Below are 144,179 nucleotides of genomic sequence, written 5' to 3'. Positions count from 1 at the left end.
GGATGACTCCCACGAAGGCACGCTTCATGGCCGGTTTAACCCGGGCGGATCGCGCACGCTGAGCCGTCTCGACGAGGTCGGTGTAGATGTCCAGCTCGGGGCCCGGTTCACCGATCTTGCCAATGAAAACGTTAATGCCACCAAAGGGGACCCGGTACCCGTACTCAATTGAGCCGGCCTCGGGGCCCCAGCCAGCGTCATCGATGTAGAGCTTGCCGCGACGACTCTTAGTCATCCGGCCTATGGCGTAGCCCTCGAGTCCTTCAAAGCGGCCCTCCAAGAACTTGAAACCATCGTGCGATAGCCCCATGGTGGGCGCCAACTGTCGTGGTTTTGTCACGACAGTTGTCCTAGAGAAAGGACTTAGTCATGGAGCCATCGCGACGGGTTAGCTTGAAGGGGTTAAAGCGGACACAGGGATGCAAGGGAGTTTATACTAGTTCGGCCCCTTCGATGAAGGTAAAAGCCTACGTCTAGTTGTGATGGAATTTATGGGGGTTTCGATGACTAGGGAGCAAACAAGCTTCGCCTATGTCTCGAGTTGTTGTCTGTATCCTTGAACCGCCGCCAGGTCGTCCCCTTACATACACGGGGACTCCCGTCGGCTTACAGAGTCCCAATACCGGCTCATAGATGTGTCCGGTTTGGTCTCTACTTATTCCTAACTTACAATACAAGTTAACTACTAACGCCGGTTTACGGCTACAGGCCTTGAACCAACCATGGGCCTTGAGCCCTCCTCTGTCTTCTTGGGCTTTAACATACTTAACTACTGACGAAGTTAACCCGGCCCAGATAGGCCGGTTTACGCCCAGTAGTAATATCCCCAACAGAACTTGTTTTGCAGAGCCGGACACTATTCTTGTGTTCAAAAACTTCTATGGAGTATTCGGAAGAAGAACCCACCTTGCAATGCCGAAGACAAATCTGCGCGCCGGACTCATCGTCATTGAAGCCTGGTTCAGGGGCTACCGAGGGAGTCCTGGAATAGTGGGTCTCCGGACAGCCGGACTATATCCTTTGGTCGGACTGTTGGACTATGAAGATACAAGATTGAAGACTTCGTCCCGTGTCCGGATGGGACTTTCCTTTGCATGGAAGGCAAGCTTGGCAATACGGATATGTAGATCTCCTCCCTTGTAACTTACTCTGTGTAACCCTAGCCTCCTCCGGTGTCTATATAAACTGGAGGGTTTAGTCCGTAGGACAACAACAATCATACCATAGGCTAGCTTCTAGGGTTTAGCCTCTACGATCTCATGGTAGATCAACTCTTGTAATACTCATATCATGAAGATCAATCAAGCAGGACGTAGGGTATTACCTCCATCGAGAGGGCCCGAACCCGGGTAAACATCGTGTCCCCTGCCTCCTGTTACCATCCGCCTTAGACGCATAGTTCGGGACCCCCTACCCGAGATCCGCCGGTTTTGACACCGGCAGCTATCGAGCCATCCCACCAGAAGAGTGACGTGCCGCATAATGGTTTTGTGTTTCTTGACTATTGGACCGGGGGTGCCGCGAGGGTGTGCCCTTTTCGCCTATATGGGGAGTTGAGTTGGGACTGACGGTTCCCAGCGAGCTGCCTGAGTTTTCCAGGTGCTCTCCATCGCGCTGTACTTTTGTACAATGGTTGCTAAGTCATCGAATTTCAGTATGCGGCAGCGATTGATGGCGTCGAGGATTCCTTCGTCCGCGCAATTGTTGCAGAACGCTGATATTGCGTCCTCGTCACGGCAATCTTTTATCTTGTCCTTAATAAGGAGGAATCTGGCCCAGAAGTGGTGGACCGTTTCCTAAGACTGCTATTTTATGCTCATGAGAGCGTCTACATCCGGGTGGGTGGGTGGAATTAAATCTAAACCCCGACCTGACCGATTACCCGGAGTCTTACGACCTTCTGGGCTTAACAGTCCGGGTTCCGGAATATCTCCTAATTGTTTAGGACCGCCGTCCGATGCTATGTTCGGAGGGCTGGTCACATCCTTTCGCGAGTAGGTATCCGGCTCTTCCTGATCGACGGTCCGATCATAATCCGTCTTCGGTATAGACGAAGACTCGCCGTCCTGCTCCACGACTACTGCAATCTGGTGGGTGAACGGTAGGGTCTCGATTTCTCCTTGATCGGTTTTAGGCTCGATCCGATTGTAGTTTGTGGTTATTCCCAAAGCGGCGATGCGATCTAGAAGTTCGTTCAAAGACGAAAACTCTATTGGATCCATCTGCTTGGAGTGCTCGGTGTTGATGCGAAGGGGGTTTTCGATGGCCCGGGAGGTCATGGTCGGCTCAACGGCCGAGCGGACGATCATAGTGAAGCCGCCCAACCGGAGGGTTTGGCCTGGGGCCAGAGCTCCCCCGGAGTTGATGTTGTCTTTAAGGACGAGGCGAATGTAACACCCACAATGCGGCTATATCTCCCACGTGTCAGGGCACGACTTAGAGGCATAGCCGCATGGTAGGCTTGGCGCAAGAGGGGTAATCTTTACACATCCCATGTACTGAATAAGAAGGGGATAAAGAGTTGGCTTACAATCGCCACTTCACACAAATACAAGTTAAACATACATCATCCAGAATACAAAAAGGGTCCGACTACGGAACCAAAATAAAATAAGACAACCCCAATTGCTAGATCCCCGATCGTCCCAACTGGGCTCCACTACTGATCAAAAGGAAACAAAACAAAACAAAACAAAACAACAACCAAGATCTTCATTGAGCTCCCACTTGAGCTGGGTTGCGTCACCTGCACTGTCATCATTGGCACCTGCAATTGTTTGGAAGTATCTGTGAGTCACGAGGACTCAGCAATCTCACACCCGCGAGATCAAGACTATTTAAGCTTATGGGTAGGAAAGGGTAGTGAGGTGGAGCTGTAGCAAGCACTAAGCATATATGGTGGCTAACTTACGCAAATAAGAGCGAGAAGAGAAGCAACGCAACGGTCGTGAACTAGAAGTGATCAAGAAGTGATCCTGAAACTACTTACGTTCAAGCATAACACAAGAACCGTGTTCACTTCCTAGACTCCGCCGAGAAGAGACCATCACGGCTACACATGCGGTTGATTCATTTAAGTTAAGTTAAGTGTCAAGTTCTCTACAACCGGATGTTAACAAATTCCCATCTGCCACATAACCGCGGGCACGACTCTCGAAAGTTTATACCCTGTAGGGGTGTCCCAACTTAGCCCATCACAAGCTCTCACGGTCAACGAAGGATATTCCTTCTCCCAGGAAGACCCGATCAGACTCGGAATCCCGGTTACAAGACATTTCGACAATGGTAAAACAAGACTAGCAAGACCGCCCGATGCGCCGACATCCCGATAGGAGCTGCACATTTGTTCTTAGGGCAACACCGGATGAACACTACGTACAGCTAAAACCAGCCCTCAAGTTTCCCTGAGGTGGCGCCGCAAGTGGCTCTGGTTCGAACCAACACTTAGAGAAGCACTGGCCCGGGAGGGTTAAAATAAAGATGACCCTTGAGAGTGCGACTCGCAAGGAAAAAGTATAGGTGGTGGTGAGGAAAATGGTAAAACCAAGGTTGGGCCTTGCTTCAGGAGTTTTATTCATAGAGAACTGTCAAGGGGTTCCCATAACACCCAACCACGTAAGGAACACAAAATCAATGAACATAACACCGGTATGACGGAAACTAGGGCGGCAAGAGTGGAACAAAACACCAGGCATAAGGCCGAGCCTTCCAACCTTTACCAAGTATATAGATGCATTAATTAAATAAGAGATATTGTGATATCCCAACATATCCATGTTCCAAACATGGAACAAACTTCATCTGCAACTAACAACGCTATAAGAGGGGCTGAGCAAAAGCGGTAACAGAGCCAAACAACGGTTTGCTAGGAAAGGTGGGTTAGAGGCTTGACATGGAAATATGGGAGGCATGATATAGCAAGTGGTAGGTAGCGCGGCATAGCAATAGAGCGAACAACTAGCAAGCAAAGATAGAAGTGATTTCGAGGGTATGGTCATCTTGCCTGCAATGTACTCAGAGTTGTCGAAAGCTTGATCCTCGTTAGCATAGTCAACAGGTTCCTTGGTCACGTACTCGTTTTCTGGCTCTACCCAAAGAAAGAACACTAGCAATGGAACAATCAATCAATCACGGTGCAATGCGCAAGCAACATGATGCAAAACATGGCATGATATGCAAGATATGATATGCAATGCATATGCGTGCTCTAGAAGGGAAATAGTGAGGAAGGCATCAACTTGGAAAACCAAGTGTGCCGCTGGAAAGATGAGATGATTTCGGTTGAAATCGATATAAAGATCACCGGAAATGGATGCACGATTTGCAAATGGCAAGCAAAACAAGGATGGTGCAAAACTGTAATTAACAGCACGATGTTACTTAGCATGCAACAATAAACTAAGCTACTGCACTCCATCATAACAACAAAGAATATTGCAGTGATGTGCACAAGATGCTTGACAAAACATGAACACTGAGCTACAGCTAAAACACAATAAAACAGGTTCAAACAAGCTTGGCAAAAGTGCAAAAGATATCAGGATCACAGACTTAGAGAAATTACTAACATGTCAAAAACAACATCGGGAAGCACTAGTTAGAGCAAGTAAACAACATGCTACAGGAACATATCATAGCAAAACAAGGCATGGCATGATTCTACTAAAAGCATAGATCAAAAGTCCCTTACTGAACATGAGCCAAAAAGGCACAGAAGATATGATGGCACCCATGTAAACATAGCAAGTTTTATTAACAGTTTCAGACTTAGCAGAAAAACAGAGCATGGCATAAACAGAGTTATGAAGGCAGCTTTGCGAGCACAAACCACTCACCACAAAGCCTTGCATGACAAAACAAGCACACCAACAGCAAGACTACATGTTCATGAAGCTTACCATGGCAAGAGCAAGTTCATAGCATGCATGGATCACTAGCAACAACCATGGCAACATTGATTAACATGTTAACATTCTGCCAGGAACATTTTATAGCAAAAGTAGAGCAAGAACAAGACATGCTATGGCATTCCATAATTGCAAACAGGGAGATGGATGGATGGAGAATAACCATATGTTCAAGACACCCTTACTGAAGTGTCTCAAAATAAGAACGGATATCACTGTAGTATCAAGTTTACATCGCATCAAAATAACAGCAGGCAAAAGACTTGGCAAAATCCTAAGTCCCTGAAAACAGCAATATCATGAAGCCTAGTTTGCATGCTTGTGCTAGTCACCACATTGATCACAAAAATGCAAGACAAACTCCACTCTAAATATGGCATGACATAGTTCAAAACACATGTAGAGCTCATGCCCATATGATGCACACATCAAATGTGACAAAAATGACAAATCACCATAAACTGATAAGTAGCAGCAGTAAACATTTTATAGCACTCTTGCATCAATGATTAGGGCATCAAAATGAACTCAAACAAGCATGCCACAATGGAAAGAAATGAATAGCATCTATCAATGAACATTTTGGTATATCGTATGCATGAAATGGAGCTACGGTCACGAGATGTGACATGATGAACAGGGGCATAAAATATATGGATTCGGGGACTTGGAGAAAAAAATGGACCTCCGAAAGTCAATAGGACGAGGTGGATCCGGGCCGGAGCTGATCGGGACAGGGCGCCGTGTTTGGTTCAATGAATGGGTGGATCTGGTCCACCTTTTCCAGATCCACTGGAGAGGAGACTCCGACGAGCTTGGGGCGGTCGTCGGCGAGCCTCCGGCAAGGAGGAGGCCGGCGAGCGGCACGGGATGGCGGAGGAGGCCGGGGCGACGAAGGGTGAGGGCCGCCGGTGAGCAAAGCAGCGGCGCCGAGCTGGAGGCGGCGGGTGCGCGGGCTCGCAGGCGGCGGCCGGAGCGGGCAGCGGTTGTGCGTGCCGGCGAGGCGTGCGGCGGCGGACGCTGCGCAGGACGGGGAAGGCGCGTCGCGGCGCTGCGGAGGCAGGGCGGCGAGGCGCGATGGCGCACGACGGCGGCGGGGAAGGTGCACCGGCGAGGCCGAGGCGGAGGGCGCGAGGCTGCGCGGTTGCTCCGACGAGTGTCGTGGGTTTGTCACGGCAGATGTCCTCATGAAAGGACTTAGTCGTGGAGCCATCGCTACGGGTTAGATTAAAGGGGTTAAACCGGACAAGGGACACGAGGGGTTTTATACTAGTTCGGCCCCTTCAATGAAGGTAAAAGCCTACATCTAGTTGTGCTTAGTATTGCTGGGGTTTCGATGACCAGGGAGCGAATTCGCCGTGCCTCGCTCTCGAGTTGTTGTCTTTTGTCCCGAAACCGCTGCTGGGTCATCCCTTTATATACATAGGTTGACGCCCGCCAGCTTACAGAGTCCCGAGGCCGGATCATAAACGTGTCCGGCTCGGTCTCTATCCTTCCTATCTTACAATGCAGGTTATACAATAAAGTCGGTTTACATCTACAGGTCTTAACTCGCCTTTGGGCCTTGGGCCTTCGTAAAGCGCCACCATCCTCATGTCTTCATGGGCTTCTGATCCTCTTGGAGTTAATCCGTCTACTCCTGGCCGGTTTACGTCCAGTAGTAATATCCCCAACATTAGGCCCCAAATTGGTTTGAACTTGTTCATATCAATCTTCAACACTTAGAAAAATTCTTGCCCTGGCACCTTCCAATTGATCTAGTAAACCGCTGTGATGTCATCCTGTGGATCCATAGTAAACCATCATGGTGTCATCTATTTGTTGAAGTCGAAGATACCCTTCATTAATGAATATCCAACCATCGAGGCGACATCCTTATTAACTATCCATTTTAGGTTCCTCGATTCACACACTTGTCGCTTATCGGTTTGCCCTATAAATAGGACCAAGGGCCATTCTCTTTTCCCCCTTCATCTCTTTCGCTTCTTCTTCCTCCTCACGACGCCCCTGCACCTGAGCGCCACCGCCATTGTTGAACTCCGCCTCTGCCTCTCTGTTGACCGCTGCATCGACCTGGTTGCATCAGAAAAACGCGGCGCATTACCGCTACCTCAACTGTTGCGGTAAGCTTCCCCTCCTTTCCCCGTAGATCCGTTAGGGTTCACGTGGGTTCCTGTTGCTCTCTTCGTGTTCTTCGTCAACCCATAGTCAGTAGAATTTGTTCTTGATATATTCCTCATAGTAACCATGAAACTCCTTATTTCAACCATTCGATCCAATCTTTAAATACATCGTAACTTGATTTGGACCTTTCATGAACTGCTTTGGGACCAAGTTCTTGAGTCTCAATATTTTTCCTTTTCTTGGCTTATGGTAGGTCGAAAATTTCAATGCAGTCTTGTGAAACCTGTTTTACCTTACTTAGTCATTCTTGCCTTAGATTTTTACCTTCCGCATCATATAGACGGTTTACCCTTGTAAAAAGTAATCTATTATATACCATTAGTCCCCTTGTAAATCGGCCATCCCTTTGTCTCCGTCGTCATACTCCGGTTTAATAGCATGTATATACCTCTGCTTCTGCTTATTGCTTTGTCAATTATAATTGTACCAGCCTCCGGTTTATCAATTTCATATACTTGGATTCCTCTGTTCTATTGTACCTTATGCATCACTATGAATAAATTGTAAACCGGTATTTCTTTCTAGCTTTTCATTTGCAATGGCCAAGCAGTTTTATTCCTGCAACTGGGCTCCCTCCCAGGTTACCGAGGAGCAACTGAATGGACTGGTCAAGATCAGAACCTTACCAAATAAGAATGAGATCCGGTGGCGCGTTCCTGGGCCAGAAAATCCTCCCACCCCTAAGCAGGGTGAGGTAATTGTGTTTGTTGATCATATAGGCCGTGGTTTCAAACCGCCCGGGTCAAAAAATTTCCGGGATGTGCTTGCCAGCTTTCAACTGCACCCTCAGGATATTGGAACCAACTCGGTATCCAATATATGCAACTTTCAAGTTTTCTGTGAAGCGTACCTCTAAGAAGAGCCAACTGTGGAACTGTTCCAGGATTTCTTCCATCTGAACCGGCGCACCGAATTTGTAGACGCACCCAATACTGAACTCGGTGGCGTCTCCATTCAAAAAATAAAAGAGGTTGAATTTCCTCACGCCAAGCTGCACAGTCACCCCAAAGAGTGGAATCAAACTTGGTTCTACTGTAAAGACAACTCCCCTGAAGACAAAAATCCTCTGCCGGGTTACCGGGCCCACCGGCTTGCCAATACTCTTCCACTTCCACAACGCCTAAGTGCCCAGGAATGGGCCGTGTACGCACCTCAACTCGCCAAGCTGAGAGCCTTCTTGGCCAATGGCTTAACATGTGTAGACTTTGTCCATTGTTGGATATCTTGGAGCATCTTGTCGTTAAATCGCCGCTCCGGCTTAATGTGCGAGTATACTGGTGAAGTAGAGGACTCCCAATGTCGTACCAATATTCAGCTAACCGATGAAGAGGTCACTGAGGCCGTCAAGAAGATATTGAACGAATCGGAAGCTGTCTGTCGCCAAACCGGACTATACCCCTTTTACACGTAGAACAAACCGCCTACTGTGAGTATTGTTCCTCCGCTTTACCCTTGATATCTTTAGACTGTACAATCCTTGAATACCCTTCTTTTTACTTTTAAACAGGGTGATGATCCATTTTGGAAGAAGAAACCTCAAGAAAAATCGGCAAAAACTGCCCGCCCTAAAACCAAAGCCGTCAAGAAAACCACAAAGCGGAAAGCACCTGAACGCATCAGTATGGAACTGGATGACGACCCAGATGAACTGGAAGTTGAGGTAGAACTTGATTCACTTGGTTCCCTTTTCACGCATCTCATTGACAATGATACTTATCAGGAGGACATGGAGGGCAGCCAAGCTGACGATGTAGAGGTAATTATCCTTTCCTCCGGTTCAGACTCTATGCCAACACAAAAAATCCGTCAAGCGGTCCGGAAAGTAAGCTTTTCTCATCCTCTTGCTCACTTGGATCCAACATTTATTTTGAAGACGCAGCAGCACGAGGCTTGCCGCACCACCCGACACAGCGGCCAAAAGGTCACTTCGGCCGGTTTACCTGACACCCCGGTTCGAAAGCGCCGATTTGAGGTCTCACCCACTTCTGACAATTCTTATCCCAAGGCAGGTTATTTCCAACAACCTCTTAATCCGTCTGATTCGAATTATCAGGTGACACCTCCCTCATCCTCTGGCGAGTCAACAGCGACCCAACTTCCTCCTCTCAAAACTGTAGCTAGGTAAGTACTTAAACCCCTTTCTTCAATGTGTCCATGCTTTATATATTATGCTTAACTTTCGCATATTTTTCTATTATAGAGCCAAAGCCAGACCCAGCAAAACGGCTCGGGTTATCAATCCGCCCGAAGACCAAGTGGTTCTTGAACCGGAGCAAACAGTTGAACCGGAACAAATGGTTGAACCAGAGGGTCCAAATCCTGAAGCTACTTTTGATGAGCCACCCCCTCAAGATCACAATATTGATGAACAACCAGAAGTTAACACTGTTGTGCCAGATGATGAACCGGCAGATCCAATCCAGGCTGATGATAGGTATTCTAGTCCAGTGAGAGCCACAAACACTCCATCAACTCCAGCAAAGACTGCTGGAGACAAAGAAGGCGATGTTATCATTACCGGTATGATCCACAACTCTACTGGCCATCCTGTTATATTGGCAAAACATAGTGCCAAGGAAGAGCGTGCTGCCATGGAAAAATGCAAATGGAGTACCAGCTTGTCAAGCTACGCCCATCTCAGCGCTCAAGAACTCCACTCCGGTTTTCTAAACCGTTTGCACTCAAACCGTGATTATGAAGCCGGTTTAGTGAACCTGATGAAGGAACGCTATGAGGTATTTTCATCACTTTTCCTTTCTTAAATCCAAAGTTCAAGTATCATCCCAAGTAGCCCCCAAGGGCCGGTTTATGATGTTAATCATAAACCGGGACTTTGTAATATCTTAATCCTTGCATGCTGATCCTCCATATGTCAAGTCATTGTTGGCAACAAACCGGTACTTTATCATTGTATTCCTGTAGTTTTCATCGGTGTAGCCCCCAAGGGACGGTTTATCTTTGCAAGGTAAACCGGGTCTTGAATCAATGCGTCAACTTTGAACAGATGTACATTAGCCCCCAAGTGTTAAGGATAATGTAGCGACCAGACCTCAAAGGTCTGATCTCTGTGAATCAGTGTCATCCCTGGATCAGTAATGCTGACACGCACAATACTTGAAGGATTTATAACAGAGTAGCAATCACACACTTATTACATCGAATGTCTCAAAAGAGAACTTATTACAAAATAATATGGCTTAAGGCCATCTAATAATGATAACAGCGGAAGGCATGGAAGATTAGTGAGTCCATCAATTCCAACGGCATCACTGAGTATAGAACCACGACCTAAGGCTCCTTACTCGTCGTCTGAAAAGTCTGCAACATGAATGTTGCAGCCCGAAAACGGGTCAGCACATGGAATATGCTGGCAATGTAACACATAGAAAGTAGTGAACAGAAATAGGCTATACTACATGCATATATGGCTGGTGGAAAGCTCTATGGTTACAATTTTGCGTAAAGCTAGTTTTTCCCTACTGCAAATGAATAAATTTTATTTAACTATCATGGTGGTTGTTAAACATTGAGAGCGTAGACACCCTCTCAAACCCAATTAAACATCATCATTAAAACCCAACAAAATTAATTAAAGTCACATGATGAGATTCACATGATAATCCAAGTACTAGATACTCAAGACGTCCATAACCGGGGACACAGCTAACCATGATTAGTTTATACACTCTGCAGAGGTTTGTGCACTTTCCCCCACAAGACTCGATCTCCTCCATTGGGATTCTCGCACCACACGGTGTTTGAGAAACGGATGACCGAGACATAGTCTTTCATAAGCGCTAGCACCTTACGATCGGGTAGACCGTTACACCTACTTTCCCATACATCTGCTAGTCTACCACTGTAAGAGTTCGCACGACTTAATCAACTATGCTGGAGCCCATAGTAGCTTGTGGCTGCACACAAAAGTTTCTAGTATGAATAATCTCGTGATCCCTTGGAGCCTGGGTGGTGGTCCATAAAGAAAAACAACAGGCAATCGCTGGAATACCCAGGTGCCTCAATCCACCCAGATGTGTATTAAAGTTGCCACCTTAAGTTGAACCATTAATTAACATTCTCACATATGTCATGGATACACTCAAACCCAATCCACGTCTACAAGCATAGCATGGCATAAGCAAACATAGAAGTAACTCCCAGGGTTTGATAATAAAACAGGTAATAGGTACTACCTCATCTACTTCCCAAACCCACATATTAATCAGATCCTATTCATGCAATGGCTTGAGGGTTGATCTAATGCAATAAAACTGGGTAGTAAAAGGTATGATCAAAGTGTTACTTGCCTTGCTGATGATCCACGAAACCTAGTGATTCGAAGTAGCAAGCGGCGCACTCCGGGAACTCTATCGCAAACAAACAAACAAACAAGCATAATATAAGTACTCATCTAATGCACAGGTAAAACTCAAATAGGAGATCTAACCAGAAGGTTCAACTTAAGAACTCTGGTTTGCAAAAGAAACAAATTGAACGAAACAATGAAAGTCAAACGGCGAAAGAAAACAAGCTTCAATTACTAATCTGGACCTAAGTCAAGTTTTACAGAAGCAAAAACTTGTTTGAGTTGGCTAAACGGAAAGAGGGTTTCGAGATGAAACTCTAGGCGCTTGAATCGCCTGATTCTGATAAACAAGCGAAAAGTTAAACTAAAACGAAAATTGGATCAGAAATCGCGATCAGAAATAATCGCAGAAAATCCGAGAAAAAGAAAAACTGAGGAATAGATTAAAGAATGAACGTTCGTTATCTGAAACTAAACAGTGAACTTGTCCGTTAAAACGAACGAACGAGCGAATGCTCACTAGATAAAAGAACCGATAAAACCGATCTAATGAAAAACTAGGGTTTTCAAGGAAAACCGGGTCGGTTTTCTCTGGAAAATCGGCGGTGAACGGCGGGGCGGGGCGGCGTCAGCGGCGGCGGGCGCGGCAAGCGGCGGCGAGCGGCGGCTGCGGGAGGCGGGGCGGGGCGAGGCGAGGTGGCGGGGTGAGGAGGCGGTGGGTGGGTATTTATGAAAGAGGGGGCGGCGCGGCTTGGGGAAGGGGCTGCTCGGGAGGCGTGCTCCTCCCGGACTCGGGCGGCGGCGGCGGCTTCGCTCGGGACTCCGGTCCCGAGGCGGTGCGGGAGACAGCGGCGGTGCGCGCTTGGCCCGGCTCGGCTGGGCCTTCGGCCTAGTCGGGCGCGCAAACAATTTTTTTAAAAACAATTCCGTCGAAAATAAGAAAAATTCTAGAAAATAAAATAAAATTCTAATAACGCCAAAATAAATTTTCACCGCCTAAATAAAATATTTAGCACGAGATGAACATTTTCTTGGCCCTGAAATTCAGTTTTGAAAAACGTGCAATTTTTTCCTAAATTCAAATAAAAGTAGGCAAAACTCTGAAATAAAATCTTATTTGATTTTTTTAAAATCCTCAATATTTCTTTATTTTTGGAAAGTCATTTTATTCCCTCTCTAATATTTCTATAATGAAAATAATTGAAGATAAAATAAATAAAATCAAATGATCCTATCTTCAAAATTTGAGAAAACTCAAATATGAAAATAACGAAACCCACAACTCTCTCCGTGGGTCCTTGAGTTGCGTAGAATTTCTGGATCAGGCCAAAAGCAGATAAAAATATGATATGCAGTGATGATCTAATGTATAACATTCTAAATTGAAAATTTGGGATATTACAGATAATGCTTGCATTGTACTTGAGACCTGTGAAAAATATGTTGATGATAGAGCAAATAGGCATTAGCCCCCAAGTACAAAGTGCATAACTCGCTATACGCTTGGTTCTTCATAACCTATTTTGATGACATACCTCACCTTTGTAGGCTGAGCTGAGTAAAAAGGATGCTCAAACCACAGACCTTCAGGAGAACGTCAAATCTTAGCAAGCAGAGGCTTCCAAGGCCAAGGAGGAGTTAACAAATGCCCTAGCAGCCATGGAAAGGCTGAAAGAGACCTTCAACAAAGAGTGTGCAGACTGGGAGACAGAAAAAGCCGGTTTGACAAAAAAGGTGTCTAACTCATAATATCTTATCAATGATTGGTTTACTGATGTTTAACCATGACAGGGACCCGCATTGCTCACCAGGACACTGACATGCAGATGAAGCTTAAAGCGGCCTACACCTTGATAGAACAGCTGTTCTCTGGATCCCAGCAAGCCATTTGCACTGTAGCTTATAACAAGCCTCCGCCATCGCTGATAAAAGAAACTATTGAAAAGCTGGCCATGCTACCTGCCCGGATCAATGAACTGAAGAGATCAGCCGCAAGATCAGGAGCGCTGACCGCGCTAATCCGGGCCAAGGCGTGGATTCCGGATCTTGAACTGACAGATATCATCAAAGGGTATCCTGGTGTGAAAGAAGATGGCTCAGACTTCAATAACGACGATCTTCGAAGGCTGACAAAGGAGATGCGACCGATAGCAAGCAAACTGGCGGAGGACACAGATCTATCTCATTTTCAACCGATTTATGATGCTGAGTGAAAAAGATAGCCCGTGTTGATCCATAATGTTGAAGATCTTGTGCCACCAATCCGTAAGCATACTTACGCTCCTGACATTGACCTCTCCAATCTTATCCATGAAGAGGCCGTTTTTCAAGCCTTAACCGGAATCGATTGGTCAACGGTTGAGTTCCAACATCCGGGGAGGGATGAAGAGAATGTGACCACGCAAGATGAACCTCAATCGTGAAGCCGTCCCAATGAGGAATCCTAAACCGGTGGTCAGTTTAACAGTTGCAGTCTTCCACTCTTTGAAAAAAATTATTCAATTTGGGCTGTTTAAAGCACCTTGTAATAGGATAGCATGAACACCTTTATCTTCCATGCCATCGAGCATGTTTGTTTTGCTTGATACCTAAAAACTTGTTCTGCCTTTGGGATCTATTTATGCATAGTCCATTATGATTTGTGTTCCTGCATATAAGAACTTTGAAAGTGTCCTAGTGGTTTACCACTGGATGGGTCATGATGCCCAAAAAATATATACATAACTTGGATGGACAACCAAGATTTGTAAAAATAGATGATACCTATCACATACCTTGTTGGCTAACCAGCTGTTTGTATAGTAAGGGTGAAAAACACCAATCCGGAGTATTGATGACTCCTTGCCCTCTTGCTGGTTCATATAAAAATCAAGCCGGGCTATAATAGCCGCTGATTCGTTCGTATAATGCTGGTGACCTGTAGCCAAAACTAGACCGAAGCAATTTTCTGCCGGTTTAGAACTAATTATGTACTGACAACTGAGCGTTGAAAGCCATGCCGGGTTGTAATAAACATCGGCTTATCAGAAATATTCATAAATCCCTTATCAAAAAATATTAAAAATAGCAAATCAAAAAAGGAAATATACAAGGCTTTTCATGGGCTGCCAGGCCCTAAATCGAAGCTTTTCATGGGCTGCCAGGCCGCTGAGTTAAACCATTTTGCAAAGCCTTTTAAGATGGACCTCAATCTTTAACCAATCACCGTTTTAACTTTGACAAGTTCAGGGTCCATGAGATTTACTTGTCAAACGTTCGATGGGTCATACCAGGTTTACCTGGACGGAGTGGCTTACTTGAAGAGGCAGGATGACCCGGGGTTTTAGGTGAATACACCTAGCTTACAAGCCTAGCTTGATAGCCTATTACAAGGGTGCAAGCTCGTTCTTCTTTGAGAAGCAAGGAGCCCCCAGGTAATATTTGAGTTGTGCTCAGTGGTTACCTATGTTCGAGTTGTGCTTGATGCAATAGACTCTCTTTGGTTCCACATAATTTCCTTTTGGCTTTAAGCCTATCAAGAGGTGTGGCTATGGTGTGAAGACAACCAAGCCCCCTAGTGATATCCCTTTTTAGTTTTAAACCGATCAAGAGGTGTAGCTATGGTGTGAAGACAACCAAGCCCCCTAGTGACTTCCTTTTTATCTGCGTGGCCTTATGGGTCGGGTTAATCAAACTCCGCTTTGTCAGTATAAGCCCCTGTGGAACCACACATGATGTAAAAAAGAGCAGAGAGCCCGCTTTAGCCAAGGCTCCGGTTTTATATAATATATACATTGTCATAAGTATGTACATAAGAAGAGCTTGTGGCTCAAGTATAGTAAGGCCGAAGAAGGGCTACATTCCATGGCCGCTTGGTCTCCTCCTCCGATTTACGTGAGTCTTTGTGCTCTCGAACATCGATAAGGTAGTATGACCCGTTGTGTAGGTTTTTGCTGACCACAAAAGGTCCTTCCCAAGGTGGGGATGACTTGTGCATATCAGTTTGATCTTGGATGAGCCGGAGCACCAGATCACCCTCTTGAAAAGTTCTGTTTTTAACCCGGCAGCTGTGATAATGTCGGAGATCTTGTTGATAAATCGCCGAACGTGCTGCTGCGAGATCACGCTCCTCATCTAACAGGTCCAGTGAGTCCTGGCATGCCTTCTCGTTGTCAGCTTCAACATAAGCCGCCACACGGAGCAAGTCATGACGGATGTCACTAGGAAGAACCGCCTCTGCTCCATAAACCATGAAGAAAGGTGTATAACCCGTCGATCTGTTTGGTGTGGTGTTGATACTCCATAACACAGAAGGTAACTCCTCCACCCAACAACCCGGTGTCCGCTTTAAAGGAACCATAAGCTGGGGTTTGATACCTCTCAAAATTTCTTGATTTGCCCTCTCAGCTTGACCATTAGACTGGGGGTGAGCAACTGACGCTATATCAAGCCGGATGTGCTCACGTTGACAAAATTCCTCCATCTCACCCTTAGACAGATTAGTACCATTAGCTGTGATAATGTTGTGTGGAAAGCCAAACCGGAAGATCACCTTCTTGATGAATTGGACCGTCGTGGCTGCATCACACTTACTGACTGGCTCTGCCTCTACCCACTTGGTAAACTTGTCAACCGCCACCAACAGGTGGGTCTTCTTGTCCTTGGATCTTTTAAAGGGTCCAACCATATCGAGCACCCAAGTTGCAAACGGCGAAGTGATTGGAATCATTCTCAACTCCTGAGCCGAAATTTTTGACAACCTTCACACCTTTTGACTAAATCCTCAGCATCAACATGAGCCGTCAACCAATAGAAGCCATGACGAAAAGCCTTAGCCACCAAGTATTTTGAACTGGCCTGATGACCACAATCTCCTTCGTGGATTTCTCGCAAAATCTCACAACCCTCTTAAGGAGACACACAACGCTGAATTGCTCCTGTAACGTTGTAACTATGTAACTCCCTATTGATAATGGTCATTGACTTGGATCGCCGGATTATCTGCCGGGCCAAGGTTTCATCCTCCGGTACTCGCCCCGGTTCATGTAAGCCAAGTACGGGACTGTCCAATCCGGTGTAACATGCAAAGCCGCCACCAACTGGGCCTCCGGGTCAGGACTAGCCAACTCCTCCTCTGTTGGTATCTTGACCGACTGATTATGTAGTACGTCGAGGAAGACATTAGGTGGGACCGGTTTACGCTGAGAACCTAGGCGACTTAAAGCGTCCGCCGCTTCATTATTTCTCTGGTCTATATGGTCAACTTGATAACCCTTGAAATGACCAGTCACTATGTCCTTAGAATCTCAAGTGCCAGACACCTGTTGAGCCACCAGGTCCGAGTCACCGAAGCACTTAACCCGACTTAAGTTCATCTCCTTAGCCATCCGAAGACCGTGGAGTAAGGCCTCGTACTCAGCTGCATTGTTAGTGCAAGGGAACATTAGACGAAGAACATAACAAAACTTGTCACCTCGTCGAGAAGTTAATATGACTCCAGCCCCCGAGCCCTCCAATTGCCTGGATCCATCCAAGTGAATAGTCCAATAAGTGTTGTCTGGCTTTTCCTCTGGTGCCTGCAACTCTGTCCAATCATTGATGAAGTCCACGAGTGCTTGAGATTTAATCACTGTGCGAGGTGTATACTTGAGCCCGTGAGGTCCAAGCTCAATAGCCCACTTGGCAATCCGGCCAGTCGCCTCTCTGTTTTGTATGATATCTCCCAAAGGGGCTGAACTAACCACTGTGATAGCGTGACCCTGAAAATAGTGCTTGAGCTTCCGGCTTGCCATAAAAACTCCATACACCAGCTTCTGCCAATGCAGATACCTCTGCTTTGATTCGATAAGCACCTCACTGATATAACATATAATAAACCGGTCATTGAACCGGATACTCCTTTCCAGCCTCCTTGCATTCCACAACTATAGCCACACTGACAGCCCGGGCATTAGCAGCCACATATAGCAGTACAGGCTCTTTATCGATCGGAGCCGCAAGAACAGGTGGTTCAGCTAACTGTCTCTCCAAATCCTCAAACGCTTTATCAGCCGCATCACTCCAGACAAAATCATCCTTTTTCTTTAGCATCTGATATAAAGGGATAGCCTTCTCCCCGAGACGACTAATAAACCGGCTCAAAGCTACAATCCGGCCCACCAGACGCTGAACATCATTGATACATGCCGGTTTAGCTAGAGAGATGATAGTTGTAATCTTCTCCGGTTTAGCCTCAATCCCCTTGTTCGACACCAGAAAACCCAGGAGCTTGTCTGGTGGAACACCAAAGACACATTTGTCCGGATTAAGCATCATTTTATAAACCCGGAGGTTGTCAAAGGTTTCTCTCAAATCTTCTATCAATGTTCCCCCTTCCTGGACTTCACTACAATATCATCCACATATGCATCAACATTGCGCCCAATCTGTTTATGAAGACAGTTCCGAACACAGCGTTGGTAAGTCGCCTGGGCACTCTTGAGCCCAAAGGGCATAGAGACATAGCAGAAGGCTCCAAAGGGAGTTATAAAAGTTGTCTTCTCCTGGTCCTTAACTGCCATTTTGATCCGATGATAACCAGAATAAGCATCCAGAAAACACAAACAGTCACAACCCACCGTAGCATCAATAATCTGGTCAATACGAGAGAGGGCAAAGGGATCAGCCGGATAAGCCTTGTTCAAGTCTATGTAGTCCACACACATACGCCAAGTGCCATTTTTCTGAAGGACTAGCACTGGATTAGCTAGCCACTCCGGGTGAAAGACTTCCACGATAAACCCTGCGGCCAATAGCCGAGCTACCTCCTCACCAATAGCCTTACGCCTTTCTTCGTTGAAGCAGCGGAGAAACTGCCTAACCGGTTTGAATTTAGGATCGATATTAAGAGTGTGCTCAGCGAGTTCCCTCGGTACACCTGGCATGTCAGAAGGCTTCCATGCAAAGATGCCCCGGTTCTCATGGATGAACTTGATGAGCGCGCTTTCCTATTTGGGATCCAAGTTAGCGTTGATGCTGAACTGCTTGGATGAATCACCAGGAACAAAATCAACCATCTTAGTGTCTGTAGCTGATTTAAACTTCAACGCCGGATCGTGCTCTGTAGTTGGTTTCTTCAAAGAAGTCATGTCTGTCGGATCAACCTTGTCTTTATAAAACTTTAGCTCCTCTGTGGCACAAACCGACTCAGCATAAGCCGCATCACCCTCTTCACACTCTGATACGTCTCCAAAGTATCTATAATTTTTGATTGCTCCATGCTATATTATCTACTGTTTTGGATGTTTATGGGCTTTATTATACACTTTTATATCATTTTCTGGGACTAACCTATTAACCCAGAGCCCAGTGCCAGTTTCTGTTTTTACCTTGTTTTAGAATATCGCAGAAAAGGAAAACCAAACGGAGTCTAATTGACAAGAAACTTCACGGACTTATTTTTGGATCAGAAGAAGCCCAGAAGACTTGGAGTGCACGTCAGGGGATCTACGAGGAGGCCACGAGGCAGGGGGCGCGCCCACCCCCCCTGGGCGCGCCCTCCACCCTCATGGGCCCCTCGTGGCCCCCTGACGTACTTCTTCCGCCTATATATCTCCATATACCCTAAAACGATCGGGGAGCACAATAGATCAAGAGTTCCGCCGCCAGAAGCCTCCGTAGCCACCGAAAGCCAATCTAGACCCGTTCCGGCACCCTGCCGGAGGGGCAATCCCTCTCCAGTGGCCATCTTCATCATCCCGGTGCTCTCCATGATGAGGAGGGAGTAGTTCTCCCTCAGGGCTGAGGGTATGTACCAGTAGCTATGAGTTTGATCTCTCTCTCTAACGTGTTCTTGATTTGGCATGATCTTGATGTATCGCGAGCTTTGCTATTATAGTTGGATCTTATGTTTCTTCTCCCCCTCTGCTCTCTTGTAATGGATTGAGTTTCCCCTTAGAAGTTATCTTATCGGATTGAGTCTTTAAAGATTTGAGAACACTTGATGTATGTCTTGCCGTGTGTATCTATGGTGACAATGGGATATCACGTGATTCACTTGATGTATGTTTTGGTGACCAACTTGCGAGTTCCGCCCATGAACCTATGCATAGGGGTTGGCACACGTTTTCGTCGTGATTCTCCGGTAGAAACTTTGGGGCACTCTTTGAGGTTCTATGTGTTGGTTGAATAGATGAATCTGAGATTGTGTGACGCATATCATATAATCATACCCACGGATACTTGAGGTGACATTGGAGTATCTAGGTGACATTAGGGTTTTGGTTGATTTGTGTCTTAAGGTGTTATTCTAGTACAAACTCTAGGGCAGTTTGTGACACTTATAGGAATAGCCCAACGAATTGATTGGAAAGAATAATTTTGAGGTGGTTTCGTACCCTACCATAATCTCTTCGTTTGTTCTCCGCTATTAGTGACTTTGGAGTGACTCTTTGTTGCATGTTGAGGGATAGTTATGTGATCTTATTATGTTAGTATTGTTGAGAGGACTTGCACTAGCGAAAGTATGAACCCTAGGCCTTGTTTCAACGTATTGCAATACCGTTTACGCTCACTTTTATCATTAGTTACCTTGCTGTTTTTATATTTTCAGATTACAAATACCTTTATCTACCATCCATATAACACTTGTATCACCATCTCTTCGCCGAACTAGTGCACCTATACAATTTACCATTGTATTGGGTGTGTTGGGGACACAAGAGACTCTTTGTTATTTGGTTGCAAGGTTGCTTGAGAGAGACCATCTTCATCCTACGCCTCCCACAGATTTTAAACCTTAGGTCATCCACTTGAGGGAAATTTGCTACTGTCCTACAAACCTCTGCACTTGGAGGCCCAACAACATCTACAAGAAGAAGGTTGTGTAGTAGACATCACATTCCAGAGCGTTCTTCCTGCTCCCATGCACCGTGATGGTCCCCTTGTGACCCGGCATCTTAAGCAGTAAATAAACATAACACGGCCTTGCCATGAACTTAGCATAAGCCAGACGCCCAAACAGAGCATGATACAGACTCTTGATTTTCACCACTTCAAAAGTCAATGTTTCTGACCTTGAATCATGATCATCTCCAAAAGCCACCTCTAGGGCTATCTTGCCAACTGGGTACGCCGATTTACCAGGCACCAATCCATGAAAGACCGTATTCGATGGTTTAAGATTCTTATCTGTCAACCCCATATGGCGGAAGGTATCATAATAAAGGATATTGATACTGCTTCCCCCATCCATAAGCACCTTGATGAACTTATACCCCCCAACTTGAGGTGCCACCACTAAGGCCAGATGACCCGGATTATCAACCCGGGGTGGGTGATCCTCTCTACTCCATAAAATGGGCTGCTCAGACCAGCGCAGATACTGAGGCACCGTCAGTTCAACAGAGTTTACTGCCCTCTTGTGAAGCTTCTCATCGCGTTTACACAAGCTAGTGGTAAAGACATGATACTGCCCACTATTCAACTGCTTCAGATTGCTCTGATAACCTGACTGCTGCTGCTGCTGATTCCCCTGATGGTTATAACCTCCTTGATTGCCCTGGTTCCCTTGATGGCCATGTCCAGTTTGATTGCCTTGGAATCCTGAACCGGAGCTACCACCTCCATAACCCGGCCCATGAAAACCGCCTCTTGAACTGCCGGGCGGGCCGTCATCATATTGAAACATATTGGAATTCTTAAACTCCCGCATAATGAAACAATCCTTCCAAAGATGTGAAGCTGGCCTTTCCTTCGATCCATGCTTTGGACAAGGCTGATTTAACAGGCGCTCCAGATTGGGGCCTGACCCTCCGCCCCTCTGAGGTTGTTTACCCTTAAGACGCTGACCGTTGTCCTGAGCATTGGTGTTAGCCACAAAGTCCAAATTATTGTCTACCTTGCGCCTGCCATTATTCCCATGACCTACCGGACTGTGCTATTGCCCCTTGGTATTCCCGTTCTTTTTCCCTTCCCCCGGTTTGTCATCCTCAGATTCAGGGTCTTTGGTACTATCTGAATTGGCGTATTTCACCAAAGCATCCATAAGAGTTGACATGTCATTGCAGTGACGCTTGAGCCTCCCTAGCTTCAATTTTAATGGCATAAACCAACAATTGCCCTCCAACGTCAAAACTGCTGTATCTGCATTAATGAGGTCTAATGAATGCAAAATAGCTGAGACTCGCTTCACCCAATGCATCGTAGACTCCCCCTCCTCTTGAACACAAGCGGCTAGGTCCATAATTGACATAGGTTGCTTACATGTATCTTTGAAAATCTGGATAAATCGGTGCTTCAGCTCAGCCCATGACCTGACAGAGTTAGCCGGTAAGCTCTTTAACCAAGTTCGAGCCGTCCCCTCCAACATCATGGTGAAGTATTTAGCACACACTTGTTCATCCACGTCCAGCATCTCCATCGCCATCTCATAACTCTCCACCCATGACTCTGGTTGCAAATTGGCGGTGTAATTGGGCACCTTACGAGGTCCCTTAAAATCCTTGGGCAGTCGCACATTACGTAAAGCGGGGGTAAGACATGGCACCCCTAAAGAACTGAAGACCACACCGGGCTCCACTATTGTGGTAGGGCAAACCGGAGTAGGTTGACGAGCGGCGTGCTGAGCCGCCAACTCGGCTTCTCGACATGCACGACCATGATCCCCCACATCCTGCGCATTAGCACCACCACCTGCCGGGTTGTGTCCTCGCGGCGAGTTACGGTGGCGTGCACTGCTTGATACGGCCGGTTCATCCTCCACGCGTCTGTTGTAGCTCCAACTCGGACGAGGGGTGGAATGAATCCTCTCGTGACTATGCGAATAAGCCTGCTCCTGGTTTAAAGCTGTTTGAAGGAGCTCTCTAGCCCGTCGTGCCTCAATCACCACCGGTGACTCGCCGTCAGTTGGGAGGGCTGTCAATTGTGAATCGGCAGCCACAATGTTATCCAACGGGTTGGAGTAATGCCCCAGGGGCGTCGGAACATACTGCAGCACAATGTTGTTCTGACGAGGCGGGTTCATCGTGCGTGGTTGAACCAGTGCTCCTGTTCCCGGCATCTCCGTCTAGTTTACCACTGGCTGGTTGCTGGTTCCGGCTCCTAGCATGTTGACGAGATTTCTTGGCTCATAACCCAGCGGGAGGTGCGACCGGTATCTCCTCCTCATGACCTCATCTGAGGCATTCTGGTCCAACCTAAGCCGATAGGCCTGAGCTTCCAACTCAGCCAGTTCTGTGGCCATCCTGGCGTTTTCTGCTGCCAGGTCCGCTTTAGCCTGAGTTATCTGATCCTTCACATTTGCAATCTCCACGTTGTGCTGATCTCGGGCTGTAGCGTCCACCTCCGCAGCCATCAATGTTGCCAAGGCGTCAAACAAATCAGATAAAACCTGAGTGGGAGGCGGCACAGAGCCCCCTGCTCCTGCTGGCGTTGCCGTTGCTGAACCGGAGAACATCACCACGGCGGTAGAAGAGTGCTGCGCTGGTTGTGTACCGGCCATGAAGACCGCGACCCAGCTTAGCAGATCAAGGAGGTCCAGAATACTGTTGCCATCGGACCTTCCGCTAATCCGGCCATCCTGCGGTTGATACAGGGACTCGGTTTCTCCGGTTGAAGACTCGTCATCGGAACGGATAAGGGTTTCCCCATCAGATGCTGGTCCATCCCCATACTCCGCTCCATGGATGACACCTACGAAGACATGCCTTGCTGCAGGCTGAACCGGGGCAGGGCTTGCACGCTGAGCCGTCTCGACGATGTCGGCGCTGGTGTCCAGCTCAGGGCCCGGTTCGCCGATTTTGCCGATGAAGACATGAATTCCACCAAAGGGGATCCGGTACCCGTATTATCAAACCGGCCTCGGGACCCCACCCTGCGTCGTCGATGTAGAGCTTGCCGCGACAACTCTTCATCATCCGGCCCACAGCGTATCCCTTGAGTCCTTCGAAGCTGCCCTTCAAGAACTCGAAACCATCGTGCGATAGCCCCATGGTGGGCGCCAACTGCCGGAGCGGCGGCGAGGTCGGGCGGCTCTGGGCGGATGGGCTCGCGGGCTGCGTCGGGCGACTCGGGCCCGGGCGGGTCCGCAATGGGCCGCGCCGGGCCGCGCGATGGTGGGAGGTGGCGGCGACAGGTGGCGGCGCGCGGTTGGAGGAGAATAGCTGCAGAGATGACATGGCGCTCCATGATTTGCCGAGGCCATGTGGAGGCGCCAGTGGGCGGACATGTCCGGCGGCTTGGAGGGAGGTGAGATCTAGGGTTTGGACTGCGCGAAAAATCGAAGGGAAACACATATTTATAGGTAGAGGGAGTTTGGAGTGTCCAAATGAAGTCTAGTTTTTGCCCACACGATCGTGATCCGACGACGGAGGACATGGAAGAGGTTTGGATGGGTTATTGGGCCGTTTTGGAGGGGTGTTGGGCTGCAACACACACGAGGCCTTTGCGGTTACCCGGTTAACCGTTGGAGCATCAAACAGTCTCCAAAGGGAACGAAATTTGACAGGCGGTCTACCGGTGGTGTACCAAGGCCACTTGGGAAATCTCGGTCCATTCCGAGAACGTTCAACACACATTCATGAAAAGAGACAAGAGGGGTGCGCCGGTGCATGTGGGAGTGTCGGATTACGAAACAGACAACGGGGAAAATGCTCAGATGCATGAGACAAACATGTATGCAAATGCGATGCACATGATGACATGATATGCAATGCATGACATGAATAAAATGCAAAACGAAAGACAAAAACCCAACCACAAAGGGAAATCATATCGCACCTCTGGAAAAGGCAAGAGTCGGAGTTACAAATATGGAAAGTTGTATCTGGGGCGTTACAGTGAGCCATCGAGCCTTTTGTCGACGGCACAGTAGAACTCTCAATGAAAGCACCAATGTTAGTGTCAAAACCAGCAGATCTCGGGTAGGGGTCCCGAACTATGCGTCTAGGATCGATGGTAACAAGAGACAGGGGACACAATGTTCGCCTAGGTTCGGGCCCTCTCTATGGAGGTAATACCCTACGTCCTGCTTGATTGATATTGATGAATATGAGTGTTACAAGAGTTGATCTACCATGAGATCGTAATCGCTAAACCCTAGAAGACTAGCATGTATGACTATGGTCTTGAGTCTCTCCCTTCCGGACTAACCCCTCCAGTTTATATAGACACCGAGGGGATCTAGGGTTTACATAGAGTCTGTTACATAAGAAGGAATCTTCATAGTCGGTCGCCAAGCTTTCCTTCCACGCCAAGGAGAGTCCAATCTGGACACAGGTATAGTCTTCGGCCTTCATGTCTTCACAGCCCATCAGTCTAGCCCAGTAGATAACAGGCCGGACGCCCGAGGACCCCTGAGTCTAGGACTCCCTCAATGATGAGACATTTGCTCCAGTGGCAAAGATGAACAAAGTAAGGATATTGGTCTTGTGTGCTGAATTTTTTTGTGTGGAAATTGCACCAATTAGATGTCAAGAATGCCTTCTTACATGGTGACTTTAAAGAATAGGTATACATGAAGATACCACTAGGTTATAGCACATAACAGACTACGGGGAAGGTATCCAAGCAGAAGAAATCCTTGTATGACTGAAGCAAACATCGAGGGCATGTTTGATAGGTTTTTGAGGGGCTGTTTTTGTTATGGGGTATGGTCAATGTAATGGTGATCACACGGTGTTCTATAGAACACTAATGAGAAGATCACGATTCTTTTAGTATATGTTGATGATATCATCATCACTAGAGATGATGAGGAGGAAATAATGACTGTGAAGGGGTGTGTGAGCATGGAATTTGGGGTCAAGGATTTGGGTAATCTAAAGTACCTCCTTGTCATAGAAGTGGCCCGGAGAGAGAATGGAATATCTGTGTGCCAACGAAAATACACCTGGAGTCTCTTGAGTGACATGGGCATGATGGGATATCATGCAACCCTACTCCGATTGAACAAAATCATTAAGTGGAAACACAATTAGGTGAGCTAGTGAGTAAGTCAGACTATCATAAACTGGTTGACAGGTTATTGTACTTGTGTCATACCAGGCCTAACATTACTTATGTTGTGAGTGTGGTGAGCACATACATGCATGCATCCAGGAGTGGGCATCTTGATATATTGCACAGAATCATGAGATACTTGAAGGGGACTCTGTGAAAGCAATTGTGGTTTGCGAAGAGTGGAAATCTTAAGGTGTCTAACCACATGAGACTCTAGTCCAGGTTTATCGCCTATTTGAGGTTGTACCCGTAAAGGAAGTCCGACTGAGGTTTCACTCACAGGCACAAACAATGTGTGCAGGGTTCCCAAGCCCACCAAACATGTGCCTTGGTACATCGTGCCATGGTGTCTATACGGCACCATAGCCCACCACTAAGGTCAGCGCTATGCACGGCCTCCAACACATATCCTACAAACACCAGAAACTAGTTGCGACTCCTGCATAGAGACCAAGGAGATTAATAAGTCAAGAGAGCTTGGAGCACCTAGAGCCCAATGTGTGGTAGTAACTGTCTTGGAGCACAAACACGGAACTCAGTTCCTGAGGACAGTCCCAATGAGACAACCCACCATGTACTCCTACATGGCCTCTCATCACTACCTTTACCAAATCATGTTCACACACTTAGCTCTCACACCGTAGGACATGAACACTCATTCCAATCCATCCCAGATGAATCAGACCTGACACAGCTCTATATGCGAGCAGGCATAGCAACAAGCATGCATGTGTAGGCACATCATGGCTCAAACAACTCCTACTCATGCTAGTGGGTTTTACTTCTTACTGTAGCAAGGACAGGTCATGCAGAGGAATGGGTTCAGCTACCGTAACATGTAACAGTTGAATTGTTCTTGTCCTAATGCATTAAAAGAGAGCAAGAGAGAGAGAGTGGGATTGGATCAGGGTCATCAAGGGGGTTTGCTTGCCTGGCACTTCTGAAGATAGTAGCTCTTCATCGGTGTCATCGATCTCAACATCGGAACAACGTCTACTGAGAGGGAACAAAACCGACAAACGAGAGGGAGCACAATCAATGCAATGCAACAGTATGATGCATGATCATGTCATGGCAATATGTTATAATTTGGGCTAATGCAACTAGTAACAATTTAAATGGAGTTGGTTTGAACACAAGACTCAAAATCAAACTCCATATGTGATTATTTAAATTCCATTTACTTGATTTGTCCTAACCAAGGAGTATTAGTTGTTCTGACATGCATGAAAATGCCATAAATAGATTCTTCATATTTTTCTGATCATTTTTATAAATTATTTCATTTGGAGTTACGGTTGAATTTCTATGATTTTCTGAAGTTTTAGCTATTTTCTGGAATTTTCTGGCTATTTAACTTAAACTAAATCCAGTAATTGTTTTATTGCTTCAGCATGACAACATGATGACGATAGCAGTCAACAGGGCGGCCTAGGTCAAACTGACCAGTGGGACCCGCATGTCAGTGTCTAGACAAATTAATAGTGTTAATTAGCACTAAAATTAATCCTAATATAAATTAGTTTGGCATTGGGCTGACATGTTAGTGACCCATGGAAAGTCAAACCCCTAGTCAATAGGATCAAACCCATCAGTGGCGGCAGGCACGGTGGGGGTGCTCGGGAATGTGCTATAGGGCACGGTTCGAGGCGCGGATGGGCCCGTTGGAGAGCTCTCGTCGGTGCGCTTTGAATAGTGGTGGTGGCTGAGCCTGTGGTGTCGGAGCTGACGGCGGTGACCACTCCTGCGGTGGCCGGCACTTAGGTGTTGATTGAGATGGGGCTACAAGGCACGACAGGATGAATGGATTTGTGCGTTCGGCTCCGGGGTGCCTTGAGTGCAGTGACGCGCTCGATTTTGAGCTTGCGTGCATGTGGCCACGGGGGCATCATGGCGGGGTGATCCAAGCTCTTCTGCTCGATGGAAATGCCGGCTAGAGAGGGTAATCGATCACGGTGAGAGAGGGGTTCGGCGTAGTGGCTCACGAGAGTGCAGGGGGCGTCGAAGCGGGCTTGGGGAAGGGCTGGAGTGAGCGAGGCGGCCGAAGCTTCAAGAAAAGGTCCAGGGTGGCGCTCCAGGGCTCTTTCGGTCACATGGCTCGGCGAGGAGGCGGAGCTCATGGATGTGCTAGGGAGGCGAGGCAGTGGCTGTGGCTACGCAGATGGCGACGGCGTGTGAACGACGGATTCAGCCATGGCGTCCAGAGGCGAGGAAGAGAGCGAGGGGGGGAGGAGAGGGTCGGCTCGATGCAGACGGCACCGAGGAGATCTACCATGGTGTCGCGCTGGCCGGGGATGCAGGCAGGCAGCCTAGTGGCGTGGTTTGTTGTGCAGGCATGCTCTTCGGCCACGCGCTGGGTCGACTGGCGCCAGGAGGACGACGGCGCTGGTGGGCTGAGCCGCCAGCTGGCTGCGCTAGGTAACTGGCCCAATGTCTTTTTCTCATATTTTTCTGTTTTCTATTTTTTTGCTTTTGTATTGAATTAAATGCAACCCAAAACACTCTGGTTAATTCTATAAATTTTGTGGGGCATATTTCAATTATCTTCAAACCACACAACAAATTTTGGAATATTTGGAAATGCCGCGAGTCCTGAAAATTTTACTAGACGAGAGTAAAATGGCAGGGCTACCAAAAATTTGGATCAAGGGATTGAAGCAGAGCGGGGCGGGAGTAGCGAACATCACACACGGTTAAAACATAGTAATTGTGTGCTATAAAGTAGAAAAACACTCCAGCCGAACAGATATTCTTAAGAATGCGAGGGATGTAGGCGGGGGTAAAATGCCGGGGCTACTGAAAATTTGGATCAATTGATTGAATCAAAGTGGGAGTAACAGACATCGCACACGGTCCACACATACTAATCATGTGCTATCAAACAGAAAAACCCTCTAGGCGGGTAGATATTTCCGAGATTGCGAGGGAGTAGATATTTTTGAGAGAGGGAGGGTAGTCTCATGGAGCCCAATCTACTGTCATGATGTGGGTGACAGGGGTAGGGGCGCGGCACATGGGTAGTCCTAGGGAACCGTGTCTGTTGCATACCCGATCGCGGACGGTTGCTGCGTCTTTTGTTTATAAATTTGGCGAAGAAATGCAGGAAAGGGTCAGAACACGAACACACTTGCATGTGGACCAAATATATGTATGAAAAGGGTGGTTTTATGTTCAAATACCCAATGCACAACTTTGATGTGGCACCTATCCCGCAAAGCGCACATTATTATTGCTAGCCCCCCCCACCCCCAAGACACACACACACACACACACACACACTTCGTGTTGGCGGAGGGGAATCCTAGCTTTGAACGCATGACCCCCAATAGCTAGGTCTGACATCTCACCCTACTATAACACAAAACCGAAAGGAGTACATCATGGTTAACCCCCCCCCCTTGCTTCCGATCAAATGTGGACCGTGTGCGGGCCCACAGATGTGTTCTTCTGGCATGAGATGGGTGAGACCACATACGAACCACACCTGCGGGTGGCCCGATATGTGTGTGTGTGTGTGTGAACGTGTGTGTGTTTGTGAAAACTATGTGGTGTGATATTTAAATAACCAAATCACAAATTTGATGTGGCACATGTGCATCGCAAATTAACCGGACATCCTAGACCCCACGGAGGTTCATCTAGTGTGAAGTAGTACTATGCCTCCCACCCCCTGCCCCCCCCCACACACACACTTCCAGTCGGTGGGAAGGGGCATCTCACTAAGGCGTATTTTAACACTGACCAGGAAGAATCACCATCTTGGTCGTATAACCTCTCTCATTGTTGGGTCAAAGTAATGCATGGACATCCACACACAGCCCCACAAATAGGCTAGCTTGTCGCAGATAGCCATGCGAGGGAGTGCCTGAAAACGACCACTGCGTGCATGTGGCCCAAACATATGTATGAAGTGTTATGTGGTGTTTGAATATACCCAATGCACAACTTTGATGCGGCGTCGTGCTTTTGGAACCGGAAAGTCCGCGCACTTCACGATGTGTATACTATATATATAGGGATTCATGTGTGTATGCAAGCCCTCAAACTTTGGTCTTGAATCTCACCATGATCGACGTACGACTATACAGTAATGCGAACCAAGAGAAGAAGAATCCACCCTGGTAACCTCTCTTGCGTTGTTGATCAAAGTGATGAACGTCCATGTGGGTCCATGAATATATAGGTTGTCAATGATAACCAAGCGAGGGAGAGTGTCCAAAGACAACGAATGCATGCATGTGCCCCAAACATATGTATGGACATGTGTGATGAATGCATATATGTTTGAATACCAAAAGCACAACATTTTGATGTGGTGCATGCATGCGTCGAAAATCGCATAGTCCCCACACATACCTGGTTCATGACGCGTCGCGTGCTCCCCCCCCCCCCACTTTGACCCGATGGGACGGATTCATGCGTACACATGCGCTCAAAGTATAAATGTTATCTCTCACATCATGGCATGCATGTATCGTACCATATAAGACGAACCGAAATTTAATCCCCTCCTAATTATAGGTCAAATTAATCTCTATCACTGTTGATCAAAGTGATTGACCAAGCGGGCACACGCAGATGGACGAAGCATCTCGTCGATAACCATGTGAGGGAGTGCAAGAGGACAACCTGCATCACTTGCATGTGAACCAAACACATGTATGGAGATGTGTGGTTGTGATGTTTGAATACCTAATATATATGCAGAACTTTGATGTGGCACTTGCCTCGGAAACCTTGAAGTCCTCCACACGAACCGAGGTTCAAGACGCATAGTATATGCTGGCCCCCTCCCCTCTTCGACGCGTAATATATACTCCTACGTACCGTAACACAACCCGAAAATAATCCTCCTTGTTCGTCAAATTACCTTTCTCGGTGTGTCATATATTAGATGGACGACAACCTCGCGAGCCCATGGAGGGAAGCGTCGCAGGAGAATGAGTGACAACCATCGTCTACATGTGTCCCAAGGTGTTGGTGATGTTTTTAATACCCAATATGCACAACTTCTTTGTGGCACCTGCCTCGGAAACCAAAAAGTCCCCACACTGAGCGAGACTGTTCATGACGTGTGTCTAGTATGTGCTGCCTCGTCCCCCTCCTCCCCTCTTCGACGCGTACTATATGCTCCTACCGCAACACAACCCAAAAAGAAACCTCCTTGTTGGGTCAAAGTGATGGAGGACAACCTCGCGGGCCCACGGATGGAAGCATCGCACTTGGGTGACTATCCTAAATGACGCGTAGTATATGTTACCCCCGGCCACCCTGTTCGACGCGTACTATATATACTCTTACTGTATGTAACAAAAACCAAAAAATGACCATCCTTGTTGGTCAAATTAACCTCTCTCACCGCAGTTCATAGTGCTGGACGACGACCTCGCGGGCCCATAGAGAGAGTCACACACGAGTGAGTGTCCTAGGACCACCGCGTGCATGTGGCCCAAAGATGCATGTCAAACTTTTTCTCCAACGAACATGCGACCAAAGGAGTTTAGTGTTAAAAATTGAAAAAAATAGATAACATTGGTCCGTTTTTATACATTGATTGATTTCCAGGGATTTAATGTGCAAAAATAAAATTTGATCTAGATGAGACCCGTGATAGTGCACGAAAATGGATTGCAAAATCATATGTTTGCATGTCCCTAGGTGCTTGTTTAGTCCCCATGTAAGAAATTTCTAACATCAAGAATCTTGATATTAAAATCCAATAAATCCAAAACTAATTTGAAATTCATGAAATTTATCGTGGTGTCATATGGACACCAATAGACTATGATATTATATATTTTTCAAATTTGAGACAAGTTTTGATATAATCTTCTAATAGACAGGAAATTATCAATAATTATCAACCAATATCGCAAGCGGACTCTTTATTCGAACAGTGTGTGTTAGACCAACAATGTACGCATCGTGCTTCGATTAAGCAATAAATCGGCAAAATTAATCATCAAAAAGGAAAAATAAATATAATACGTGCCGCCACGCGTCCCGTGTGCCATACGAGCATCCGTGAGTCGACGAGACGTGTGCTAGCAGTCCGTCACGCAAGCAGACCGGGAGGTGTAGCGAAACCCGATCCCAATGTATCGAAGTCTCTGTGCTTAAGTGTCATCCCTGAATCGGTATGCTGACACACATAGTACTCAAGGTTTATAACAGAGTTCAACCACACACTTATTACATTGAGGTCCTCATAAAGAGTATTTATTACAATAATATGGTTGAACGCCATCTAATAAAATAACTGCGAAATCTTTGAAGATAAATGAGTCCATCCAACTCCACGGCAAAACTGAGTGCAAGACAACGACCTAGCGCACCTTAATCCTCGTCTGAAAATTCTGCAACATGAGACATTGCAGTCGTGTAGGTCAGCACATGGAATATGCTGGCAAGGTCACACTATAGAGTAATGATGAATAATAACTATCACTACATGCATATTTGGCTGGTGGAGACTCTAGGTTTAACATTTGCATAAAGCTAGTTTTTCCCTACAACAAAGGAATAGAATTTTATTCACTACCAAGTTATGCCATTATTGAGAAGGTATCCCCAACTCAATCCCAAAATTACCAAGTAATAATAATAATAATAATAATAATACTAATAATAACAACAACAACAATAACCCAACAAATTCATTAAGTAATGTGATGAGATCAACCAATATATATCAGATACTCAAAATGTCCATAACCGGGGACACGGCTAATCATGATTAGTTTGTACACTCTGTAGAGGTTTGCGCACTTTTCCCCACAAGACTCGACCACATCCATGATCGGAAGATCGAGACATAGTATTTCTGAAGAGGTCCCCTTAACCGATAGATAGGCCGGTATACCTACAATTCCCTACATCTGCTAGCCCATCATGGAAAGGTTTCCCACAACTTACTCAACTATGCCATAGCCCATAATGGCTTGTGGCTGCACATGGAAGTTTCTAGGCATGAATAATCTTATGATCCCTTTGAGCTTGGGTGGCATTCCATAGGATGATCACACGGGTATCCCAGGATCTCCTAGGACAACACTGGATTCCCCAGGTGCCCACAACCAATCCAACCAGATGTGTATTAAAGTAGCCACCTTAAGTTTCCCTTAGTTATTATCTCTCGCAACTTGCATGATTCTCACATACCAATCCCGTCTACGAGCATGGCTAAGCAATATGAGCATAGCGTATATTCCCGGGCTGATCAAAGGTATTAGGTTCCTACCTCATCAACTACATAGCAATAACCACATGTTCCCAATCCTACTCACGCAATCTTTCAGGATGTAACTAAAGCATAAAAACTGGGTAATAAAGGGGTATGATCAAAGTGTAACTTGCCTTGCTGACGATCGATAAACCCTAGAGATTCGTAGTAGCAAGCTTCGCACTCCGGAAAGTCTATCGTAGACAAACAATAGCATACATAAGCACTAAAGCATGAAGTCTCAAAGAAAACCGAAGAAAAAAGATCTTAACAGAAAGTTTAGTCTAAGAACTTAGATATGCAAAAAGAATCATCTAAATCGGTATTACGAAACTCAAATTATGATCAAAAGAAGTTCAAATTAAAATCTGCTTGAAACCAAATTTTAAAATTTCGAAAATATGTTTGAGTTAGTTATCTAGATAGAGGGGATCATAATGAAAAATTTGGCGTTGGTTTCATTGGATTTGGATAAACGAGCAAAAAGTTGTGACCGTTTGAAGAACAGGGACTAATCTATTAAAGAAACCTAACGGATAGGTCCCTGGCAGAAAAAATAAAAGAAAAAGAAAAATCTATCGGACGAACATCCGCTATGGAAGACTAACGAAAAAAACCCTTCATTAATAGATCTAAACTAATGAACATTCGCTAAATAGATCGAACCAAAAAGAAACCAAAATGAACTGAAACACAAACCGGAAAAACCAAAAAAACCGATCTAGGGTTTTACCGGTTTTTCCGACGAGAACCGGTGATGAACTCCGGCGGTCAACGGCGGCGGCGGCGGGTGGCAACGGCTGCGGTGGCGGCGGTGGCTGCATGGGGCGGCGCGAAGGTGACGGCGAGGCACGGCTGTGGCGGTGGCGCGGAGCGGCGAGTGTGGCGGCGTGTGCGGTGAGCAGGAGGAGGCGGCGGGGCGGTCGGCTTATAAAGGCCAGGGGGCCTGCCTTGGGGAAGGGGAGGCCGGTGGTGGCTGCGGCTCGGACTCCTGCCGGAGTCTGGCTCGGCGGCGGGAGGAAGGTGACGAAAAAAACCTAAAAAACATAACAAATTTTTTTTGAAAAAATCCAGAAAAATACATAATTCCCTCCTAATATTTGGACTAATGTGAACATTTTTCTGGACCTAGATGCCCAAAAATAAAATAAACTTTTTAGTACTAATAAAAATAATTAAACACGGAAATAAAATCAAGTAAAATATATTTTAATTCAAAATTAAATTTCCAGCATTTCTTTACAGCTCTATGAGGTAGTCATATTATCTTCTCTCATTATTTTATTTATTTTAAAATATTGGAAAAATATTTTGAATAAAACACTTTGATCCAGTTTGCCAATTTTTGAAAATTCGAAAATGGATTTTTTTGAGAAACCTCCAACTCTCTCCATTGGTCCTTGAGTTGCTTAAGGTTTCTAGGATCAAATTTCAAATAAACAAATTTCAAAAAATGCTCAAATGATGAGTGCATATGAATGATCTAAATAACATCCAAATTGAAAATTGGGATGTTACAAACCTACCCCCCTTAAGATGAATCTCGCCCTCGAGATTCGGGTTGGCTAGCAAAAAGGTGTGGGTGGTCCTTCTGGAGGTCTTCTTCTCGTTCCCAGGTGGCTTCCTCCTTGGTATGGTGACTCCACTGTACCTTGCAAAACTTGATGACCTTGCTGCGAGTAACTCGGTTGGAGAACTCAAGAATTTTAACGGGTTTCTCCTTATAAGTTAGGTGACTTTCCAACGGAATTGCTCCCAAGGGCACTGTATCTCTCAGAGGAATATCGGCCATTTCTGCATGGCACTTCTTCAACTGCGAAACATGAAACACATCGTGAACTCCTGACAAACCTTCAGGTAACTCCAACTTGTAGGCAACTTCACCCATACGTTCCAAGACTCTGTATGGTCCCACAAATCGTGGCGCCAACTTTCCTTTGACTCAAACCGTTTAACTCCTCGAAGCAGTGACACACAAAGGTATGCTCTGTCTCCGACTTCATATATTACCTCCTTGCATTTGGTATCGGCATAACTCTTCTGCCTGGACTGGGCAATCTTGAGTCTATCCCGAATCAACTTGACCTTCTCCTCAGACTCTGATTCAATCTGGTCCGAACAATTGTCGGTCTCCAACTTCATCCCACATCAATGGTGTCCTGCACCTCCTTCCATACAAAGCTTCAAAGGGGGCCATCTACAAACTAGCCTGGTAGCTGTTGTTATATGAGAACTCGGCGTAAGGCAAATTATCATCCCAACTAGATCCATAATCTAGTGCACAAGCTCTCAACATGTCCTCCGGAATATGATTGATTCTCTCGGTCCGCCCATCTGTCTGTGGATGAAAGGATGTGCTGAACTCCAGCCTGGTACCCAAAGTTTGATGTAACTGATTCCAAAACTTCAAAGTAAATTGTGTTCCTCTATCTGATACGATGGTCCTCGGAACTCCATGCAGACATACGTTCCTGGTCATATATATCTTGGCCAACTTAGCGCTCGTATAAGTGGTTTTCACGGGGATAAAGTGAGCCACCTTGGTCAAGCGATCAACTACAACCCAGATGGAGTCATATCCTTAACAAGTTCTGGGTAATCTAGTGATGAAATCCATGCCGAGCTTATCCCACTTCCATTCGGGTATCGGCAAAGGCTGAAGTAATCCTACTAGTTTTTGATGCTCTGCCTTAACTCTTTGACATACGTCGCATACTGCTACATACTCGGCGATATCCTTCTTCATACATGTCCACCAGAAACATTCCTTCAAATCTATATACATCTCGGTGTTGCCTGGGTGAATCGAGTAGGGCGAATCATGAGCCTCCTAAAGAATTAACCTCCTAATCTCTGGGTCATTGGGCACATAGATGCGATCCTCAAACCATAAAGTTCCGTGTTCATCCTTACGAAAACCTTTGGCCTTTCCTTTACTCATCTTTTCTTTTATCTTTGCAATTTCCTTATCAATCTTCTGAGCTTCACAGATCTTTCCCAACAACATGGACTGAATTTCCAACACTGCAACAAAACCTCTTAGAACTATCTCCAAACGAAGTTCTCTGAGATCATCGGCTAACTCCTGAGGAAATCCTTCGGTTATGAGAGTATTGACATAACTCTTGCGGCTCAAGGTATCTGCCACTACATTGGCCTTTCCTAGATGATAATGCAGTTTCATGTCATAATCCTTTATGAGCTCCAACCATCTCCTTTTCTTGAGGTTCAACTCCTTCTGCGTGAAGATATAGTTCAAACTCTTATGATCCGTGTAAACATCACAATGATTTCCGATAATAAAATGTCTCCAGGTCTTCAGCGCATGCACTAACTCTACTAACTCCAAATCATGCATGGCATAATTCAACTCATGAGGTCGAAGCTGACGTGAGGCATATGAAACAACTCTTCCTTCTTGCATAAGAACGCCTCCAAGTCCCTATCGAGAAGCGTCGCAATATACTTGGAAATCCTTGCGTATATTCGGAAGAATTAACACTTGGGCTATAACCAAACGTTTCTTCAACTCCTGAAAACTGTCCTCACAATCCTCTGTCCATTTGAACTTGGTGTCCTTCTTCAATAACTCCATCATGGGCTTCGCGATCTTAGAAAAGTTCTCAATAAATCTCCGGTAATAACCCGTGAGTCCAAGCAAACTGCGTATGTCTCCCACTGAGGTGGGTGCCATCCATTTGGTGACAGATTGAACCCTGGAGGGGTCTACTGCTATACCTTCTCCTGATATAACATGTCCGAGGAATCCGACCTCCTTCAACCAAAACTCACATTTGTTGAACTTGGCATATAGCTGATGTTCCCTGAGCTTCTCGAGAACCAAGCGCAAATGTTCCTTGTGTTCTTCCTCATTCTTCAAGTACACAAATATATCATCAATGAACACCACCACAAGCTTATCCAAGAACTCCATGAACACCTTATTCATCATACTCATAAAGTAGGCAGGGGCATTAGTCAATCCAAAAGACATGATTGTGTACTCATATAGCCCATACCTTGTGGTAAACACTGTCTTAGGTATATCCTGTTCTCGGATCTTAAGCTGGTGATATCCTGATTGAAAATCAATCTTGGAGAAAACTTTAGCTCCCTGCAGCTGGTCAAACAAATCATCGATCATCAATATAGGATATTTGTTCTTGATGGTCACCTCATTTAAAGCTCGATAATCAACAACCATTCTCAAAGATCCATCCTTCTTCTCAACTAGAAGCACTGGGGCTCCCCGAAGTGATGAACTTGGTCGAATATAACCTTTCTCCAATAACTCCTTAATCTACTTCTTAATTTCGTCCAGATCATTTGCGGGCATCCAATACGGTCTCTTGGATATTGGTCCGGTGCCTGGCAATAACTCAATCAAAACTCTATGTCTCGGTCTGGTGGCATGCCTGGTAATTACTCCGGGAATACATCGGAATAATCTTTCACAACTGGCACTTCCTCCTGAACAACTCCCGAGAGTGAATTTACTTGAGTCCTCCTTGGCGCATGCCTGGACAGATACTTGATCCGTTTTCCCTCTTGGGTGGTGAGAAGAATTGACTTACTAGCACAATCGATGTTTCCCCCATACTTGGATTGCCAATCCCTGCCTAGTATCACATCCAATCCTTGTGATTCCAGAATAATGAGGTCTGTGGGAAAAACATGCCTACCTATGGTCAACGACAGCTGGAAACATCCCTAGCTAGCCATATACTCCGCTCCTGGTGAGCTTACTAACATAGGTGTCTTAAGGGCTACGGTTGGAAACTTAAACTTGTCCACAAATTCCCTTGATATGTATGAATGCGATGCACCAGTGTCAAAAAGAACAAGAGCTGTAAATGACTTAATCAAATAACTGCGTCAGGATGCCCGTCAACTTCCTCCACGTTGACATGATTCACCTGTCCCCTGGTGAAAGGGTTGGGCTTCTTTCCAGAGCTTTCATTTCCATTACCATTCTTTGCCTCAGGACAGTCATTGGCGTAGTGTTCGGTCTTCCCGCACTTGTAACAAGTAATGTGACTTAGATCCTTCATGGCGGGGGTTGCTGGGGTGGAACGGCTCTGACTGTTGTTTCCTCCACTCCCATTTCCATTCTTTGGGCCACTGTGGTTGTGTGAATTTCCTCCATTGTGAGACCTCCATGGTTATGTCCTCCATGGGTATGAGCGTGTCCTCCTGAGTACGAGGAGTAGTGGGGCTTCTGCTGAGCTCCAGAGTTGTACTTCCCCTGTCCATACTTCCGATTGCGGTTCTCTATCTGCTTCTGCTTGCCTTCAATCATGAGGGCCCTGTCTATCAGCTCTTGGTAGTTGGTGAATGTTGCCACCATCAACTGCATACTCAGCTCCTTATTCAGTCCTTCAAGAAACTTCTCCTGCTTCGCGGCATCTGTGGCCACATCATATGGGGCGTAGCGTGATAACTTGCTGGACTCATCCACATATTGCGCCATAGTACGATTCCCCTGGCGTAAGTTGTGAAACTGATGCTTCTTCAAACTCATGGCTCCAGCTGAGACATGTGCGGTGCGGAAGGCCTGCTGCAACTGATCCCATGTAACATTGGCCACGGGGAAAGTGGTGGTGTAGTTCTCCCACCATGAGGCTGCGGGTTCATCAAGCTGATGTGCGTCAAAGCGCACCTTCTCCGCATCCGTGCATCCAGCAGTTGTTATCTCTCTCCGATCTTGCAGAGCCAATCATCAGCAACAATCGGCTCGGTTCTGCTAGAGAACACTAGTGGATTCAACCTTAGGAAACGGGCTAGGTTGTCAACTGGGGGTGGTGGCGGTGGGTTGTTGTTGTTATTGTTATTGTTGCCTTGGCTCTGGAGAATCAACTGCATCAAGAAATTCTGCTATTGGATCAACTGGGTGAGCTTCGGCGGGAAAGTGAATCCGGGGTCACGTCTCGGAGGCATCTGATAGGTTAGAGGGGCGAGAAAATAATAGAATATGGTCTAAAGAGAGATTTCACTACCCATATGCACATGAGACAAAACATATTCAATCCACATCACTCAATTCAAACAAGATTCATACAATCGATCTAAGCTACTATTACAAGATCTCGCGAACGATTTCTAACTACTTGGAAGGATTCTAATAGTAATGTGGTGGTCAACTAAAAATTTTGATCGGTGGAAGACTCCATAATATCAGCTGCAGCTTTGTCTTCAAAATCATCATTGTCCTCATCATCTCTATCTTCTTCATCATCACCGTCGGTGTCGGTGTCATCTAGTATGATGTAGTCTTCAGAACTTATGTCCACTTTAGGTTCTGGTTTCACCACAAATATTCCTATCTTCTTCCTTAGGTCTTCATTCTGCTCCAGTAGTACAGCAATTTACTCTTTGTATCCATTGTGAGTTGCCTTGAGTTCCTCTTCTAGCTCCATATTCTGGGTCATCACCTTCTTGGTATCTATCATGTTAGCGCACACCTGATTCTCATATCGATGAATGTCCTGGTTCATCTCCTGTATGTAGGCTGAAATACATCCATCCTTCCTGGTGCGAATGATCTCCCATTGCTCATCCCGGCGTCCACATATCTGATAGACGGTGTCTTTAAGATCCTTGTTGTACACCTCGCCTATGCGTCCAATGGTGATGTGGGCGGCCATGCTCTTTCCTAAGCTCTAGGTTGGTGCATCAAAGGAGAACTCGATGGGCTCGGTAATTGGTGCAAAAGTCCTCCCAGGAACACGAACTTGAATCGTCCAACGCTCCTCTTCTGGTAAAGTTGCAGTGAAGGTTCTAGCGAAGCTTGGTATGCCTATGTTCAGGTACTTAGTGACTTCCTTCAAGTGTCGCCCAAAAGGGGTGTCGTCATCTGGCTGAGTGAACTTGTTCCCGGGGTCCGACATCTATAGAGTAGAAATATAGAAGAATTAGAAATGAGTAGAGAAGAGTATCCTGTGGCTTTTCCTAGTGGTCGCGTCCTATAGTCAGTGTGTGCTCTAGTACCATCTTGTAGCGACCCGATCCCAATGGGTCGAAGTCTCTGTGCTTTAGTGTCATTCCTGGATCGGTATGCTGACAAACATAGTACTCAAGGAATTATAACAGAGTTCAACCACACACTTATTACATCGAGGTCCTCATAAAGAGTATTTATTACAATAATAAGGCTGAAGGTCATCTAACAAAATTACTGTGGAGGCTTCGAAGATAAATGAGTCCATCCAACTCCATGGCAAAACTGAGTGCAAGACAACGACCTATCGCACCTTAATCCTCGTTTGAAAATTCTGCAACATGAGACGCTATAGCCATGTAGGTCAGCACATGGAATATGCTGGCAAGGTCACACTATAGATAAATGATGAATAATAACTATCACTACATGCATATTTGGCTGGTGGAGGCTCTAGGTTTAACATTTCCATAAAGCTAGTTTTTCCCTACAACAAAGGAATATAATTTTATTCACTACCAAGTTTATGCCATTATTGAGAAGGTATCCCCAACTCAAGACCAAAATTACCAAGTAATAATAATAATAATAATAATAATAATAATAATACCAAGAACCCAACAAATTCATTAAGCAATGTGATGAGATCAACCAATAATTCAAATACCAGATACTCAAAACGTCCATAACCGGGGACACGGCTAATCATGATTAGTTTGTACACTCTGTAGAGGTTTGCGCACTTTTCCCCACAAGACTCGACCGCATCCATGATCGGAAGATCGAGACATAGTCTTTCTGAAGAGGCCCCCTTAACCGATAGATAGGCCGGTACACCTACAATTCCCTACATCTGCTAGCCCATCATGGAAAGGTTTCCCACAAGTTACTCAACTATGCCAGAGCCCATAATGGCTTGTGGCTGCACACGGAAGTTTCTAGGCATGAATAATCTTATGATCCCTTTGAGCCTGGGTGGCATGCCATAGGATGATCACACGGTTACCCCGGGATCTCCTAGGACAACACTGGATTCCCCAGGTGCCTACAGCCAATCCACCCAGATGTGTATTAAAGTAGCAACCTTAAGTTTCCCTTAGTTATTATCTCTCACAACTTGCATGATTCTCACATACCAATCCCGTCTATGAGCATGGCTAAGCAATATGAGCATAACGTATATTCCCGGGGTGATCAAAGGTATTAGGTTCCTACCTCATTAACTAAATAGCAATAACCACATGTTCCCAATCCTACTCATGCAATCTTTGAGGTTGTAACTAATGCATAAAACCTGGGTAATAAAGGGGTATGATCAAAGTGTAACTTGCCTTGCTGACGATCGGTAAACCCTAGAGATTCGTAGTAGCAAGCTTACCACTCCGGAAAATCTATCGTAGACAGACAATAGCATACATAAGCACTCAAGCATGAAGTTGCAAAGAAAACCAAAGAAAAAATATCTTAGCAGAAAGTTTAGGCTAAGAACTTCGATATGCAAAAAGAATCAACTAAATCGGAATTACGAAACTCAAATTATGATCAAAAGAAGTTCAAATTCAAATCTGCTTGAAATCAAATTTTAAAATTTCAAAAATATGTTTGAGTTGGTTATCTAGATAGAGGGGATCATAATGAAGAATTCGGCGTTGATTTCATTGGATTTGGATAAACGAGCAAAAAGGTGTGACTGTTTGAAGAACATGGACTAATCTGTAAAATAAACCTAACGGATAGGTCCCTCGCAGAAAACTAAAATAAAAAGAAAAATCTATCGGACGAACATCCGCTATGGAATACTAACGAACGAAACTGTTCATTAATAGATCTAAACTAATGAATGTTCGCTAAATAGATCGAACCGAAACGAAAACCAGGGATACCAAAAAACGATCTAGGGTTTTACTGGTTTTTCTGACGAGAACCGGCGACCACCTTTGGCGGTCAACGACGGCGGCTCAGGCGGCTAAAGCGGCTGTGGCGGCGGTGGCTATGCGGCGGTGGCGGGTGGCTGCGGTGGCTGCGCGGGGCGGCGTGAAGGTGACGGCGAGCCGCGACTGTGGCGGTGGCGCGGAGCGGCGGGTTTGCTGGCGTGTGCGGTGAGGAGGAGGAGGAGGCGGTGGGTGTCGGCGTTCTGGGAACGGGGGTCCCCAGACTTGCCTGCCTACGGCCTGCGGCGTGGCTCATGCGGGGGCCCAGCACGGCCCATCTTCATCAGCTCAAGCTCAAGACCCTCGCGAGGGGCCAAGCCTCGCGGGGCAGACGACAGGAAGCTTCCTTAGAGGCAGCCTCATCAGGCAGGCTCGCGAGGAGGTGGAGAGATTAATGCAAGGGTAACTTGCGAGGAATCCATGACGCAAGCCATGACGATCGAGACCAGGCGGGCGCCGGCCTATGCAGTGTCCTTGTTTCCCCTTTGGTGCAAAGGGGGCAAGCACATGCCGAGGCATCAGGCAAAGGTTACCATTCCGGTGCAACGAGACCAAGTCCAACTGGACGGCAGGACGGAGGTCACCGTGGAGCCCAAGACGGCGTCATCGCTAGTGCTTTTGGCAGCCGAAGACCACCTTTGGTTAGGATAACTTGTACTAGATGTTCCCCTTCGAAATGGCCAATTGTTGGCACCCTTCCCGCTCAATTATTCGGGGAGAGGTCCAGGGCCTCTATAAATAGAGCTAGCCACCACAGAGTAGGGACAAGGAGACGACAGCTGGAAATCTGGTAGAGTCATAGCAGAGAGAGAGAGAGGCAACTAAACTCACCCTAGCAGTTCATCGCACCAGCTCAAGAACACCTCTCGCAAGGCTGTTCTTCCCTTGTACTGTCCATCATCAGCCCCAGAGGCAATCCACCACACCACACACTGGAGTAGGGTATTACACCACAACGGTGGCCCAAACCAGTATAAACCTCGTGTCTCTTGTGTTGTTCATCATTTTCATCTTAGTTCGCACGAGAGGATCGGACGTAGATCGGTAGGGGAGAGATCTTCGCGCGCACCCCAGTGTTCGAACCTCAAGGGTCTGCCGGAACCCGAAACTCGACATTTGGCGCGCCGGGTAGGGGTGCGCCGGAGTCCTCCTTCCTCCGCGTCGCGTTCCGCCGCTTCTCCACCCAGATGTCAAGCAACCCGGCTGCCAACACCAACCGCTGGGCGGTGTGGCCCGCCCACGCCGTGTCGCCGTCTCAGGGCGACCCCAACCTTGCGCCTCAGGCAGCTCGCGCTCCGCAGGGCACTGCGGGGCACGGGCGACACGGCCAGACACCGCCTGCCCTCATGCCATGGCAGGTGCGGGCCGCAGCAAGGGCCTCGAACCACGCCGCTGCCACGGCGCCATACACCCGATGGGAGCAGGCGAACTCCAGGGCCGCGCTCACGGTGGCCCGAGAGTTACTACGGTGCCGCTTGTTGGAAGGCAGCCGCGACGTGTTGTTGGAGCGAGTGGCCGAGCTCCTGGACGCTGCCACCTCAGGAGCACCCCCTTTCGGCATCCAGCTGCCGCCACAGATCCAGGACAGGTCGCACGATGGCGTTATGCGCACCCACGCAATTTCAGGCGGGCCCCAGGGCCGGTCCGGCGCCACCACTTCTGCCGGCACCGGGTGGCAGATCGCGTTGGCCCTTCCCCAGGCCAACGAAGGGATGCGCGCCGCGGCCTTTGGCCTCGGAGGACCACCGCGTCATCACATACAAGGTGACGCCCCAAGCCAGAGTGTGTGGCATGCGGGGCGCTACAGCGAGGTCCACGAGGTGGTCGCCCCGGAGGCCTATGTACCCCGCATGGTGGATCAAGGGCGCGAGCTGGAAGAAGGTCATGGCTCATTCCTCGGGCCCGGCTGGGATGAGGAGGCGCCGAAAACTGAGCTCTTTCAGGAACCCAAGAGAGCATCGACAATCGCGCCGATAGCAGCAACTATCGGGTACCACTCATCCCTCAAGAGCAAGCTTACGCTAACCATGGGTCATAGGAGGTACAGGTCGCCGCAGCGGACGGCTGCCCCAACGCTGCAGCCTCTTATCCCTCAGGAGGAGGGTGCAGGGGGCTACAGGAAAGGGGCCGAGATCCGGGCTCACCCTCGTGGCTGTCGGGTCAAGATGTTCTCAGGAGGTAGGCCCTCTGCCGAGGAGGTGCCCGATGGCCTGCCCCCGGCGGAGGAGCCGTGGTCGTCGGGGGAACCGCTGGCGACCGCTCTACCCCATTGGCGTCGTCCTTGCTTTCCGGTCGCCGTCAATGGTGGCAGAGTGAGGCACAAGGCGGGGCCCTCGTCTGGAGATATGAAGCAAGGCCAGTACCTGTGAAGAAGGCCCAGTGCCTATGAAGCTCGGCGCCCCGTGACACTCTCACGTAATAATGAGTGGGGTTATACATGCTCCGGAGTCTCAGGAGCGCCGGCCTCAGGCCCTGGGGCTCCCGCCCACGCCCAGTGGCAGCACTTAACTCCGCGCTGGTGAGAAGACGTCGAAGACTAGACTAGGTGCCGGACGCGGCTTTTTTGCTTTTCTTCTGCCTTTTTGCTTTTTTGCTTCTTCCTTGTCGGCAAGTTTCTTTGGTTTGGATTTAAGTTGGATTTGATTTCGAAGCTTGCGTGCATTTGGGGAGGGGGTGTTTAGTCTCGTTCGAGCAATCTCTCGCGTTCTGGTTTCGGATTTACGCCCCAAGCTAGCGTCAGCTGCCCCCCTGACGAGCCCCTCATGAGTCGGGTCGGGCCAGGCACGCCTACAGCCAGGACCACTATCTCTGCACCCTCTCCGGAGGTCCTCATCACAGGATTGGCAGGTTAATCGAGGGACGCCGGAGGCATAGCATCCCCCCGCAGGCCCGCTCAGGGCACGCCAGGGCCGGAAGGTAGACGAATCAACCGAACCATCACCGGGCTAGCGACCAAACTCACACATAACGTTGCGCTCACAAGAGTAAGGATTACAATTCTTTACATGAGGGGCCTCCCCTCCCAAAATGCTCTCATATTCTTCAGGGCCAAGCCCGAGTCTTTGTCATGCAGGATAAACTGCGGAGACATACGGTCAGTCGGACATATCACTCACCGCGTCTTCTGGGGCGCCCCCGGAAGCGTCACTGGCGTCGTCGACATTGTCACCACCGCCGCCAGCATCCCCATTATCGCTAGGATTGTCCACAATGTCGCCTTCATTGGCGCCATGACCACGCCGTCGTCATCAGACGCGAAGGCCCGTCCTCCACCCACCGCGCCAGGTCACCTCGGACGGCAATGGGCACGGGTGCGATGGCAGCGTCGAAGTCGAAGTGGGGGTCCCTGTCCTGCAGATAGCTGAAGACACGGGAGAAGGCACGCCCGAGCAAGGCTCGGCTCCTCTCTTTGACAAGCCAGTGGGACCTCTCGGACCGGTTCTCTAGAAGCATCACCACATCAGTGAAAAATTGGAGGTTGTCGGCGTACTTGACCTCGTGCGGCTCCCTAGCAGCAGCCTCGCAGACATAGCCCAAAGCTGTGTTGGCCCTCTCTCGGAGCGTTTGAAGCATGGGGCATGCACATGCTCCAGAACCCGCCGCCGACGGAGCTCGTCCTCACTTTGCTGCATGACAGCCTCAGCGTCATCGACCCTCTGTTGAAGAACAAGCTGCTCGGCCCGGGAAGAGGACAGCTCCGCCTGCGCTGCGCCGAGGGCGGCTGCGGAGGAGTCCACACACCGTGTTGCTTCGGTCAGTTTGGCCCTGAGGGCTGCGGTCCTGCCCTCAGCCTCGGCCTTGATCAACCCCAACCTCGTCCCGTGTTTGCGCTCGAGGGCCGAGCGAGCTTCTGCCACGCGGCGATCGACTTCTTCCTGGGCTCGGGCTTCGCGCGCGGCAACATCATCCTCCGCCTAGGCCACCAGGCACTCCCTTGTCTCCAACCACTCAAGGTCAAGGTTGCGCTCGGCGGCCTCCAGCGTCAGCACCTCCTCGCGCTTCAGAAGCTCCACCCGGTCGACAGAGGCCGCCCCCATCGACTCAAGGGCCGCCTGGCGCAATTCCACTTGCTGCTCTAGGGAGTTGCTCCAGGCTTGGAGCTCCCGTGCGCGCTCCTCCGCATCCTTGCGCTGCCGGTCTGCCCCCTAAGCCTCCTCAATGGCCAGGGAGCAGGCCTCCCGTGAAGCTGCCAGCGACGCCTCAGCCTTCGCATTGTCAAGATCACGTTGATGACGCGCGAGGGTTACGGCAACCTTTAGTTTGCACTTCTCCTCAGCAAGGCACAAACCTTCGGCCTCGAGGCGCGCATCCTCGTCAGCAAGCTCCGCCCCGATCCGGCTCACCGCATCCGCCGCCCCCTGGAGGAACTCTTCACGAAGGGCACGATGCTCCCGAGCACGCCGGAGCACCTCTTCCACATCACCCTATACCGCTGGAGCATGCAGAGGGCCCCGGGGCGGTAAGCCCCCTCCAGGCATGGGGCAGGAGGCTGCTGCCCCAACCATCGCCGAATGGACCGCCCTGAGAGTCCGGCCCAGCGTCGATCCACCCACGGAGGAGGATCCAAGGACAGACCTCAGCCATTCGCCTTCTATGACCAGAGAAGGGGCACGGGGCAAGCCTGACGCGCCCCAAGAAGACCCGCGAAGAAAGGGCATCGGGCGAGCAAGCTCGAGGCGCCCTACGGAGCATATCACTCCACCAACTGGTCCAGCGGCGAGGGCGCCACCTGAGCTCGGCGGACCCGGAGCCAGCAAAGGGGTTGAAGCTGCGGGGGCTGGCTCCTGGGTCAACTCGACGGACTCAGCAAGGCGGGACCTGAAGGGCCACGATCAGCCACAAGGATAACAGAGCAAGTGAGCAGGGAAAGAAGAAGGCTTACTCATCCATGGCAAAGTACTTCCTGCGCTTCAACAAGCGGCAAGGGCGGTCGCTGCCGCCTGAGGCCTCCTTCCTCTTGCGAAGGGCCTCGAAGTCTACACGAAACCGACCCAAGCGCATGGGGCAGGGGTCGGCCTGGGGTGCAGAAGAAGCCTCAGGATTGTCGGCGTCGGAGGAGTCAGCTTTGGGGGCACCGTCGGGCGTCGCCTCGCAAAGAACGGCTGGGGGCTCGGGAGCCCCGGCCTTAGGAGCCGAAGGCGAAAACCCTGCATCAACCGCCGCCCCAGGGCGGGCCTCGGGAGACGCCACCTTCGAGGCTTCACGCGGCGCCACCACCTCGACATCAGCCACCTCAGCTCCCGCCGGCTCTCTTCCCGCTCTGTCACCTGGGGAGGGATCGCTGTGGGTGGCGGGGGGAGCAACCACGACAATTGGGTTCTCACGTGGCCCCGTGAGGCCAGCTGGGCGCAGCCCCCACTCGTCGAAGCTGGGCATCTGCTTCACGAAATCGGCCCTGCTGGAACAAAGGTACAGAAGGACGCCACCATTCCGTAGGCCGCCTAGTGAAGGATCACCAGTCAAGACCCGAAGCACCGTCCGCAGCACTTCGGGCGCCAAATCCTCCTCCTGAAGCTGCATGCGGTCCCTGCGCCCCGCAAAGTCCCATATCCGGCGAGAGTGGCACTAGAGAGGAGCAATGCGACACAGAAGGAACTCCCTCACCACCTTGGGTGCTGTCACATTGTGCGCCCTCAAACTTTCAAAGCGGCGCCAGGCGAAAGCGAGCCGGGGGGCTCGCGAGCGGTTCATGACCCCAGCCTGGGTTGGGAATAGTAGGCAAGGTCAGGTGCGAGAGCAAGGGGCTGGGCACCCTGACGTCCACGTATAGCCACCGCTCTCTGAACCTGGCCTGAGAAGGCGGAAGGCCAAAGTCAATCCCTGAAGTAGCCGTCTCGGGCACGGCGAAGAAGCTTACACACCCCGAGCACTGAGTGGGATCGCTCAGGCGCAAAGAGAAGAAGTGGTGCATCAGGGCAATAGAAGGAGGGATGCCTATCATCGCCTCGCACACGAAAGAAAAGACGGCCAAGAGGGTAATGGACTCCGGCCCGAGGTGCATCATGTGCATCTGATAATGGGAGAGCACAGCATTGAGGAAAGCAGAAAAGGGGGGAACCAGACCCGCCCATAGGGCGTCGGCGAATAATCGGACCTCTGTAACGGTCCTAGCAAGAAAGGCGTGGGATGCGGGCCAAACTATGGTCCGGCCGCACTCGTTGAAGATGGAAGCGAGGGCGGAGTGGACCTTGTCCAAGGCTTCTGGGTTGAGTATGATTGACCGATCGACGGCGGGGGCCGTCGCTGGAAGTGCGCAGGACGAAGGCGCGGGCTTCTTCCCCCTTCCCTTCTTTGTCGGCGCCATGGCGTTAGGGAAGGGGAAGAGCTCAAGCCAGATTGGCGGCGGAGGTTGGAGCTCGGAGAATAGGAAATGTAGGAGGCGAGCGGGCAGCCAAAGGAGGAACAATTGTGTGCAACTACGGGTCTACTTAGCCGGGCGCGTAGCAAGGCGTCGTGGGAAGTGCAGACGCCCATGCCCAATCAACCGCCACGTGGCGCCCAAGGCCGCAGGCTGTTAGGGCCCGTGGCACTTCGCGCTTGCCCCTTTGCTTCTCTGCTAAGCCAAGCCCGGGCGTGCCTTGGGCCCAGGGGCTACTGTCGGCGTTTTGGGAACGGGGGTCCCCAGACTTGCCTGCCTACGGCCTGCGGCGTGGCTCATGCGGGGGGCCAGCGCGGCCCATCTTCATTAGCTCGAGCTCAAGACCCTCACGAGGGGCCAAGCCTCGCGGGGCGGATGACAGGAAGCTTCCTCAGAGGCAGCCTCATCAGGCAGGCTCGCGAGGAGGCGGAGAGGTCAATGCAAGGGTACCTCGCGAGGAATCCGTGACGCAAGCCATGACGATCGAGACCAGGCAGGCGCCGGCCTGCGCAGTGTCCTTGTTCCCCCTTTTGTGCAAAGGGGGCAAGCACAGGCCGAGGCATCAGGCAAAGGTTACCATTCCGGTGCAACGAGACCAAGACCAGCCGAACGGCAGGACGGAGGTCACCGAGGAGCCCAAGACGATGTCATCGCCAGTGCTTTTGGCAGCCGAAGACCACCTTTGGTCAGGATAACTTGTACTAGATGTTCCCCTTCGAAATGGTCAATTGTTGGCGCCCTTCCCGCTCAATTATTCGGGGAGAGGCCCAGGGCCTCTATAAATAGAGCTAGCCACCACAGAGTAGGGACAGGGAGACGACGGCTGGAAATCTGGTAGAGTCATAGCAGAGAGAGAGAGAGGCGACTGAACTCACCCTAGCAGTTCATCGCACCAGCTCAAGAACACTCTCGTGAGGCTGTTCTTCCCTTGTACTGTCCATCATCAGCCCTAGAGGCAATCCACCACACCACACATTGGAGTAAGGTATTACACCACAACGGTGGCCCAAACCAGTATAAACCTCGTGTCTCTTGTGTTGTTCAACATTTTCCTCTTAGTTCGCACGAGAGGATCGGACGTAGATCGGTAGGGGAGAGATCTTCGTGCGCACTCCACTGTTCGAACCTCAAGGGTCTGCCGGAACCCGAAACCCGACAGTGGGGCGATCGACTTATAAATGCCATGGGGGCTGCCTTGGGGAAGGGGCGACCGGTGGTGGCTGCGGCTCGGACTCCTTCCGGAGTCTGGCTCGGCGACGGGAGGAAGGCGGCGGCGAGTTGGGCCAGTTGGGCTTCGGCCCAGTTTGGTCCAAAATAATTTTTTTAACAACTTTTCTAGAGGGACGAAAAAACCGAAAACATAACAAAAAATATTTTTTTAAATTCCAAAAAAATTCACATAATTCCCTCCTAATATTAGGACTAATGAGAACATTTTTCTGGACCTAAATGCCTAAAAATAAAATAAACTTTCTAGTACTAATAAAAATAATTAAACACACAAATAAAATCAAGTAAAATATATTTTTATGCAAAATTAAATTTCCAACATTTCTTTGCAGTTCTCTGAAGAAGTCATATTATCTTCTCTCCTTATTTTATTTATTTGAAAATATTGGAAAAATATTTTGAATAAAACACTTTGATCGAGTTTGCCAATTTTTGAAAATTCAAAAATGGATTTTTTGAGAAAACCTCCAAATCTCTCTATTGGTCCTTCAGTTGCTTAAGGTTTCTAGGATCAAATTTCAAATAAACAAATTTCAAAAAATGCTCAAATGATGCATGCATATGAATGCTCTAAATAACATCCAAATTGAAAATTGGGATGTACAGGAGGCCGAGGCATGCGCGTGTTCGCTACGCAGTCACCATGGGTCATGCTAGTAGCTGTGTGAAATGACGGTAGGCATGACAGTAGTCTGCTTCACAGGCTCATCGAGGGGCGAGCCAACCCTTTGACTGCTGCCCAGCTCGCTCCCATTGCTCTGTATTAATGGTGTGCCCGATCTGTTGGTCATAATAGGCGGCCGCACCCCCTGTCCATAGTTGTCACTGATGCATGGAGTGTATTAGGATCTTGCCAAAGCGCACCATCGGAGGGAGTGGTGACGCCAGGGCTGGTGAAGCACCCACTCAACGCATGAAGATGGGTATAGAGGTTGATGTCGCCGCCGACGAGGTCTCGCGCAGGCAGCAGCGTGACCTTGACTTCGTCGCCGTCATCGTGCCTCCCAAGCCGGAGCCGGAGGTCCATAGCTACTCCGGCAATGACTCCGACTCCGACGAAAAACCGGTTAGTCCCCCCTTCTTTTTTTGGGAATAGAAATCCTTGGTTATGTTCACCCAGTCCATGAAATCAGAGTAAGATTCGTTAGATCCGTGTAGTGTATTGATTGTTTGAATGGTATCTATGGTTAGTGATTAATTGTTTGATTTGTACAAATGATTTTTTTGCTAATAATCCAACTAGGGTTAGCGTGCATGCTAATAATTGGTAGCCAGATCTTGAGAACTGATTTTGAATGTCACACATATATGTTTGTGCCTTTTTTTCTTCCAAATCTTGAGAATTAATTTTGAGTATCTGTTTTTTGACTGGGAATTGATTTTGAATGTCCTAAATGTATGTTTCTGCCTTTTTCAGATTGCTATGTACACAGATGAGGCTCCGGCCAGCGGCGCCACCAGCTGTAGATCCTGCACCCGGCAACACAGGCAGAAGTGGCCACCATGGATCCGAGGAACCCGTAGAATATCTGGCGGACCGCATCAGCAATCTACAGGACACCATCCTTGGGGGGATAATCTTCCTTCTCCCCACCAAGGATGGCTGCCGCACACAAGTCCTCGCATCTCGGCGGCACACTCTGTGGCGCGTCGCACCTCTTAATCTCGACTGTCGTCGGCTATCTGTCGTTCATGATTTTGAACTCCACGGAGCCATCATCTCCTCCCACCAGGGCTCCATTCAACGCCTATGCATCCTGGCATGATGCCTGCTGCACATACCCTTCACGGTGGACACATGGCTGACATCCCATCAATTCAAAAAACTCCAGCATCTTGAGTTATACCATTACTATGCAAATAGCTTCCCACCAAGCATTGTAGTTGTGCCCTCACCATCGATGTCCATCTCATGGTTTTCCTCCTCTCTCCACACCGCCACCTTGGCCCGGTGCCATCTAGCAGACAATCTGGTATAAATGCTTCGACTCCCACTGCTTAAAAGACTCGCGCTTGTGGTGGTCGATCTGCCGGAGGCCTCACTACACAACATTGTCCACTCCTGCTACCCTGCCCTCGAGCGCTTGCTGCTTGTTTTTGGAAAAGAAATATGTATCCGTTGTCTCCAAATAAAGTCACCTCACCCTGTAATCATTGGAATTTTCTTTAAAGAGGGGAGCTCATCATCAGAGATGCCCCTTCACCCCAAAGATTGCTCCTTGATTATTGGTGTGCACCTTCGCAAATAACTGTGATCTTTGTGCCTAAACTGGAGACCTTGGGCGTAATTCCTGATTCGCTTGAAGGTTGCAAGATGGTGGTTGGCTCCACACTTATTGAGGTACTGTATATTATCATCAACACTTTTGTAATCATAAGCCTGAAGGAAATATGCCCTAGAGGCAATAATAAAGTTATTATTTATTTCCTTATATCATGATAATGTTTATTATTCACGCTAGAATTGTATTTACCGGAAACATAATACATGTGTGAATACATAGACAAACAGTATGTCACTAGTATGCCTCTACTTGACTAGCTCATTGAATGAAAGATGGTTAAGTTTCCTAGCCATAGACATGAGTTGTCATTTGATTAACGGGGACACATCATTAGAGAATGATGTGATTGACTTGACCCATTCCGTTAGCATAGCACTTGATCGTTTAGTTTGTTGCTATTGCTCTCTTCATGACTTATACATGTTCCTATGACTATGAGATTATGCAACTCCCGTTTACCAGAGGAACACTTTGTGTGCTACCAAACGTCACAACGTAACTAGGTGATTATAAAGGTGCTCTACAGGTGTCTCCGAAGGTACTTGTTGGGTTGGCGTATTTCGAGATTAGGATTTGTCACTCCGATTGTCGGAGAGGTATCTCTGGGCCCACTCGGTAATGCACATCACTTAAGTCTTGCAAGCATTGCAACTAATGAGTTAGTTGCGGAATGATGTATTACGGAATGAGTAAAGAGACTTGCCGGTAACGAGATTGAACTAGGTATTGGAATACCGATGATGGAATCTCGGGCAAGTAACATACCGATGACAAAGGGAACAACGTATGTTGTTATGCGGTTTGACCGATAAAGATCTTCGTAGAATATGTAGGAACCAATATGAGCATCCAGGTTCCACTATTGGTTATTGAATGGAGACGTGTCTCGGTCATGTCTACATAGTTCTCGAACCCGTAGGGTCCGCACGCTTAAAGTTCGGTGACGATCGTAATTAGGGTTTTTGTGTTTTGATGTACCAAAGGTAGTTCGGAGTCCCGGATGTGATCACGGACATGACAAGGAGTCTCTAAATGGTCGAGACATAAAGATTAATATATTGGAAGCCTATATTTGGATATCGAAATCGTTTCGGGTGAAATCAGGATTTTACCGAAGTACCGGGGGGTTACCGGAACCCCCCCGGGGGTTAATGGGCCTACATGGGCCCTAAGGGAGAAGAGGAGGGCCGGCCAGGGCAGGCCGCACGCCCCCTTCCCCTAGTCCGAATAGGACAAGGAAGGGGGGGCGACGCCCCCCTTTCCTCTTTCCCCTTCCCCTTTCCTTGTCCAACAAGGCAAGAGGGGTGAGTCCTACTCCCGGTGGGAGTAGGAATCCTCCAGGTGCACCCCTACGGGCCGGACGCACCTCCCCCTCCCTCCTTTATAAACGGGGGCAAGGGGCACCCCATGACACACAAGTTGATCTTCAAGATCGTTCCTTAGCCGTGTGCAGTGCCCCCTTCCACCATATTCCACCTCGGTCATATCGGAGCGGTGCTTAGGCGAAGCCCTGCGTCGATAGAACATCATCACCGTCATCACACCGTCGTGCTAACGAAGCTCTCCCTCAACACTTGGCTGGATCGGAGCTCGAGGGACATCACCGAGTTGAACGTGTGTAGAACTCGGTGGTGTCGTACGTTCGGTACTTGGATCGGTTGGATCGGGAAGACGTACGACTACTTCCTCTACGTTGTGTCAACGCTTCCGTTGCAGGTCTACGAGGGTATGTAGACAACACTCTCCCCTCTCGTTGCTATGCATCACCATGATCTTGCGTGTGCGTAGGAAAATTTTGAAATTACTACGTTCCTCTACAGTGGCATCCGAGCCAGGTTTTATGCGTTGATGTTATATGCACGAGTAGAACACAAGTGAGTTGTGGGCGATATAAGTCGTACTGCTTGCCAGCATGTCATACTTTGGTTTGGCGGTATTGTTGGATGAAGCGGCCCGGACCGACATTACGCGTACGCTTACGCGAGACTGGTTCTACCGACGTGCTTTGCACACAGGTGGCCAGCGGGTGTCAGTTTCTCCAACTTTAGTTGAACCGAGTGTGGCTACGCCCGGTCCTTGCGAAGGTTAAAACAATACCAACTTGACAAACTATCGTTGTGGTTTTGATGCGTACGTAAGAATGGTTCTTGCTAAGCCCGTAGCAGCCACGTAAAACTTGCAACAACAAAGTAGAGGACATCTAACTTGTTTTTGCAGGGCATGTTGTGATGTGATATGGTCAAGACATGATGCTAAATTTTATTGTATGAGATGATCATGTTTTGTAACCGAGTTATCGGCAACTGGCAGGAGCCATATGGTTGTTGCTTTATTGTATGCAATGCAATCGCGTTGTAATGCTTTACTTTATCACTAAGCGGTAGCGATAGTCGTGGAAGCATAATATTGGCGAGACGACAATGATGCTATGATGGAGATCAAGGTGTCACACCAGTGACGATGGTGATCATGACGGTACTTCGGAGATGGAGATCACAAGTACAAGATGATGATGGCCATATCATATCACTTATATTGATTGCATGTGATGTTTATCTTTTATGCATCTTATCTTGCTTTGATTAACGGTAGCATTATAAGATGATCTCTCACTAAATTTCAAGATAAAAGTGTTCTCCCTGAGTATGCACCGTTGCCAAAGTTCGTCGTGCCCAGACACCACGTGATGATCGGGTGTGATAAGCTCTACGTCCATCTACAACGGGTGCAAGCCAGTTTTTGCACATGCAGAATACTCAGGTTAAACTTGACGAGCCTAGCATATGCAGATATGGCCTCGGAACACTGAGACCGAAAGGTCGAGCATGAATCATATAGTAGATATGATCAACATAGTGATGTTCACCATTGAAAACTACTCCATTTCACGTGATGATCGGTTATGGTTTAGTTGATTTGGATCACGTTATCACTTAGAAGATTAGAGGGGTGTCTTTCTAAGTGGGAGTTCTTAAGTAATATGATTAATTGAACTTAAATTTTTCGTGAACTTAGTCCTGGTAGTATTACCATATCTATGTTGTAGATCAATAGCTCGCGTTTAGCTCCCCTATTTTATTTTTGATATGTTCCTAGAGAAAACTAAGTTGAAAGATGTTAGTAGCAATGATGCGGATTGGATCCATGATCTGAGGTTTATCCTCGTTGCTGCACAGAAGAATTATGTCTGTAATGCACCACTAGGTGACAGACCTATTGCAGGAGCAGATGCGGACGTCATGAACATTTGGCTAGCTCAATATGATGACTACTTGATAGTTTAGTGCACCATGCTTAACAGCTTAGAATCAGGACTTCAAAGACATTCTGAACGTCATGGAACATATGGATGTTCCAGGAGTGGAAGTTAATATTTCAAGCAAATACCTGAGTTGAGAGATATGAAGTCTCCAACAAGTTCTATAGCTAAAAGATGGAGGAGAATAGCTCAAGCAGTGAGCATGTGTTCAGATTGTCTGGGTACTACAATCACTTGAATCAAGTGGGAGTTAATCTTCCAGATAAAATAGTGATCGACAGAATTCTCTAGTCACCATCACCAAGTTAGTAGAACTTCGTGATGAACTATAGTATGCAAGGGATGATGAAAACAATTCCCGAGCTTTTCATGATGATGAAATCAATGAAGGTAGAAATCAAGAAAGGGCATCAAGTGTTGATGATTAACAAGACCACTAGTTTCAAGAAAAGGGCAAAGGGAAAGAAAGGGAACTTCAAGAAGAACGGCAAGCAAGTTGCTGCTCAAGTGAAGAAGCCCAAGTCTGGACCTAAGCCTGAGACTAAGTGCTTCTACTGCAAAGGGACTGGTCACTAAAAGCAGAACTTCCCCAAGTATTTGGCGGATAAGAAGGATGGCAAAGTGAACAATGCTATATTTGATATACATGTAATTGATGTGTACTTTACTACTGTTTATAGCAACCCCTTGGTATTTGATACTGGTTCAGTTGCTAAGAATAGTAACTCGAAACGGGAGTTGCAGAATGAACAGAGACTAGTTAAGGGTGAAGTGACGATGTGTATTGGAAATGGTTCCAAGATTGCTATGATCATCATCGCACACTCCCTATACTTTCGGGATTAGTGTTAAACCTAAAATAAATGTTATTTAGTGTTTGTGTTGAGCATGAATATGATTGTATCATGTTTATTGCAATACGGTTATTCATGTAAGTTAGAGAATAATTGTTGTTCTATTTACATGAATAAAACCTTCTATGGTCATACACCCAATGAAAATGGTTTGTTGGATCTCGATCGTAGTGATACACATATTCATAATATTGAAGCCAAAATATGCAAAGTTAATAATGATAGTGCGACTTATTTGTGGCATTGCCGTTTTGGTCATATTGGTGTAAAGCGCATGAAGAAACTCCATGCTGATGGGCTTTTGGAATCACTTGATTATGAATCATTTTGATGCTTGCGAATCATGCCTCATGGGCAAGATGACTAAGACTCCATTCTCCGAAACAATGGAGCAAGCAACTAACTTATTGGAAATAATACATACTGATGTATGCAGTCCGATGAATGTTGAGGCTCGCAGAAGGTATCGTTATTTTCTGACCTTCACAGATGATTTGAGCAGATATGGGTATATCTACTTGATGAAACATAAGTCTGAAACATTTGAAAAGTTCAAAAAAAACTTCAGAGTGAAGTGGAAAATCATCATGACAAGAAAATAAAGTTTCTACGATCTGATCGGAGAGACAAATATTTGAGTTACGAGTTTGGTCTTCAATTAAAACAATGTGGAATAGTTTCACAAAATTGTGCCACCTGGAACACCACAGCATAATGGTGTGTCCGAACGTCATAACCGTACTATTATTGGATATAGCGCAATCTATGATGTTTCTTACCGATTAACCACTATAGTTTTGAGGTTATGCATTAGAGACAGCTACATTCACGTTAAATAGGGCACCATCTAAATCCGTTGAGACGGCACTGTATGAACTATGGTTTGGCAAGAAACCTAAGCTGTCGTTTCTTAAAGTTTGAGGTTGCAATGCTTATGTGAAAAAGTTTCAACCTGATAAGCTCAAACCCAAATCGGAGAAGTGTGTCTTCATAGGATACCCAAAAGAAAATGTTTGGTACACCTTCTATCACAGATCCGAAGGCAAGATATTCATTGCTGAGAATGGATCCTTTCTAGAGAAGGAGTTTCTCTCGAAAGAAGTGAGTGGGAGGAAAGTAGAACTTGATGAGGTAACTGTACCTGCTCCCTTATTGGAAAGTAGTTCATCACAGAAATCTGTTCCTGTGACTACTACACCAATTAGTGAGGAAGCTAACGATGATGATCATGTAACTTCAGATCAAGTTACTACCGAACCTCGTAGGTAAACCAGAGTGAGATCCGCACCAGAGTGGTACGGTAATCCTATTCCAGAGGTCATGTTACTTGACCATGACGAACCTACAAACTATGAGGAAGCGATGATGAGCCTAGATTCCGTGAAATGGCTTGAGGCCATGAAATGTGAGATGAGATCCATGTATAAGAACAAAGTATGGACTTTGATTGACTTGCCCAAAGATCGGCGAGCCATTGAGATTAAATGGATCTTCAAGAGGAAGATGGACGCTGATAGTAGTGTTACTATCTACAAAGCTAGAATTGTCGCAAAAAGGTTTTCGACAAGTTCAAGGTGTTGACTACGATGAGAGTTTCTCACTTGTATCTATGCTTAAGTCTGTCCGAATCATGTTAGCAATTGCCACATTTTATGAAATCTGACAAATGGATAAACAAAACTACATTCCTTAATGGACTTATTAAAGAAGAGTTGTATATGATGCACCAAGAAAGTTTTGTCAATCCTAAAGGTGCTAACAAAATATGCAAGCTCCAGCGATCCATCTATGGACTAGTGCAAGCATCTCAGAGTTGGAATATACGCTTTGATAAGTTGATCAAAGCATATAGTTTTATACAGACTTGTGGTGAAGCATGTATTTACAAGAAAGTGAGTGGGAGCACTACAGTATTTCTGATAAGTATATGTGAATGACATATTGTTGATCGGAGTTAATGTAGAATTATTCTGCAAAGCATAAAGGAGTGTTTGAAAGGAGTTTTTCAAAGAAATACCTCGGTGAAGCTGCTTACATATTGAGCATCAAGATCTATAGAGATAGATCAAGACGCTTAATAAGTTTTTCAATGAGTACATACCTTGACAAGATTTTGAAGTAGTTCAAAATGGAACAGTCAAAGAAAGAGTTCTTGCCTGTGTTACAAGGTGTGAAACTGAGTAAGACTCAAAACCCAACCACGGCAGAAGATAGAGAGAGAATGAAAGTCATTCCCTATGCCTCAGCCATAGGTTCTATAAAGTATGCCATGCTGTGTACCAGACCTATTGTATACCCTGCCCTGTGTTTGGCAAGGGAGTACAATAGTGATCTAGGAGTAGATCACTGGACATTGTTCAAAATTATCCTTAGTGGAATAAGTATATGTTTCTCGATTATGGAGGTGACAAAAGGTTCTCGTAAAGGGTTACGTCGATGCAAGTTTTGACACTGATCCAGATGACTCAAAGTCACAATCTAGATACATATTGAAAGTGGGAGCAATTAGCTAGAGTAGCTCCGTGCAGAGTATTGTTGACATAGAAATTTGCAAAATACATACGGATCTGAATGTGGCAGACCCGTTGACTAAACTTCCCTCACAAGCAAAACATGATCACACCTTAGTACTCTTTGGGTATTAATCACAAAGCAATGTGAACTAGATTATTGACTCTAGTAAACCCTTTGGGTGTTGGTCACATGACGATGTGAACTATGGGTGTTAATCACATGCTAATGTGAACTATTGATGTTAAATCACATGGCGATGTGCTAGATTATTGACTCTAGTGCAAGTGGGAGACTGAAGGAAATATGACCTAGAGGCAATAATAAAGTTATTATTTATTTCCTTATATCATGATAAATGTTTATTATTCATGCTAGAATTGTATTAACCGGAAACATAATACATGTGTGAATACATAGACAAACAGTATGTCACTATTATGCCTCTACTTGACTAGCTCGTTGAATCAAAGATGGTTAAGTTTCCTAGCCATAGAAATGAGTGGTCATTTGATTAACGGGGTCACATCATTAGAGAATGATGTGATTGACTTGACCCATTCCGTTAGCATAGCACTTGATCGTTTAGTTTGTTGCTATTGCTTTCTTCATGACTTATACATGTTCCTATGACTATGAGATTATGCAACTCCCGTTTACCGGAGGAACACTTTGTGTGCGACCAAACGTCACAACGTAACTAGGTGAAGGTGCTCTACAGGTGTCTCCGAAGGTACTTGTTGGGTTGGCATATTTCGAGATTAGGATTTGTCACTCTGATTGTTGGAGAGGTATCTCTGGGACCACTCGGTAATGCACATCACTTAAGTCTTGCAAGCATTGCAACTAATGAGTTAGTTGCGGAAAGATGTATTACGGAACGAGTAAAGAGACTTGCCGATAACGAGATTGAACTAGGTATTGGAATACCGATGATCGAATCCCGGGCAAGTAACATACCGATGACAAAGGGAACAACGTATGTTGTTATGCGGTTTGACCGATAAAGATCTTCATAGAATATGTAGGAACCAATATGAGCATCCAGGTTCCGCTATTGGTTATTGACCGGAGACATGTCTTGGTCATGTCTACATAGTTCTCGAACCCGTAGGGTCCGCACGCTTAAGTTCGGTGACGATCGTAATTAGGGTTTTATTGTTTTGATGTACCGAAGATAGTTCGGAGTCCCTGATGTGATCACGGACATGACGAGGAGTCTCGAAATGGTCGAGACATAAAGATTGATATATTGGAAGCCTATATTTGGATATCGGAATCGTTCCGGGTGAAATCAGGATTTTACCGGAGTACCGAGGGGTTAACAGAACCCCCCCCCCCCCCGGGGGGGGGGGGGGTTAATGGGCCGACATGGGCCCTAAGGGAGAAGAGGAGGGCCGGCCAGGGCAGGCCGCGCGCCCCCTCCCCCCTAGTCCGAATAGGACAAGGAAGGGGGGGCGCCGCCCCCCTTTCCTCTTTCCCCTTCCCCTTTCCTTCTCCAACAAGGCAAGAGGGGGGAGTCCTACTCCCGGTGGGAGTAGGACTCCTCCAGGCGCACCCCTAGGGGCCGGCCGCACCTCCCCCTCCCTACTTTATATACGGAGGCAGGGGGGCACCCCATGACACACAAGTTGATCTTCGTGATCGTTCCTTAGCCGTGTGCGGTGGCCCCTTCCACCATATTCCACCTCGGTCATATCGTAGCGGTGCTTAGGCGAAGACCTACGTCGGTAGAACATCATCACCGTCATCACACCGTCGTGCTGATGAAGCTCTCCCTCAACACTCGGCTGGATCAGAACTCGAGGGACGTCACCGAGTTGAATGTGTGCAGAACTCGGAGGTGTCGTACGTTCGGTACTTGGATCGGTCGGATCGGGAAGACGTACGACTACTTCCTCTATGTTGTGTCAACGCTTCCGTTGCAAGTCTACGAGGGTCCGTAGACAACACTCTCCCCTCTCGTTTCTATGCATCACCATGATCTTGCGTGTGCGTAGGAAAATTTTGAAATTACTACGTTCCTCAACAAAGCCGTAGTTTTCATTTGTGCGCATAAGTTTTGTATCATCTTGGAGTACACTTTTGGTACTAATATTAGGTCCTATGCTAAATGAAGAGTTTGTCCATGGATACCCTATAAATGGTGCTGGATTCTGTCAAGACCTTACATATCAGTATGTGGTGTTTTGATCCGGACACGATTATTGACTTGCTGCGATGCTTTCCATGTTTGGAGAATTTGTATATACAGGTGATGATTTCAAGCACATTGAAAGGCCATATATAATTTACTAGAATTAACCATGCAGCTGTCGCTCTTGCGACATAAACTTTTGTTTAGACATTAACTGTTATCAGGCTTCATGTCTATTTAGGCAAAAGCACATGGACAAAAAGGTATAACCAATCGGTGGCATAAGAAGCATCGGGATTTTCTCAGTTCTCATGACATTCATTTGAGGACAATAATGCTGGAAGGATATGCATCCAACCATGAAGACACTAGCTCTGTCACATTCTTACTATTGATTGCGAGGGTGCTATTGTCCGTGAGGATTTAGGTTTTTAACACAAACTTTCTCATGGATGGACACGTTTAATAGCCTAAAAACAAGTTTTAGGTGGACAAAAGGGCTTCTGAATGTGCTCGACTTCTAGTTACAACAACTTGTCTTCATGTACTAGTAGATTTTCTAGCCCAGGCTCTTTTTTTTGTGGATCATACCAATCCATTTGATTGTGACTGCCGAAAACTTTGGTTGAGTTAGATGTTATTGTCATGTTCAATCTGAATTTTGTGTAAACCTGATGAACAATTAATCATCGTGTTTTTGTACCTTTTTGTAAGCAGGAGTTAGATATTGCTGCCCTTTTCAACTCGGCTTGGACCCATATTTTCTTTCATACAAACCGGAGCTTCTATCAAGAAGCCTCACGGTTCCGAGAGGGAACTTGGTCACCTAATCTGTTTGTGAGACGACATACTCTGTCTCTTCCTGCCTTGATTTATTTTACAAAGGCAACATGCAACTGTGCTAAAAATATGAAATTAGTGGCAATGCGCATACGGGGGTGTGAGTTATCTAATCTTCTAACCCTTTCTATGGTTGCCATGGGCCTCCTTTTACAGATCAAGGGGTTACCAAAGTGGCAAAGTAGTCATTACGTATTGATAAGATAGCAAACAGTGCTATCATACCTAACTCTACGGGCTGACAGGGCGCATTAAATGCACCACTCAGTGTCACATCATTGGTTGCCCGGCAAGGCTTGCCGGGCTATCTTGCCAGCTCCGCGCTTGCCCGATTGACACGTCACAGGATGGGTGTCGTCTGAGGGTTTCTCCTATGGAAAATTGTTCCCATGTGGCGAATGGCTGCCACTTAATCACTTTGCGGCTTGACACCGCATTGATCGACGGCGTGGGTCGTGGTAGAGTGGTTGGTGAGGTGATTTTGCTTCCGTGAGTCCCGGCAGGTCCTGCCGGGGTGCTTTGGTTGTCTATCTCTAGGGGTGGCCTCACCCCTTGCCGGACTCGCCTGCCCGGCAAGGGAGGCTCTTCGCTTGACGATATCTTGCTTCTCTGGTTCAATCTTGGTCTCTCTGATCTACATGTTGGCTCTTTGAATCTCTTGATTCCTTATGCATCTTGGCTTGGTGTTGGCCTATCCGTGCATGAGTCAGGGGAAAACATATACCCCTGTCTGTTTTCCCCGACATAAGCCCCCGGGCCTGAGCCATACGTTTCACGTGGCACATTGGGTTAGGCCCCAAACAGTGTGTGGACACATGGCAGGAGAGGGCTGCGCGCGCCGGTTTGCCATGGCGACTAGTCAATCCAACGTCCACTTTGCGCAATTACTGTGCTTCGTGGGGTCGTGGGATTGTTGCAGCTAAGGTAAAACGGTAACTTTTCGAAGCGCCGCGCCCCTGCTCCCCCTTTTCCCCTTAAGAGCAGGAAGGAACAGAGCGGCATGATTCACCTGCCTCTCACCCTGCTCTCCCATCTTCTTCCTCTGCAAGCCAAACGATAGTACCTCCTCCGTCGTCGCTCTTCCCATCGAATCCCTCTCCTCTCCGTGTTGCTTCCTTATATGTGCATTTTGCGTCATGCTTTTATGTTAATATTTATTGCATTATGGGCTGTTATTTCATCTTATGTCACAATACTTATGGCTAATCTCTCTTATTTTACAAGGTTTACCATGAAGAGGGGGAATGCCGACAGCTGGAATTCTGACTGGAAAAGGAGCAAATAATGGAGACCTATTCTGCGCAACTCCAAAAGTCCTGAAACTCCACGGAATATCTTAAAATAAATAAAGAAAAATCGTCGCCAAAGATGAAGGCCAGGGGGCTCACACCCTGCTCACGAGGGTGGGGGCGCGCCCCTCCCCCATGGGCGCGCCCCCCTACCTCGTGGGCCCCCTGGTGGCTCTCCGACGCCCATCTTCTCCTATATGAAGTCTTTCGATGAGAAAAAAATGATAAGCAACCTTTCGGGACGAGACTCCGCCGCCACGAGGCGGAACCTTGGCGGAACCAATCTAGGGCTCCGGGAGAGCTATTCTGCCGGGGACACTTCCCTCCGGGAGGGGGAAATCATCACCATCATCATCACCAACGCTCGTCTCATCGGGAGAGGGCAATCTCCATCAACATCTTCACCAGCACCATCTCATCTCCAAACCCTAGTTCATCTCTTGTATCCAATTCTTGTCTCTAAGTCCGGGATTGGTGCTAGTAGGTTGCTAGTAGTGTTGATTACTCCTTGTAGTTGATGCTAGTTGGTTTACTTGGTGGAAGATCATATGTTCAGATCCTTTATGCATACTATTACCCCTCTGATTATGAACATGAATATGATTTGTGAGTAGTTACGTTTTTTCCTGAGGACACGGGAGAAGTCTTGCTATTAGTAGTCATGTGAATTTGGTATTCGTTCGATATTTTGATGAGATGTATGTTGTCTAACCTCTAGTGGTGTTATGTGAACGTCGACTACATAACACTTCACCATTATTTGAGCCTAGAGTAAGGCATTGGGAAGTAATAAGTAGATGATGGGTTGCTAGAGTGACAGAAGCTTAAACCCTAGTTTATGCGTTGCTTCGTAAGGGGCTGATTTGGATCCATATGTTTCATGCTATGGTTAGGTTTACCTTAATACTTTTGTTGTAGTTGCGGATGCTTGCAATAGAGGTTAATCATAAGTGGGATGCTTGTTCAATTAAGAACATCACCCAAGCACCGGTCCACCCACATATCAAATTATCAAAGTACCGAACGCGAATCATATGAGCGTGATGAAAACTAGCTTGACGATATTCCCATGTGTCCTCAGGAGCTCTTTTCCTTATATAAGAATTTTTCCGGCTTGTCCTTTGCTACAAAAAGGATTGGGACACCTTGCTGCACCTTATTTACTTTTGTTACTTGTTGCTCGTTACAATTTACCTTATCACAAAACTATCTGTTACCACTTATTTCAGTACTTGCAGAGAATACCTTGCTGAAAACCGCTTATCATTTCCTTCTGCTCCTCGTTGGGTTCGACACTCTTACTTATCGAAAGGACTACGATAGATCCCCTATACTTGTGGGTCATCAAGACTCTTTTCTGGCGCCGTTGCCGGGGAGTGTAGCGCCTTTGGTAGGTGGAATTTGGTAAGGAAAAATTTATATAGTGTGCTGAAATTTTCTGTCACTTATTACTATGGAAACTGAATCTCTGAGGGGCTTGTTTGGGGTATCTTCACCCCGTCCAGTAGAGCAAAGAGTTGCTCCTCAACCTACTGAACCTATTGAGAATGAAACTCCTTTTGCATTTCCTTCGGGTATTATGGAAAAACTGCTGGCTAATACTTTTACAGGAGATGGGACAAAGCATCCCGACGAGCATCTACGCTATTTGGATGATATTTGTGGATTATTTAAGCTTGCAGGTATACCCGATGATGTTGTTAAGAAGAAGGCTTTCCCTTTATCTTTGGAGGGAGACGCATCGACATCGTATAGGCTATGTGATGATACGAGATCATGGAACTATAAAAGAATGAAATTGGAATTTCATCAAAAGTATTACTCTATGCATCTTGTTCATCGTGATCGCAATTATATATATAATTTTTGGCCTCGCGAAGGAGAAAGCATTGCTCAAGCTTGGGGGAGGCTTAAATCAATGTTATATTCATGCCCCAATCATGAGCTCTCAAAATTGACAATTCTCCAGAATTTTTATTCTCGGCTTTCTGATAACAATCGCACCATGCTCGATACTTCTTGTGCTGGCTCTTTTATGATGAAGACTATTGAATTCAGATGGAATTTATTGGATAGAATTAAACGCAACTCTGAAGATTGGGACCTCGATGAGGGTAAGCAGTCAGGTATGACACCTATGTTTGATTGTGTTAAATCTTTTATGGATACCGATATTTTCCATAAGTTTAGCACTAAATATGGACTTGACTCTGAGATAGTAGCTTCTTTCTGTGAATCTTTTGCTACTTATGTTGATCTCCCCAAGGAGAAGTGGTTTAAATATCATCCTCCCATAGAAGTAAAAGTAGTTGCACCTATTAAAGTTGAAGAAAAGACCATCACTTATAATGATCCTATTGTTCCCACCTCTTATGTTGAGAAACCACCTTTCCCTGCTAGAGTAAAGGATCATGCTAAAGCTTCAACTGTTGTTCGTAAAAGCAATACTAGAACTTATACACCTCCTGAGCAAGTCAAAGTAGAACCTAATATTGCTATTGTTAAAGATCTCTTGTCTGATAATATTGATGGGCATGTCATTGAATTCTCTGGTGAAACTGCTAGAATTGCTAAACCCTGTGATAGAGATAAACATAGACCTGTGGTAGGCGTGCCTGTTATTTCTGTTAAAATAGGAGATCATTGTTATCATGGCTTATGTGATATGGGTGCTAGTGCTAGTGTTATACCCATTGACTTATATAAAGAAATTATGCATGATATCGCACCTACTGAGTTAGAAGATATTGATGTTACAATTAAACTTGCCAATAGAGATACTATATCTGCAATGGGAATTGTTAGAGATGTTGAAGTCTTGTGTGGGAAAACCAAATATCCCGCTGACTTTCTTGTTCTTGGTTCTCCACAAGATAGCTTTTGTCCCATTATTTTTGGTAGACCCTTCTTGAATACTGTTAATGCTACGATAGACTGCAAAAAGAATGTTGTTACTGTTGGCTTGGATGATATGGTTCATGAGTTTAATTTCTCTAAATTTAGTAAACAACATCGTGAGGAAGAATTGCCTAGTAAGGATGAAATTATTGGTCTTGCTTCTATTACTGTACCTCCTAGTGATCCTTTAGAACACTATTTGCTAGACCATGAAAATGATATGTTTATGAATGAAAGAAAGGAAATAGATGAAATATTCTTTAAACAGGAACCTATTCTGAAACACAATTTGCCTATTGAAATCCTAGGGGATCCTCCTCCACCCAAGGGTGATCCCGTTTTTGAGCTTAAACCGTTGCCTGATAATCTTAAGTATGCTTATCTTGATGAAAAGAAAATATATCCTGTTATTATTAGTGCTAACCTTTCAGAGCATGAAGAAGAAAGATTATTGAAAACTCTGAAGAAGCACCATGCCGCTATTGGATATACTCTTGATGATCTTAAGGGCATTAGTCCCACTCTATGTCAGCATAAAATAAATTTGGAAGCGGATGCTAAACCAGTATGTGATCCTCAATGACGTTTGAATCCTAAAATGAAAGAAGTGGTAAGGAAGGAAATACTCAAGCTTCTGGAGGCAGGTATAATTTATCCCGTTGCTGATAGTCAGTGGGTAAGTCCTGTCCATTGTGTCCCTAAGAAGGGAGGTATTACTGTTGTCCCTAATGATAAAGATGAATTGATTCCTCAAAGAATTATTACAGGTTATAGGATGGTAATTGATTTCCGCAAATTAAATAAAGCCACTAAGAAAGATCATTATCCCTTACCTTTTATTGATCAAATGCTAGAAAGATTATGCAAACATACACATTATTTCTTTCTAGATGGTTATTCTGGTTTCTCTCAAATACCTGTGTCGGCTAAAGATCAATCGAAGACTACTTTTACATACCCTTTTGGTACTTTTGCTTATAGACGTATGCCTTTTGGTTTATGTAATGCACCTACTACCTTTCAAAGATGCATGATGGCTCTATTCTATGATTTTTGTGAAAAGATTTGTGAGGTTTTCATGGACGACTTTTCCGTCTATGGTTCCTCTTTTGATGATTGCTTGAGCAATCTTGATCGAGTTTTGCAGAGATGTGAAGAAACTAATCTTGTCTTGAATTGGGAAAAGTGCCACTTTATGGTTAATGAAGGTATTGTCTTGGGGCACAAAGTTTCTGAAAGAGGTATTGAAGTTGATAAAGCCAAGGTTGACGCTATTGAAAAGATGCCATGTCCCAAGGACATCAAAGGTATAAGAAGTTTCCTTGGTCACGCTGGATTTTATAGGAGGTTCATTACGGACTTCTCAAAAATTTCTCGGCCTCTGACTAATTTATTACAAAAAGATGTACCATTTTGTCTTTGATGATGGTTGTGTAGAAGCATTTGAAATACTTAAGAAAGCATTAGTCTCTGCACCTATTGTTCAGCCACCTGATTGGAATTTACCCTTTGAAATTATGTGTGATGCTAGTGATTATGCTGTAGGTGTTGTTCTAGGGCAAAGAGTTGATAAGAAATTAAATGTTATCCATTATGCTAGTAAGACTCTAGACAATGCTCAAAGAAATTATGCTACTACCGAAAAGGAACTTTTAGCAGTTGTGTTTGCTTGTGATAAATTCAGACCCTATATTGTTGATTCTAAAGTAACTATTCACACTGATCATGCTGCTATTAAATATCTTATGGAAAATAAAGATGCTAAACCTAGACTTATTAGATGGGTTCTCTTGCTGCAAGAATTTGATTTGCATATTGTTGATAGAAAAGGAGCCGAGAACCCAGTTGCAGACAACTTATCTAGGTTAGAGAATGTTCTTGATGACCCACTACCTATTGATGATAGCTTTCCTGATGAACAATTAAATGTCATAAGCACTTCTCGTAGCACTCCATGGTATGCTGATTATGCTAATTATATTGTTGCTAAATTTATACCACCTAGCTTCACATACCAACAAAAGAAAAAGTTCTTTTATGATTTGAGACATTACTTTTGGGATGACCCACATCTTTATAAAGAAGGAGTAGATGGTATTATTAGACGTTGTGTACCTGAGCATGAACAGGAACAGATCCTACGCAAGTGTCACTCCGAAGCTTATGGAGGGCACCACGCTGGAGATAGAACTGCACATAAGGTATTGCAATCTGGTTTTTATTGGCCTACTCTCTTCAAGGATGCCCGTAAGTTTGTTTTATCTTGTGATGAATGTCAAAGAATTGGTAATATTAGTAGACGTCAAGAAATGCCTATGAATTATTCACTTGTTATTGAACCATTTGATGTTTGGGGCTTTGATTATATGGGACCTTTTCCTGCCTCCAATGGATACACTCATATTTTAGTTGCTGTTGATTACGTTACTAGGTGGGTAGAAGCTATTCCAACTAGTAGTGCTGATCATAACACTTCTATTAAAATGCTGAAGGAACTTATTTTTCCGAGGTTTGGAGTCCCTAGATATTTAATGACTGATGGTGGTTCACACTTTATTCATGGTGCTTTCCGTAAAATGCTTGCCAAATATGACGTTAATCATAGAATTGCATCTCCTTATCACCCACAGTCTAGTGGTCAAGTAGAATTGAGTAATAGAGAGCTCAAATTAATTTTGCAAAAGACTGTCAATAGGTCTAGAAAGAATTAGTCCAAGAAACTTGATGATGCATTATGGGCATATAGAACTGCATATAAGAATCCTATGGGTATGTCTCCGTATAAAATGGTTTATGGAAAAGCATGTCACTTACCTCTCGAACTAGAACATAAGGCATATTGGGCTATTAAAGAGCTTAACTATGATTTCAAACTTGCTGGTGAGAAGAGGTTATTTGATATTAGCTCACTTGATGAATGGAGAACCCAAGCCTATGAAAATGCCAAGTTGTTTAAAGAAAAAGTTAAAAGATGGCATGACAAAAGGATACAAAAGCGTGAGTTTAATGTAGGCGATTATGTATTGCTATACAACTCTCGTTTAAGATTTTTTGCAGGAAATCTTCTCTCTAAATGGGAAGGTCCCTACGTTATCGAGGAGGTCTATCGTTCCGGTGCCATAAAAATCAACAATTTCGAAGGCACAAATCCGAAGGTGGTAAACGGTCAAAGAATCAAGCACTATATCTCAGGTAATCCTATAAATGTTGAAACCAATGTTATTGAAACCGTAACCTCGGAGGAATACATAAGGGACACTTTCCAGAATGTTCCAGACTCCGAAAAGGAATAGGTATGTGGTACGGTAAGTAAACCGACTCCAAAACAATTTTTAAGGCAATACTTCTTCGTTTTGGAATATCTAGAAAAATAGAAAAATAGGTAGCAGTCCAGGGAGGACACAAGCCCTCCACGAGGGTGGAGGGCGCGCCCTACCCCCCTGGGCGCGCCCCCTACCTCGTGAGCACGTCATGTGCCCTCCGGACTCCATTTTCCTGCATGATACGTATTTTGGTCGATAAAAATTCATTATATATTCTCCCGAAGGTTTTGACCCCCGTATCACGCAAATATCCCCTTTTTTCATTTCGAGCTGTTTCCGTTGCAGATTTGAGAATTCTGGAGACTCGGTCATCCTTCTATGAGGGTGAGCCTATGCCATGGAAGGGGACGACAAGCTTGCGTCATCAACAACACCTCCACCTCAAACAACAAAAAAGGGGACCTCATCACATGGGTATGGGCACTCCCCTTGGCAACTGCCAAGCTTGGGGGAGGTGCCCCGGTATCGTATCACCATCACAACTCCTATCTTTACCATTTTTCTTAGTTCGATCCTATTAGTAGTATCTTGATTTAGTAGAATAAAGTCACGGCATGATCTAGTTTTGAAGTTTGCTTTATGATCCCTCTATGCAATCTAGTCCGTGAGCTATATATAATAAAGATTAGTGTTGAGTCAAAGGCTTGATTATTTTGCCATGATCTTGAGTGAATAAAAGAAAGAATAAAAAGAAACAAAGAGTTCATATTGATCTTATTGAGAGTAATGACTTCACATAGAAAGAGTATGATGATTAAAAAGTTGTTAGGAGTTGGCAAATATAGATAGAGACTTCACATATAGATATACTATCATTGACATCTTTCATAATTGGGAGCACTCATTAAGTATGACATGCTAAAGAGTTGATGTTGGACAAGGAAGACAACGTAATGGGTTATGTTTTCTCGCATCTCAGTTAAAGTATATTGTCATGGATCATTCAAACATGTTGAGCTTGCCTTTCCCCCTCATGCTAGCCAAATTCTCAGCACCAAGTAGAGATACTACTTGTGCTTCCAAATACCCTTAAACCAGTTTAGCCATGAGAGTCCACCATATCTACCTATGGATTGAGTAAGATCCTTCAAGTAAGTTGTCATCGGTGCAAGCAATAAAAATTGCTCTTTAAATATGCATGACTTATTAGTGCAGAGAAATAAGCTTTGTACGAACTTGTTGTGGACGCAATAAAAGCGACGGACTGCATAATAAAGGTTCACATACAAGGGGAAATATAAAGTGACGTTCTTTTGCATTAAGATTTTGTGCATCCAACCATAAAAGCGCATGGCAACCTTTGCTTCCCTCTGCGAAGGGCATGTCTTTTATTATTATCCTCTATCTTATGCAAGAGTCAAGGTAATCTTCACCTTTCCCTTTTTCATTTTATCCTTTGGCAAGCACTTCATGGTGGGGTGATCCTGATATATATATCCAATTGGATGTACGTTAGCATGAACTATTATTGTTGACATCACCCAAAGGTGAATAAGTTTGGAGGCAGCATTATAAGCCCCAATCTTTCTCTGTGTCTGATTGAAACTTCATAACCACAAGTATTGCGTGAGTGTTAGCAATTATGAAGGACTAAGTGATAGTTGAGTATGTGGACTTGCTTTTAAGCTCTGACATAGACTCCTTCCGATGTTATGATAAATTGCAATTGCTTCAATGATTGAGGTTATAATTTGTTAGCGCCTAATAAGGTTTCTGATTCATACTTTTGCATTGTGAAAAGATCATCACTTGAACATAAGTAATCATATGACAAATCTATATATGTTGCTGTTATGAAACAATCATGATGCCTTCATGTACGTATTTTATTTTTATCGACGCCTCTACCTCTAAACATGAGGACATATTTATTGTTATCGGCTTTTCGCTTGAGGACAAGCGAGGTCTAAGCTTGGGGGAGTTGATACGTCCATTTTGCATCATGCTTTTATGTTAATATTTATTGCATTATGGGCTGTTATTTCACGTTATGTCACAATACTTATGGCTATTCTCTCTTATTTTACAAGGTTTACCATGAAGAGGGGGAATGCCGGCAGCTGGAATTCTGGCTGGAAAAGGAGCAAATATTGGAGACCTATTCTGCGCAACTCCAAAAGTCCTGAAACTCCACAGAATATCTTAAAATAAATAAAGAAAAATCGTCGCCAAAGATGAAGGCCAGGGGGCCCACACCCTGCTCACGAGGGTGGGGGGCGCCCCCTCCCCCCTGGGCACGCCCCCCTACCTCGTGGGCCCCCTGGTGGCTCTCCGACGCCCATCTTCTCCTATATGAAGTCTTTCGATGAGAAAAAAATCATAAGCAACCTTTCGGGATGAGACTCCGCCGCCACGAGGCGGAACCTTGGCGGAACCAATCTAGGGCTCCGGCAGAGCTATTCTGCCGGGGACACTTCCCTCCGGGAGGGGGAAATCATCACCATCGTCATCACCAACGCTCCTCTCATCGGGAGAGGGCAATCTCCATCAACATCTTACCAGCACCATCTCATCTCCAAACCCTAGTTCATCTCTTGTATCCAATTCTTGTCTCTAAGTCCGAGATTGGTGCTAGTAGGTTGCTAGTAGTGTTGATTACTCCTTGTAGTTGATGCTAGTTGGTTTACTTGGTGGAAGATCATATGTTCAGATCCTTTATGCATACTATTACCCCTCTGATTATGAACATGAATATGCTTTGTGAGTAGTTACGTTTGTTCCTGAGGACACAGGAGAAGTCTTGCTATTAGTAGTCATGTGAATTTGGTATTTGTTCGATATTTTGATGAGATGTATGTTGTCTAACCTCTAGTGGTGTTATGTGAACGTCGACTACATAACACTTCACCATTATTTGGGCCTAGAGGAAGGCATTGGGAAGTAATAAGTAGATGATGGGTTGCTTGAGTGACAGAAGCTTAAACCCTAGTTTATGCGTTGCTTCGTAAGGGGCTGATTTGGATCCATATGTTTCATGCTATGGTTAGGTTTACCTTAATACTTTTGTTGTAGTTGCGGATGCTTGCAATAGAGGTTAATCATAAGTGGGATGCTTGTTCAAGTAAGAACAGCACCCAAGCACCGGTCCACCCACATATCAAATTATCAAAGTACCGAACGCGAATCATATGAGCGTGATGAAAACTAGCTTGACGATATTCCCATGTGTCCTCGGGAGCTCTTTTCCTTATATAAGAATTTGTCCGGCTTGTACTTTGCTACAAAAAGGATTGGGCCACCTTGCTACACCTTATTTACTTTTGTTACTTGTTGCTCGTTACAATTTACCTTATCACAAAACTATCTGTTACCACTTATTTCAGTACTTGCAGAGAATACCTTGCTGAAAACTGCTTATCATTTCCTTCTGCTCCTCATTGGGTTCGACACTCTTACTTATCGAAAGGACTACGATAGATCCCCTATACTTGTGGGTCATCACTGCCGCAGGAATGGGGAAGAAACCCGCAGAGAAGAGAAAGCCGGCAGCCGCAGTGAGGGAGGCTGTCGCCGAGGGAAGCAAGAGGTCGGCGGAGCAGGACAAGAAACGGAGCGAAGATTTCATCTTCGTCCCGTCCACCTTGAGCGGTCCTGTTCTTCAGGCGAGGTATTGGTATCTGTGGGGGAGGCCCGTCGAAGGAGGGCATGGAGCGCATGTGGTTTATGCGGTGGGGAAGGAAGATCCGCTGGATTCGTATTGATTCTTTAGTGCTTACTTCATCTGCAGACTTTGTCCTTCGTTCTTCGAGTTCTTTGAGGCAATCACGAATACCTATGGATTCCACCTCCTCGACTTCAAGCCAAATGCAATGGCGACCATGGCCATTTTCGCGCATTTGTGCGAGAATTTCATCGGAGTCAAGCCCAATGTGGATTTGTTCTGGCATTACTTTGTTCGGTGGGTGGAGAGCAAAGTTAACTGCTCCGGAATCATCAGCTGGATGACGCGCGTGGTGAGGAAGATCTGGGATTACCTCCCTGGGTATCAGCGCGAGAGGTGGGATGAATGGAGAGGGGATTGGTGCTGGATCCAGGATAAAGAAGCCCCCAAGTTCTGCGAAGCACGGAAGGAATGTGTCGAGCGCGGCAAGGATTGGAGCACCAAGGGCCTCTCCGAGGATAGGTTGCACCCGGCAATCAATAGGATCACCCGTCTGAGGACTGTCGGGTTAACCATTGAGCATTTGGGGGCAGACATTCTTCTCCACCGCATCTCGCCACTGCAGGAAAGGGACAGACCCACGTGGTTGTATGGCGATGATGTGGATAGGATGTGGCTGCTCCCACGGTTGGCCAATAACTTATCAGTTGACGGCCATGGCTGGCTATGCGACCAACTGTTCGGTCGCTTCGAGATGTTCAAGCTCCCGGCAACTGCCATCCCTCTGAACATCAATTCTGCGCGAGACTAGATACTGAAATGGATGCCGGACTATAATGCCGAAGGGGTAGCGGGCACCTGGCAGCTACCTCCAGTGGTCGAGCACCCTGGTGGCGAAGGCCACCAGGACTCAAACTGGAATGTATAAACGCACCTCCACTGCGGAGGTGGCGTATATCCTAAAGAGGATTGAGGAGGACAAGGCCGCCCGCCTCGTGGATATGGAGAAGGCCGCGAAGGCCAGGAAGGGCAAAGGGAAGGCGGAGGGCGGGAGTTCTTCCCACGGCGGCAGCGAGGCGCAAACCATGGAAGGGGCTGCCGGGGAAGAGCTTGCCGGGGATAACTTTGATGGGCTAGAGGCCCTAGCCACAGTAGCAATGGAGCTTCAGGAGGAGGAGGAGGTTGGTGTGGTGGCGGATCCTAACAAAGAGTGGCTCGCGGCTGGGCCGCAAGCCCCCGAGCTGGACCCAGACCAGCGCACCTACAAGCGTGCCGCTGCTCATGGGGCGACGACTTCCAACCCAGTGCTAGTCGTCAAGAGGGTGAAGAAGGCCACCAAGGCAGATGTGTCATGTCACCAGTCTCCTCATCTTGATCAGGACAAGGCCTCCTTCGCTAAACGGACGGCGGACACAGAGGCGGAGTCCAACCCCTGCTCCGACTTGAGCTCCTCGTAGAGCTTGTCTTCCCCGGAGCTCCTAGCGCCACGGCAAGCACCGAAGCTGCCAGGGAGTTCTGCCCCTTCTCCTCTAAAGAGAGGACGGGAGTCTCCACCTCCCGTGGAGTTCAATTTGAACTCCATGCTCGTTGGAGAAGAGTAAGGAGGATATTTCCTTTTGGTGGATAGCTTGTGCCTATCTGGTTATTTTTGCTGACTGACCTCTTGTTCTTGTTGTTGTCGGCAAGGAAATGGAGGAGGACACAGAAACCCTCATCCACCGTTCCTGGAAGAGGCTTCGGCGCCTCGGGTCGCTGAAGGGCACGGAGAGCTCGGCCTTGGTAGTGGAGGATGCAAAAGACCCCATGTCGAGCCCCCAGTCCAACCCTCGGCCCGGGAGTGGAGACTTGGTCCCATCCGCCGGGGGTGATGGGGACGGTCTCCCCGTTCCCCTGGCGGAGGAGGAGGTGAGGTGACGGAGGGCGAGCCCCTCCTCGAGGGGCGTGCTTCCCCCGCTGCTCAAGCTGAAGAACCCGCTGTGGAACCCTCTATGGGTGAGGCTATGCAGAAGGCTGCTGAGACTTCCACGACAAAGGGCAAAGCTCGTGGCCTGGTAACAGCTGTTGTCGGTAATACAAGGGTTCCTGCCCGGCAGACTTCCCCAGGTACCTTATAATTTTTTTCTTTGCTCTGACTGTGTCTCCTGATTTCTCCATTCGCTTGAGACTCCTGCTTCCTCATCTTTCACTGGCCTTTTAATGCGCAGCCCCCCAAGCCGAGGAACCAGAGCTGCTAGAGGCGGTGGCTGATATAGGAAGGGCTGTCGCGGATGAGGCCGTGGAGATTGCTTCTGCTGAGGGACAGGATCTTGTTGCCAGGAACGTACAAGGCTCTTTGGCGGTGGTGGAGCACTCTTTGGAGGATGCCCCAGTAGAGAAAGTGTTTCTCAAGGCGAAAATTCCCCTCCAAACCATGGACCCACTCCCCTCCTCCGGGATCGTCACTAAGGCCCCGCCGTCCTCCTCAAACACACTGGCCATGGTGTTGTCGTTGTGTGATATCGGAGCCCCCGGCCCGTCCTCGATGATGGACGTGGAGCTCGATGAAGAGCTTCAATGCCTCCTGGCGCCGCTATACCTGGGAGCCGGGGAGGTCGATGACTCAGCTACTATCACAATGGATTTGTCCTTCATGGAGTCCATGGTGGCGGGCGTGAAGGAGATGTAGGCCCCGCATGGTCAGAAGTGGTAGGAGCTCAAGGAGCGGCGCGAGTCTGCCGGCGGGGTGGACCAGATGCTGAAGGACAAATTCTTGGAGCTGCGCGAATGGTACGACAAGCAATTCAAGGTGCTCCTGAGGCAGCAAGAGACGCTCCTATTGACGAGGGAGAATGTGTTGGCTCAGAAGATGCACTTGGCAGAGCGGAAGCTATCCCTGGATGTCAAAGAGCAGGAGATCTCCTTCCGGGAGGAAAAACTTGAAGCAACCCTCCGCGCCAACGATGAAGGTCTAGAGGCCCTGGTGCAGCAACGCACAAAGGAATTGGAGGACAAGCATGGAGCCGCCCTGGACGCCCTTGCCGCTGACCATGTGATAACCCACAAGTATAGGGGATTGCAACAGTTTTCGATAAGTAAGAGTGTCGAACCCAACGAGGAGCTAAAGGTAGAACAAATATTCCCTCAAGTTCTATCGACCACCAATACAACTCTACGCACGCTTGACGTTCGCTTTACCTAGAACAACTATGAAACCAGAAGTACTTTGTAGGTGTTGTTGGATAGGTTTGCAAGATAATAAATAGCAAGTAAATAAAAGGTAGGGGCTGTTGTAAGTAAAGAAGCAATAAAGTAAATATAGCGAGTGTGGAAAAGTGGTGGTAGGAATTTCGAAATTTCCCCTAAGCAATTTACTACTTTACTAGACCGATAGCAAGTATTATGTGGGAGAGGCCACTGCTAGCATGTCATCCCTGACTTGGAATTCTATGCACTTATGATTGGAACTATTAGCAAGCAATCCGCAACTACTAACGTTCATTAAGGTAAAACCAAACCATAGCATTAAGATATATTGGTCCCCCTTCAATCCCGTATGCATCAATTTCTATGCTAGGTTGAAGCTTCTGTCACTCTTGCCCTTCAATACATAGTCCTATCAACATACAACTAACCCTATGGTGTGATCCACGTGCGCTCTCATATGATGGGAACCAAACGACAACAACATAACCACAAGCAAATTAAATCAATCATAGCAATTCATCAACCACCGATAGGACAACGAAAATCTACTCAGACATCATAGGATGGCAACACATCATTGGATAATAATGTGAAGCATAAAGCACCATGTTCAAGTAGAGGGTACATCGGGTTGCGGGAGAGTGGACCGCTGTAGATAGAGGGGGGAAGGTGATGATGGTGATGTTGGTGAAGATGGCGGAGGTGTTGGTGTAGATCGCGGTGATGATGATGATGGCCATGGCAGCATTCCGGTGCCACCGAAATAGAAGGGGAGAGGGCGCCCCTTCGTCTTCTTCTTCCTTGACCTCCTCCCTAGATGAGAGAAGGGTTTCCCCTCTGGTCCTTGGCCTCCATGGAATGGGAGGGGCGAGAGCCCCTCCAAGATTGGATCTGTCTCTCTGTCTCTCTCTGTTTCTGCGTTCTCACATTCTTCTCTTTCACAGTTTCTTATATTCCCCGAGATCCGTAACTCCGATTGGGCTGAAATTTTAACACGATCTCTATCCGGATATTAGCTTTCTTGCGGCGAAAGAAGGACATCAACCGCCTTACAGGTGGCCCACGAGGGTCAGGGGCGCGCCCAGGGGGCAGGCGCGCCCCCTGCCTCGTGGCCACCTCGGGCACCGTCTCGCGTGGATTTTTCTTCCCAAAAATCATATATATTCAAAAAAATCTCCGTCGGTTTTTATCCTGTTTGGACTCCATTTGATATGGATATTCTGCGAAACAAAAAACATGCAACAAACAGTAACTAGCACTGGGCACTGGATCAATATGTTAGTCCCAAAAATAGTATAAAAAGTTGCCAAAAGTATATGAAATTTGTAGAATATTGGCATGGAACAATAAAAAATTATAGATATGATGGAGACGTATCAGCATACCCAAGCTTAATTCCTGCTCATCCTCGAGTAGGTAAATGATAAAAAGATAATTTTTGATGTGGAATGCTACCTAGCATAATCATGATCATGTAATCTAATCATGGCATGAATATTAAGATACGAGTGTTTCAAAGCAATAGTCTATCATTTGACATAAAATCAATAATTCTTCAAGCCCACTAATAAAGCAATCATGTCTTTTCAAAATATCATGGCCAAAGAAAGTTATCCCTACAAAATCATAGTCTGGCTATGATCCATCTTCACCACACAAAATATTCACATCATGCACAACCCCGATGACAAGCCAAGCAATTGTTTCATACTTTTGACGTTCTCAAACCTTTTCAACTTTCACGCAATACATGAGCGTGAGCCATGGACATAGCACTATAGGTGGAATAGAATATGATGGTGGAGAAGAAAAAAGGAGAAGATAGTCTCACATCAACTAGGTGTATCAACGGGCTATGGAGATGCCCATCAATAGATATCAATGTGAGTGAGTAGGGATTGCCATGCAACGGATGCACTAGGGCTATAAGTGTATGAAAGCTCCAACTGAAACTAAGTGGGTGTGCATCCAACTTGCTTGCTCATGAAGACCTCGGGCATTTGAGGAAGCCCATCATCGGAATATACAAGCCAAGTTCTATAATGAAAATTCCCACTAGTATATGAAAGTGATAACTCAAGAGACTCTCTATATGAAGAACATGGTGCTACTTTGAAGCACAAGTGTGGAAAAATGATAGTAGCACTGCCCCTTCTCTCTTTTTCTCTCATTTTTTTTGTTTTTGTTTTTTTGGTGGGCTTATTTGGCCTCTTTTTTATTTGGGCTTCTTTGGCCTCTTTCATTTTTTTGTAATGTCCGGAGTCTCATCCCAACTTATGGGGGAATCATAGTCTCCATCATCCTTTCCTCACTGGGGCAATGCTCTAATAATGATGATCATCACACTTTTATTTACTTACAACTCAATATTACAACTCAATGTCTAGAACAAAGTATGACTCTATATGGATGCCTCCGGCGGTGTACCGGGATGTGCAAAGATCTAGCGTAGCAATGACATCAAAAAACGGACAAGCCATGAAAACATCATGCTAGCTATCTTACGATCATGCAAAGCAATATGACAATGAATGCTCAAGTCATGTATATGATGATGATGGAAGTTGCATGGCAATATATCTCGAAATGGCTATGGAAATGCCATGATAGGTAGGTATGGTGGCTGTTTTGAGGAAGGTATATGGTGGGTTTATGGTACCGGCGAAAGTTGCGCGGTACTAGAGAGGCTAGCAATGGTGGAATGGTGAGAGTGCGTATAATCCATGGACTCAACATTAGTCATAAAGAACTCACATACTTATTGCAAAAATCTATTAGTCATTGAAACAAAGTACTACGCGCATGCTCCTAGGGGGGTAGATTGGTAGTAAAAGACCATCGCTCGTCCCCGACCGCCACTCATAAGGAAGACAATCAATAAATAAATCATGCTCCGACTTCATCACATAACGGTTCACCATACGTGCATGCTACGGGAATCACAAACCTCAACACAAGTATTTCTACTAATCCACAACTACCCACTAGCATGACTCTAATATCACCATCTTTATATCACAAAACTATTGCAAGGAATCAAACATATCATATTCAGTGATCTACAAGTTTTATGTAGGATTTTATGACTAACCATCTGAATGACCAGTTCCTGCCATCTCTCTAAATAGATATAAGTGAAGCAAGAGAGTTTAGTTCTTTCTACAAAAGATATGCTCACGCTCTAACAAATATAAGTGAAGCAAAAGAGCATTCTACAAATGGCGGTTGTCTATGTAAAGAGAAACAGGCAATCCAAACTTCAAATGATATAAGTGAAGCACATGAAGCATTCTATAAAGCCATACTCAAAAGATATAAGTGAAGTGCATAGAGCATTCTATAAATCAACCAAGGACTATATCATACCAGCAGGTGCATAAAAGAAAAATGAAAACTAAATGCAAAAGGCACTCCAAGATTGCACATATCGCATGAACGAAACGAATCCGAAAACATACCGATACTTGTTGAAGAAAGAGGGGATGCCTTCCGGGGCATCCCCAAGCTTAGAAGCTTGAGTCTCCTTGAATATTAACTTGGGGTGCCTCGGGCATCCCCAAGCTTGAGCTATTGCCTCTCTTCCTTCTTCTCACATCGAGACCTTCTCGATCATCAAACACTTCATCCACACAAAACTTCAACAGAAAACTCGGTAAGATTCGTTAGTATAACAAAGAAAATCACTACTCTAAGTACTGTTGCAAACCAATTAATATTTTTTTGCATTGTGTCTACTGTAATATAACTTTTTCATGGCTTAATCCACTAATATAAATTGATAGTTTCATCAAAACAAGCAAACTATGCATCCAAAACAGAATCTGTCTAAAACAGAACAGTCTGTAATAATATGAACATTCACCATACTTCTTATACTTGAAAAATTCTACCAAAATTAGGAAAAATAAAAAATTTGTATAGGAAGACAGTACAAAAAGAATCATAACCATTTGACGTTCCAGCTAAAAATGTAAAATCACGCACTACAGCCAAAGTTTCTGTCCTGTACCGTACAAACCATCAAGAAATTGTAAACATCCTAAAGGAAAACCTTGGCACATTATTTTTATAATACAATAGAATTGTACAAGGGGATAATTATTTTTATTGAAAAGTTTCTGTAATCAAGATTCACAAAGTTTTTGTGAGCATGAACAAAGTTCAAGGCTAGCTCCCACTTCAACAATGCTTGTCTTTCTCACTTTCGCTTTCCTTTTTGAAAAAGTTTTGGGTTCTCCTCTTTATTTTTGTTATTTTTAAACTATATAAATGCACTCAACAGAAATAAATGACTCTCTAAAACTTCCGGGTTGTCTCCCTGGCAGCGCTTTCTTTAAAGCCATTAAGCTAGGCATATAGTGCTCAAGTAATGGATCCACCAGGATCCCAAGGTATATCAAAGCCAATTTTAATTAACAATGATTTGTAATTTAGTGATGAGCACAAGGTAACATGTATCATGTAATGACAAAGTCTAACTCTCTTCCTATGCATCGGCATGTCATAAAAGAATAATTCATGCACACAAAGTAAAGGCCAATGCATGGTATAAACAGTTTCTTGCAATTTTATCATATTGGAAACATAGAGAGGTGGAGATATAGTTCCTCTCTCATAATAATTGCAAGTAGGAGCAGCAAGCACATGCATATTATATTCATCAAAATCATCATGTGCAACAGTAAAAGGCAACCCATCAATATATTCCTTAATAAGAGCAAACTTCTCCGATATAGCATAGTTTGGAGAATTCAAAAAGATAATAGGACTATCATGTGTGGGTGCAATAGCAACAATTTCATGTTTAACATAAGGAACTATAGCAAGTTCACCTCCATAAGCATAATTCATATTGGCATATTGGCCACAAGCATAGCAAGCATCATCAAAAAGAGATATTTCAAAAGAATCAACAGGATCATAACAATCATCATAGCAATCATCCTCCGGTAAGCACGAAGGGAAATTAAACAATGTATGAGTTGAAGAGTTACTCTCATTAGAAGGTGGGCACGGGTATCTAATCCGCTCTTCCTCATTTTGTTCTTTGCTCTCCTCCTCATCTTTTTCATCCAATGAGCTCACAGTTTCATCAATTTCTTCTTCCATAGACTCCTGCAAAATATTAGTCTCTTCTTGGACAGCGGAGACTTTCTCAATAAGCACATTAATATAGTAATTATATTCATAATTATCATAGAAATATTTTAAGATGGCTAAATTTTCAGGCCTATAAACATCATCATCATAAGCTTCATGCTTTTCAAACAAAGATTCAATTTCATAAGCACCCTTAAAAGCAACAAATTCTTCTATTTGTTCCACATCATAGTAATCATATATACCATTAGCATAAGAAGCTAAGGTTTCATTATCATTAAATTCACATGAAAAGGGAAGGTGTGGAGCCTTCACCTTAGAGCAATAAGTATAATCTATATCTATTCCTACTAATAAAGCAAGGTGCGTTTCTCCGATTTTTTCATCTGTTCACCCACATAAAGTTTTTTTTCTATCCGAGGTGGTACTAAATTTTTGTCCATCCGTCTGGTAGAAAAGATAAAATAATTTTCGTACATGGGCCGCGCGAAGTGGCTCGGCTAAGCCAGCCCACATATTTATCTGCCCAGACAGCTGCGAAAACCTATTTGCCACACGCAGCGTCAAATAGTTGGAGCTTCGCACAAGACGCCGAAGACTGGGCCGGCCCATTTTCTTTTTCTCCATGTTCTGTTTCTATTTTAATCCTTTCTCTTTTTCTTCAATGATTCTTTTTCCTACCAATTTTAGATTATTTTCCCTTTTCTGGCAATTAAAATCTTGAAAAAATCGTCCAAAATTTCAATTTTGGCATATTTAGAAAAAATGTCAGGATATAATTTTTTTGTTCCTATCTTATAAAATGCTCTAAACTTTAATTAGTTTTGTTTCCATTTCAAAATGTGTTCAAAATTAAAAATGTTCCCATTTAAAAAAATGTTTGTGTATTACAATGAGAAATCAAAATTTTCAAATAAGTTGCATTTTAAAAAATATTCCATATTTATAAAAATTCTTGTTTTAGTGAAATGATCGCAAATTCAAAATAATGTTTATGGTTCAAAAACATATGTTCTGAACTTTTTCTAAATGTTCAAAACATGTTCACACATTCAACAAATGTTTGTGTTTTTCAAAAGGATCATGATGTCAAAAAATGATTAAGAATTTTTTTATAAAAATCTACCAATTTAAAATGTTGTTCTTCTTTTTCCAAAAATGAATGAAATTTTAAAAAAATGGTTCATATTTTTTAAAACTATTCGGGGTTTCAAAAATTATCCATGTTTCCAAAAATATTTGGCAATTGATAAATATTAATTTATATTCGGAAAATTCAGAAGAAAAATGTGAATCTGCTACTAAAACATATTCTTAATTATTAATTGGTTAGCAGGACCCATTTGTTCGAGTGGCTAGCAGTTGATAGTCGATTTTATTAGGTCGCGAGTTCAATCTTCCAATACGTCATTTTTTTAAATTTAGATAAGGCCCATTTTCCATATGCAGCGTCAAATAGTTGGAAGTTCACACAGCACGCCCAAAATTGGGCCGGCCCATTTTCTTTTTCTCTGTGTTCTTTTTTTTCCTGTTCTTTTCTCTTTTTCTTTCATGATTCTTTTTTCCTACCAAATTTAGATTATTTTACCTTTTCACGTAAATTAAATATTGAAAAAATAGTTCAAAGTTTCAATTTCCTTCCATATTTTAGAAGAAAAAAATCATAATTTATTTTTTTGTTCCTCTTTGTAAAATGTTCAAAATTTTAAATTTTCCCCGCTCCAAAATGTGTTCAAAATTTAAAAAATGTTTCCGCTTTTTCAAAAATGTTTGTTTATTACAAAAAAATTAAGATTTCCAAAATAAGTTGCATTTAAAAATATTACAGATTTTAAAAATTGTTTTCGTAAAATATTCGCAAATTCAAAATAATGTTCATGGTTAAAAAACAAATTTTCTGAACTTGTTCTAAATGTTCAAACCATGTTCACACATTCAACAAATGTTCATGTTTTTTCAAAAGGTTCATGTTGTCAAAAAATGTTTAAGAACTTTAAAGAAAAATCTACTTGTCTCAAATGATGTTCATCTTTTTCCAAAAATCAATGACATTTTTAATAAAATGGTTCGCATTTTTTAAAACTGTTCGGGGTTTCAAAAATTGTTCATGTTTTCAAAAATATTTTGCATTCATAAATATTAATTTATTTTCGAAAAAACAGAAAAAATTCGAATCTGACGCTGCAACATATTGTTAAATACTAATTGGTCGGTTTGCAGCCCGTGGATGAGTTTTTGAGGTCGCGAGTTCGATCCTTCAACACGTCATTTTTTAAATTTATATCGTGCCTTACAAACATAGGTCATTTTGGTGCCTGTCAATGGGCTGGCCCAGATGTGAACTGTTGGGCGTCCCACACGCTATTTGACGAGAAAAGAGAATATGCTTGTTTGCTATAATTGAAATATATTGTGGGCACGTGCCAATAAAAGAGAATATGTTGGTTTGGCTCTAATTTTGAAGAACTGTGGGCACGCGAGAGTTGAAAAAGAGAATAAACCCTGATAAAGAAGGTATTGTCTGGTTATGCATAGATTATGCTAATAAAACGGGATTTATGTGTAATCCATCCGGTTACGTAATCGTCGGAGAGACTGGTCGAAGCAACCGTGTCGCCGCGCAGCTACCAAATGAGGAGACAACCACTACCCTGAGACGGAGGTGAACCTGAAGGAAAAACACATGTTGGCTAGTCACCGCCATGCCGACTAATGTCACCACTATCAAGATCTCGCGGGACAAACATGACTCGCGAGAAGACCACAGCTCCTCGCTCTATCGCCCCACCATTATGGATAGAGTTCTTGTGGATACCGTTGATACTATTTTTGGTAAACACATAATATATCTCTCTCACTACTTCTCGAAAAAATATTTCTCCCGTTGCAACGCACGGGCATATGTGCTAGTCATATCTCAAGCATAGTTGCCTATCATACCAATTCAATATATGAATTTGATCCCATAATAGTTTCCCTTTTTGTGTCAAGCGGTAATCCCTAAAGTATTCACGTTGATCCAACGTTACTCCCATTACATAATTGAATGGGGTTTTCTCAGGATTAATAAAGTAGTACATATTTTTCACATAACCAGCATCGAGGGTTTTAGGAGGCTCCCCATCTCCATGAGTAGCAAGTACACCTAATTTTTTGGTATTTCGTGTTCCATATCAATAACTAAAGATAGAGAACAACTAAGAACAGCAAATAAAAATTACCTAGTGATAAAGCAAACAAGCACACACGAGAATATTCATCCCACGCTATTGCTCCCCGGCAACGGCGCCAGAAAAAGGTCTTGATAACACACAAGTATAGGGGATCACAACAGTTTTCGATAAGTAAGAGTGTCGAACCCAACGAGGAGCTAAAGGTAGAACAAATATTCCCTCAAGTTCTATCGACCACCGATACAACTCTACGCACGCTTGACGTTCGCTTTACCTAGAACAAGTATGAAACTAGAAGTACTTTGTAGGTGTTGTTGGATAGGTTTGCAAGATAATAAATAGCAAGTAAATAAAAGGTAGGGGCTGTTGTAAGTAAAGAAGCAATAAAGTAAATATAGCGAGTGTGGAAAAGTGGTGGTAGGAGTTGCGAAATTGCCCCTAAGCAATTGACTACTTTGCTAGCAAGTATTACGTGGAGAGGCCACTGCTAGCATGTCATCCCTGACTTGGAATTCTATGCACTTATGGTTGGAACTATTAGCAAGCAATCCGCAACTACTAACGTTCATTAGGGTAAAACCCAACCATAGCATTAAGATATATTGGTCCCCCTTCAATCCCGTATGCATCAATTTCTATGCTTGGTTGAAGCTTCTGTCACTCTTGCCCTCCAATACATAGTCCTATCAACATACAACTAACCCTATGGTGTGATCCACGCGCGCTCTCATATGATGGGCACCAAAGGACAGCAACATAACCACAAGCAAATTAAATCAATCATAGCAATTCATCAACCACCGATAGGACATTGAAAATCTACTCAGACATCATAGGATGGCAACACATCATTGGATAATAATATGAAGCATAAAGCACCATGTTCAAGTAGAGGGTTCAGCGGGTTGCGGGAGATTTGACCGCTGTAGATAGAGGGGGAAGGTGATGATGGTGATGTTGGTGAAGATGGCGGAGGTGTTGGTGTAGATCGCGGTGATGATGATGATGGCCACGGCAGCGTTCCGGCGCCACCGGATGAGAAGGGGAGAGGGGCCCCCTTCGTCTTCTTCTTCCTTGACCTCCTCCCTAGATGAGAGAAGGGTTTCCCCTCTGGTCCTTGGCCTCCATGGCATGGGAGGGGCGAGAGCCCCTCCGAGATTGGATCTGTCTCTCTGTCTCTCTCTTTCTGCGTTCTCAGATTCTTCCCTTTCACCGTTTCTTATATTCCCCGAGACCCGTAACTCCGATTGGGCTGAAATTTTAACACGATCTCTATCCTGATATTAGCTTTCTTGCGGCGAAAGAAGGGCATCAACCGCCTTACGGGTGGCCCACGAGGGTCAGGGGCGCGCCCAGGGGGGCAGGCGCGCCCCCTGCCTCGTGGCCACCTCGGGCACCGTCTCGCGTGGATTTTTCTTCCCAAAAAACATATATATTCAAAAAAATCTCCGTCGGTTTTTATCCTGTTTGGACTCTGTTTGATATGGATATTCTGCGAAACAAAAAACATGCAACAAACAGGAACTGGCACTGGGCACTGAAACAATATGTTAGTCCCAAAAATAGTATAAAAAGTTGCCAAAAGTATATGAAAGTTGTAGAATATTGTCATGGAATAATCAAAAATTGTAGATACGATGGAGACGTATCACCATGCTGCTCAGCTGAAGAAGCTTACTAAAGATCTGGATGCCGCGCCCGCTGCCAAGACTGACCTTGACCGACAGGTGGCCAAGCTGAATGAGGACCTCGCCAGGGGCACCAAGGAGGTGGAGACACTCAAAGAGGGGGCACGACAAGAGGAAATGGTTGACATGAGTAACCTCTGGATCAAGAGCCTAATCGACATCGCCAAGCGTCTTGGTGCCCAAGCTGCGGTGATGGGCATGGACGACCCAGTCTTCTCGGCCAGCAAGCAGGAGGTCCCAAGCGTCAAGCTGGGACTCTTCTTCAATGAGCTGATCGAGAAGTTGAAAGTGCATGAAGAGGGAAGGACCGAGCACTTTGTGACTGAGTCCCGGAAGCTTGCCCGCGACGCCCTCTTCATGGTCTTGAGCAATATCACCTGCCGCCACCCAGACCTTCACCTCGACGACGGATTCAAGAAGCCGCCCGTAGGTGCCGACGTCACTACCGCCAAGGAAAAAAGCTGCACCCAGGGCAGACAGGGTTCTCCATGTTTGTACTGCTCCATCTGGCTATCAGGATAGGTATCGGGCCGCTGTTGCTTCGGTGTTGCCCTGTAATGAAACATGACATACATTTGGTGTTTAGCCATTCTATCTTTAATGTTTGTGTGAAACCGATATTACTAGCTGGATTTTGAATGCGTGTTTATCCCTTCGAGCTCTATATGCTTTCGTTCGTATGATCAATTCCTATGTATCCTCTGGATGCCTGCCAATATCATATTGTCGTGATTTTCGTAAGAGTCCAACCCTTAACAGTCATCTTGGCATGGATGCATCTCGATAGGTCTTTCCTAGGTAGCTCTCGATACAACCTCTCAACCTGCGAGCATGGCTCTGGACAGGATGATGGTGCGATCAAAGAAACTAGCCAAGGTTCCATCGCATGAGGGCTTTCACGATACGAATGCTCACTAGAGTTAAGGGATAAACGACTGCAAAAATATGAAATGTACCGACAAGAGGTGATATCGTAAACTTAGCTTTCATTTTGAGCCCCTTTCTCCTCTGCCGAGCCGCGCGCGTCAGGCGTGCCCGCGGCACTTGGAGGAGCAGAATACAATCAGGTGGTTTCTTCGTTCCTGGCAGGGACCGACACGTATTTCTTGCGGCTGGTGAGCATCGAGGCATGGTGCCGGGCTCCTCTAGTCCCTCTCCCTTTTGTTCCCTTCCTTCGGGTCAGTCCGGCGGCTGCCGTTGCATGGGTCGTGCCGACGCAGGTAGCCTTGCCGAAGCATGCTTGCCGAGGCATCAATCGACGGACTCATACCGGCGTTTTGCTCAGGATTACCCAAAATAGGGGAAATACTGGACCGAGCGTCGCACAGTAATAGTCGACGTCGACGATGCCGGGGCTAAAACAGTTCGACTACTGACAGGGGGAAGGGACAGGAAGGAGGGAGCTCGCGCCAGCACGTTTTGTGCCCCTTCTCTGAATGGCGCCTGAATGGTGGGTACGTCGTACAGACCGCCGAGATGGGCGTGCTTTCACCAGCATCGACCCCTGTCGTAACCGCAGTTACGGTGGGGTGTGGAGACCGATAAAAATGGTGCGGGGATGGCCCCGCTCCGCTGCTGTATCTTCATGGGCGCCGTGAATGCTAGAAGCTTCAAGAAAGCGTCCATGGACAAGGTGTGTTGCACCCACCTTCAGGTTCGCGCAAGCGAGCCCCCTACCTGGCACGCTAAAGATGTCGCGGGAAACCACGACCACCTATGGGACCAGGAGGCCCCTTGCTGGTTCGGCAGGGGGAGACGCGTTGCACAAAGAGCAGACGAGCGTGGGGCAGCATGACAGAGATCACGCATGCAATTTTACCTAGGTTCGGGCCGCCATGAGGCGTAAAACCCTACTCCAGCTTTGGTGGATCACTTGCTCGGCAGGGTTGCCTCGAGGCAGAAGTGGCTATGCGCGTACGGGGGTGTGAGTTATCCAATCTTCTAACCTTTCTATGGTTGCCATGGGCCTCCTTTTATAGATCAAGGGGTTACCACAGTGGCAAAGTAGTCATTACGTACTGATAAGATAGCAAACAGTGCTATCATACCTAACTCTGTGGGCTGACAGGGCGCGTTAAATGCACCGCTCAGTGTCACATCGTTGGTTGCCCGACAAGGCTTGGCGAGCTATCTTGCCAGCTCTGTGCTTGCCCGCTTGACACATCGCAGGACGGGTGTCGTCTGAGGGTTTCTCCTGTAGAAAATGGCTGCCATGTGGCGAATGGCTGCCACTTAATCACTCTGCAGCTTGACACCGCACTGATTGATGACGTGGGTCGTGGTAGAGTGGTTGGTGAGGTGGTTTTGCTTTCGTGAGTCCCGGCAGGTCCTGCCGGGGTACTTTGGTTGTCTGTCTCTGCGGGTGGCCTCGCCCCTTGCCGGACTCGCCTGCCCGGCAAGTGAGGCTCTTCTCTTGACGATATCTTACTTCTCTGGCTCGATCTTGGTCTCTCTGATCTACATGTTAGTCCTTTGAATCTCTTGGTTCCTTGTGCATCTTGGCTTGGTCTGGGCCTGTCCGTGCACGAGTCAGGGAAAACATATACCCCTGTCTGTTTTCCCCAATAGCTTTCATGTTGGATGTCCGTGCTCGCTGCCGGCGTCCGCGCTCCGCCTCGTGCCCACGCTGTGCCGCGCTACATTGAGGCAGTGCATTTTTCTCCAAATTGATGCCGCACATGCTCTTCATCTCCCTAAACTTAAGTACCTTGAGTTCATTGACGTTTGCATCTCAGGATTTGGAGCGCCTGCTCGTCGGCTGTACAGTGCTCGTGTACCTTCGTCTTTATGTGATGGATGGGTTCTGTAGCCTCCACATCACCTCGATGAATGCCCGTCCGATTTATGTGCATTGCTGGCGCCGCCCAAGGCTGTCAGTTGAGGTGTTTCACGATATGGTCATTGAGAATGCGCCTTTCCTCGAGAGATTGTATGTACTTGATAAATTAGGTCCAGCAAGAATCAGGGTCATTCACGCACCGAAATTGACAGTGTTGGGCTATTCATGTGCTGAATTCAACGAACTTGTTACTGCATCATTATCTATTTAGGTACAACAGTCTTCTTCTTCTCCTTCTTATATATCATTTGACAACATATTTTATCTAATTTTTGTTGATCTATATGTTCGCCTGTCATCCAAAAAATGATTCCCACAAGCTTGACCCGGCCTCTGCGCACAGTGAAGATCTTGGCACTATAATCTGTCGGCCCCTATCTGGATGAAGTTGTTAGATTCCTTAGATGCTTTCCTTGCACGAAGAAGCTATACATCAAGGTGATTCTCCTTTCCTGTTAATTGTTAACCACAACGGAGCTCATTTTGTTGTTACTTTTACCCATGATTACAAAGACAAAAGTAGAATGATTTCTAAAGGAAATTTGGAGGATTTTAGTCCATATATTTTTTGAGATGTTAATCATGAAAGATTGAAGGTGGCATTTCCCTCTTTTCGTGTATTTTAGAAATCCTGCAAATCAAAGAGGCCCAAAGTGTTCAAATCTACAGCTAGGCACTAATATGTCCAAGGATGGCAATTTTACCCACGGGTACGGGTACCCGTGGGTATTGTACCCATATGGGCAGGGTATGATCACACTTTTATACCCATGGGCAGTACCCATACCCTACCCGTTAAGTCATTGGTAGGGTACGGGTATAGCCTTGTACCCGCGGGTATACCCATAGCCTGCCCACTTGTGAACTGGTGTTAATTGTTAAGTTGTCATCAATTAATCATTAACTTGTCATGTGACTTCTCTACTCCTATTGAATTTTGAGTATGTTGTACTCATGTACCTATTATTGAGCTGAGATAATTGATTTTTTATTAAATGTTCTATCAATTAGTGTAAAAATATAAACAACTCGTGTACTATTTGTTCTGCCACCGGGTACCAAATGGATACGGGTACCCGTCGGGTATGGGTAAAGTTTCATACCCATGGGTATGGGTATGGGTAGAATTTTGTACCCACTGACTAAACGGGTTTGGGTGTGGTATTACTCTAACTTCTCCATACCCTACACATTGCCATCCTTAAATATGTCATCTTCATTTGCAGATACAAGCAGGCCCGAAAGTAAAAAATGTTGGGGAATATAACAATCCCATTGAATGCCTTGATCTTCATCTCACATAAATTACTTTAATGAGTATCGAGGAACCACACCAGAAACTAAATTTGCTAGGTTCTTGGTTGAGAAAGCAAGGTTGCTCAAGGTAATGAGATTTTCCCTATATTTACTGCGCGGAAGTGAATGGATTGCTAAAGAACGCAGGCTGATACGTCTCCAACGTATCTATAATTTTTTATTGTTCCATGCTATTATATTATCAACCTTGGATGTTTTATATGCATTTATATGCTATTTTCTATGATTTTTGGGACTAACCTATTAACCTAGAGCCCAGTCCCAGTTTATGTTTTTTCCTTGTTTTTGAGTATCACAGAAAAGGAATACCAAACGGAGCCAATTGATGTGCCAATTTTTGATGATTTTTTATGGACCAAAAGAAGTTCCCGGAGTAAAAGAGTTGGGCCAGAAGAGTCCCGGGCTGTCCACGAGGGGGGGCGCCCTACCCCCTGGGCATGGGCCCCTATCTCGTGGACGATACAGAGACCCCCCTGACATGAGACCTATGCCAAAAATTCCTATCAATACAGAAACCCCCAGAAATAAACCTAGATCAGGAGTTCCGCTGCCGCAAGCCTCTGTAGCCACCGAAAACCAATCTAGAACCATTCCGGCACCCTGCCAGAGGGGGGGAATCCCTCTCTTGTGGCCATCTTCATCATCCCGGTGCTCTCTATGACGAGGAGGGAGTAGTTCACCCTCGGGGCTGAGGGTATATACCAGTAGCTATGTGTTTGATCTCTCTCTCTCTCTGATGTTCTTGATTTGGCACGATCTTGATGTATCGCAAGCTTTGCTATTATGGTTGGATCTTATGATGTTTCTCCCCCTCTACTTTCTTGTAATGGATTGAGTTTTCCCTTTGAAGTTATCCTTTCAGATTGAGTCTTTAAGGATTTGAGAACACTTGATGTATGTCTTGCATGTGCTTATCTGTGGTGACAATGGGATATCACGTGATCCACTTGATGTATGTTTTGGTGATCAACTTGCGAGTTTCGTGACCTCGTGAACTTATGCATAGGGGTTGGTACACGTTTTCCTCTTGACTCTCCAGTAGAAACTTTGGGGCACTCTTTGATGTTCTTTGTGTTGGTTGAATAGATGAATCTGAGATTGTGTGATGCATATCGTATAATCATACCCATGGATACTTGAGGTGACATTGGAGTATCTAGGTGACATTAGGGTTTTGGTTGATTTGTGTCTTAAGGTGTTATTCTAGTACAAACTCTAGGATAGATTGAACAGGAAGAATAGCTTCGTGTTATTTTACTACGGACTCTTGAATAGATCAATCAGAAAGAATAACTTTGAGGTGGTTTCGTACCCTACAATAATCTCTTCGTTTGTTCTCCCCTATTACTGACTTTGGAGTGACTCTTTGTTGCATGTTGAGGAATAGTTATATGATACAATTATCTTATTATTGTTGAGAGAACTTGCACTAGCGAAAGTATGAACCCTAGGCCTTGTTTCCTAGCATTGCAATACCGTTTTTGCTCACTTTTATCATTAGTTACCTTGCTGTTTTTATATTTTCATATTACAAAAACCTATATCTACCATCCATATTGCACTTGTATCACCATCTCTTCGCCGAACTAGTGCACCTATACAATTTACCATTGTATTGGGTGTGTTGGGGACACAAGAGACTCTTTGTTATTTGGTTGCAGGGTTGCTTGAGAGAGACCATCTTCATCCTACGCATCCCACGGATTGATAAACCTTAGGTCATCCACTTGAGGGAAATTTGCTACTGTCCTACAAACCTCTGCACTTGGAGGCCCAACAACGTCTACAAGAAGAAGGTTGTGTAGTAGACATCAAGCTCTTTTCTGGCGCCGTTGCCGGGGAGGTTAGCGCTTGAAGGTATATCTTTAGATCTTGCAATCGAATCTTTTAGTTTCTTGTTTTATCACTAGTGTAGTCGATAAATAAAAACTTCAAAAAATGGAATTAAGGTTGCCTCATATGCTTCATCTTTTTAATATCTTTCGTGAAAATAAGGATTCCAATAATTGTGCCAAAGTGTTAGAAGAAGAATGCATTAAAATGTTTGGCACTAAATGTTTGGATGATGAGCATGATTGCAATGTTGTTAGTATGAATTCCTTGAATACCCATGATGCTAATGATATGCAAAGCCACAAGCTTGGGGATGCTATGTTTGATGAAGATCATATTTTTGTCCCCCATGTTTTGATGAGCAAATTTATTATGATGAAAGCATCCCTACTATCTATGATTATTATTGTGATGACACGTATGCTATAAAGAATAATGATATCCATGAAACTTGTCATCATGATTTTAACTTTCAATTGGATTATGCCTCACATGATAGTTATTTTGTTGAGTTTGCTCCCACTACTATTCATGAGAAGAAATTTGCTTATGTGGGGAGTAATAAAAATTATATGCTTGTAGATCATGAAAAGAATGCTTTATGTGCTGGTTATATTGTTGAATTCATTCATGATGCTACTGAAAATTATTATGAGGGAGGAATATATGCTCGTAGGAATTGTAATAATATCAAGTTTCCTCTCTATGTGCTTAAAATCTTGAAGTTATGCTTGTTTTGCTTTCCTGCTAGTTGATTCTTGTTCCCATAAATTATTTGCTCACAAAATCCCTATGCATAGGAAGTGGGTTAGACTTAAATGTGCTAGTCATATTCCTCATGATGCTCTCTTTATGTTCCAATTCTCATCCTTTATGTGAGCATCACTGAAATCATCATGCCTAGCTAGGGGCGTTAAACGATAGCGCTTGTTGGGAGGCAACCCAAGTTTATTTTTGTTCTTTGCTTTTTGCTCATGTTTATTAATAAATAAATCATCTATCCTCTATTATGATTGTGTTTCTTATGTTTTGATTAGTGTTTGTGCCAAGTAAAGCCTTTAGGATCTCCTTGGGTGATTGTTATTTGATCTTGCTGTAAAAAACAGAAAGTATGCGCTCACGAGAATAATTTTCATTTTTTACCAGAGAGCGATAAAGTACCAATTCCAACTTAAGTAGATCAATATAAAAATTATTTAGGTCTTCCTAATTTGGTAGAATTTTTGGAGTGACAGAAGTATTCGAAACCTACAGATTGCTACAGACTGTTCTGTTTTTGACAGATTCTGTTTTCTATGTGTTGTTTGCTTATTTTGATGAATCTATGAGTAGTATCGGAAGGTATGAACCATAGAGAAGTTGTAATACAGTATATATTACAGCAATATAAATTTAGAATGAGTTCATAACAGTACCAAAAAGTTGTGATTTATTTTCTTATACTAACAGAGCACATGAGATTTCTTGTTGAGTTTTGTGTTGTGAATTTTTCAAGTTTTGGGTAAAGATTCGATGGACTATGGAATAAGGAGTGGCAAGAGCCTAAGATTGGGGATGAACAAGGCACCCCAAGGTAATATTCAAGGACAACCAAAATCCTAAGCTTGGGGATGCCCTGGATGGCATCCCCTCTTTCGTCTTCGTTCATCGGTAACTTTACTTGAGGATATATGTTTATTCACCACATGATATGTGTTTTTCTTGGAGCATAATTTTATTTTATTTTGTTTTGCTTGCTGTTTGAATAATATCCCAAGATCTGAAATTATTAAATGTTAGAGATTCTTCACATAGTTACATAATTATTCAACTACTCATTGATCCTCACTTATATCTTTTGAACTAGATAATTGTTGCTGTAGTGCTTCACTTATATCTTTTTAGAGCACGATGGTGGTTTTATTTTGAAGAAATAGATGGACTCTCATGATTCACTTATATTATTTTGAGAGTCCTAAACAGCATGGTAATTTGCTTTGGTTATGAATTTAGTCCTAATATGATGGGCATCCAAGATGGGTATAATAAAAACTTCCATATAAAGTGCATTGAATACTATGAGAAGTTTGATACTTGATGATTGTTTTGAGATATGAAGATGGTGATATTAGAGTCATGATAGTTGAGTAGTTGTGAATTTGAGAGATACTTGTGTTAAAGTTTGTGATTCCCGTAGCATGCACGTATGGTGAACCGTTATGTGATGAAGTCAGAGCATGACTTATTTATTGATTGTCTTCCTTATGAGTGGCGGTCGGGGACGAGCGATGGTCTTTTCCTACCAATCTATCCCCCTAGGAGCATGCGCGTAGTACTTCGTTTCGATAACTAATAGATTTTTGCAATAAGTATGTGAGTTCTTTATGACTAATGTTGAGTCCATGGATTATACGCACTCTCACCCTTCCACCATTGCTAGCCTCTCTAGTACCGCGCAACTTTCGCCGGTACCATAAACACACCATTTACCTTCCTCAAAACAGCCACCATACCTACCTATTATGGCATTTCCATATCCATTCCGAGATATATTGCCATGCAAATTTCCACCGCTCCGTTTATTATGACACGCTCCATAATTGTCATATTGCTTTGCATGATCATCTAGTTGACATCGTATTTGTGGCAAAGCCACCATTCATAATTCTTTCATACATGTCACTCATGAGTCATTGCACATCTCGGTACACCGCCGGAGGCATTCATATAGAGTCATATTTTGTTCTAAGTATCGAGTTATAATTCTTGAGTTGTAAGTAAATAAAAGTGTGATGGTCATCATTATTAGAGCATTGTCCCATGTGAGGAAAGGATGATGGAGACTATGATTCCCCCACAAGTCGGGATGAGACTCCGGACGAAAAATAAAAATAAAAATAAAAAGAGAAAAAAGAGGCCATAAAAAAGGAGAAGGCCCAAAAAATGAGAGAAAAAGAGAGAAGGGGAAATGCTACTATCCTTTCACCACACTTGTGCTTCAAAGTAGCACCATGATCTTCATGATAGAGAGTCTCCTATGTTGTCACTTTCATATACTAGTGGGAATCTTTCATTATTGAACTTGGCTTTTATATTCCAATGACAGGCTTCCTCAAAATTCCCTAGGTCTTCATGAGCAAGCAAGTTGGATGCACACCCACTTAGTTTGTTTTTGAGCTTTCATACACTTATAGCTCTAGTGCATCCGTTGCATGGTAATCCCTACTCACTCACATCGATATCTATTGATGGACATCTACATTGCCCGTTGATACGCCCAGTTGATGTGAGACTATCTTCTCCTTTTTGTCTTCTCCACAACCACCATTCTATTCCACCTATAGTGCTATGTCCATGGCTCACGCTCATGTATTGCGTGAAGATTGAAAAAGTTTGAGAACATCAAAAGTATGAAACAATTGCTTGGCTAGTCATCGGGGTTGTACATGATTTAAATATTTTGTGTGATGAAGATAGAGCATAGCCAGACTATATAATTTTGTAGGGATAGCTTTCTTTGGCCAAGTTATTTTGAGAAGACATGATTACTTTGTTAGTATGCTTGAAGTATTATTATTTTTATGTCAATATTAAGCTTTTGTCTTGAATCTTTCAGATCTGAATATTCTTGCCACAATAAAGAGAATTACATGGATAAATATGTTAGGTAGCATTCCACATCAAAAATTATATTTTTATCATTTACCTACTCGACGACGAGCAGGAATTAAGCTTGGGGATGCTTGATACGTCTCCAACGTATCTATAATTTCTGATTGTTCCATGCTATTATATTATCAACCTTGGATTATATGCATTTATATGCTATTTTATATGATTTTTGGGACTAACCTATTAACCTAGAGCCCAGTGCCAGTTTCTGTTTTTTCCTTGTTTTTGAGTATCGTAGAAAAGGAATACCAAGCGGAGTCCAATTGTCGTGCCATTTTTTGATGTTTTTTATGGACCAAAGAAGCCCCTAGAGTAAAAGAGTTGGGCCAGAAGAGTCCCGGGCTGTCCACGAGGGTGGGGGGCGCGCCCTACCCCCCTGGGTGTGGGCCCCTATCTCGTGGACGATCCAAAGACCCCCTGGCGTGAGACCCATGCCAAAAAATCCTATAAATACAGAAATCCCCAGAAATAAACCTAGATCAGGAGTTCCGCCGCCGCAAGCCTCTGTAGCCACTGAAAACCAATCTAGACCCGTTCGGGCACCCTGCCGGAAGGGGGGAATCCCTCTCTGGTGGCCATCTTCATCATCCCGACGCTCTCCATGACGAGGAGGGAGTAGTTCACCCTCGGGGCTGAGGGTATGTACCAGTAGCTATGTGTTTGATCTCTCTCTCTCTTTGATGTTCTTGATTTGGCACGATCTTGATGTATCGCAAGCTTTGCTATTATGGTTGGATCTTATGATGTTTCTCCCCCTCTATTCTCTTGTAATGGATTGAGTTTTCCTTTGAAGTTATCCTATCAGATTGAGTCTTTAAGGATTTGAGAACACTTGATGTATGTCTTGCATGTGCTTATCTGTGGTGACAATGGGATATCACGTGATCCACTTGATGTATGTTTTGGTGATCAACTTGCGAGTTTCGTGACCTCGTGAACTTATGCATAGGGGTTGGTACACATTTTCGTCTTGACTCTCCAGTAGAAACTTTGGGGCACTCTTTGAAGTTCTTTGTGTTGGTTGAATAGATGAATCTGAGATTGTGTGATGGATATCGTATAATCATACCCATGGATACTTGAGGTGACATTGGAGTATCTAGGTGACATTAGGGTTTTGGTTGATTTGTGTCTTAAGGTGTTATTCTAGTACAAACTCTAGGATAGATTGAACGGGAAGAATAGCTTCGTGTTATTTTACTACGGACTCTTGAATAGATCGATCAGAAAGAATAACTTTGAGGTGGTTTCGTACCCTACAATAATCTCTTCATTTGTTCTCCCCTATTAGTGACTTTGGAGTGACTCTTTGTTGCATGTTGGGGGATAGTTATATGATCCAATTATGTTATTATTGTTGAGAGAACTTGCACTAGCAAAAGTATGAACCCTAGGCCTTGTTTCCTAGCAGTGCAATAACGTTTTCACTCACTATTATCATTAGTTACCATGCTGTTTTTATATTTTCATATTACAAAAACCTATATCTACCATCCATATTGCACTTGTATCACCATCTCTTTGCCGAACTAGTGCACTTATACAATTTACCATTGTATTGGGTGTGTTGGGGACACAAGAGACTCTTTGTTATTTGGTTGCAGGGTTGCTTGAGAGAGACCATCTTCATCCTATGCCTCACACGGATTGATAAACCTTAGGTCATCCACTTGAGGGAAATTTGCTACTGTCCTACAAAGCTCTGCACTTGGAGGCCCAACAACGTCTACAAGAAGGTTGTGTAGTAGACATCACATGCGTCTACACCTGAATGGAGAAGGCTCTACAAAAGCTGAATTTCAGTTTGTAACTTCATATGACAGATTATACAAAAGTCACTATATCCAGCCGCTATATGACTTCCCGGTGACTGATCCTTTCGCAAAAATAATGCATGAAAAAGATTCTAAAGAAGATGAGTTCTATTTGTTAGAATAGTTTGAACCTTGTAATCTTTGAATTTGGGTTTGTAATGCTGGAATTTGAACCTTGCGATATTTATGGTATTTGTTATATAACATAGTTAGATGTTTAATTTGGTTTTGCAATCATGTCATATTATAAGTATATTTATGGTATTTGTAATTGGAGTATGTTGTTCTTCTGTAGACGGAGCATAGATGTTGTCAAACAAATCATATCACATCGCACGCGGACCACAATGGGGAACCCGTCGGTGATGAATTAATCAATCGTAGATGGTTGTATACCAGCAAGCATTTGCCCACAACACACACGGCTCATTCCATCACAAACAGCTCGGATGGATCAACTGTATCCATGCCACGTATCGCACACGCAACTCTAATCTAAATCGTGCTTGATGTCTCCACCATCCCTCGCACAGATCATCTTATTTGCCATGTATCACTGCGTCGGCCTCTGCTTGCGTCCCTCGGCGTGCTCTGCTCGTCGTTAGGCGCCGCGGCGCGCTCGGCTTGTCGACAACTTCTCCTTGCGTGTTCAACTACTATATGCATATATATGGTTACTCCCCGTTGAGGCGGCTGCGGAGCGCTCTGCTCGCGCCCCTCCGTGCGCGCTCTGCCAGTGGTTGGGGCTAGCGCACGATCACGTTGGGGGCCCCATATGCATGCAGTTGCGCCGCACGCGTCGCCATGATGCAGTTACGTGCGTCATGATGGAGTTATGCGTTGCAATTAGAACTGCCATCTGGGCGTGCCGATATTCCAGGCCGTCGAGCTACCCCATTAATTCATGCGGCCATTATAACCATAGTCTCTTCAACCTTTCGATCGCGCCCCACAACACAACAAGCACACCCACGACGACACATACAGAGAGGATATCTAGCTAGCAGAGCTCCAATGGAGTTCGGTGAGCATAAAGTGAAGAACTACGCGAGAGAGACGGATCTCTCGGTGGTGTACACCATCAACTCGGCCGTGGTGGAGGACTAGATCAACACCGTGGATCAGTTGCTTGCTCGAGACAAGTACAAGGTGGTCCGTATCGATCTCCAGTACACTGGCGGTCATCCCGGAAAAGATCAGAAGGTTGCTGTCGCCAAGTTGTGCGTGCGCCATCATGTCCTCATCTACCACTACTGAGTGGCAATAGAGCCTTGCGACCGTTCCACCAGGTTTGTCAACAGCACCGACTACAAGTTCGCTACGGTCGAAACCTCCAACGATGTAAAAGCACTCATGGTTACGGGCTTGGCCTGCAAGAACCTTGTCAAAAAAATTGACCACTACAGGGCCTGGGGCAGCACAAAGAAGGACTCCCTAGTTGAATTCGCTTCGGCCATCATCGACCCCTACTATGAAAAGATGAAGCGGGATGACAATAGAACAAGTCTCGTATCCTGGCACGGGGCCTGGATGCGGCAACTGGATGAACCTCACCTCAGGTTCACGGCCAAGATCGTGTACACATGCTACGGGATGCACAGGCGTATCGTTGACATGAGGAAGTGCCTCCTTCCCGAAATCGATGAGGCCAGATCGAGCCACAAGCAGAGCAGTAGCGGCAAACGTCACAAGAAGTAGATGATGATCAGATGATCGTTTATCCTAGTTAATTATGCATGTAATATATAGTTTATGTTGTTGTGTGGGATGTCATGTGTGTAGTAGCCACCTATGTTATTATACATGTAATAGTTTACTTTTGTGTGTGCAAATGTCATGTGTGTAGTAGCCACCTTTGTAATTGGATGTTTAACTTGGTTATGCAACGTGTCCTTATAAGTGTGTATATATATGTTGTTGTTTTGTATGCAATCACATCGCACAACACACACGTCTTATTAGCAGCAATCGTCTGTGTGTTATTATTGGTCTTCGCACACATTTTTTATTACAGACATGTTTGCCGCGTAACACACACGACTTGTTAAGTTCAACCATTTCTGTTCTCTTGGCTCAACGCAAGCAGTTCATCCGAGTGAATTGTTTGCCCTCTATCGCACACACCTTGATCTGGCTGACCGTTTCTTTTGTGTTGCCTAATCACAAATAGTTCAATCGAGTGAACTGTATGCCGTATATCACACACACCTTCATCTGGCTGCCCGTTTCTGTTGTTCCACCTCATCACAAACAGTTTATCCGAGTGAACTGTATGTCGTATATCGCACACACCTTGATCTGGCTGCCCATTTCTGTTGTTTTGTCTCATCGCAAATAGTTCGTATGGATCAACCGTATGCCCCGCATCGCACACGCAACTAAAATCTGAACCATGTTTGATGTATCCTGCAGTAGTGGCCTGGAAAGAAATGAGTGTAACTTGGCATGTGACAAGATGGGGTTGATAGATATCTATCACCCATCTTGAGGGGGAGTGTCGAACCGGTATCGGCCCATCTCTACTTCTGCACATAAAGCTTAGGCCCATGTGCCCGACCTAGAAGAGGAGGAAGTCGTGGATGTCTGGAGGAAGGCGAAACACACCAGCCGCCAAGAAGGATAGAGAGATGTGAGACTCCCGTTTCAACAATATCAACTTGTAAAGAACTCATTTCATGTAAAATAGGAAATGTGCTAACTTGTTAAATGCCATTATAAAAAATGAGGACGACTTTACTATAATTTATGCAAAAGGGTTATCTTATACTTATGTGTAATTTATGCAAAAGGATGTTAGTTGTTCCGGTGATGATAGAATTATCACATGTTGGTTTTTGGTTTTGTGAAGCTCGCTTGTTGGTGTGAACCACATGTAACAAACATGGCGGTTTAGCTCTCATGCTAACTAGTTGTGAAAACTCATAAGGTGTGTAAACAGTTCTTTGTTGCTTGTTCTGTACTTGGAGTTTCTTATCATCGGAGTTTTGGTGTTCTTGTACTCGCCAGCCTTGCATGATGAAAATACCCTTTGATGTATTTTTATTTTGCTAGTAAACTTGGTCCAAAAATCCACAATCTGATAACTTATCTTGGTCGAAATTATTGATGTAATTTAGGGACACGTTGAATCTGCACTTGTACAACTCATGTTGCAAAAATAAAATTCCACTGATCGTTAGAAGTAAGTTTATCATTTATTCATATAAGAAACTATTTGAAATTGCAACTAATCCCTGCGTGGTTTTCGTAATTATTAACAACATATAACTCATTGAACAAATATCCATTCAAGATAATCTTTTCAGAAATTTCAATGATTGGCATGGCATGGACTAGAGATGTGGACCCCTCAAAATGCTAAGGACACATATTGGCACAAGCTCAAGAATACATTTTCATTTTAGTGATCCAAGATCACATTGAGTCCATAGGAAAAGCCTATACTATTAAAAGGGGATGAGGTGTTGCTTAATGGCTTGCTTGCTCAAAATGCTTAGTGATATGCTCCAAAATCCCTCAACCACTTTCTCATTTCCACATATGTCCCAAACCAAAAGTCAAACTCGACCCCACTGATTTGATCTATCTGGCGCCACCGAGTTCATTTGACATAGCCATAGCCAGAAACCCTAATCATTTCAGTCTCGCCGATAGGGATCTCGGTCTCACCGAGATGGGATTGCAAAATCTCTGTTTCCCTTCGTAACATTTCGTTCTAACCAAGATGAGCGATCGGTCCCATCGAGTTCGCAATGCAAACTCTCTGTTTCCTTTTCGTAACGTTTCCGTCTCACCGAAATGAGCGATCGGTCCCACTGAGTTTGCCTATTACTGAAATCAGTCTCATCGAGTTCATGTGTTCGGTCTCACCGAGATTAAGTTATGCCCTAACCCTAACATATCGGTCCCACCAAGTTGATCATGTCGGTCCCACCGAAAAGCCTAACGTTCACATCTTGAACTGAATCGGTCTGACCAAGTTTCACTATTCGGTCCCACCGAATTTCACTATTCGGTCCCATCGAGTTTGGTAAATTGTGTGTAACGGTTAGATTTTGTGTGCAGGCTATATATACCCATCCACCCTTCCTCCATTCGTGGAGAGAGCCATCAGAATGTGCCTAAACTTCCACTACTCATTTTTTGAGAGAGAACCACCTACTCATGTGTTAAGACCAAGACATTCCATTCCAACCACAAGAATCTTGATCTCTAGCCTTCCCCAAGTTGCTTTCCACTCAAATCATCTTTCCACCATATCCAAATCTGTGAGAGAGAGTTGAGTGTTGGGGAGACTATCATTTGAGGCACAAGAGCAAGGAGTTCATCATCAACACACCATCAATTACCTTTTGGAGAGTGGTGTCTCCTAGATTGGTTATGTGTCACTTGGGAGCCTCCGTCAATATTGGGGAGTTGAACCAAAGAGTTTGTAAGGGCAAGGAGATCGCCTACTTCGTGAAGATCTACCCAAGTGAGGCAAGTCCTTCGTGGGCGATGGCCATGCTGGGATAGACAAGGTTGCTTCTTCGTGGACCCTTCGTGGGTGGATCCCTATGAATCGCGCAGCCGTTACCCTTCATGGGTTGAAGTCTCCATCAACGTGGATGTACGATAGCACCACCTATCGAAACCATGCCAAAAATCTCCATGTCTACATTGCATTTGCTCCCTTCAAACTCCTCCCTTTACCTTCATATGCAAATGATTTACATTCCGCTGCTATACTCTTAGAATTGCATGCGTAGGTTGATTGCTTGACTTGTGATAAGTTGCTAAAATCTGCCAAGACTTAAAATTGGGAAAAGGCTAGATTTTTATTTGGTCAAGTAGTCTAATCACCCCCCTCTAGACATATTTTCGATCCTACAAGTGGTATCAGAGCTTTGGTCTCCATTTGCCTTAATTTCCATAGCTTTGGTGATCATAGCCTTCGTTTCACAACCTAGGAGAGTATGGCATCTAGCGAGGGAAATTACCACTATAGAGGTCCTTACTTAAATGGTACTAATTTTGCTAGTTGGAAGCATAAGATGAAAATGCATATTCTTGGACATAACCCCGCCATTTGGGCTATTGTGTGTATTGCCTTGCAAGGTGAATTCTTCGATGGGAGAGAACCAAATCGTGAAGCTGTCACGGAAGAATTGAAGATGCTGCAATATAATGCTCAAGCTTGCGATATCCTCTTCAACGGACTGTGCCCCAAAGAATTCAACAAAATCAGTCATCTTGAGAATGCAAAGGAAATCTGGGATACTTTGATTGATATGCACGAAGGTACCAACTCCGTCAAGGAATCCAAATTGGATGTGCTTCAAAGTCAACTTGACAAGTTCAAAATGAAGGATGGTGAAGGTGTCGCTGAAATGTACTCTAGGCTTGCTCTCATCACAAATGAGATTGCCGGCTTAGGAAGTGAAGACATGACCGACAGATTCATCATCAAGAAGATTCAAGAGCCTTGGATGGAAAATATGATACCGTGTGCACATTAATCCAAATGATGCCCAATTACAAAGATCTCAAGCCAACGGAAGTCATTGCTAGAATTGTTGCTCATGAGATGTCATTCAAGGATAAAGAAGAGCTTCACAACAAGTCTAGTGGTGCTTACAAAGCCTCATGTGATGCTCCTACATCATCAAGTGAGAAACAAGCTTTCAATGAAGAATTGAGATTAATGGTGAAGAACTTCAACAAGTTCTACAAGAGTAGAAGCAAAGAAAGAAGTTCCAAGTCAAGGTCCTACAATGACAAAAGATCTTCTAGTCGTGAACGTAACTGCTACAATTATGGAAGACCCAGACACTACTCCAATGAGTGTACGGCTCCCTACAAAAGAAGAGAAGACTCACCTAAAAGGAAAAGTAGAAGAGAAGAATCACCTCCAAGAGAGAGAAGGAGTAGAGATGATCGTTATGAACGAAGAACCTCTCGCAGAAGCAAGGATTCAGAAAGGAAGGACAAGTCATGAAGGAGCTATACAAAACGAAGACATCAAGATCATGTTGGTGAATGGGTATCCAGCTCTGACTCCGACCACCACTCCGAGAGAAGTTATCACTCCAACTCAGAATATACTCAAGATGAAGGTGTTGTCGGTCTAGCACTTGTGTCAACCAACTCCTATGACATATTTGACTCACCAAATGAAGGAATTGGAAGATGCTTGATGGCTAAAGGCCCAAAGGTATCACACCCGAGTATGTTGATTTCAATAGTGATGAAGATGATTTGCTAGGTGATGATGATTTACTTGTTGACAACTCTAGTGATGAAAACTATGATGAACTTGCTATTAACCATGCTAATCAAGATAAAACGAATGATGATGATAAGAAGGCGATTGAGCGTATAACTAAAGAACTAAACACTCTTAAGTTAGCTCATTGCTACCTCTTGAGCACTACGTTGGTTTTCCCCGAAGAGGAAGGGATGATGCAGCGAAGTAGCGTAATTATTTCCCTCAGTTTTTGAGAACCAAGGTATCAATCCAGTAGGAGGCTACATGCGAGTCCCTCGTACCTGCACAAAACAAATAAATCCTCGCAACCAACGCGATAAGGGGTTGTCAATCCCTACACGGCCACTTACGAGAGTGAGATCTGATAGATATGATAAGATAATATTTTTGGTATTTTTATGATAAAGATGCAAAGTAAAAATAAAAGCAAAGGAAAAAAGCAAAGGAAATAACTAAGTATTGGAAGATTAATATGATGAAGATAGACCCGGGGGCCATAGGTTTCACTAGTGGCTTCTCTCAAGAGCATAAGTATTCTACAGTGGGTGAACAAATTACTGTTGAGCAATTGACAGAATTGAGCATAGTTATGAGAATATCTAGGTATGATCATGTATATAGGCATCATGTCCGAGACAAGTAGACCGACTCCTGCCTGCATCTAGTACTATTACTCCACTCATCGACCGCTATCCAACATGCATCTAGAGTATTAAGTTAATGAAAACAGAGTAACGCCTTAAGCAAGATGACATGATGTAGAGGGATAAACTCATGCAATATGATGAAAACCCCATCTTGTTATCCTCGATGGCAACAATACAATGCATGCCTTGCTGCCCCTACTGTCACTGGGACAGGACACCGCAAGATTGAACCCAAAGCTAAGCACTTCTCCCATTGCAAGAAAGATCAATCTAGTAGGCCAAACCAAACTGATAATTTGAAGAGACTTGCAAAGATAACCAATCATACATAAAAGAATTCAGAGATGATTCAAATATTGTTCATAGATAGACTTGATCATAAACCCACAATTCATCGGTCTCAACAAACACACCACAAAAAGAAGATTACATCGAATAGATCTCCACAATAGAGGGGGAGAACATTGTATTGAGATCCAAAAGGAGAGAAGAAGCCATCTAGATAATAACTATGGACCCGTAGGTCTGAGGTAAACTACTCACACTTCATCGGAGGGGCTATGGTGATGATGTAGAAGCCCTCCGTGATCGATGCCCCCTCTGGCGGAGCTCCAGAACAGGCCCCAAGATGGGATCTCATGGATACAGAAAGTTGCGACGGTGGAATAATGGTTTTGGCTCCGTATCTCGTCATTTGGGGGTACGTGTAAGTGCATCTAGTGCCACCCCTAGTTGGTTTTGGAGTATTGACGACAAACCTGGTTGAGGGACTAATGTGTTTGTGAGAATTGCAGGATAACACAGGTAGAAGTCCCTCATTGATTCGGTTTTCCTACCAGAGATGACCCCTAAAAATGTATGAAGACATTGAAGTCAAAGGTGGTATGTGAAGACATTCACATTGAAGACTATGACAAGAGAAGACATCGTGTGAAGACTATGGAGCGCGAAGACTTAGCAGTTTCGTCGTTCTTTGTTTTTTTCTTTGTTGAGTCATAGGAACCACCATACTATTAAGTGGGGTCCAAGAGAACCAGTCAGAATGACTGAAGTGATGCTTAACCAAAATCCTATGTCTTCGAGTGAAGGCTATGAGAGGAAATATTATTCAGAGTTGGATAAGTCAGCTTTGCTTGTAGCCCAAGTAAAGTTGCCGTGTGTGTATGAAATCTGACCGTTGGAACACGTGTCAGTTCCTTAGTGACCCAGGGTCATTTTGGACAAATCAGGTCGGGTTGCCTAGTGGCTATAAATAGCCCACCCCCTACAACCATAAACGGTTGGCTGTTCGGAGTTAGTGCACGGCTTTTGTCGTTTGAGAGCAACCCACCTTGAAGCCTTTGAGAGAGAATTCTTGCGAGGACAAAGCCCTAAACACCCAGAGCCAAAGAGTGTTAGGCATCACTTAAGTCTTCCTGTCTGTGTGATCTGAAGACTTATTACACTTGAGGACTGTGAATCCTCCAGCCGGTTAGGCGTCGCGTTCTGAGCATCCAAGAGTCATTGTGGATCGCAGATGAACAAAGTCTGTGAAGGTTTGGAAGTCTACCTTGAAGACTTACCAGAGTGATTGGGCGAGGACTATGTGTCCTTAGCTCAAGGGGAATGAGGTGAAGATGCAGTCTTTTGAGTTGAATCTCAGCCTCCCTAACCAGACGTACAGTTGTCACAGCAACTGGAACTAGTCCAACAAATCATTGTCTTCAACAAGTCACTGGTTTCATCCTTCCCTTTCCTTTACTTACTATTTGCCCTGGTCTCATTGTATGATTGCATTATCTTTTGTCTTCACTGAGTGACTGCTTGTTCTGATTGGCTTCACACTATCTTCCTACCTGATCTATACTACCTAGCTGCTATTAGTCATTGTGCTTTCACTTCATTGAATACTTGACTATGGCTTGCTTAGTGTAGTCTACCGTCCGCTGCATGGTAATAGGTTTATTTCTATCATTTATCTTCGAAACTTCCATGTTTTGAAGACTTTCATAAAAATTGCCTATTCACCCCCCCTCTAGTCGATCACTAGCACTTTCAATTGGTATAAGAGCAAGGTACTCCCTTGTTCTGTGTGATTCGGTTTAACCACCTGGAGTTTTAGCTATGTTGACTGCAGGGATAATCAAAGTCTCCGTTGTGTGCCCAGTCTTCGATGGAACTGAATATCCCTACTGGAAGAATAAGATGCGCATGCATCTTGAAGCCATTGATGTCGACCTATGGTATGTCCTCAAGAATGGCGTTCCCAAGGCTAGTGAAGGTGTCACCGCTGCTGATGTCAAGAAGTTCGTTCAACTGGACTCCACTGCCAAGAACATCATCTGTGGTCATCTGACCAAAGGACAGTATGGCCGTGTGAGTGCTTTGGAAACATCTAAGCTAGTCTGGGACTGGCTCTCCAAGGTCAACGAAGGCGTCTCAACCCAGAGAGATCAGAGAATCAGCGTCCTTTGCAACCTCTTCAACCACTTCAAGAGAAATGACAATGAGAATGTCGAGCTCACGTTTGATCGAATCACTGACATCACAAATGAGCTTCAAGCCATCGGCGCTACTGAGATCACCAAGCATGAAGTCGTCAAGACACTCCTGAGATCACTTGACAGCTCGTTTGACACCCTAGCCCTGATGATTCAAGAACGTCCTGACTTCAAGACACTCGATCCGTCTGACATACTTGAGAGGCTCAACACACACGAGTTTCAGCTTTCTGAGAAAAGAAACATCTACGGTCCCAACTATGGGCGAACTCGTGCCTTGAAGGCAAAAGTTGTCTCCTCATCTGAAGAAGAATCTGACAGCAGTTCTGATGATCCTAAAGACATTGGAAAGGAGCTTGCTATGCTTGTGAAGAAGTTCCAAAAATTTACCAAGAAGAAAGGCTTCAGAAAGTCTTCACGATCAAGCTCAAGGAATGATGAAGCTTCTGCTCATGACTACAAGAAGAGAACATGCCACAAGTGCAAGAAACCTGGCCACTACACCTCTGAGTTTCCGCAGTGGGACAATGAGAACAAGAATAAGAAGAAGAGCAAGGAGTATGACTCTGACGACAAGAAGAAGAAGAAATACTCAAAGTCTTCTTCCAAGTCTTCCTCAAAGTCTTCATCACACAAGAAGAGCTCATCTGGCAAGGCTCATGTGTTTGTTGGCAAGGAAATGGATTCAGAGGAGGAGTCCGCTTCTGAGGAGGCGGAGGTGGAGTCTGAGGAGGAGTCCGACTCTGACGTTGCGAGTCTGGCTACAGCATACGTTGCCAAGTCCATCTTCAACACTGAAGACAATGACTCCATCACCGACACCGATGCAAATGACAAGGACTACTCCGCTCCTACCTACTGCTTCATGGCACGCGGTGCCAAGGTAAACACACGCACTACTCACTATCAAACATCCAGTGAAGATGACTCTGATTGTGGTTCCAAACCCAGCTACAAAACACTTGCTAAAATTGCAACTGAACAACAGAAAGCTATGGAACATATTCAAAAACTATTAGACAAAAGCGATGACCTGTTAGACGCTGAAATGACTCGATCTCAGTCCTTAATTGAAGACATAAAAAATCTTCATGTTAAGTATGAGGAACTTGAAAGTCGTCATGAAATGCTCTCAACAACTCATGAAAAGCTTTCCTATGATTATCTTCAAAGGAAGCAAGATCTTGAGAAATTGAGAGCGGCTCATGAAGATCTTCAAAAGGAAAATGAGTCACTTCGCGCCGAACAGATCAGTTCCACTCAGGAAGGATTTGAACCACCATGTCTTAAATGCATTGAGCGTGACAACGCTACTTCTGTTGCTGGGTGTTCTACTACTGCTACTATTGCAATATCTTCAACTGTTGATGTGGTAACTAACCCCTCTACTGAGGATACCACTGCTATTGCTGATGAGAATGCTAGGTTGAAGACATTGCTTGAAACAGGGATGTACAAAAGTCTCAAAGGGCATCAGACACTATGCGATGTTCTTAAAAGGCAGATCCTGAACCGAAACCCTAGGAAAGAGGGTCTTGGGTTCGAAAGGAAAATGAATGCTGATGGCTCTTACTGGAAACCTGAGCAGTACCCCAAAACCACATGGGTTGCTGCAAAGGAACCCTTAATGGATCCATCCACCCTGTCAGGCTTCAATTGTGCTAATCCAATTGTTGTTGATGAATCCTTTGATGCAAACTATAAACTGTTTAAGAATTAGAATGGTGAAGTGTTTGCCAGGTATATTGGTACTAACTGCAGGAATGGGCCACCTATGAATAAAGTCTGGGTGCCGAAAAGGTTGTTGGAGAATCTTCCTGTGAATGTTGTCATGACACCACAAGTGAAGAAGACAAACCCCAGACCACATGCTTCATATGGTCCAAAGGCTTCATACAGACAAAGGACTCACCTGAGTCGCACTAATGCAAATGTTTTGCAGGGAAGCCATACTCATGCCTATGAATATGAGCGCATTTCATCAAACCGCCATGTTCATAAGACCAAGAACTATTCTGCTTATTCTTATGAGTACTATTGTCCACCTGCAAGACTTTTTGCTAGGGCTCCAAAGCCAAAGTTCTCAGATGCTGCACTTAGACTCATTGCTTTGAAGCCACCCTTGAAGATGTGGGTGGCTAAGAAAGCTTAACTCCCTTTTGCAGGGAAAGGTCTCCAGCCGAAAACCAAAATCGTCTGAAGCCATTGCTGGGGACCTTAAACATCTTGTAGGGCGCAAGATCAAATGCCCAAATGGTCTTATTATGTATTTTGTTCCTGAGTCTCTTGCTACTTGCCCTATCAGTCCTAACCTCAATCTAAGCTTTCATAATCCACTTGCTCGTCAAATGTTTAAGCTTCACAATTCTCTTCGTGAAGCCTATTGTTGGTGTACAAAAAGAGGGGTACGCTTTTTGTACCCCTATAACTGTGCACGGGCAGTCTGAGCCACGGGCACCACCACACTGAGCAAGGCAAGGGAGGTGAGCCAAGGTAAGGCCGAAGCTCAGGAGAAGTAGAACGACGCCAAGACCAAGACCACAAAGAGCAAAGGGGACGAAGCGGACTCCCCCCCGGCAAGATCCTTGTCGGGTGGCGGTTTTAGCAAACCCGGCAAGACCCTTGCCATGGCAGCTTGCCCCACACCTACGGAGTGAGTCACCCTTGAGTCCACTGCCCCCATGGGGCAAGGATTCGGGAGACATCCCCGTGGTGGCATGCAGATCTTTGTGAAGACATTCAAGATCAGATACACCCTTTAGAAGATGATGATCCTTGGCGGGATCCCAGCCAAGGAGGACCACAAGGCCCCCGGCAAGAGCCTTGCCGGGGATGACAGCAGGCGCCACAGCAAGACCCTTGCCAGGGCCCTGGCAAGGCCCTTGCCAAGAACACTCGTAGGGCCACCATCAGGCCCACGCCAGTCAAACCTCCACCGCCGTTCACATGCAGCTGCCGACCCAACCAGCTGGGCAGGCACCTGCGTGGCGGCATGCAGATCTTCATGGAGACCCACCACTGCGCCACCTCAGCTGCCTGCCTGCCTACATGGCACCGCGGGCGCCGCTGGCCAGGGCGCGTGTCGACACAAGAGGGAGCGGCGATGGACGAGACATGGCTCTCCCCCGTCCCCGATAAAGCAAGGACACCTGGGCAAGACGCATTAAATGTGCCTTGTCATGTACTGTGAGGGATAACCTCACATCAGTGTACCCTTTCCACCTCCTATGTGCCACTGTGGCAACCCCCTTTCCTATAAAAGGAGGCCCGAGGCGACCAGGAGGAGGATTCGTCTTTTTGGAGCTCCTCACGCCCCATAGCTAGCTCAAGAACACAGATATACAATCCACCAAAGCAGGAGTAGGGTTTTACGCATCCCCGCGGCCCGATCCTGGATAAACGAACTGTGTGCTATCTGTTTGTGAAAGTGCGTTATATCGACTAGAGGGGGTGAATAGGCGATTTTTATGAAAGTCTTCAAACCGTGAAAGTTTCGAAGACAAATGATAGAAATAAAGCTATTACCATGCAGCGGAAGGTAGACTACACTAGGCAAGCCATAGTCAAGTATTCAATGAAGTGAAAGCACAATGACTAATAGCAGCAATGTAGTGAGGATCAGGTAGGAAGATATTATGAAGCCAAATAGAATACGCAGTCACTCAGTGAAGACAAAAGATAGTGCAATCATACAATGACTTCACAAGGACCAATAGTAAGTAAAGGGAAGGGAAGGATGAAACCAGTGACTCGTTGAAGACAATGATTTGTTGGACCAGTTCCAGTTGCTGTGACAATTGTACGTCTGGTTAGGGCGGCTAGGTATTTAAACCTGAGGACACACAGTCCCGGACACCCAGTCCTGAACACGCAGCTCAGGACACCCAGTCCTCACCGTATTCCCCTTGAGCTAAGGTCACACAGACCTCGCCCAATCACTCTGGTAATTCTTCAAGGTAGACCCCCAAACCTTCACAGACTTTGTTCACCGGCGATCCACAAGGTCTCTTGGATGCTCAGAACGCGACGCCTAACCGGCTGGAGGATTCACAGTCCTCAAGTGTAATAAGTCTTCAGATCACATAGACAAGAAGACTTAAGTGATGCCTAACACTCTTATGCTCTGGGTGGTTAGGGCTTTATCCTCGCAAGGAATTCTCTCTCAAAGGCTTCGAGGTGGGTTGCTCTCAAACGACAAAAGCCATACTCTAACTCTGAGCAGCCAACCGTTTATGGTTGTAGGGGGTGGGCTATTTATAGCCACTAGGCAACCCGACCTGATTTGTCTGAAATGACCCTGGTTCACTAAGGAACTGACACATATTCCAACGGTCAGATTTCAAACTCACGCGACAGCTTTACTTGGGCTACAAGCAAAGCTGACTTGTCCGACTCTAGACAAGTTTCGCTCTCATAGTCTTCACTCGAAGACATAGGTTTTGGTTAAGAATCACTTCAGTCATTCTGACTGGTTCACTTGGACCCCACTTAACAGTATGGTGGTTCCTATGACTCAACAAAGAAGAAACAGAACTACAAAAGATCTAAGTCTTCGAGCTCCATAGGCTTCATGCGATGTCTTCTCTTGTCATAGTCTTCAATGAGAATATCTTCATATAGCACCTTTGACATCAATGTCTTCATACATTTTTAGGGGTCATCTCTGGTAGGAAAACCGAATCAATGAGGGACTTCTACCTGTGTTATCCTGCAATTCTCACAAACACATCAGTCCCTCAACTAGGTTTGTCGTCAATACTCCAAAACCAACTAGGGGTGGCACTAGATGCACTTACAATCTCCCCCTTTTTGGTGATTGATGACAAACTAGTTGAAGTTTTCAACGGGGGAATATAATATGTGAAATTGTAAAGGATAAGGAATTGTCTTCATAAGTTGCAAGGGCTCCCCCTAAAGATGTGCATATAAGTAATTTGCTTTTGGAATGCAAATGCACATGGCAGGTTGTGCTTGTGGAGATCCTCTTCAACTTATGATGACAATCCACTATGCATGTGAAGGTATGTGAAGATAATGCCATGCATAATGGAAAATGGACGTCTGCAAAGTGATCTAAGTGCAGAATTTATCGTCGCACATGCAGAATTTATCATCGCATCACAAAGTAGCAAATAAGTAGCAGACGACCATCGAGTTTAAGTGTTACAACTCAAAGAACCAAATGTATCAAAACGAGAGTTGTAAACACGAAGCAAAATATAAAGCACCCGCCCATATGGACCCGCTTGAAGACTATCAAACTCATATGCTTCTCCCCCTTTTGTCAGTAAGGACCAAAAAGGTTTGAAGACATAGAGCATCTACTCGTTCCCATGAAGAGTAGGTGAAGCAGCAGGGTCGTCGGTGGTGTTCGGCGGTGCAGAAGAACTTGGAGCAGTGTCGAGGCGTGCTGAAGGAGGTGGCGGTGAAGTGGCATCGTCTTCATCCTCGATCACTCTGGCATTCACAGTTGCAGTAGAGGAAGAGAACTTAGAGTCTTCAAGAGATGGAGTTCGTCGCAGCATGGCCCTTCGAGGAGGTGTGGAGTCAAACTTGAAGCGTTCAGAGAAGCCATCCTCTTGAAGATCATCTTCAGAGCACATCAGCGTCAGCCCTTTCCATGTGCGTCGAGAGGTTTCATGGGCAACGAAAGCATTCTTGGTGGCAAGATTGCAAATACGGTTGACATCCACCAAGAGGCTTTGCATTTGGCGCTTCAGCCAGTCATGATGCCTATCCTGTTTCTGATGAAGAGCCACCAGAAGCTCTCGGTCATTAAGAACACGAGTGCACTTGTTGGGTCATTGGGCAATTGTGCTGTCGGTGGCTTCAGTAAGGGCAGGATGTGGTGAACATGTAGTTCCAGCCAAAGGATACACTCGAGTGACTGCTTCAACTCCTTCAATGTTCTGAGAAAAACTGTGATGCTCCGCATTCTGAAGACTTAGAGGTTCCTTGGCAGGCTCAGGATAAATGGCTTCAACAGACATATCCACATCAGGCAGAAAGATCCGATGATTGCGAGCAGATGGCTGATATGAGATAGCGGAGTGGAGTTTAATCAGCCACATTATCCATGGAGCGTAGAACTTCAAGCCGAAAAGATCAGAGCCTGATGCAGCAAGTTGGCGGATGAAAAACTCTTGTGCATTAAAGCATTTGCCATGAAGAATATAGAAGACCAAGGTCTTCATTGCACCTTCCAGCTTGGCATGTGGAGAGTGTCCTTTGATGGGCCAGAGAGTTCGCCTTATGATGTGATAAATAGTCCTTGGCAGATACTCAAGGTCTTCAACAAACAACTCTTTGGGATATGCAGCATCTTAGGGCAATGGCTTCATCATACTGAGCATCTGACTCATGTTGGGTTCAGGCTTCTGAAAGATGCTCTCCACAGCTTCACTGTGAATCTGACAGCCAATTTCGTAGAGATCGCCAGGAGTGGGTAGACCAGTGAGCTCAATGATGTCAAAGGCTTTGGCTTCGTGATGAACGTTTCCTGTCATCCACTCCAGGACCCAAGTCTTCGGATCTCTGTTGTACCCGCGGATGTGAAGTGTGGCATAGAATTGGAGCAGCAACTCTTCATTCCAATGCTCTTGGTCGGTGACGAACGGCGGTAATCCAACCTATTTGAAGCAATCCAGAGCTTCTTCCAGACAGGGCAGACCAGCTATTGCTTCAATGTCAAGACGCTTGTGTGAGAAGATGCGACCTTGATTGTATAGAATGCAAGAGTAATAGCTTCACTGCGGATAGCTCCAGAACCGATCAGATGATATTCTTTCCCTTGAGTAGGGGTTCCTGGAGCTAATGAAGAAAGTGCTGTCTGCTTTGAAGCCATTGACATTGAAGGATCCAGGTGCTGATGCAGGACCTGGAAACCTGGGCAATCTTGGGATTGGCTTCTGTACCTGAGGCCTGTGCTCAACATGATAGTCAAACTAAGGACCAGCAGCAGGCGCAGGAACAGAAGCAGTGGGGTCAGTGGCTTCGCTGACTTTTGGTGCTTGGGTTGGTGAAGGCTCCACATTAGCTTCAGCCAAGACAGCGTCAGTGGCTTCATTGGTGTTGGTGGTGGCAGCCTCAAGATTCTCGACCTCCACTTGACGAGCTGGAGGGTCGGTCACAGTCACGTTCTCCTCGAGAACAGCTTCTTGGTGGGACGGGGGAGTAGCAGCTTTTGGGGTTTGTTCTTCATCGGCTGATGCAGCCGGAATGTCTTCAGCAACTTTAGCTTCAGACTCAGAGACTGGAGGCCTTGGTCCTTTGCGAAGCCTGCGTAACGCTGGCGACGCCTGTGGAGTTGGAGTTGGCTGGGCCTCAAAGTCTTCTTCCTCTTGTGCTTGTGGGCGATCAGCCCATGATGCATCATGAGCAATTGGCGTCAGAGGACGACCAATGCTGATGAGTTCGTTGTGTGTTAGCATAGGCGATGATACCTGTTGGTGCTCGAGCTGAGGAAGAACTGCATCATCTTCAACATGGTCATGGTGACCAATGTCTTCAGCAGCGATGGGATCAGCTGCTGGAAAGTCTTCAGCTTCATGAGCCTCTGTGAAAGCAGGCTCATGGACAGTCAGTTGACGTTCCTGAGGTTCAGCGTCAGGGCGAACCATGGAGATGGGTTCAACAATCAAGGGCTCTGTGGGAGCAGCCCATTCCTTCTTGGTCTTCCGCTTCTTCTTGGAGGGAGCAGTGACAGAGGCTTCAGGATGTTTCCTCTTTCTGGCTTCAGCCTCAGCAGTCCTCGTCTTCTTCAGCTCTGAAGCGGTTGACCGGACCTTTGGCTTCGAGCCAGTCATGCTAGTTGGGAAGACAATGGGATCTTCTTCCTGCCTTGGTGCATCGGGTTCGGCCATAGCGGGCTTCTTCTTCTTCTTTGCAGCCATCCTGGGGTCGATGCCAGGACGCCCAAGGGCCTTGTGCTTCTCAGCCTCATTGTAGGCTTGCACACACTTGTCAGCCAGGCTCTTCATGCGCTCATGAGAGCCTTGAGCTTCTTCATGCTTCTTGAGAAAGGCTTCTTTATGCTCGTGCAGCATGAGCTTGAAGTTCTTGACCTCTTGTACACCGAGCTTGGCCATATGCTTCTTGAACTGAGCCTTTTCATAGTCAATCTTTTGCTTCAGTTCGACGATGCGCTGAGCGAGAGCTAGCTCTGAAGCAATGGCGCCATGGAAGGCGACACTGAGACTAATGGGAAGTTGTAGGTCTTCGAAGCTGAGGTTGGGCGTTTCAAACCACTCATCAATGAAGTCGTGGATGATTGCCACGTCAAAGAGAGGCAAATTGTTGAAGATTTTTGCTTCTTCTTTGCTCTTGATCAGCTGCTCAAGAGCGTCATCTGCAAGATCTTCATCACTGGATAGATCAATGGCATCGTTGCGCAGAATAGCAGCAGCTGTCAGTTCTTGGCCGGTGTGTGGCAGAGGCATCTTGACCTTCTGGGGCTTGGAGATGCGTGACAAATCTTCAGACTACACACTGTCTTCAGGAGGTGCAGTGGCCAATGGCTTCGCCCGTGAGATTTTTGGTGCAGAGACAGGCTTGGAAGCTTTTGGCTGCTTCAGTTTCTTTGGCTTCGGCGCTGCAGGCGCTTCATCTGAGTCAACGTCATCTGCAGGCTCATTCACGGCAGTCCCTTGAACCACGATATGGGTGATGAGACCTTCAAGGTTGTAGAAGGGCCCAAGAAGATTGGGTTCAGCTTTGCGAGTTCCATCGGCACGGGGAGCAGAGGGACCAGGGTTGAAGTCTAAACCCAAAGACTTCTTGTTCTGCTTCGCTGAGTTCTTGGCAAACTGGAAGTTGCGCTTGAACATACTGTCGTCACGGCACCATAGTAGTGACGATGGGTGTGCATCTGCAGGCTGTGGCCCACGGACCATGCAGGGATAGAAGCCTTATTCAATGGCTTCTTCTCTGGACCTGGGTTGAAGATTCTTGTATAGGATGTCTCCCCATGGTCGCTTGATGGCATTTTTCTCAGCATATTCTTGGGTCACAAACCGGTATTTGAACCATTGTTCTGCCCAATATCTTCGAATCCACTGGATTCGGGTCTTGCGCTGATTATAATCCTCTTCAGGATCTGTCTTGTAAAGTTCTGAGAGGTCATCAGGCAGATCTCTTGATGTTCCGCACGATGTTGTCTGCCTCCCTTCCTTGCAGATTTCTCTGAAGCCATGAATTTTAAACTGAAAGGCTTCAATATGTTCAAAGGTTTCAAAGGTTTTCGCTTGTTGGACAAACAGGAACTGGCTTCGGGAGAATTTATATGATGTTGTAAGTATTCTGCAAATGAATGCAGACTATGAGAACCAAGGGATTCTCCCACGGACATGTACCTGTGACAGCATTAAGGTGCAAGGGAAGGGGAAGAGGTCATATGCATTCTCAGAAGATTTTGAAGATAAATCAGTTTAGAAGACATTGACCTCATCGTGCGAAGACATTCACTCATAGATAAGGAGTTGGTTCCAGATTTGTATGAATCCAGAGATCAGTACAAGTGAGGAATCTAACTACTTTGTGAAGCATAAGTGAATATACTAGGCATGTTATGAGATGCAGTATGAAAGAGATCCAACTTGTGTGAATAGAAACTGCTTGTGGTAGAAAGTGACAAAGCTATAGGATCAAAGGGGCCGTAAAAAGGAAGTTTTATTTACCACACGAAGAACTGCTAGACGGAGTGGAAGAGGAGGCCGAGCAGTTCGATCTTCCGTGCCCTAACTTGGCGATGGAGGACACCTACGGCGATGGAGGAGAAGATGATGTCCGCGGTCGGCATGAAGACGGCGTCGGAGAGGTTACGGCAGCGAAGCGCTTCGTCACCGGTGTCATCGAGGGCTAGCGGTGGTGCTAGGGTTCGTGCGAGAGTGGAAGAAGAGATAATGACTGCGGTGAGGTGTGTATTTATAGGTACAGGGGCGGCTCAGTGTTATTACACAGGTGCCCCTGGCGATTCACATCTGAGGAACATGTGGCCATCATGCAGCATGTCGGAGGTTGTTCCATGTCCCATGCACGCCTGGATTGTCGGGTGGTCGTTCCCACTTCTCCGGGTTTCAGGTGAAGGAATGAGCATTGAAAACGGACTTAATGTTTGTCTCTGTATCTTCTGCTGACAAGGACGCAGAGAAGACATTCGACAGTTTCAATAGAATGCATATGACTTGAGAGATAGAGTTTGAGATAGAAAGCATAGAGAGGTTAGGGTCTGATCACATTCACTTAGTTCAAAAGACTCAACACGAAGACATAGCTATAAGTGAATGCTGTAGAGGACAGAACACTAGTACATATATATATATATATATATATATATATTCAACATAGTGAAGATAATCATGAAGACATGTTGAAATTGAAGCCAAACCAAATGTGAGGACATAGCAAATGTAACACCATGAGTGAAACACTTCAAATAGAACCTTTGGTGGTGGCGTTACCCACCGTATATGAAGTATTAGACCCAGACACGGTGCACAATTATCGTGGTGCTCCGAAGTCAAATTCCATATTGATATATTCACACTTAGAATGTATGTCTTCATTGATTGAGGATATACTTTACTACGTGTGTTGCACATCTAAGTCATCAATATGCATAAGTGTTAGGATGTGTGCCTGATCATAGGACATTTGAGAATTCCAAGATATTTAGCTCACATCGTAACTTGCAAAATCTCTTCTCATCCAAGGGCTTGGTGAAGATATCTGCCAATTGTTCTTCAGTGTTGACGTGTATGATATCAATGTCTTCCTTCACAACATGATCTCTGAGAAAGTGATGACGAATTTCAACGTGCTTTGTCTTCGAGTGCTGAACTGGGTTGTTGGCAATCTTGATGGCGCTTTCGTTGTCGCAGTAGAGTGGCACTTGCTTCAGATGAATGCCATAGTCCTTGAGTGTTTGCTTCATCCATAGAAGCTGAGCATAGCAAGATCCAGCAGCAATGTATTCAGATTCAGCAGTGGAGAGAGATACACAATTCTGCTTCTTTGAAGACCAACATACAAGTGATCGTCCCAGAAAATGACATGTGCCTGATGTAGACTTGCGATCCACCTTGTCACCAGCATAATCAGCATCCGAGAATCCAACCAGATCAAACTCTGTGCCCTTTGGATACCATAATCCTAGAGTTGGGGTGTGAGCCAAATATCGAAGAATTCGCTTCACAGCTAAGTGATGCGACTCCTTTGGTGCCGCTTGGAATTGAGCACACATGCAAACACTAAGCATAATATCTGGCCTAGGTGCACATAGATAAAGTAAAGAACCAATCATGGAGCGGTATACCTTTTGATAGAACTCTTTAAGGAACCCAGATAATGTTTGGCTGGCATTGGTGTCGTGAAGCCTTTGCAGTCTTGCATACCGAACTTCTTCAGGCAATCTTTGAGATACTTCTCTTGAGATATGAAGATGCCATTGCGTTGCTGTCGTATTTGAAGACCGAGGAAGAACTTCAGCTCTCCCATCATGGACATCTGATATTGCTCTTGCATCATATATCCAAACTCTTCACTATACTTCTGATTGGTGCAGCCGAAGATGATGTCATCCACATATATTTGGCACACAAACAGTTCACCATCATATGTCTTCGTGAAGAGAGTGGGGTCGAGGGAACCAGGTATGAAGCCTTTGCTCTTTAGGAAGTATTTGAGTGTGTCATACCAAGCCCGAGGGGCTTGTTTGAGGCCATACAGTGCCTTGTTGAGCTTGTATACCATGTCAGGATGTTTTGGATCTTCAAAGCCAGGCGGTTGTGCAACATACACTTCTTCTTCAATCTTGCCATTGAGAAAAGCACTCTTCACATCCATTTGATATAGAAGTATGTTATGTTGATTTGCATAGGCCAGCAGTATACGTATGGCTTCAAGTCGAGCCACAGGAGCAAATGTTTCATCGAAGTCAATGCCTTCCACTTGAGTATATCCTTGAGCAACAAGACGACCTTTGTTTCTGACAACTTGACCATACTCATCTTGCTTGTTGCGGTATATCCATTTGGTGCCTATTATATTGTGCTTTCGAGGATCAGGACGCTTAACCAGTTCCCATACATTATTCAGCTCAAACTGTTGAAGCTCTTCTTGCATAGCTTGAATCCATTCAGGTTCCATGAAGGCTTCTTCAACTTTCTTGGGTTCTGTTATTGAGACGAATGCGAAGTGCCCACAGAAATTTGCTAGCTGAGTTGCCCTTGAACGAGTGAGCGGACCAGGTGCATTGATGCTATCAATTATTCTCTCAATCTGCACTTCATTGGCAACACGAGGATGTACAGGGCTAGGATTTTGCTCTTGCTGATCATTGTCGTTGTTAGAGGGATTGTCTTCAGGCTGAGCATTTTCTTCAGGTTGATCAGGTGCGGAGATGATAAGTTCCTCTTTAGGTTGAGCTTCAGAGGGTATGATTTCTCCAGTTCCCATTAGTTTGATTGATTCACTAGATGGAACTTCATCTAGCACATTTGGCAGGTGCTCTCTCTGTGAACCGTTAGTCTCATCGAACCGCACATCCACTGTTTCAACCACTTTATAATGAAAGAGATTAAAAACTCTGTAGGAGTGCGAATCCTTTCCATATCCAAGCATAAAACCCTCATGTGCTTTTGGTGCAAATTTTGAAGTGTGATGTGGATCCTTGATCCAGCACCTGGCGCCAAATACTCTGAAGTAACTGACATTTGGCTTCTTGCCAGTAAGGAGCTCATAAGATGTCTTGTTCAGAAGCTTGTGAAGATAAACACGATTGATTGTATGGCATGCAGTATCAATGGCTTCAGGCCAGAATTTTCTTCGAGTCTTGTATTCATCTAGCATCGTTCGGGCCATCTCAATGAGTATTCTGTTCTTGCGTTCGACGACGCCATTCTGCTGTGGCGTGTACGGAGCTGAGAATTCATGTGTGATGCCCAAAGTATCAAGATATGTATCAAGGCCAGTGTTCTTGAATTCAGTGCCATTGTCACTTCTGATGTGCTTTATCTTGGCGCCATAGTTGTTCATTGCTCGATTGGCGAAGCGTCTGAAGACATCCTGCACTTCAGTCTTGTAGAGGATTATGTGCACCCAAGTATATCTAGAATAATCATCAACAATGACAAAGCCATAGAGACAAGCAGTAGTAGTAAGAGTTGAGTAATGAGTGGGACCGAAAAGATCCATGTGGAGCAGTTCGAAGGATCGAGTGGTTGTCATGATTGTCTTCGAGGGATGTTTGGCCCTCGTCATCTTTCCTGCTTCACAGGCACCGCATAAGTGATCTTTCTTAAACTTGACGCCCTCGATGCCTATGACATGCTTCTTCTTTGAAAGGGTGTGGAGGTTCCTCATGCCAGCATGCCCTAGCCTCCGATGCCAGAGCCAGCATTCTGAAGCTTTTGCTAGAAGACATACGGCAAGCTGTGGTCCTGCTGAGAAATCTACCATGTACAAATCATCTTTCCGATACCCTTCAAACACTTGGCACCGCGTGCCATGAAGCAGTAGGTAGGAGCAGAGTAGTCCTTGTCATTTGCATCGGTGTCGGTGATGAAGTCATTGTCTTCAGTGTTGAAGATGGACTTAGCAACGTATGCTGTAGCCAGACTAGCAACGCCAGAATCGGACTCCTCCTCAGACTCCACCTCCGCCTCCTCAGAAGCGGACTCCTCCTCTGAATCCATTTCCTTGCCAACAAACGCACGTGCCTTGCCAGATGAGCTCTTCTTGTGTGATGAAGACTTCGAGGAAGACTTGGAAGAAGACTTTGAGTATTTCTTCTTCTTCTTGTCGTCAGAGTCATATTCCTTGCTCTTCTTCTTCTTTTTGTTCTCATTGTCCCACTGCGGACACTCAGAGATGAAGTGGCCAGGTTTCTTGCACTTGTGACATGTTTTCTTCTTGTAGTCATGAGCAGAAGCTTCATCATTCCTTGAGCTTGATCGTGAAGACTTTCTGAAACCTTTCTTCTTGGTGAATTTTTGGAACATCTTCACAAGCATAGCAAGTTCCCTTCCAATGTCTTCAGGATCATCAGAACTGGTGTCAGATTCTTCTTCAGATGAGGAGACAGCTTTTGCCTTCAAGGCATGAGTTCGCCCATAGTTTGGACCGTAGATATCTCTTTTCTCAGAAAGCTGAAACTCATGTGTGTTGAGCCTCTCAAATATGTCAGACAGATCGAGTGTCTTGAAATCAGGACGTTCTTGAATCATCAGGGCTAGGGTGTCAAACAAACTGTCAAGTGATCTCAGTAGTGTCTTGACGACTTCATGCTTGGTGATCTCAGTAGCGCCGAGGGCTTGAAGCTCATTTGTGATGTCAGTGAGTCGATCAAACGTGAGCTGGACATTCTCATTATCATTTCGCTTGAAGCGGTTGAAGAGGTTGCGAAGGACACTGATTCTCTGATCTCTCTGAGTTGAGATGCCTTCGTTGACCTTGGAGAGCCAGTCCCAGACTAGCTTAGATGTTTCCAAAGCACTTACGCGGCCATACTGTCCTTTGGTTAGATGACCACAGATGATATTCTTGGCAGTAGTCCAGTTGAACGAACTTCTTGACGTCAGCAGCAGTAACACCTTCTCCAGCCTTGGGAACGCCGTTCTTGACGACATACCATAGGTCGACGTCAATGGCTTCAAGATGCATGCGCATCTTATTCTTCCAGTAGGGATATTCAGTTCCATCGAAGACGGGGCACGCAGCGGAGACTTTAATTATCCCTGCAGTCGACATAGCTAAAACTCCAGGTGGTTAAACCGAATCACACAGAACAAGGGAGTAGCTTGCTCTGATACCAATTGAAAGTGCGTTATATCGACTAGAGGGGGGTGAATAGGCGATTTTTATGAAAGTCTTCAAAACGTGAAAGTTTCGAAGACAAATGATAGAAATAAACCTATTACCATGCAGCGGAAGGTAGACTACACTAGGCAAGCCATAGTCAAGTATTCAATGAAGTGAAAGCACAATGACTAATAGCAGCAATGTAGTGAGGATTAGGTAGGAAGATATTATGAAGCCAAAAAGAATACGCAGTCACTCAGTGAAGACAAAAGATAGTGCAATCATACAATGACTTCACAAGGACCAACAGTAAGTAAAGGGAAGGGAAGGATGAAACCAGTGACTCGTTGAAGACAATGATTTGTTGGACCAGTTCTAGTTGCTGTGACAACTGTATGTCTGGTTAGGGCAGCTAGGTATTTAAACCTGAGGACACACAGTCCCGGACACCCAGTCCTGAACACGCAGCTCAGGACACCCAGTCCTCACCGTATTCCCCTTGAGCTAAGGTCACACAGACCTCGCCCAATCACTCTGGTAATTCTTCAAGGTAGACTCCCAGACCTTCACAGACTTCATTCACCGGTGATCCACAATGTCTCTTGGATGCTCAGAACGCGACGCCTAACCGGCTGGAGGATTCACAGCCCTCAAGTGTAATAAGTCTTCAGATCACACAGACAAGAAGACTTAAGTGATGCCTAACACTCTTAGGCTCTGGGTGGTTAGGGCTTTATCCTCGCAAGGAATTCTTTCTCAAAGGCTTCGAGGTGGGTTGCTCTCAAACGACAAAAGCCGTACTCTAACTCTGAGCAGCCAACCGTTTATGGTTGTAGGGGGTGGGCTATTTATAGCCACTAGGCAACCCGACCTAATTTGTTCGAAATGACCCTGGGTCACTAAGGAACTGACACGTATTCCAACGGTCAGATTTCAAACTCACGCGGCAGCTTTACTTGGGATACAAGCAAAGCTAACTTGTCCAACTCTGGACAAGTTTCGCTCTCATAGTCTTCACTCGAAGACATAGGTTTTGGTTAAGCATGACTTCAGTCATTCTGACTGGTTCACTTGGACCCCACTTAACAGTACGGTGGTTCCTATGACTCAACAAAGAAGAAACAGAACTACAAAAGATCTAAGTCTTCGAGCTCCATAGGCTTTATGCGATGTCTTCTCTTGTCATAGTCTTCAATGAGAATATCTTCATATACCACCTTTGACATGAATGTCTTCATACATTTTTAGGGGTCATCTCTGGTAGGAAAACCGAATCAATGAGGGACTTCTACCTATGTTATCCTGCAATTCTCACAAACACATCAGTCCCTCAACTAGGTTTGTCGTCAATACTCCAAAACCAACTAGGGGTGGCACTAGATGCACTTACAGTTTGATCCGCTCTTCTCACGACCCCGCGCCCCGCAACCGTACTAGGGATTCTTATGATCCCATAGGTGTCGTTCCCACCGACATCTTTGGCGTGCCAGGTAGGGGGCGCAATTGTGAGAATCGGCTCTAGCAGTTAGCCCGGCACTCCTTCATCTTCGTGACCCTTGAAGAACAAAGGAGGCTAGAAGATCGACACTCGAGCGATCGCAAACAGAAGCTAAGTTGCACTGAACCCTTATTTGTGCTACCCTTCTTATTTGAGGTTATTCCCCCTGGAGATATTTGCTTTGTATGAGAAACCTGCACGCCAGGGGGCTCTACCACGATCGGCAACGCCCTTGCCCTGTTTCGAGTCCGCTCAACAGCTCAAGCGGCTGCATCGAGAATGGCAGAGTAGCCTTCCGCGATCTGCAACGCCCCCGATTCTGACTCGAGTCAAGCTCGACAGTTCGAGCGGCTGCGTTCGGAATGCAAAGGTGGCTTGTCCGGCAGCACGCGTACCCAGCTGGCCATGGGGATCTGTCCCCAAAACGCCGCTAGGGGCTTCCGCGCCGACAAGCCTTCCCGATTGACGTAGGGCACGCATACAAAGAGGAATCGAACGGGGAAATAACATGCATGAAAATTAAGAGTACTTCAAAGTTATATTACATCACATCATAGCTGCGGTTCTAACTAAAGATAAAATTTGTCTTGGTCGGGAACCCGCAGCGGCGAAGAAGAACGGGATGCCTAATCCCGGCGCTGGCCTTCCACCCTCTTGATTTCGTCGATGCAGTCGGTGATGGGCTTGATGCGCTCCTTGAGCATCGGGAGGTCAGCACCATCCGGCAAGCTCTTCATCGCGGCCACGAAGTCAATATCGGGATTCCAGTACGCCGTCTTGGTGAGGACCTTGGTCACGACCCTCCGGCAAAGTCGCCGGGCCTCCTCGGCCACCGTGGCCGTCCTGTTGGAGTGAAGATAAGCCAAGGCTCCAAGGACGCCCTCGAAGAACAGTGTCAACTTGGTGTTGACGGTCCCGCTGCGCTCAGGGGCGTACCGCACGTGTGGCATCCCCATGGTGGCCAACTGCGAGGTGACCCTGCCGGCGACCTCCTCCAGACGGCCGATCCATCTGTTCTCGCCCGCCACATAATCCTGGTGGGAGGCGGCCTCATTCGCCCGCAACTGCTTCTCCTCCTCAAGGCTCCTGGTCAAGGTCTCCTCCCGAGCCCTGCTTTCCGACAGCATCTTCTCGAGATCCTCCAGCTTCAGCTTGAGGTCTCTGACGGAGTTTTGCGCTTCGGAGAGCTCCCCAGCCCTGCTGATGACCGCTCCTTGCGCCTCCACCAAGGCATTGTTGAGCATGCTCTTCTCGTTGGACAGCTTGAGGGTCTACTCCTTCAGCTCGTCCTGCGCCACCTCCAACTCCCTTACCTTGCCGGCATGGGCCAGAGCCTGGGCATCGAGTGCCTCCTTGTGCCTCTGCTCCAGCTCGCGAGTCCGCCGCGCGACAAGGGCCTCGAGCTCCTCATCCTTGCCACGGAGCGCTGCGGCAAGCTTCGCCTCACGCGCGGTGAGGTCCTCTTCCTGGGAATTCAAGGTGGCTTGATTCTAGTTCCGGGCGGCCTCGGCCGCGGTAGCCAAGTTCGCCGCCTTTTCCTGGGCCTTCTCGATGTCGGCCATCTTCATGGTGAGCTCCACATCGCGCTCAGCCAATTTCTCCTGAAAGGCCCTCTGCTCCTCGTGAGCCTGGTGGAACCAGGTCTGCATCTCGGCAACGCGCACCTTGAAGCCCACCTCCGCGTTGTCCACCGTTGCCATCCTGGACTTGACCTTGTCCAGGCGAGCACGGTAGAGCACTTGGAGCTTCCGTAAATTGGCCCCCATGGCACGGAAAAGCTGCTCTTTTGGAGAACCGTCACCACCAACGCCCGGCTCATCAACCACCTCGAGCCCGGTGGCGGCAAGCACCTCGCCGTCGAAAACTTCCCCTTCGGCGGGCCCCCGGCTTGACGCCCTTGGGAGGTGGACGAAGAGATCGTCGCCCACCTTCAGATACCTGCCGGGGCCCAAGGTTGAGGAGGAGGGAGGCTGGTCACCCACCACCTCTTCCTTGGCGGAGGCCTTGCTGGCCCCACCGGCAGGTCCACCGCTGGTGCCCTCGGCAGAAGCCTCGCCGGTCGCCTTGGCGGCCCCCGCCGCGGTGTCCTCGGCAGCATCCTTGGCGGCCTCCTCAGCAATGTTCCCAGCAACGGTATCCACGTCCTCCATACCTGTTGAAGGAGGGCCTGGGCAGCAACGGGAGCAATGAAGCCAGGAAAAGAATAAGGGAAAAACAGAGACAAAGGACAGGCGACTCACCAGTGCCAGGCTGTGAAGCAGAAGTCCCCTCTCCGCCAGCATTTGGCGCCGTGGCAGAGCCACCAGCGCCCAAGTTCCCCTCTTCCTCCATGGGTGTGGGCTCCGTGCCTGATGCCCTTGCCGGGGACGCCCCCCGCGGCAGCGTAGTCGATGGGGGTGGTGTGTTAGGAGTAGCCCTCTGTGGCTCCTCTTGCTGTCGCTTCCCTCCTGCAAACCCGGCAAGGTCAGCATCATAGCATCGAGCACCTACCACGTGTCGAGTAAGAAGAGGGTGACGAACTTACGCTGGGGGCTACGCCAGGGGCTGCTGTCCGGGCTGCTCAGCACCACCAGTGGTGTCTTTGAAGCCCCAGCCGGGGGCTGGCTGCTCGCCGAGGTCCTCGCCCTCTTCACCCTCTGGGCCGACGTCTCTGTCTCCCTAAGGAAGCAAAAATGGATCAAGATAAGTGACCCAATTCAAGGGAATGGAAATGACAGTAAGGAATGAAGAACTAACTCGTCATCTGTCTCCTCCTCTTCCACCAGTTTCCTTTTCCTCTCCGGGCTGAGAGGCCCGAGATCAAAAGGGAGCTCCGCATCATCATCCGAGTCGATGCCTGCCGGAGGAGGCGAAGGAGGCGGCGGGGTTTGTGCGCGCCCGGATGAGGAAGCGGCTGTTGTCTTCTTCTTCTCAGCGGCCTTCGTCAGCCTCTTGACTGTCGTGGCCCTCGTGTGGCGCCCAGACCCCTCTAGGGTCAATTGAGGCCGCGCAGCCCTGCCGGGCCGGACCGGCTCACTGGAGCCAGCCCGCCGCGGGACTCGCCCTCTTCCCCTGGTTGGCGTCGAGCCCGCCGCCGCGTCCTCCTCCTCCCCCGACGACTCGTCGGCCGCGTCTTCGACGAGCAGAGATCCAGTGTTTGCGCTGCTGACCTCCCCGGAGGCCGCCGCCCACCGGGAGAGCTCCTCTTCCTCCGCCGCCGTTGCGGCCATGTCCTCCACGCCCCCGGCACTACCGGCCTCCATGGCAAGCTGCGCCTCCCTCGCCCTAGTAGCGATGTAGTCCAGCTCTGCCTGGGTGGTGTCCATGATAAGCCACCGCTCGGCGTCGGCATTGACGTACACCTCGATCAGGGTGTCGAAGAATTGCTGCACATCCTCGACCTTCGGCTCCTTCCAGCTCGGGATAGGGCCATGCGCATTATAGTCCGGCATCATGGCGATGATCTCGGACCGACGCGAATTGTTGCACAACGGGACCACCCCCGCTGGCAGCTTGAAAAATGGCCCCTTGAGGGCCTTGCCAACCTTTACGGCAGCCCTCGCGGCCTTGCCGGTCCGCTCGACCTCGCCATCGCGACACACATCAAGCTGGCAAAAGTGGGCATGCGCCAGCACTGTGAAGTTGTGATCGAGGTCGGGGCGGAGTCGCATAATGTCAGCCGGGTTCGTGAAGAGCCAAGCTGGCCTCCCCTTGCTGTGCAATGGGGCGATCCGGCGGCGAATGAAGTCCGCCCCGATCATCTCAAGAGTGAGTCCGGCCTGGGTGAGCCGGAGAATCCTGGTGGTGGCGACAGTGAGCCTCCCATCGGCGGCGTCGACATCGCTCCAATCACTGCCGCGGACCGGCGTCACTCGGCGGACCTTGCAAAATTCCAGCGGGGTTTCATCTTCAATCTAGCACCACCGGCCACACCATTCCTCCCACCTCTCCTTCACGGCACCGTCCGGGTACGCCCCCTTTGATCTTGGGATCCATGTGACGCAACCGGAGACGGCTCCTCCCGGCTGGATTCGAGGGAAGAAGTAATGGCGCAAGAGCGCCGTGTTGGGCTGCACCCCGGCAAAGCCTTCGCAAAGATGCGTGAAGAAAGCCATGCACGCCACCGCATTCGGAGTAAAATCCAAGAGGCGAAAGCCGAAGGTGCGCATAACGTCGCAGAAGAAATCGGAGAAAGGAGGACATAACCCGCAAGAGAAGTAATCAACGAAGAAGGGGTACCGATTTGAGGCAGGATCAGCGCAAGCAGCAAGAATGATGCGCGTCGCCGGGTGTCCTGAACCCTCTCCCCCCGTCTTCACTCCCCATAGGGGCTTGAAGGAGGCCCGGAGCTCTTGAACATCAACCGTCAAGGGGAAGAAGAAGGCGGACTTCGTCCGGTCCCCCGATAGCGCGCTCTCCGGCGGCTCCACCGTCCCGGCGCCCTTAGCCACCCCCTTGCCCTTGGCGAATTTGGGAGCCATGGCAACCAAGAAGTTCAGAGGGCTGAGGAAGGGGGATGGCGAAGCGACGGCGGCGGGCGACAGCGAAAGCTTAGGAAGGAAGGAAGAAAGGGAGCAGCGGCTTTGAGATCGGAAAAGGCACGAGGGAAGAGGAGAAAGTGAGCAGTGCGCCCATGGTTATTCCTTCTTATGGGGGAAAATGCGGGCCGCCTCCTTTCACATTAACTGTGATGTGACGCATGCCCGCGGGAAGCAACCCCACGCATGTCGCCCACATCACACATGCCTCCCCACACTGCGCCACATGCGGGAAGCATGGGAAGCGCAGCGCGCGAAGAGACTTACCGCGGTAAAAACCGCCCCGCCTGCCCGCGCATCGTTTTTGGGCCTAGCCCAACGACGCGATTGCGCTCATGTGTGGCCCAGGCCCAGGGGCTCCTGTCGGTGTACAAAAAGAGGGGTACGCTTTTTGTACCCCTATAACTGTGCACGGGCAGTCTGAGCCACAGGCACCACCACACTGAGCAAGGCAAGGGAGGTGAGCCAAGGTAAGGCCGAAGCTCAGGAGAAGCAGAACGATGCCAAGACCAAGACCACAAAGAGCAAAGGGGACGAAGCGGACTCCCCCCAGCAAGATCCTTGCCGGGTGGAGGTTTTAGCAAACCCGGCAAGACCCTTGCCATGGCAGCTCGCCCCACACCTACGGAGTGAGTCACCCTTGAGTACACTGCCCCCATGGGGCAAGGATTCGGGAGACATCCCCGTGGTGGCATGCAGATCTTTGTGAAGACATTCAAGATCAGATACACCCTTTAGAAGATTATGATCCTTGGCGGGATCCCAGCTAAGGAGGACCACAAGGACCCCGGCAAGAGCCTTGCCGGGGATGACAGCAGGCGCCACGGCAAGACCATTGACGGGGCCCCGGCAAGGACCTTGCCAAGAACACCCGTAGGGCCACCATCAGGCCCACGCCAGTCAAACCTCCACCGTCGTTCGCATGCAGCTGCCGACCCAACCAGCTGGGCAGGCACCTGCGTGGCGGCATGTAGATCTTCATGGAGACCCACCACTATGCCACCTCAGCTGCCTGCCTGCCTACATTGCACCGCGGGCGCCGCTGGCCAAGGCGCGTGTCGACACAAGAGGGAGCGGCGACGGATGAGACAGGGCTCTCCCCCGTCCCTGATAAAGCAAGGACACCTGGGCAAGACGCATTAAATGCGCCTTGTCATGTACTGTGAGGGATAACCTCACATCACTGTACCCTTTCCACCTCCTGTGTGCCACTGTGGCAACCCCCTTTCCTATAAAAGGAGGCCCAAGGCGACCAGGAGGAGGATTCGGCTTTTGGAGCTCCTCATGCCCCATAGCTAGCTCAAGAACACAGATATACAATCCACCAAAGCAGGAGTAGGGTTTTACGCATCCCCGCGGCCCGAACCTAGATAAACGAACCGTGTGCTATCTGTTTGATCCGCTCTTCTCACGACCCCGCGCCCCGCAACCATAGTAGGGATTCTTGTGATCCCGCAGGTGTCGTTCCCACCGACACCTATCCCCCTAACTGCACTATAGGGTACGACACCAGCTGCTTCAGAATGGATTATTGACAGTGGGTGTACTAATCACATGACTGGCAAGAGAAGTCTTCTCATGGACTCAACCTTACGTCCATCTGACAAAAGTCACATCACATTTGCTGACACTGGTAAAAGCAAGGTATTGGGTCTAGATAAAGTTGCAATCTCAAGGGATCAACAGATGGATAAAGTCATGCTTGTTGAATCCCTTGGTTTCAACTTAATGTCTGTTTCAATGCTTTGCGATTTGAACATGATTGTGATGTTTGGAAAATATCATTGCCTTGTTCTAATGGAATCTGACAAGTCTCTAGTCTTTGAAGGGTATCGGAAAGATGATTTGTACATGGTAGATTTCTTAGCAGGACCACAACTTGCCGTATGTATTCTAGCAAAAGCTTCTGAATGCTGGCTCTGGCATCGGAGGCTAGGGCATGCTGGCATGAGGAACCTGCACACCCTTGCAAAGAAGAAGCATGTCATAGGCATCGAGGGTGTCAAGTTCAAGAAGGATCACTTATGCGGTGCCTGTGATGTAGGAAAGATGACGAGGGCCAAGCATCCCTCGAAGACAATCATGACAATGACTCAACCCTTCGAACTGCTCCACATGGACCTGTTCGGTCCCACTCATTACTCAACTCTTACTACTACTACGTGTATCTATGGCTTTGTCATTATTGATGATTATTCAAGATATACTTGGGTGCATATAATCCTCTACAAGACTGAAGTGCAGGATGTCTTCACACGCTTCGCCAATCGAGCCATGAACAACTATGGCGTCAAGATCAAGCACATCAGAACTGACAATGGCACTGAATTTAAGAACATTGGCCTAGATACTTATCTTGATACTTTGGGCATCACACATGAATTCTCAGCTCCGTACACACCGCAGCAGAATGGCGTCGTGGAACGCAAGAACAGAACACTTATTGAGATGGCCCGGACGATGCTTGATGAATACAAGACTCCAAGAAAGTTCTGGCCTGAAGCCATTGATACTGCATGCCATATCATCAACCGTGTTTATCTTCACAAGCTTCTGAACAAGACATCCTATGAGCTCCTTACTGGCAAGAAGCCAAATGTCAGTTAATTCGGAGTATTTGGTGCCAGGTGCTGGATCAAGGATCCACATCACACTTCAAATTTTGCACCGAAAGCACATGAAGGTTTTATGCTTGGATATGGAAAGGATTCGCACTCCTACAGAGTCTTCAACCTCTTTCACTATAAAGTGGTTGAAACTGTGGATGTGTGGTTCGATGAGACTAACGGCTCGCAAAGAGAGCACCTACCAAATGTGCTAGATGAAGTTCCATCTAGTGAATCAATCAAACTTATGGGAACTGGAGAAATCATACCATCTGATGCTCAGCCTGAAGAGGAACTTATCATCTCCGCACCTGATCAACCTGAAGACAATGCTCAGCCTGAAGACAATCCTTCTAACGATGACAATGATCAGCAAGAGCAAAATCTTCGTCCTGTTCATCCTCATGTTGCAAATGAAGTACAGATTCAGAGAATAATTGATAGCATCAATGCACCAGGTCCACTCACTCGTTCAAGGGCAACACAGCTAGCAAATTTCTGTGGGCACTTCGCATTCGTCACAATATCTGAACCCAAGAAAGTTGATGAAGCCTTCATGGAACCTGAATGGATTCAAGCTATGCAAGAAGAGCTCCAGCAGTTTGAGCTGAATAATGTATGGGAACTGGTTAAGCGTCTTGATCCTCGTAAGCACAATATAATAGGCACTAAATGGATATATCGCAACAAGCAAGATGAGCATGGTCAAGTTGTCAGAAACAAAGCTCGTCTCATTGCTCAAGGATACACTCAAGTTGAAGGGATTGACTTCGATGAAACATTTGCTCCTGTGGCTAGGCTTTAAGCCATACGCATACTGCTGGCCTATGAAAATCATCATAACATTCTTCTGTATCAAATGGATGTGAAGAGCGCTTTTCTCAATGGCAAGATTGAAGAAGAAGTGTATGTTGCACAACCGCCTGGCTTTGAAGATCCAAAACATCCTGACATGGTGTACAAGCTCAACAAGGCACTGTATGGCCTCAAACAAGCCCCTCGGGCTTGGTATGACACACTCAAAGACTTCTTGAAGAGCAAAGGATTCAAACCTGGTTCCGTCGATCCCACTCTCTTCACGAAGACATATGACGGTGAACTGTTTGTGTGCCAAATATATGTGGATGACATTATCTTCGGCTGCACCAATCAGAAATACAGTGAAGAGTTTGGATATATGATGCAAGAGCAATATCATATGTCCATGATGGGTGAGCTGAAGTTCTTCCTTGGTCTTCAAATACGTCAGCAACACAACGGCATCTTTATATCTCAAGAGAAATACCTCAAAGATTGCCTGAAGAAATTTGGAATGCAAGACTGCAAAGGCTACACGACGCCAATGCCAGCCAAACATCATCTGGGTCCCGACGACAATGGTAAAGAGTTTGATCAAAAGGTATACCGCTCCATGATTGGTTCCTTGCTTTATTTATGTGCATCTAGGCCAGATATCATGCTTAGTGTTTGCATGTGTGCCCGGTTCCAAGCGGCACCAAAGGAATCGCATCACTTAGCTGTGAACCAAATTCTCAGATATTTGGCTCACACCCCAACACTAGGATTATGGTATCCAAAGGGCTCAGAGTTTGATCTAGTTGGATTCTCGGATGCTGATTATGCTGGTGACAAGGTGGATCACAAGTCTACATCAGGCACATGTCATTTTCTGGGACGATCACTTGTATGTTGGTCTTCAAAGAAGCAAAACTGTGTATCTCTCTCCACTGCTGAATCTGAATACATTGCTGCTGGATCTTGCTGCGCTCAGCTTCTATGGATGAAGCAAACACTCAAAGACTATGGCATCCATCTGAAGCAAGTGCCACTCTACTGCGACAACGAAAGCGCCATCAAGATTGCCAACAACCCAGTTCAGCACTCGAAGACAAAGCACATTGAAATTCGTCATCACTTTCTCAGAGATCATGCTATGAAGGAAGATATTGATATCATACACGTCAACACTGAAGAGCAATTGGCAGATATCTTCACCAAGCCCTTGGATGAGAAGAGGTTTTGCAAGTTACGGTGTGAGCTGAATATCTTGGAATCCTCAAATGTCCTGTGATCAGGCACACATCCTAACACTTAAGCATTTTGATGACATAGATGTGCAACACACGAAGTAAAGTATATCTTCAATCAATGGAGACTTACATTCTGAGTGTGAATATATTAATGTGGAATTTGACTTCGGAGCACCACGATAATTGTGCGCCGTGTCTGGGTCTAATACTTCCTATATGGTGGGTAACGCCACCACCAAAATTCTTCCCTAAAGTGTCTATCTCATGGCGTTACATTTGCAAAGTCTTCGCATTTTGTTTGTCTTCAATGATTAAAAAGTTCTCCTGTTTATGTTCAACGTACTGGTTTGGTTTCTGTCCTCTACAGCATTCACTTATAGCTATGGCCTCTTGTTGAATCTTTTGAACTAAGTGAATGTGATTGGACCCTAACCCCTCCATGCTTCTTTCCTAAGTCTATCTATCCAAATCATATGCATTCTATTGACACTGTCAAAATGTCTTCTCTGCATCCTTGTCAGTGGAAGACACGGAGACAAACATTAATCCATTTTCAATGCCAAATCCTTTTTACCTAAAACCTGGAGAAGTGGGAAAGACCACCCGACAATCCAGGCGTGCGTGGGAACATGGAACAACCTCCGATGTGTTGCATGATAGCCACGTGTCCTTCAGATGTGAATCGCCAGGGGCACCTGTGTAATAACACTGTGCCGTCCCTATCCCTATAAATACACGCCTCATCACAGTCATTATCCCTTCTTCCACTCTCGTACAAACCCTAGCGCCACCGCTAGCTCTCGACGACGCCGGCGACGAAGCGCTTAGCTGCCGCAACCTCACCGACGCCGTCTTCACGCCGGCCGCGGACATCGTCTTCTCCGTCGTTGCTGTAGGTGTCCTCCGTTGCCAAGTTAGGGCACGGATGATCAAACTTCTCGGCCTCCTCGCCCACTCCGTCTAGCAGTTCTTCGTGTGGTAAATAAAACCTCCTTTTTACGGCCCCTTTGATCCTATATATTCATCACTTTCTACCACAAGCAGTTTCTGCTCACACAAGTTGGATCTATTTCATACTGCATCTCATAATATGCCTAGTATGTTCACTTATGCTTCACAAAGTAGTTAGATTCCTCACTTGTACTTATTCGTGGATTTGTACAAATCTGGAACCAACTCTCTATCTATGAGTGAATGTCTTCGCACTATGAGGTCAATGTCTTCTAAACTGATTTATCTTCAAAATCTTCTGAGAATGCATATGACCTCTTCCCCTTGCCTTGCACCTTAATGCTGTCACAGGTACATGTCCGTGGGAGAATCCCTTGGTTCTCATAGTCTGCATTCATTTGCAGAATTCTTACAGCATCATATAAATTCTCCTAAAGCCAATTCTTGTCTGACCAATAGACGGAAGACTTTGACAGTTTTGAAGCCTTTCAGTTTAAACTTCATGGCATCAGAAAAATCTGCAAGGAAGGGAGGCAGACAGCGCCGTGGAAACACTGCTAAGGACCTGCCACCAGATCTCTATGAGCTATACAAGTCAGATCCAGAAGAGACCTATGGAGAATGTAAGAACCGAATCCAATGGATTCGAAGACATTGGGCAGAGGAATGGTTCAAGTACAGATTTTTCACCGACGAATATGCTGTGAAGAGTGCCATCAAGGGCCCCTGGGGAGATATCATATACAAAGGTCTTCAGCCCAAAATAGAGTCCGAAGCTATTGCTCAAGGCTTTTACCCATGCATGCTTCGTGGACCTCAGCCTGCTAATGCCGACCCATCCTCTCTGTTATGGTGTCGCGAAGACAATCTCTTCAAGCGCAACTATCAGTTTGCATAGAACTCTGCCAAGGAAAACAAGATGTCATTGGGATTAGACTTCAACCCAGGCCCCTCTGCGCCACATGCTGATGGCACACGAGAAGCTGAACCCAATCTGGTTGGGCCCTTCCACAACCTAGAAGGTCTCATCACTCATATTATGGTTCAAGGGGCAGTTGTGGATCAACCTGCAGACAATGCTGAATCTGACGAAGCACCTGCACCACCGAAGCCAAAGAAGCTGAAGAAGCCTAAAGCTTCAAAGCCTGTCCCAGCACCAAAGGTCTCACGGGCGAAGCCTCTGGCCACTGCACCTCCTGAACATAGTGTGCAGTCTGAAGACTTGTCACACATCTCCAAGCCCTCCAAAGTGAAGATGCCCTTGCAACCCACTAGCCAAGCACTGACCGCTACTGCCATTCTGCGCAATGACGCCATTGATCTGTCCAGCGACGACGATCTTGGCGATGATGCTCTTGAGCAGTTGATCAAGAGCAAGCAAGAGGCAGAAATCTTCAATGACCTCCCTCTCTTTGATGTTGAAATCATCAACACCTTCATTGATGAGTGGTTTGACAGCCCAAATGTCAGCTTTGATGATCTTCAGCTTCCGATTGGCCTGAGCGTCGCCTTCCACGGGGTCATTGCTGCTGAGCTGGCTCTAGCTCAGAAGATTGTTGAATTGAAGCATAAGATTGATTATGAAAAAGCTCAGTTCAAGAAGCACATGGCCAAGCTCAATGTTGAAGACATTCAGAACTTTCAGACCATGATGCATGAGCTTAAGGAAGCATTTCGAACCAAACGCGAAGAAGCCAAAGGTTCTCGTGAGCGCATGAAGGATCTTGCTGCTAAATGTGTCCAAGGATACAATGAGGCTGAAAAGTGCAAGGCCTTGGGGCGACCAGGAATCGACCCCAGAATGGCGGCCAAGAAGAAGAAGAAGCCAGCTGTGGTAGAACCCAAAGCACCAAGGCAGGAAGTACATCCAATTGTCTTCCCAGCCAGTATGACAGGCTCAAAGCCTAAGGTCCCCATAGTGGCTTCAGAACTGAAGAAAACAAGGGCTGCTGAATCTGAACCCAGAAAGCACAAAACCAAGGACACTACTGATGATGCTCCTCCAACCAAGAAACGCAAAACCAAGAAGAGAGATCGGGCTGCTCCCATAGAGCCCCTTAATGTCGAGCCAATCTCAGTGGATCTTCCTGCATCTGAACATCGTGAGCGCCAGTTGATAGTTCATGAGCCTGCTTCCACAAAGGCTCCTGAAGCTGAAGAAAATCCTGAAGTTAATCCAGCTGTTGACCCCACCGCAGCTGAAGACATTGGTCCTCACGACAATGTTAAAGATGATGAAGTCCTTCCTAAGATCGAGCACCAATTGGTATCATCGCCTGTGCTCACGCACAGCGAACTCATCAGCATTGGTCATCCTTTGACGCCAACTGCTCAGGATGCATCGTGGGTTGATCACCCATAGAGACAAGACACTCCAAGCTCTCCCCAACCGCAAGCTACCCCACCAGTGCAAGATGACGATGACTTCGAGGCCCAGCACACTCCATCTCCACAAGCGTCGCCCGCATTACGCAGGCTTCGCAAAGGACCAAGGCCCCAAGTCACTCCCACAATGCACGTGTCTGAGTCCGAAGCCAAAATAGCTGAAGAAATTCCGGCTACATCAGCCGATGAAGAAGAAGCCCCAAGAGTTGAAAGAGTTTCTACACCCCTGTCCCACCAAGATGTTGTTCTCGAGGAGAACGTGTCCAACCCTCCAGCTTCTGAAGTGGAGGTTAACAACCCTGAGGCGGCCACCAACATCACCGCTGACGCCAATGATGTCATCATGGCTGAAGCCAATGAGGCGCCTGCAGCTACTGCGGTGCCAGAAGTCAATGCAGCACCAGAAGTCAATGCTGAAGCACCTAAGGTCCAAGCACCTGAAGCAATTGTGGCCCCTGAAGCCCATGAAGACAATGCCAATGCTCCTGTTCCCCCTCCAAGACCTCATACAATTGAGCTTGCATTTAATCGTGGTCGGCCTGTTATGGTCCGATGGCCGATTCTGACTCCTCCGCCTGCTGCGGGTCCACAATTTGAGTATCACGTCGAGCATAGACCTCAAGTCCAAAAGCCCAAGCCAAGACTTTCATGATTCCCAGGCACTGCCACTTCACCTGGGGTCTTCAATGTGAATGGCTTCGTGGCACATAATACCTTCTTCAACAGCTCCAAGAACCCTTATACAAGACCGCTCATTTCCTCAGAACGGTTCTGGAGCTATCAGCAGCGCAGCTACTATTCCTGTGTCCTATACAATCAAGGGCGCATATTTCCACATATGCGCCTCGACTCTGAAGCTATAGCTGGACTGCCCTGCCTTGAAGAAGCATTGGATTGTTTCAGAGATGCTAGTATGTTGCAATTTATCACAGATAAGGAGCACTGGAATGAAGAGCTTCTGCTACAGTTCTATGCAACTCTCCACATTCGAGGCTACAACAGGGATCCAAAGATTTGGGTCCTTGAGTGGATGATAGGCAATGTCCATCATGAAGCTAAAGCTCTTGATATCATTGAGTTCACATGCCTGCCCACTCCTGGTGAATACTATGAATGAGGTTGTCAACAACACCAAAATGCCCTGGAAAGCATCTTTCAGAAGCCAGAACCCAACATGAGTCAAATGCTGAGCATGATGAAGCCTTTGCCTCACGACGCTGAATACCCATCTGAGTTCTTTGTCGAAGACCTAGAGTACCTGCCTCGCACCATTTACCACATCATCAGGAAGACTCTATGGCCTGTCAAAGGACACTTATCTGCAGTGAAGCTTGAAGGAGCAATGAAGACTTTGGTCTTCTATATTTTCAATGGCATTAGCTTCAATGCTCAAGACTTCTTCATCGGGCAGTTGGCTGTGTCTGGCTCCGACATCTTTGGGTTGAAATTCTATGCTCCATGGGTCATGCGTCTGATCAAGCGTCACTCAGCCTTCAACTATCAGCTGTCTGCGCGCAATCATCTTATATTCTTGCCCGAGGTTGATCTGTCAGTTGAAGCCATTTACCCAGAGCCTGCTAAGGATCCCATTTATCTTCACAATGTTGATCACCAAAGCTTCACCCAGCCCATTGAAGGAGTTCCACCAGTCTCTCGTGTTTATCCCCTTGCTGGAAACACACGTGCCCCTCGTGCTCAAACTGATGCCACTGGTAGCACCATTGCACAAAGGCCTCGACGACGATCTCGTGTCCTAAATGACCGAGAGCTTCTCGTCGCGCTGCATCAGAAACAGGACAAACATCAAGACTGGCTTAAGCGTCAGATGCAAAGCCTCTTGGTGGATGTCAACCGCATTCGCAATCTTGCCACCAAGAATGCCTTTGTCACTTATGAAACCTATCGGAGGTCGTGGAAGAGTTTGACCCTACTTAGTGCTGAAGCTGATCTGCACGACGATGGCTTCACCGAACGCTTCAAGTTTGACTCAACTCCTCCTAGAAATGCTCACTTGCGTCGGACTCCCTCACTTGAAGACTCTGAATACTCGTCCTCAGCTATGACCATAAATGCCAGAGTCATCGATGACCAAGATGATGCAACTTCACCTCCTCCAACTTCAGCGCGTGTCGACACTGCACCAAGTTCCTCTGCACCACTGGATCTCAATGACGACCCTGCTGCCTCGCCTGCACCTCATGGGAACGAGTAGGCACTCTATGTCTTCAAACCTTCTTGGTCCTCGCTGACAAAAGGGGGAGAAGCATATGAGTTGATAGTCTTCAAGCGGGTCCATATGGGTGGTTGCTTTACTTTTTGCTACTTTTGCCAAGTGCTTACAACTCTCGTTTTGATACATTTGGTTCTTTGAGTTGTAACACTTAAACTCGGTGGTCATATGCTACTTATTTGCTATTCTGTGATGCGATGATAAATTCCGCATGTGCGACGATAAATTCCGCACTTAGATCATTTTGCAGACGTCCATTTTTCATTGTGCATGTCATTATCTTCGTTACATCATATCTTGCATAATGAATTGTCATCATAGGTTGAAGAGGATCTCTACAAGTACAAGCTGCCATGTGCATTTGCATTCCAAAAGCAAATTACTTATATGCACATCTTCAGGGGGAGCCCTTGCAACTTATGAAGACAATTCCCTATCCTTTACAATTTCACATATTTTATTCCTTGTTGAAAACTTCAACCAGTTTGTCATCAATCACCAAAAAGGGGGAGATTGTAAGTGCATCTAGTGCCACCCCTAGTTGGTTTTGGAGTATTGACGACAAACCTGGTTGAGGGACTAATGTGTTTGTGAGAATTGCAGGATAACACAGGTAGAAGTCCCTCATTGATTCGGTTTTCCTACCAGAGATGACCCCTAAAAATGTATGAAGACACTGAAGTCAAAGGTGGTATGTGAAGACATTCACATTGAAGACTATGACAAGAGAAGACATCGCGTGAAGACTATGGAGCGCGAAGACTTCGCAGTTTCGTCATTCTTTGTTTTTTTCTTTGTTGAGTCATAGGAACCATCGTACTGTTAAGTGGGGTCCAAGAGAACCAGTCAGAATGACTGAAGTGATGCTTAACCAAAATCCTATGTCTTCGAGTGAAGACTATGAGAGCAAATCTTATTGAGAGTTGGATAAGTCAGCTTTGCTTGTAGCCCAAGTAAAGTTGCCGTGTGAGTTTGAAATCTGACCGTTGGAACACGTGTTAGTTCCTTAGTGACCCAGGGTCATTTCGGACAAATCAGGTCGGGTTGCCTAGTGGCTATAAATAGCCCACCCCCTACAACCATAAACGGTTGGCTGCTCGGAGTTAGTGCACGGCTTTTGTCGTTTGAGAGCAACCCACCTCGAAGCCTTTGAGAGAGAATTCCTTGCGAGGTCAAAGCCCTAAACACCCAGAGCCAAAGAGTGGTAGGCATCACTTAAGTCTTCATGTCTGTGTGATCTGAAGACTTATTACACTTGAGGACTGTGAATCCTCTAGCCGGTTAGGCGTCGTGTTCTGAGCATCTAAGAGTCATTGTGGATCGCCGGTGAACGAAGTCTGTGAAGGTTTGGAAGTCTACCTTGAAGACTTACCAGAGTGATTGGGCGAGGACTGGGTGTCCTTAGCTCAAGGGGAATAAGGTGAAGACGCGGTCTTCTGAGTTGAATCTCAGCCTCCCTAACCAGACGTACAGTTGTCACAGCAACTAGAACTGGTCCAACAAATCATTGTCTTCAACGAGTCACTGGTTTCATCCTTCCCTTTCCTTTACTTACTGTTGGCCCTGGTGAAGTCATTGTATGATTGCATTATCTTTTGTCTTCAGTGAGTGACTGCTTGTTCTGATTGGCTTCACACTATCTTCCTACCTGATCTATACTGCCTAGCTACTATTAGTCATTGTGCTTTCACTTCATTGAATACTTGACTATGGCTTGCTTAGTGTACTCTACCTTCCGCTGCATGGTAATAGGTTTATTTCTATCTTTTGTCTTCGAAACTTCCATGTTTTGAAGACTTTCATAAAAATCGCCTATTCACCCCCCCTCTAGTCGATCACTAGCACTTCAGTACGTAGGTATATATAGGAGGAAGGAGTACGTCGGTGGAGCAACAGGGGGCCCACCAGGGTGGAGGGCGTGCCTGGGGGGTAGGCGCGCCCCCCTACCTCATGGCCTCCTCTCTTGTGTCTTGACGTGGGGTCCAAGTCTCCTGGGTCTTGTTCGTTGAGAAAATCACGTTCCCGAAGGTTTCATTCCGTTTGGACTCCGTTTGATATTCCTTTTCTTCGAAACCCTAAAATAGGAAAAAAAATAGCAATTCTGGGCTGGGCCTCAGGTTAGTAGGTTAGTCCCAAAAATAATATAAAAGTGGATAATAAATCCCAATAATGTCCAAAACAGTAGATAATATAGCATGGAGCAATCAAAAATTATAGATACGTTGGAGATGTATCAAGCATCCCCAAGCTTATTTCCTGCTCATCCTCGAGTAGGTAAATGATAAAAACAAAATTTTTGATGCAGAGTGCTACTTGGCATAATTTTAATTTAATTCTTCTTAATTGTGGTATGAATATTCAGATCTAGAAGATTCAAGACAAAAGTTCATATTGACATAAAAATAATAATACTTCGAGCATACTAACTAAGCAATTATGTCTTCTCAAAATAACATGGCCAAAGAAAGTTCATCCCTACAAAATCATATAGTTTAGTCATGATCCATTTTCTTCACACAAGAATGCTCTCATCATGCACAACCCCGATAACAAGCCAAGCAATTGTTTCATACTTTAGTAATCTCAAACCTATAAACTTTCACGCAATACCTGAGCGCGAGCCATGGATATAGCACTATGGGTGGAATAGAATATGATGATGGGGGTTATGTGGAGAAGACAAAAAAGGAGATAATCTCACATCAACGAGGCTAATCAATGGGCTATGGAGATGCCCATCGATTGATGTTAATGCAGGGAGTAGGGATTGCCATGCAACAGATGCACTAGAGCTATAAATGTATGAAAGCTCAACAAAAGAAACTAAGTGGGTGTGCATCCAACTTGCTTGCTCACGAAGACCTAGGGCACTTGAGGAGGCCCATTGTTGGAATATACAAGCCAAGTTATATAATGAAAAATTCCAACTAGTATATGAAAGTGACAAGACAAAAGACTCTCTATGATGAAGATTATGGTGCTACTTTGAAGCACAAATGTGGAAAAAGGATAGTAGCATTGTCCCTTATTTTTATATTATATGTTTTATTTGGCCTTTCTTTTTTTATTTTTTTATTTGGGACAATGCTCTATGAATGATGATCATCACACTTCTATTTATTTACAACTCAATGATTACAACTCGATACTTAGAACAAGATATGACTCTATATGAATGCCTCCGGTGGTGTACCGGGATATGCAATGAACCAAGAGTGACATGTATGAAAGAATTATGAACGGTGGCTTTGCCACAAATACTATGTCAAGTACATGATCATGTTAAGCAATGTGACAATGATGAATGTCTCATGATGAACGGAATGGTGGAAAGTTGCATGGCAATATATCTCGAAATGGCTATGGAAATGCCATAATGGGTAGGTATGGTGGCTGTTTTTAGGAAGATATAAGGAGGTTTATGTGTGAAAGAGCGTATCATATCACGGGGTTTGGATGCACTGGCGAAGTTTGCACCAACTCTCAATGTGAGAAAGGGCAATGCACGGTACCGAAGAGGCTAGCAATGATGGAAGGGTGAGAGTGCGTATAATCCATGGACTCAACATTAGTCATAAAGAACTCACATAATTATTGAAAAAATCTACAAGTCATCAAAAACCTCGGCACTACGCGCATGCTCCTAGGGGGATAGATTGGTAGGAAAAGACCATCGCTCGTCCCCGACCGCCACTCATAAGGAAGACAATCAAATAACACCTCATGTTTCAAATTTGTTACATAATGTTTACCATAAGTGCATGCTACAGGACTTGCAAACTTCAACACAAGAATTTCTCAAATTCACAACTACTCAACTAGCACGACTTTGATATTATTACCTCCATATCTCAAAACAATCATCAAGCATCAAACTTCTCTTAGTATTCAAAACACTCATAAGAAAAAAAATATTCATCTTGAACACCTAGCATATTAGGATTATTTAAGCAAATTACCATGCCATTTAAGACTCTCAAAATAATCTAAATGAAGCATGAGAGATCAATAGTTTCTATAAAACAAATCCACCACCGTGCTCTAAAAGATATAAGTGAAGTACTAGAGCAAAACTATATAACTCAAAAGATATAAGCGAAGCACATAGAGTATTCTAAAAAAATCCAAAACATATATGGCTCTCTAAAAAGGTGTGTACAGCAAGGATGATTGTGGTAAACTAACAAATAAAGACTCAAATAATACAAGACGCTCCAAGCAAAACACATATCATGTGGTGAATAAAAATACAGCTCCAAGTAAAGTTACCGATAGAAGTAGACGAAAAGAGGGGATGCCTTCCGGGGCATCCCCAAGCTTTGGCCTTTAGGTGTCCTTAGATTATATTGGGGGTGCCATGGGCATCCCCAAGATTAGGCTCTTGCCACTCCTTGTTCCATAATCCATCAAATCTTTACCCAAAACTTTAAAACTTCACAACACAAAACTTAAAGTAGAAAATCTCGTGAGCTCGGTTAGCGAAAGAAAACAAAAGACCACTTCAAGGTACTGTAATGAACTCATTATTTATTTATATTGGTGTTAAACCTACTTTATTCCAACTACTCTATGGTTTATAAACTATTTTACTAGCCATAGATTCATCAAAATAAGCAAACAACACACGAAAAACAGAATCTGTCAAAAACAGAACAGTCTGTAGTAATCTGTAGCTAGCGTAAGATCTGGAACCCCAAAAATTCTAAAATAAATTTCTGGACGTGAGGAATTTATCTATTAAACATCTTCAAAAATAACTAACTAAATATCACTTTCCAAATAAAAAATGGCAGCAGTTCTCGTAAGCGCTAAAGTTTCTGTTTTTTACAGCAAGATTAACAAGACTTTCCCTAAGTCTTCCCAGCGGTTCTACTTGGCACAAACACTAATTAAACACAAAAAACACAACCTAAACAGAGGCTAAATAAATTATTTATTACTAAACAGGAGCAAAAAGCAAGGAATAAAAATAAAATTGGGTTGCCTCCCAACAAGTGCTATCGTTTAACGCCCCTAGCTAGGCATAACAAGCAAGGATAGATTTAGGTATTTCCATCTTTGGTTGGCAATCCATAAGTGGCTATCATAATAGATTCATAAGGTAATTTAATTTTATTTATAGGAAAGTGTTCCACGCCTTTCCTTAACGGAAATTGGAATCTAATATTTCCTTCCTTCATATCAATAATTGCACCAATCGTTCTAAGGAAAGGTCTACCAAGAATAATAGGACATGAAGGATTGCAATCTATGTCAAGAACAATAAAATCTATGGCCACGTAATTCCTATTTGCAACAATAAGAACATCATTAATTCTTCCCATAGGTTTATTAATAGTGGAATCCGCGAGGTGCAAGTTTAGAGAGCAATCATCAAAATCATGGAAACCTAACAAATCACACAAAGTCTTTGGAATCGTGGAAACACTAGCACCCAAATCACATAAAGCATAGCATTCATGATCTTTAATTTTAATTTTAATAGTTGGTTCCCACTCATCATAAAGTTTTATAGGAATAGAAACTTCTAATTCAAGTTTTTCTTCATAAGTTTGCATCAAGGCATCAATGATATGTTTAGTGAACGCTTTATTTTGACTATAAGCATGAGGAGAATTTAGCACGGATTGCAACAAGGAAATACAATAAATCAAAGAGCAATTTTCATAATTAAATTCCTTGAAATCCAAAATAGTGGGTTTAGCAACATCTAGGGTTATAATTTCTTCGATCCCACTTTCATCAATTTTAGCATCAAGATCTAAAAACTCTGAATTCTTGGAACATCTTCTAGGTAAAGGTGGATCATAACCAGTCCCATAATTATTAAGATTCATATTGCAAAACAAAGATTCAATAGGGGACACATCAATAACTTTTAGATCTTCATCTTTATTTTCATAGGATCTAGAAGAACACGCTCTTATAAAGGCATCTTTCTTAGCACGCATCCTAGCGGTTCTTTCTTTGCACTCATCAATGGAAATTCTCATGGCTTTGAGAGACTCATTGATATCATGCTTAGGTGGAATAGATCTAAGTTTCAAAGAATCAACATCAAGAGAAATTCTATCAACGTTCCTAGCCAACTCATCAATCTTAAGCAATTTTTCTTCAATCAAAGCATTGAAATTCTTTTGCGAAGTAATAAATTCTTTAATATTAGATTCAAAATCAGAGGGCATCTTATTATAATTTACATAAGAATTGTTGTAGGAATTACCATAATTATTAGAGGGATTACTAGGATAAGGCCTAGGATTAAAATTTCCTCTATACGCATTGTTACCAAAATTGTTCCTACCAACAAAATTCACATCCATAGATTCACTATTACTCTCAATCAAAGTAGACAAGGGCATATCATTAGGATCAGAAGAAACACTTTTACTAGCAAATAGTTTCATAAGTTCATCCATCTTTCCACTCAAGACATTAATTTGTTCTATCGCATGCACCTTTTTATTAGTGGATCTTTCAGTATGCCATTGAGAATAATTAACCATAATATTATCTAGGAGTTTAGTAGCTTCTCCTAAAGTGATTTCCATAAAAGTGACTCCCACGGCCGAATCTAAAAGATTTCTAGAAGCAAAATTCAATCCGGCATAAAAATTTTGTATAATCATCCACAAATTCAAACCATGAGTACAGCAATTATGTATCATTAATTTCATCCTCTCCCAAGCTTGTGCAACATGTTCATGATCAAGTTGCTTAAAATTCATAATATCGTTTCTAAGGGAGATGATCTTAGCGGGAGGAAAAAACTTAGAGATAAAAGCATCTTTGCACTTATTCCATGAATCAATACTATTTTTAGGCAAAGACGAAAACCAAGCTTTAGCACGATCTCTAAGAGAAAAAGGAAATAGCTTCAATTTAACAATATCATTATCGACATCTTTCTTCTTTTGCATATCAGACAAATCAACAAAGCTATTCACTAGGAAGGCCGGAAAACAGATCTTTCATGACAAGATTCAGCAAAGCAGTATTAATTTCACAAGATTCAGCATCAGTAAGAGGAGCAATCGGAGTGCTAATAAAAATCATTGTTGTTGGTATTGGTAAAGTCACACAATTTAATATTATCCTGAGCCATCGTGACAAGCAAGCAAACTAACACACAAGCAAACAAAAAGCAAGTGGGCAAAAAGAGGCAA

The sequence above is a fragment of the Triticum urartu genome, chromosome 4A, assembly GCF_056163025.1.
Source record: "Triticum urartu cultivar PI428250 chromosome 4A, HENAU_Tu73, whole genome shotgun sequence".
In the NCBI taxonomy this organism is placed as follows: Eukaryota; Viridiplantae; Streptophyta; class Magnoliopsida; order Poales; family Poaceae; genus Triticum; species Triticum urartu.
This window is presented reverse-complemented; position numbering follows the sequence as displayed.